A 144,179-nucleotide genomic window follows, 5' to 3' on the forward strand; every position below is an offset into this window, starting at 1 on the left:
CAAAATCTTGAAGCAAATATTACAAGACATATTGTCCTCACAATATCAAATGAAAGTTTTAATGCCTCCACGAGGCCTGATGCGTATTGCAGGAATGAAACAGGAAAGCAGCCGCAGGTCACCCCTGGACACCGCCATCGCCTGCAGAAGGTGCTCCTCCCTTGGTAGCATCGTCTTCACCCGCACCGCTAGCTGCAGGATCGGTGGCATCGCCGGTCAAGGGCGCGAGGACGAAATTGCGGAACTTCTTCAACGGGGCCTCCACCTGACCTTTCATGGCTGCGGCGGCCGCCGCACAATGTTCATCAGCTCCAGGCTCTAGCAGCTCGTCGAGACAAGCATTGGGGTCGTGATGGTACAGATGGCTGAACACACGCGTCAGCGCATCTGAAGAAAGGACACGAGCCTCTGCCTCAGCCATGGGACCGATGCCCTCCACGACTTCATCAAGTGCCATCACCAAGTGGGGAAGCAGCTGAGCAGGGCCATCCTCGTCGGTGGTCAGCGGCTTCTCCAGGCCCTTCTTGTACAGTAACTTCAGCACCACGCTGGACCTCTTCTCAAGAAGCGAGAAGGCCACGCGGTCTTTGGCCATGACCTTCGCCTTGGCGTCAAGCTCGGCCTCCCTTGCCTTCGCCTTCTGCTCCAGCACCTCCAGTCGGCTGCGCTCCGTGGCCTGCGCCTTTGTCAGCTCCCCCAAATCGGCATCGCGTCCCTTGATGGCATCCTCCCGAGCCTTCATCTCCTCCTCCTTTGCTTTGCGGTCACGTGCTTCTTTTGCACGCTCGTCGCGCAGGCTCTTCAGCTCACCCTCCAGCTTTCGGTAGCGGTCGCGGGCGGCCTCGGCGTCCTTCATCGCCGCCTCATGATTGGCCATAGCTCTGGCGGCGGCATGCTTCTCTTTCTCAGAGGCCACCGCAGCCTGGCTCAGTGACGCTCGAACTGCCAAGTCAGAGTGAAGCCAGCTTGAGACCAGCTCCAGGCACCCGGCCACTAGGTGCGGGTCCACGCCTAGGAGGTCTTCCCGCAGCTTGGCCATCCTCGAGAAGACACGCTCCAAGACTACGGAGGGAGCAGAAGAATTTGGGGCCAGAGGCGTAGTAGGAGGGGGAGGCAACGTCGTTACCAGAGCCTGGAAGAATGAGGGCTCCGGAGCCCTTGGGACCTCATCAGCCGAGCCGGGTGCCGGCACTTCCGGAGCCGGCGGGGCTATGGGGGCTGATTCCTCCTGCCGATGCTCCTCTTGGCCTCGCGAGGGCGGCTGGGCTGGGGAGGTATGGGTGATGTCACTTCTCTTCTCCGTAGAGGGGGGCACGGCCGCGGCATCCTCCTTCATCTTCTTAGCTAAAGACACTGGCCTGATAAACCAAGGGCGAATGTCAGAAGATAGCAAGTACAAGCAGGAACAAGACTGTTGACACATGAACACGTCACGTGTACCCTCGACTCCGGGGGTGATGCACCGCATCTCATGTCGAAGGAGACCCGACCGACAGCGCGATACGCAGGACAGTCGACGGGCACTTTTGCAGACCCGAAAACCCCACACCCCCGGGAGGGACCCCGTCAGGGAGTGCGGAAGCTATGGGCTGCCCTAGGTCGATTCGCTCGCCCCTAGAGCCTTGGGATTCGCAACTCTCAAATTCGAGGAACAGCGAAGAACGAGAGAGAAAAATGGTGGAGAGATAAAACATAGATGAAAAAGTAGTATATCGATTTGTTCGATTGTGTGTTGTTCAATCGGCCATCACCCCCAATATATATAAGAGGCAGCTGGACTTCCCGTACAAGTAAAGGATTCATCTAGGCTTTCCTTACAAGAAATTACATCAATTCACGTCCTAGATTCCTAGTTCTATTCCAACTCGGATTCAGTCTGAATCTGGCCCAACTTCTGTCTTCCTCCTTGTGCGGGCCGCCGAGCTTGCATATATTCTCCGATCAAGACGGCCCAAATATCAAACTTGTGCGCCTCGATGATACAAACAACCCTCATGTTGATCACTTTTTCAAATAAGGCCATCTTGAATACTTTTCGAGGTCATCTTTACCTTCCAGTCGTAATCGGTCTTGCAGTAGACTGGATTATCTGAGCCTCGTAGTGAATTTGCAGGCCATATACTATCTCTGATGATGACGACTCCAAAACCAAAGTTTACTGTCTTGATGATACACACAACTTCTGTATTGAACACTTCTTCATCCGAGGTCATCTTGATAAACTTTCGGGCACATGTTCAGTTACACTCGGATTCGAGCTCATCCACTTGGATATTAGAGGCTTTCGCTCGGATCATCCGACTGGACTTTTTCACTCGGAAGACAATCTTTCACTTGGATGACTATATTTCCACTCAAAAGGCAATATCTTACTCGATCGGCAAGTTTTCGTTCCGATGGCAATCTTTTCACTCGGAATACTTTCACCTGGAGGACAATTTCACTTGGATGACCATATTTCCACTCGGGTGACTATATTTCCACTTGGAAGACAATATCTTACTCAATCGGCAAGTTTTCGTTCCGATGGTTATCTTTTCACTCGGAATATTTTCACCTGGAGGAAAATTTCACTCGGATGACTATATTTTTACTCGGATAATAATAAGTTCATCCGGTCAGCAAACTTTCACTCGACCGGTAAATTTTCACTCGGATGGTAAAGTTTTTACTCAGATTTCCGACTGAAAACACAGCCTGATCTTTTCTTGTCTCTCCAGGCCTCATACGACCTCGGATTGAGACGAATTATTTATGAAAATCGATCGGCTCGACGAGACGAAACTTTTCTTTGTTGAAGGTTTTTCGATTCAAGGCAGTCTTGAGGGCCGAATTGCTCACCCATTGCATCAAACACATATCAACATGTGTCTGGTGTCAAGCGTAATATTTTGGTCTCTGGCCTGTCCAAACCGTATTGACTGTAACTTTTGCATATGAACTCCGATTAAGATGATTTATATACGAAAATCAATTGCCTCGACGAGACGAAGACAATTCCTTTAGAGTGCTCCTTCATCTGAAGTCATTTTGAGGGCGTAATCGGCCGAAAAGCATTCAGAACACTAAATTTTGTCACTCGGAGTACAACTTCGGCGACTGAGATGAGGTCGAATGGCGATAGCCTAAACATCAAAGTTGTTCCACTCGATGATATGAAATTTTCTCATGCTGAAAACCCCTTCACTCTGTATCTTGCCAAAATCAGGTGTCAACACATGCCCCCCCTGTTTTTCGGCAAAGCTTACACGCCGAAAAATAATATGCATAGTGTTTGTTCTAAGGACGATATCAACACTCCATCGGCCATTTATTTTTCTCAGGGCGATAATTATGTATCGGCCATGTTTGTGCTAAGGGAAATAATCGTATATCGGCCATTGCCTACTTAGGCTTCCTGCCACACACTCGGGTGGTACTTCTTCAAATATTTGCCATTGAGAGCTCGAGGTAACAATGCCCCTTGTATTGATTCCACCAAATATGAATTTCCGGAAACAACTCTTGTAATCCTAAAAGGACCTTCCCAATTTGGAGACCACTTCCCGAATTTTCTATCTCTTGAACCAATCGGCAGAATCACTTTCCAGACGAGATCACCAACTTGAAAATTCTTGAACTTAACTTTTTTATTGTAAGCTCTTGCAACCCTCAACTTGTCTCTCTCTATGGACTTCAAAGAAACCAAACGTTTATCGGCAACCTCATCAATATTGTCCATCATCAAGTTATAAAAGTCTACTGCCGATAAATCATTTTGTTTGGCTATTCTTAAAGCATTCAAATTTACTTCCACTGGTAAAACGGCCTCTTGACCATATACTAGCTCATATGGAGTCACCTTCGTAGCACCATGCCTTGAAATTCTATGTTCCCATAAAGCTTTAGACAACAACTCATGCCATCTCCTCGAATTATCCTCAATCTTATTCTTGATGAGCTTGATTAAAATTTTATTGCTAGACTCGGCTTGCCCATTAGCTTGGGCATAATACAGAGAGGAATTGAGCAACTTTATATTATAAGATTTGGCAAACTCTCTGACTTGGTCTGACATAAAAGATGAACCTTGATCTATAGTTAACGTTTGTGGAATACCGAATCTATGAATAATGTGCTCGGTTATGAATTGTATTACCTCCGTATGTGTCATGTTCTGGAGAGGTACTCCTTCAGACCATTTAGTGAAATAATCAGTTGCCACCAATACGAACAGATGCCCCTTTGAGGGAGATGGATGAATTTGCCCAATAAAGTCTAAACCCCATCCTCTGAAGGGCCATGGCTTGATAATAGGATGCAACATAGAAGTAGGAGCCAATTGAATATCACCAAATTTTTGACAAGCTTCACACCCTTTATAATATCTGAAGCAGTCATTAATCATTGTCGGCCAATAAAACCCAGCACGTCGCAATAACCATTTCATCTTGGGAGCCGACTGGTGAGTGCCAGAAATACCTTCATGTACTTCTCCCATAGCAACTTTTGCGTGGTCCTCATCCAAACACTTTAGAAGAACATCATCGACTGTTCAGCGATAAAGACCATCATCTCTCATTGTATACTTGAAAGCCATACGCCGAACAACCCTGTCCACCCTTTCACTCGGATTGCACAAGTAATCAACAATGGTCTTCCTCCAGTCGGGATTGTCACCTGCACTAGACTTTTTGTTAATGGCTGAATCAGTGGGTTCAGGTCGGCCTCTCCCATATTGGTAAGACAAGACATCGGTCTTTGAGAGATATGAAACATGCCATGATCAACATGATATCCGGATGCTTGTTGTGCCAATTTATTTGCTTTCCAATTGTCATGTCTAGATATATGAGCAATGCTAAAGCAATCCAAAGTAGAAATTATATCTAGACATTTATCAAGATAAACATTAAGTGATTCGTCCAAACACTGAAAGACTTTGGATATTTGCTGCACCACTAGTAATGAATCACCATAAGCCTCAATATGTGTAACACCTATAGCAAGTAACATCTCTAGCCCGAATAATAATGCTTCATATTCGGCTTGATTGTTTGTACAAAAATATTCTAAGCGGCATGAGGCTTCAAAAACAGCACCATGAGGAGATATGTAAACAATACCAACACCTTGGCCATTGGTACAAACTGAACCATCAAAATATAATCTCCATGGTACTATTGAGACAAGGTTTATATCAACATCATGCTTGTCATCAATCCAATGTTCAACAATAAAATTAGCAACGAATTGGCCTTTCATGGATTTTAGAGATTCATAAGCCAAATCATATTCAATCAAAGCATAAGCCCACTTGCCAATTCTACCACTAAGAATTGGTCTATGCAACATGTATTTAATGACATCGGTTTGACAAGCTACTATGCAAGCACTCGGTACTAAATAATGTCTCAATTTTTTGCAAGCATAATATAAACATAGACATAATTTTTCAATAAATGTATATCTTGTCTCTGCGTCCAATAAGCGGTGGCTCAAATAAGTGATAGCATGCTCTTTTCCTTTGGTCTCTTGAGTTAGAACAGCACCAATAACTCCTTCCTCTGCTGCAATGTAAAGTCTGAAGAGTTCCCTATGCTTGGGTGCTTTCATCACCGGAGGAGTGCACAAATAATTCTTGATCATATCAAATGCTTCTTGCTGTTTTACCCCCCAAGTGAAATCAGCATCATTCTTTAACCGAAGGATAGGAGTAAATGCATCAACTTTCCCTGATAGATTAGCTATGAACCTTCTCAAATAATTGACCTTGCCAAGGAACTTTTGCATATCTCGCTTGCATGCTGGAGCCTCCACTTTATGTATGGCCTCTATCTTTTTGGGATCAATCTCTATGCCATCTTCATGAATAATGAAACCCAAAAACTTGCTAGCTGATACGCCGAATGCACACTTTAAAGGATTCATCTTCAGTCCATACTTTTTCATTCTTTCGAAAGCTAAACGCAAATCGGCCAAGTGAGATTCAAAAGCGTCCAATTTTACAACAATATCATCAATATAAACTTAAAGTATGACACCGAGTAAATCATGAAAAATTAAATTCATAGCCCTTTGATACGTGGCTCCAGCATTTTTTAATCCGAATGTCATCACTGTCCACTCGAATAAACCAAGGAAACCAGGACATCGGAAAGTCGTTTTGTACATGTCCTCTTCGGCCATAAAATTTTGATTGTATCCGACATTACCATCTAGAAAGCTAATAACCTTATGTCCAGAAGCATCATTAATAAGCATATCGGCTATTGGCATAGGATACTCATCTTTGGGTGTAGCCCTTTTCAAATCTCTGAAATCAATGCACACCCTCAACTTGCCGGATCCTTTCTTCACTACTGGGACAATGTTAGAAATCCACTCGGCATACCTGCAAGGTCGAATGAAATTAGCTTCAAGCAGTCGACCGATCTCTTCGTTGATCCGGTCATATGTTTTCGGATTAAATTATCTGGCCGACTGTTTAAGGTCTAAAACCGGCCTTTATAAGCAACCGATGCTCCACTAGCTCTCGGCTTAACCCTGGCATCTCATGATATTCCCATCCAAAGCAACAAACATATTCTTTCAATAGCTCGATTAACTTAGCCTTACAATGAGCTTTCAAATTTTTGTTTATAAATGTCGGTCCAGTGACTGAACCATCTCCAATATCTACCTCTTCTAACGGATCGGCTGATGTAAAACCTTGTCCAAGTTTATCCATGTCATCCAACTCCTCTATAGACTCATACATATCGTTCTCACTGGACCGATACTTTACAAGACATTTTTGTAACCACTCGGAATTATGATCCATTTAAACATATCATACCTTGGAGTTGATTGCATTCAGTCGGCTTTAAAGAGACGGGCACAAAACCATTCTTGGTCGCGCTGAGAAAATCAAATTCTGACAAGTCACGTCCCGTCAAGCAAGTAGCATTGGGATGTTGCCAATCCACCGATGCATCGGCCAAAGCAACACAGGCCGAGTTATCTGCATGAATGACTTCCACTTCATCATCAACCCACTGAATCAAAAACTGGTGCATAGTGGATGGCACGCACTGGTTTGCATGAACCCAATCGGGACCTAGTATGACGTTGTAGTTACCTTGCACCTCAGCGACAAAGAATGCAGTAGCCAAAGTTTTGCTTCTGACTGTAAGCTCCACATACATCACACCTTTGGCTTCAATTTTCTCTTTTCCTTCAAATCTGTTGAGCACCATATTGGTCTTGATCAATTCTTCATCAGGCAAACCCAATTTCTTGAAGACCGAATAGGGCATAAGATTTAGCACAGCACCACCATCAACAAGCATCCGAGTGAGCAGCGACCCATTGATATGTCCTCTGAGATATAATGGTTTCAGATGCGTTACTGGTTCTTTTGGCTTCTCGAATATTGCGTTTTTAGGGCCAAAATCCATCTGAGCCACCTCCCCTTCCTCATCTACAGCATGAAACTCAGCAGGTAAGTAATACACCATATTGATATCCATACCTTCATGAACTGGCGTAGACTCATAGTCCAACATACCAGCCTCCTCCTCGAGTGCATCCACCAATTCTGAAATTTGTCCGAGTGAAGAGGAAGCAATATGTAACATAGATGATGCAATGATTGCGTCGTCCTCTTTTGGTAGTGTAGGTGCTGCTGTGATAGGTGTAGAAGCCACTGCATCTTGTATTTGTTTGGGCCTCCACACTTGTTTTGTAGGTACCATAGGCCGAGTGTCATTGAACAACTTATCCCTTTGCTTCTCAGCCTTTTGTTCTGCCATCTATTGACTCCTTAACCCTTGTAGTTTCCTCTTTTGTGTCTTTGTTAGCCCTGGAGGACACCACTTTGGCTGAGTGTACTTAGGATCTCTCGTTTTTGCCTGGCTGGTGCCTGCTTCATGGTCATTAGCCGAGTGCTTTGGCGCGATAGCAAGTATCGGCTCAGTCGGATTGCTATGCACAATCGGCTGCTGTATGGCGAATGTTTTGGTGCCCAAGATAAGTGAGTCGGCATTCATTTTCTCCTTGCCTTTTCCCGACTCAACTGCTGCAACACTTGGTGATTTAACACGCCATTATTTTTGACTTTCCAAATGCATGAAATTTCCACTCGGGCGCACCTTTTTACTCTGATGGAATCCACTCGGATGGATGTCACTCGGATGGAATCCACTCGGATGGAATCACTCGGATAGCTTCCACCTGGGTGCATTCTTACACTCGGATAATTTCCATCCGGTCGCATGTTTTGACCAGCCGACCGATGGTTACCGATGTTCAGTCGGCCTCTATATGAATAGTCAAGTCGATCCCAAACAAATTGCGTATGCTGTTCTGGAAACGGCACCCTTGGTCCACTCATTTTCATATACTGACCGAACATATCAGCTAATGGTGACCTTGGTCGCTTCAGATAAGTCGGCCGATAAAAGCTAGAACCGGCCGACTGGTTGGTGTACTTGGACAGCAACATATCAAAAGTTGGCTTGATCCGCTTGCATTGTACTTTAACTTCATTCCTTTTCCACTTGCCAACTTCTGGACTCTTGGGCTTAACAAATCTCACACGAGCATTATTCTTGCACTTGTAGTTGCCCCCCGAGTGTATGATTCTTGATGGTGATTTTGATCACTTCCTTGCCATCGGGTTGCTTACCAAGCACAACCTGTCTCCCCAAGACCTTGTTGTCCTCCTTGTCTTTCCTGGGCTCACCAACAATGATATTAGCTTTATTAGCAGATTCGGCTACCTCCGGACGAATGAGTAGCTTCTTCCCCTCCAAATCCATGGTATTCATTGGAAAAGGTTGTTTATCAACTTGCATCTCAGAGAAGTTCAATCGTCCGTCATTAATGGCCGATTGTATCTGTCGTCGAAAAACATTGCAATCATTAGTAGCATGAGAAAAAGAATTATGATACTTGCAATAAGCACACCGTTTTAGCTCTTCAAGCGGCGGTAAAGTATGAGATATTCTAATAATCTTAGCCTGCAGCAAAGCGTCAAATATTCTATCACACTTAGCAATGTTAAAAGTAAACTTCATCTCTTCATCACGATTCTTATAAATCGGTTTCAGATCATTGCAAGTAAAGGGTTTGGCCTTAGATGGCCAAACAAATTCAGTAGAAAAAACATCACCCTCATCGTCTGAGTGATCACTATCATATCCCACCATATTCATCTTTGGACGATCGGCTTTGTATCTATGCACTTCTTTGAGGTCTTTGCTTCGGCTTTCCTGAGCCAAAGCCCTTTGTAAGACTCGGTTGATATTTAAGAACTCATAGCCTTCTAGCATTTCACTGATGGGAGTTCTCAAACCACTCAACACTAGGTCCGCCAAGTCCGTCTCGGTTATCACCAAACTAAAACACCGATTTTTTGTTTCTCTGAATCTCTTGACATAATCGGAGACCGATTCATCATGCTTCTGTTTAACCGATGTCAGATGTGACAACTTGAGTTCATTGTCGCCGCTATAAAAGTGATCATGAAACTTCTGCTCTAGCTGCGACCAAACCCGAATGGAACCATGTGGTAAAGAAGAAAACCATGAAAATGCGGTACCAGTTAATGATAAAGGAAATAAACACACTTTCAATTCATTCAATGAGCCTGCCTCACCCAATTGTGCCAAGTATTGAATAACATGCTCCAATGTGGTTTTTGTGCCCTCTCCATTGAACTTAACAAAATCTAGAATCTTATATCCCGGAGGGCACTGGATGGCATCAAAGTACTCGGGGTACGGCTTTTGGTAAATCCGATTCCGAGGTAACTCAACTCCAAAATTTTCTCGAAGCATCTTAGCCATCTCCTCTCTAAGATTAACTAGACCATCATCCATAGTGGATGGTGAAGCTTGTGGTAGTGGCATAGGAGGAGTAGGGTTACTAGCTGTAGGTAGGAATTGTGGCATGTATGTCGACCCATAATTTGGTAGTGGTCGAGTGGTTGTAGCTGTAGGTAGAGTTTGGTTCGGCGTTGCCACCGAACTTGGCATGCTCATAATAGGGTTGATGGGTGCAGCCACAATCTAATTTGTTTGGGTAGGATAATAAGCTATCGGCACGGGAGGCGCCGATGCAATAGGTAAAGCCAGATTAGGGTTTTGGACCCTAGCAGCTACACCATCATTACCACTAGACGATTGAGATATATTCTTCTGAGCATTAGTATTTTCTATAATAGTTTGATATACTAGATTGTTACCATCAGCGATATGACTTTCAATCTCAGCCCACTGCTCAGGAGAAAAGGCAGTACTTACGGAGGGTTTAACCTGTTCAGTTTGAAGAGGAGGGAACTTCATTTCTTCAATCGTAGTGATGTTGCCTTGGCGATCTTTCTTGAATTTTGCAAGGAACTCCTGCAGGTCCTTCTCCTCGCGTGCCTTCTTGTACTCCTCATAGGCTTGGCGATGATCGGCCGATATCTCATCAAGACTGGGCCTAATGATGTTATCGGCGTCTACCTCAGATGGCTTGGGAAGATCGGACATGGTGGATGATCATGATTGATCTTCGGTCTCTAGCGGAGTTGCCAGAAAGTGTGTTGACAGACGAATACGTCACGTGTACCCTCGACGTCGGGGGTGATGCACCGCAGCTCACGTCGAAGGGGACCCGACCGACAACGTGATACGCAAGACAGTCGACGAGCGCTTTTGCAGACCCGAAAACCCCACACCCCTGGGAGGGACCCCGTCAGGGAGTGCGGTGGCTATGGGCTGCCCTAGGTCGATTTGCTCACCCCTAGAGCCTCGGGATTCGCAGCGCTCAAATTCGAGGAACAGCGAAGAGCGAGAGAGAAAAACGGTGGAGAGATAAAATGTAGATGAAAAGTAGTATATTGATTTGTTCGATTGTGTGTTGTTCAATCGGCCATCACCCCCAATATATATAAGAGGCGGCTGGACTTCCCGTACAAGTAAAGGATTGATCTAGGCTTTCCTTACAAGAAATTACATCAATTCACATCCTAGAGTCCTAGTTCTATTCCAACTCGGATTCAGTCTGAATCTGGCCCAACTTTTGTCTTCCTCCTTGTGCGGGCCGCCGAGCTTGCATACGTTCTCCGATCAAGACGGCCCAACTATCAAACTTGTGCGCCTCGACGATACGAACAACCCTCATGTTGATCACTTTTTCAAATAAGGCCATCTTGAATACTTTTCGAGGTCATCTTTACCTTCTAGTCGTACTCGGTTTTGTAGTGGACTGGATTATCCGAGTCTCGTAGTGAATTTGCAGGCCATATACTATCTCTGATGATGATGACTCCAAAACCAAAGTTTACCGTCTTGATGATACGCACAACTTCTGTATTGAACACTTCTTCATCCGAGGTTATCTTGATAAACTTTCGGGCACATGTTTAGTTTCACTCGGATTCGAGCTCATCCACTCAGATATTAGAGTCTTTCGCTCGGATCGTCCGACTGGGCTTTTTGTGACGCCCCGAGACCGAAGCGCCAGGTGTCTTCCAGTTATTTGCTGTTGTGGCCTTGTCATTTGCTTTCGTGTTGTATCTTACCATGTCATCATGTGCATTGCATCATCATGTTTTCAAAACTTGCATCCGTCCCGGTCTCCTCATTCCGTCTGTTGTCCGTTCTGAGCCCAGACACACTTGCACGCGCCCGTGGCATGTCCGAAATATTATTTTATAAGTGGCCGGAAAATGTTCTTGGATTGGGTTGAAAGTTGGCGTGTGGTCTTATTATAGTGTAGATAGACCGCCTGTCAAGTTTCATCGCATTCGGAGTTCGTTTGATAGCCCAACCGTTAAACTATAGCGGCATTATAGTCGGTCTAACATCGGACGTTTTGGTCTCCGGAAACTATCGTCGGGCCTCTCTCTTTTCTCTTCTCTCAGCCTGAGGCCTTCTGCACAGCCCACTACCGCTCACCGCCAGGATCCGGAACCCCCTCCTTGCACAGTGCATCGGCCCCTCGCGCGCGTCCGAAAATTGTCCCGGACCCGACCCAAGCAGTCGTCACCGTTGTTCCGAATCATCCCCAAACATCTACAAAACGTCTCCGTTATCTTAATTGGTCTCCCTAACCTATTTATCCGAGACCATCTGATTTTGATTGGAGGGTCCAAACCTAATCCTATTGTCCCTTTATATATAGTCCACCACCTACCCAATCAAGCCAACCCTAAAATCTAGGGGATTTGTCCCTGCCACCGCCGCCGCACTATCTCACACCTCGGGATCCTCTCCAAGCCCAAAACCCCCCCTCGATTTTCCAACCAAACCAACCCCCTCGTCGCCGCCAGATTCAACCCGCAGGAAGCCAATCCATCGATCCGCTGCCTCCCTCGAGCTCCAAAGGGACCGCGCTCCTGGATCCCCTACCCGAGCTCCTCGCTCGTTGCCTCCCCGAAAGCATCGCCATGGCCTTGTCTTCATCGGGAACGAGCCTCCCTGAGCTCCTCCCTCCTCTTGCGCTCGAGACCAGCAGCTCTCCTTGAGCCGGCCACAATAGGTTCTAGGAGCCATCCCAGGCGTCCTCTCCCCTCAGCCCCGCAGCAGCCGCATCGAGCCAGATCGGGAGGAGCTCGATTTCGTCCACCTCGCCGGAGCTCCTCCCCAGCACGCCGGCGATCACGGCAAGGACCGGCCTCGTCCCGCTCCTCTCCTCCCCTGTATCTCCCTTCCTCCCAGTGTTTCTCTATCTCTCATCTCTCTTGCTTCTCTTCACAGGAAACAACCATGGCCGCCTGTCCATGGAGATGGAGCCGCGCCGCCCTAGTCACCTGCCAGCTCGGGTCACCTTTGCTTCGTCCTTGCCGCCCGCTCATGCTCCGGTGAGCCTTGCCGCTGCTCTCCTTCCCTTGTGTTCTCTCTTTATTGCTTCATCCACTCTAATTTCTTCCCCCGCCATGGCCTCTGCAGCTCCCGCCGTCAGGAACCAGCTCCCCTCGTCAGATCCAATGGATCCTCGCCGCCGTCCGCTGCCTGAAGAGCCCATCTCGCTGCACCTTCCCTCCGTTCCGTGTGCCCACTCCAACACCATCACAGCCTCGCGCCGCTGCAGGCTCCCTGCTGTGCCTCTGCTTCTGCAATCGAGCAAGAGGGAGACGCCCCTGCCTCGAGCCTTCGTTGACCGTGGCCTCACCCTGGCCCAACTCCAGTGACATCGTAGGCCTCCTCCAGCAAGGCCCAGTTCGCCCTGGTCTAGCTCCGCAGCGCCCGCCGGATCCGGCCTCAAGGCCGATGTGAGCCGCCCTCCAGATCCCCTCTTCCTGTTGGGCCAACAGGATTCGGCCCATGTAATATTTTTTTTCCTCGGGACGAATTTAGCTATTATCCATAGTTTGCATGTTTTGCAGAAAAACCCTCAACATTCATGCATATGATAACTTAATAACCGTGCATCGGTTTAAAACAATTTATATATGAAACTTGCTTAGAATTTTGTCTAGTTTCATAATATGTCATTTTCATCCATGTGTTAAAATGTTTAAAATGCTGTTTGTTTAAATTTGCTCCTATAACTTGCTAAAATGGTTTAATTCATAACTAAATAATCATAGCTCCAAATTTAATAAACTTTATATGTAAATTGGGTAGAAAAATGCCTAGTTTATCATGGTGACTTTACTTTGCATGTTTAACAACTCTAAAATGTGGTTTAGGGCAGAACAGTACCAAATCCATTAATATGCACATGAGGATTTTTCCGGACTTGTTGTTTTGTTGTTCCGGCCTCATTTAAACTTGACTAGATAGGTAGTTTTACTTTGCTTCACCCTCTTGCCATGTTTAACAACATTTAATATTGTTGGGTACATAAACGAGATCGAACTAAATAACTTAAATGTGGTGTTTCATCAATATGCAACGGAGTTGCATGTTGAGCTCCACTTAATTTGTAGGATTGTTTGTGCACTTTGCCATGCCATGCATTTTAAAACCGGACATGCATCATACTTGGTTGTGCATCATGCCATGATTATGTGATGGTTGTTTACTATGTTGTGTGCTTCTTTCCGGTGTTGCTTCTTCGGGTTGGTTCCGTTAACGTCGCGTTTGTGAGGACCCGTTCGACTACGTCCGTTTGTCTTCTTCATGGACTCATTCTTCTTCCTTGCGGGATTTCAGGCAAGATGACCATACCCTCGAAATCACTTCTATCTTTGCTTGCTAGATTGCCCGCTCTTTTGCTAGGCCTATACTATGATACCTACCACTTGCTTATCATGCCTACCATATTGCCATGTCAAACCTCTAACCCATCATGTCCCAGCAAACCGTTGTTTGGCTATGTTACCGCTTTGCTCAGCCCCTCTTATAGTGTTGTTAGTTGAAGGTGCAGATTGGAGCTTGTTCCATGTTTGGAACATGGATATTTGTTGGGATATCACAATATCTCTTATTTAATTAATGCATCTATATACTTGGTAAAGGGTGGAAGGCTCGACCTTATGCTTGGTGTTTTGTTCCACTCTTGCTGCCCTAGTTTCCGTCATATCGGTGTTATGTTCCCGAATTTTGCGTTCCTTACGCGGTTGGGTTATAATGGGAACTCCTTCATAGTTCGCCTTGAATAAAACTCCTCCAGTAAGGCCCAACATTGGTTTTACCATTTGCCACCTAGCCTTTTCTTTCCCTTGAGTCGGCCGGCTCAAGGGTCGTCTTATTTTAACCCCCCGGGCCAGTGCTTCTCTAAGTGTTGGTCCAAACTGAGCGATGTCCGAGGCTACCAGGGGCAACTCCGGGCTAGCTTACCCAACGTATTGCTCATCCGGTGTGCCCTGAGAATGAGATATGTGCAGATCCTATAGGGATTTGTCGGCACATCTGGGTGGTCTTCCTGGTCTTGTTTTACCATTGTCAAAATATCTTGTAACCGGGATTCTGAGCCTGATCGGGTCTTCCCACTAGAAGGAATATCCTTCGTTGACTGTGAGAGCTTGTGATGGGCTAAGTTGGGACACCCCTGCAGGGATTTGAACTTTTGAAAACCGTGCCCGCGGTTATGGGTAGATGGGAATTTGTTAATGTCCAGTTGTAGAAAACCTGAAGTTGATCTTAAATAAAATACATCAACCGCGTGTGTAACCGTGATGATCTCTTCTCGGAGGAGTCCGGGAAGTGAACACGGTGTTGGAGTAATGCTGATGTAGGTTGTTATAGGATCACTTCTTGATCATAGTTGCTCGACCGTGCTTTTGCCTTCTCTTCTCGCGCTCATTTGCATATGTTAGCCACCATATATGCTAGTCGCTTGCTGCAGCTCCACATCATACCTTTGCCTTACCCATAAGCTTAAATAGTCTTGATCGCGAGGGTGTGAGATTGTTGAGTCCCCGTGACTCACATATTACTTCCAAACCAGATGTTGGGACCGATGATACCGCTCCAGGAGATGCGTTTGAGCTTAAGTGTGAGTTCGATGAAGACTCTCGCCGTTACTATGTGTCTTTCCCAGATGATTAGTAGTGGTGCCCAGTTGGGGCGATCGGGGACTTTGTCGCATTTGGGGGTTGATCTTTATTTTGGTTTCGTAGTCGGACCCTGAGTGTATTGGATGAATGTAATGACTTATTTATGTATTTGTGTGACGTGACGAGTGTAAGCCAACTATGTACATTTCCCCTTTATTTATTTACATGGGTTGTGTGAAGATTACCTCACTTGCGACATTGCTTTCAATGCGATTATGCCTCTAAGTCGTGCTTCGACACGTGGGAGATATAGCCGCATCAAGGGCGTTACACTTTTTCACTCGGAAGACAATCTTTCACTCGGATGACTATATTTCCACTTGGATGACTATATTTCCTCTCGGAAGGCAATATCTTACTCAATCGGCAAGTTTTCGTTCCGGTGGCAATCTTTTCACTCGGAATATTTTCACCTGGAGGACAATTTCACTCGGATGACCATATTTCCACTCGGGTGACTATATTTCCATTTGGAAGACAATATCTTTTCACTCGGAATATTTTCACCTGGAGGAAAATTTCACTCGGATGACTATATTTTTACTCGGATAATAATAAGTTCATCCGGTCACCAAACTTTCACTCGACCGGTAAATTTTCACTCGGATGGTAAACTTTTTTACTCGGATTTCCGACTCAAAACACAGCCTGATCTTGTCTTGTCTCTCCAGGCCTCATACGACATCGGATTGAGACGAATTATATATGAAAATCGATCGGCTCGACGAGGCGAAACTTTTCTGTGTTGAAGGTTTTTCGATTCAAGGCGGCCTTGAGGGCCGAATTGCTCACACATTGCATCAGACACTCATCAACATGTGTCTGTTGTCAAGCGTAATATTTTGGTCTCTGGCCTGTCCAAACCGTATTGACTGTAACTTTTGCATATGAACTCGGATTAAGATGATTTATATATGAAAATCAATTGTCTCGACGAGTCGAAGACAATTCCTTTAGAGTGCTCCTTCATCTGAGGTCATTTTGAGGGCGTAATCAGCCGAAAAGCACTCAGAACACTAAATTTTGTCACTCGGAGTACAGCTTCGGCCACTGAGATGTGGTCGAATGGCGATAGCCTAAACATCAAAGTTGTTCCACTCGACGATGTGAAATTTTCTCATGCTGAAAACCTTTTCACTCTGTATCTTGGCAAAATCAGGTGTCAACAAAGACGAAGCTCGAAGCACTTACTGATCCACTGTGACATAGTCCACCATCCGCTTGGGGAGCCTGAAACCCGAAAGCTTCGGGGCCTAAGGAGTGGGCACATGGGCTCCGGGGACAGAAAACGGCACAGCAGAAGGGCCGGAGCCGGCCCCAGGTGGTACCAAGTCGGAGGCAGAATCTCGAGAGACCAGCGACGATCTACCCCTTGTCGGGATGAGGGGTAGCTCCCTCTCCTCCTGGTGGGTGTCGACCTCAGCATCGTCTAGCAGAGCATGGAGGATGTCGGCCTTGCTCAATGGGGAGTTCTCCCCCATCTCCTCGGGGGTCTCCTCGGAGTCCTCCTCCCCCTCTTCCTCCCTGCGGGACTCGTTAGAACACACCTCCACCGGCTTCGGCGTTGCAGAGGCCCTAGCGAGCACCGGCGGCACCAGCCCGCGCGCGTCAAAGGTCGGCCTGGAGGCAACGAATTGATCCCAGTCCTTGCGATGAAACAAAGGAAGAAAGGCGCTCGGCGGGTACTCTTGGTTATCCCCAACCAAGAGGCGCAGAACTGCAGTCAGCTCGTCATCAGGCAAGGCCACCGGGCATAGACGAATCTTGTCTTCTTCATCTCCAAGCTTCCACAAAGGGCGCGCGCGCCTGAAGTGGAGCAACGCACAGCGTCAATAATTCCTTCAGGAGCACGGCCCCCGTCACCTTGGCCGCCTTCGCATTGCCCGGCTTCAAATCGATCTTCATCTGCTCCAACACCGACGACGCCCGCTCGTCGGTGAGCTCTACACGAGACCACCCCTTGTTAGACTGGGGCACCTCCGTCGGCAGTTCCAAGCATGGATGGACGCACTTGGCACTCATCATGACCCATTTGGCCCTGATGTTGTCAACTCTCTTCCCGGTGTTCGAGATCGAGTTGGCCTGGCCGGCCGCGATGAAGTTGGCGCACCAGGAGATATGACCGCCGGTGAGGCGGAGGAAGAAGAAGTGGTGCAGTAGTGCCACGGATAGCATCACGCCCAAGTATGCCTTGCAATAGTAGGCGAAGATAGACAAGAGAAGAATGGAGTTGGGATGGAGATGCAGCGCCTGCAGCCCGAAGTGGTTGAGGACCTCGAAAAAGTAATCAAAAAAGGGGAGGAACCAACCCGGCGGCGATGCTGCTCGTGAAGAAAGGGAAGAAGGTGCTTCCCTCAGGCTTCGGCGCGTCGGAGGAAAGCTGGAGCTCCATCTTCCCCCTCTCGTTGCTCTCCCCCGTCGTCAGCAAGCGTGTGGCGGCTAGGTTCTTCTCCATGACGTTGGGCGCATCGAGGGCTGGCCCGAACCAAGCCGACACCGAGGAGGACTTGACCTTGCGCGACGCCATTGGTCGCAGATGCGGAGCGAGGTTGGAGCGAATCTGGAGGTTTCAGCAGCAAGGAGCGAGAAAGGGGATGTTGCACCAAGGCGATAGCGGCGTAGACGTGCGGCAGGGCATCATGGGAATATTCAAGAATACCTTTTTCCTTTTTTTGGCCCTCTATAGAGCTTCCCCTTATGTACAAACTCTCGGCATGTAAAATAGCCTTGATCTTTAGGGCATTATCTGTAATAGCAGGTTTTGACGTATCAATCAGATTATGATGGAAATAGTTTTTCACCAACCCCTGTCCAGTATTAGTTTATTTCATAAAATTTGGATTCCTTCTTTGTGTCAGATTGCCATATATACTTCGGTACGGCTTCAATGCCAAGGGCTCTATTCGGCCACACATATTTCCAAAAAGTCCGAACACTTCTATAGTATATTTCGGCTTCCCAAATTTCGCATTATATGCATCAACTCCGAATCATGTCTTTGGTCAATAGTTGGGTTGCCCGGCTCCTATGATTACTACCTTACATTCCGCTTGTTCGGCTAGGGTAGTAAAGGGAGAACTACTGCGATTGTGTTTCCAGTTCGTCCGGTCAAACACGTTAGTCGAGAAAGCCGAAAACTGGCTGTCATGATACGGCGAGAGCTGGTCAACGATTTCTTCTGTATTATACAAAGGACTGGCATTCGGCCAGTCACGTGCCTAAGGCATCCCAGTTCGGATAGCCGCATACGCACTAGGGTCTAGTTCTTAGTCCCATCGTCAAACTCCTATGGCTAAGTGAAAGTAATAAAGCCGCATAATTTGATTGCCTGGTTCACCACGCAGACACCTCCTTTATTAACCAAGACATTGGGTCAAGTGTGATCGTGCGCTACCCTGAACACCCACGTAGTATCTATGTGGGGGCTAAAGCCGACGACTGCCAAACTTCTAGAATTAAAACAGCCGCACAAGAGGAAAATAATTTGAGATGAAGGCATAAATATATTACAAAACCTTGGTTCATAAAACAAAGCCTGGACAACTCGGATACATTCACTCAAACATGATATCCTTTGAGCATTGGCCCTCTACTATTAGGGCACCCTCCAGGACATCATCAAAATTTCGCTCCGACTTGCGGTGGTCCTTGCCTTCGGGTGGGCCCTCGGTCGCTACGACGGTGGCCTTGATCTTCGCCCAGTGCATCTTGACATGGGCAAAGGCCATCCAGGCACCCTCTATGCACGACGAGCGCTTTACAACTTTCACTTGGGTCAGTGCATCGGCGAGTCGCTTCACCAGGCCAAAGTAGCTGCTAGGAATGGGTTCGGTTGGCCACAGCCAGACTATGATGTATTTCATGGCCAAGCCGAACATCCTATGCAGCTCCGCCAGCTACATCATGTGGTTGTTCAATAGCGTCGGACGCTCTGGCGCCAGGAACTGTGACCAGAAGAGCTTCTCCGTGGTGTTCCTCTCCTGGGCCCGGAAGAACTGCGCGACGTCGGCAGCACTCTTCGGAAGATCCGCAAAGGTGTCTGGAGAACTCCATAGTTGTGTGAGCAAGGCATATCTTTGACCGCCAAATACACTCTGCAAAAGAAATGGCTTACCAGCCACTATCTGTTTGGCCTGCCAGATCTCCTACCGTGCCGCTCGGGACTCGGTCCGCGCCTCCTTGGCCTCATTGAGGGCTTTGGCGAGTTCGACCGCTTGGGCCGAAGTCTTCTCCTCCAAAGTCTCGCATTTGCTGATGGCGTCTTTCAGCTCCTGCTCCACTTTAGCTACCCTCTTTTCGTGCTGGCGGCGGGCGACCTGTTCGGTCTTTAAATCCACGACCGCTTTATCTGCGGCTGCTTTGCTCATTTTCGCCTCCTCCTTGTCTTGGGCAAGGGCTCTCTTAAGGGACTCGACTTCAGCTGTGCTACCTGCACCCATAATCACAGCAGTACATGAGTTACAGTCTGAATTTTAATATTACTAGTACAAATGCCCGTGCGTTGCACCAGGCGAAAAATAAAATATAACCTGCTCCATGTGCCACTATGCAACATTTTTTAGTCTAATTTCACGAGGACATTATCCTCTAGTGCTTTGGCACCAATCACCCTTCTACTTCTTCCTTTATCCACTGTCATGTCTCTCCAGTCAAAGCGCATTATCATCATCAATGGCACGTGTCATTCGTAACCCTCCCACGCCCACACTTTGAATTCCAAACTCGTAACCATGCCATCAGCACTCAGCATCAAGTTCTAACTACCATCGCTGACATGTATGCACCAGACTCAGCACCCTTCCAATCGGCTCACTCCATCATTTGCCATTCCCTCCTCTTTATTCTCTTTGTAATCAGATCATGTAATAGTGCAACTGTAAATTCCAGTCAAATGCTGCATCGGCTCACTAAAGTTATGTAAGTCACTGAACACTTCTTTGCAAACCATTTTTTATATTAGAAAATAAAAGCATGAAAGTGTATACTAAGGGCGTGTTTGGATCTCCTCTCGCTCCACGCTTCAGCAAATTCTGGAGCGGAGCTTAGCCGAACAAAATATCCCCAAGAAGCTATCTTCGAGAAGTATCGATCGATTGTAGTGTAAAAATCTGGAGCGAGGAAGACCCAGCTCCTCAAAAATCAGAATCTGGAGATCCCCTATATTATAGCCGAAATGCCACCGCCAAAGATAACGGTTCGCTCAGCCATGCAAAAGAAAATGATTCAACCCTCGACAGCCAGGCATCGCTAGGAACATCTCCCCTCGACAGGCATCTTGGTCCTACATAGTCCAGCAACTGCTCCCAGCCCAAAATCGCGATGGGAAGCTGATTTAGTTGCCGAACAGAACGAGATCGTTGCATGGAGTGAGAAGACGAGAAGAGAAGCTAGATTTGGGGAGTTTTGTGAAGTTGGAGGTCCGAACAGGACCTAAGTTTTCGGTTCCTGCCAGGAATTTCAGGACTTAGCTCTTGAACTTTATACAGATAGATTCTCTTATTGCGCAGCAGAATGGTCGCTGACATTGACACGCATAGAAAAAACTTGAGAAGTGTAAGTGTACTGAAGTGTGGAGTACATAACGTTTTCAGTCTGAGCTGGTTGAACCTTTGTTCTAGACTATCTTTTTTTAGTTTTATGCCACGACGCTACTGGTCTGTGTCATTCCGTATCCTTCGATAGTGGAACCATATCTACTCTAGGTCGTATGAAAAGCACACAACATTATCAATTTGGACTAAGATGACCAATACAAATCTTTCATCAGATCATGTGGCGCTCAAACAAATGTATAGAGATCAGACAACAACATTGAGTACTCGTACAGGCATACACCAGGCGTAACAATTAACAAATGGGAGTGTAGTGCTCCAATTTCTTACGAAGCGGAAGGCTGTAAGCTACAGAAAGTAGGCAGCGTAATTTAGTCCAAGAATCCAGAAATGAACTAAATCATTATTAGGTACATATAATGAGAAGAACATTAAAAATTGTAGCAGTTAAGTATTAACATGAGCGCATAAAAATCCAAGAACTAACAGCTCTCTTGGGCCATTGCCAGATTATTATTTTGTTCCACAGTATTTTCAGATTTGTCGGCACGACCTTGGGCCATTATCGTATCCTGACCTTTTGTGTTCAATGCCTACATTTAGGTTATCATCTGAAATCTTTCAACCAACAACAAGACTATAGTTGTTATTTCAAGGAAACAATATCAAAAGGCACATTACCTAAACTGAACATGTAAGGCTCTACATTGGGGTATCATCAATTTTCACAAGAAAACCTAGAAAAAATAGAGTTTGTAAACAGAGAAGTCCGTCGAGCAATGTTCGACAGTGATCATGGCATAGTTAGGACAGTTTCAAGAGGAAACAGAGTCCAGGAATTTTGCAAGGCTCTCAGTAGTTTGAAACAGAAAGAGACAAAGTTAACTGCTGGTTCATAAATCAAAATAAACCCATCTATTCAAAATGAAGAGAAGATGCAATACAGATAGAATAGATGCGGTACGACATTGGCACTATGCACTTCCTTTACCATTGCAAACATTTGTGAAATAAGATACAGTCAATTAGGAAAACCATGTTTTATTGGGATGATAATAAAGATACAAATTGGACCTCAACGATGATCTAAGCCCTCACATATTTTTTATGGCAGTTTAGTATTATCTATATGTTTTTCCCTTCTGGGATAATGGATGGTAAATATATTGTCCCAGTATTATGCATACATCCAGTATTACTCTCAGCCATACTTTTCTCATGAGCAAATTGTTTCTACATAATATCCAAGTCTAGACTCTAGATTTAGAAGATGAAACCGAGGTAGCAATAGCAGGAAATGCTTTTTATAGTTCACACCAACAAAGATTCATGTACACCATGTTTGCTTATAAACCGACTCATACCATAGTCCACCCAATTTGCAGATATAGAAAAAAGCTTGGAATTGTTGTAACTCGAGTCATAGTTCAACTGACATAGACATACCTTGCCTGGATACCGAGATTGTCGGGATAGATGAGAAGAGGGCACTGAAAAATATCATCAAGAATGTGAAAAATTGATACTTGCAAGGCACATGGATGGCGGGCGTCGATTGCAGGCCATGCTTGTGTTTCAACTCACATCACAGTGCCGCACCATCATTGATCAACATGTATGACACATGTGCAATGCAACACAAATTGATGACATGAAATAGCGGGAAAAATCAATCGCTTGTTCAAAAATACTAGAAGAATTCAAGCACACCACCTACATCTTTCTTCCCGATCTTCATGGTCTTCTCCTGTAACACGCTAAGGTCTTTGACGCTCCACCGCATAAAATGTTGGGTGAAGAATAGCGACATCATCATGAAAAAGGACTCGAGGCAACAACATGGTCGTGGTCGTTCCATCGGTGGCGTTGCTGAGGACATGATATCACACCAACTGGTACTACACTTTTCGTGAAAAAGTTTGGTAGTATACTTTGTTGAGAATCATGTATCAACACAAATCTTATCAGTACATGAGCCGAGGTGGAAGATCATATATGTACCTATGATTGTGTATATCTAACATTATATACGATGGAAATTCATCCAATGAGGCATAGACGAAAACCTGGGTGTCGTGGCTGACAAGAAAGGCGGTGGGGGGCTGGAAGTTGCCGGGCTAACTGCAGAAAATCTGGATGGCTGAAAACATCACGTTGATCAGCATGTAGAACATCACGGCTGGCGTGGCCAGAGGCGCAAGCAGTGGTAGCTCCAGTGCCTTCACTAAGGCCATGCTAGTGTAGCTAGGCAATGAATTTGATCCTACCATAATGGTGATAGGGTAATTAGTTTTTTATGAACTGTACACCACATACTTTGGACCAGATTTCTTTCTACTATAGTCTATCACAAATGGAAAAGAGTAGCACATACTGCATTCAGGGGCGGAGACAGGGGGGACGAGCGGGGGCCAGGCCTCCCCCCCAACGATCGAGAATTACTTTAGTAGGAGCTGGTAATTAGCGGTAGATTTGCCTGATTTCACGTACTTGGCCCCCCTGACGCAAACATAGAGTCAACAAACATAAGATAAAGGCCCATAAGAAGGCCCAAGAGTCCAAGACCATGAAGTCCCTTCGTAGAATCCTACACCAGAGACATTACGAGGCAATTAGCACCGTCGGCTTCCTGCTTTCCGTTCTCGTCTTCTTGATGGCTCCCATCTCTCGATCAGACTCGATCCAGAGTAAATCAGACCATCCCGATGTCGCGAGGGGCAATTCTGTAGGCTGCACCCACAGATTCTCCTATGCTCCAGCTAACTACCCAAGGTTAGCACTAGTGGCTACCGTCACCAATCTCTCTCAACTCCATCTTATATATGACAAAATTGTACTTTTAATTTAATTTACTTCTGATTGTAAGATCAACGATGCTAAGTTCTCTCCTGACAAAATTAATAATCTTTTTGATCGTTTGTTAACGAGAATATTTTGATATATTTTTATGATAGGAATGTTATTGATATTATTGAGAATTGTAGAGCCCAATTTAGATTAATAAAAATATAACTATGTTTTTATTCCATCAAAGTGACACATTATTATAAGAACCGCAATTATTTTTCTTCACTTGGCCCCCCTATACCTAAATCCTGGCTCCGCCCCTGACTGCATTGTTGAGAATTATATGTGGGCTCCAATAATCATATAATTACACTGATTCATCACACTCATAAGAAAATTAAGAGCATCTAGCTATTACAGTAAAAGAGGAGATGCACTTGTATAGTGCCAAGAACAAAACATGGATTGCTCTAATACATAATATCATAAGAAATACATTGTTAGGAGCTAGGGCTTTGGGTTGCCTCGGGCGTAGGCTATAGGGGAAGGAGGGAGTTGGGCGAGGGCTGGAGCACGGCGGCCGACGGCGAGGCGCCGTCCTTGCGGTTGGGGCGGCGGCGGCGCAAGAAGGAGGCGGCTAGGCTTAGGGTTCCGACTCCTCAGGGAGCCGGGCAATAGAATAGTCTTATTGCTTAATTCTCGAAATAGTCTTACAACTTGTATATATAACCATAATATGAAAATAAAACTAAGATAACTTGTGGCCTAAGCCTGCCCAATGGGCCCCCTGCGGCCATAGACCTGGCCGGTCATAACATCTCTCCCCGCTTGTGCAAACAACTCGTCCTTGAACTGAAAGTCGGGGTAGTGCTGGCGGAACTCCTCGCGCTGCTCCCAAGTAGCATCCTCCTTTGGTAGTCCAGTCCACTGAATCAACACGTACCAGGAGCCTCGGCGCAGCTGAGCCTTCAACGCCTTCTCTGGCTCAGGAAGGAGACGCCCGTCTGTGATCGGTGGAAGTGCCGGCGGTGCCGCGGGTGGCTCGCCGCGGAATGGCTTGAGCAGCCCGACATGGAAGACATCCTGGATCCACCCGCCTGCCGAAAGCTGAAGACGGTAAGCCACTTTCCCAATGCGTTCCAGGATAGCAAAGGGACCAGCATAGCGAGGACCGAGCTTCTTCCTCGCGTGTGGGTCCAAGGACTACGTAGAGCGGTGAAGTAGACGCAGCCAGACCCAATCACCCACCGCGAACTCCGCCTCGCGATGGTGGCCATCATAGTAATGTTTGGCCAACTACTGGGCCTGTAGGACTCGTTGCTGGACCTCTGCGAGCATCTCATCACGGCTCCTCAGAAGAGCCCCGGCTGCCTCGGTTCGTGCCAAGGCCGGATCAACCGGAAGGATCGGCTGGGGTGGCCGGCCATACACCACCTCAAAGGGCGTAGCACGGAGGGTGGAGTGATAAGAGGTGTGGTAGCAGTACTCCGCCCACGAGAGCCAGTCCACCCATGCGCGAGGGCGATCACCTGTAACACCACGCAAATACATGGCAATCACCTTGTTAACTATCTCCGACTTGCCGTCCGTCTGAGGGTGGAAGGCGGTGCTCAGGTGTAGCTTCACGCCCGCCAGCCGGAAAAGGTCGCGCAACACGTGTCCCATGAACACGGGGTCCCGATCACTAACGATCGAAGAAGGAAACCCATGGAGACGGACAATCCCATCGAAGAAGGCCCGTGCGACAGATGCCGCTTAATATGGATGGCCAAGTGCGATGAAATGAGCATACTTTGAGAAGCGGTCGACCACCGTGAGAATGACGGATTTGCCGCCCACCTTGGGAAGGCCCTCGATGAAGTCCATGGATATGTCCACCCAAACCTGAGATGGGACCTCCAAGGGCTGAAGCATGCCAGCCGGCCGTAGAGTCTCTGTTTTGTTGCGCTGGCACGTCACACAAGACCGTTCCCAGTCACGGACCAGGGCACGATCACCGGGAATGTAGAAGTCGGCACGGAGACGATGGAGCGTCTTTTGCACGCCCTCATGGCCCGCCGAGTGAGCGAGGCGCAGCACCTGCTGGTGAAGATCGTCGTGCGCCGGAACGGAAGACCCGACGCCCACGGAGAAGCAGGCCATCGGCGAGGCGCCATAGCTCCTCTAGCTCTCCCACCGCCAGCTGCTGCTGCAGGAGGAGGGAGTCGGCCGCGGCAGCGGTCGCCCAGTGGATGTCGGCGTAGAGGGCGAAAGAAGGCCCGGTGATGATGCAGAAGGCCGCCCCCTCCGCCGCATTGTAGTCCACATCGGTGTCACGCCGAGACAGGGCGTCAGCAACGGTGTTAAGGCGACCCGGCCGGTACTCGACGGTTTAGTCAAAGCCAAAGAGTTTACTGATCCACTGGTGCTGGGGTACCGTCGAGAGCCTCTGATCCAGCATGAACTTGAGGCTATAATGGTCCGTGCGGATCCGGAAGGAATGACCCCAAAGATAGGGCCGACAATGGCATACTGCCTGCACCAACCGAATGAGCTCACGCTCATACGCCGCCAGCTTAAGATGGCGTGCGGCAAAGGGGCGGCTGAAGAAAGCGAGGGGTCCATCGCCCTGATGCAGGACAGCACTGAACCCCGCACTGGAGGCGTCGCAGTCGATGGTGAAAGGAAGGTCGAAATCCGGCATCTGCAGTACGGGTTCCGTCGTGAGAGCCCCCTTGAGGGCCTCGAATGCTGAAGTGGCTTCCTCATCCCAAGAGAAGGCGTCGCGATGGAGGAGACACGTGAGCGGGGCCGCGATGAGGCCAAATTCCTGGATGAACTTCCGGTAGTACCCCGCGAGGCCAAGAAACCCGCGAAGAGCCCGCGGAGACTGCGGAATCGGCCAGGCGGCGACGGCCGCCACCTTGTCTACGTCCATGGCCACTCCCTCGGCCGAGATGACGTGGCCGAGGTAAGCGACCGAAGGCGTCCCGAACGAGCACTTCGAGGGCTTAAGATGAATATGATGCGCCTGAAGCTCGTTGAAGACGATGGCCACATGCTGGAGGTGCTTTGCCCAAGAGGCGCTGTAGATAAGAATGTCATCAAAGAAAACGAGCACAAACAGACGTAAGTAGGACCGGAGGACATCGTTCATCAAGGCCTGAAACGTCGCCGGTGCGTTGGGGAGGCCAAAGGGCATCACCAAGAACTCGAAGTGGCCATGATGAGTCCGAAACGTCATCTTGGCGATGTCGTCTGGATGCATGCGCACCTGATGATACCCTGACTGGAGGTCCAGTTTTGTGAAGAAGCGCGCCCCATGTAGTTCATCCAGTAGTTCATCGACCATCGTTATAGGGAACTTATCCTTAAGTGTGAGAGCATTAAAGGCGCGGTAGTCGATGCAGAAACGCCACGTTCCGTCCGACTTGCGAACGAGGAGGACCGGCGCCGTGAATGGTGATGTGGATATCCAGATAATGCTCGCGACAAGCATGAGTGCACACTGCCACTCCAACTCGTCCTTCTGGAGCTGGGGGTACCGGTAGGGCCGTACTACCACCGGCGCCGAGCCTGGCAGGAGATGAATATGGTGGTCGTAGACCCGGGCCGGCGGAAGGCCCTGAGGTTCTACAAAGAGATCACTGTGCTGCTGTAGGAGGTTATCCAACAGGCGGATGCTCGGCCTTAGTGGTAGCCGCGGCCAGCTAGAGCGGGGGCGACGCCGGGGCGCCTCCAACGCCCTCCCACCGGATGCGGCGGCCGAGGCGCCAGAAGCTCATCGTCAGGGCGTCGAAGTCCCAAAGGATGGGTCCGAGAGTCCGCAAAAAGTCGACGCCGAGTGTTGGGGATATTACCACTAGGCGTGAACCGGCCTGCTTGGGCCGGGATAACTTCATTAGTGGTATGAACAGATGAAGGCCCAAGGCCTGTAGCCGGTTTAGAACCTGTAGCCGTAAACCGGCGTGATGTGCAACTTGTATTGTAAGTTAGGAACAGAGAGATACCAACCGGGATACGAGTATGGACCGGTTGGGACTCTATGGACTGACGGGCGTCACCCGTGTATATAAGGGGACGACCCGGCGGCGGTTCAAGGGGAGAACGACAACTCGAGTCTAGGCGAAGCTTGTTTGCTCCCTAGTCATCGAGACCACATCAATTCCATCGCAACTAGACGTAGGCTTTTACCTTCATCGAAGGGGCCGAACTAGTATAAAACCCTCGTGTCTTTGTGTCCGCTTTAACCCCTTCAAGTAAACTCGTAGCGATGGCTCCACGACTAAGTCCTTTCGCTAGGACATCTGCCGTGACAAATCCACGACAGTTGGCGCCCATCGTGGGGCTGTCGCACGATGGTTTGACGATCTTGGAGGGCAAGCTCAAAGGACTCGAAGGCTATGCTGTGGGCCAGATGACCAAGAGTCGTCGTGGCAAGATCTACATCGACGACGCAGGATGGGGTCCCGAGGCCGATTCGATTGAGTACGGGTACCGGGTCCCCTTTGGTGGCATACACATTTTCATCGGCAAGATCAGTGAGCCGGGGCCTGAGCCAGACATCTGCATCGACCTCGTCGAGATGGCTCAACGTGCGAGATCTACCCAGGCTAAACCGGCCGTGAAGCGTGCCTTTGTTGGAGTCATCCACGGAGGAGGGCGTGAGGACGAGTCAGAACACGGTAGCGAGACCGTCGTCTATTCCGGCGACGAGTCCTCGACCGGAGAGACCGAATCACTATACCAGTTACAAGACGACCAGGTTAGGGGCTGTTCCGATGGCGACAGTATTCCGGACCCCCCAGGCCAGGTCAACCGGGTTGGAATATTCATGGCCGGCACACAGGCGGCGAATCACTCTTCGACCGCCGCAGCGATGCTCTCCAGATCAGCAGGGGCAGGAGGCCTTGTGCGCCCGCCGGTTCAAGTTCTATCTGATCTGTTTGATGCACTAGCCGCGCTTATGGCAGAGGACAATCCGGCGGATCAGGAGGCCCATAATGCAGAAATTGCAAAGGTGAGAGAGCAGATCGTGCAAGCCAAAGCGGATCTGGCCGCAGAAAAAGACAGGATGGCCGCAGAGCGGGCCGCTTTGGACGCCCAGGCTTATAAGCTCATGCTTGACCAGAACGCATCACAGGAGGTCTTAAAGCGGAAGCACAGATCACGCCTGCCGTTAGGGTTTGATCCCCGAAATCTCTTCCACACTCCAGGAGCTGGACCCAGTAATCCGCCGCAGCACCCGGAGACAAACCGGATTGAGGCACCAGGACCAGGGGGGACGATCCAACCTCGCCTGATGGAACCTCCTCAGCAGAACATTGTGATTCTTCCGCCGGTCCAGATGCCCCCAGATCATTATTCTAACCCTATGGACAACCTTGTTGCAGCTGCCGCGCGATTAGAGGCTATCCCAGTTGAAGGGGACTCTCCGCAAGCGATAGAGACGCGCCGGGTTAAGGAGCTTCTCCGGACCGCGCTGATTCAGCAGGAAGCATATTCATACAGCCGTGATTGGATTCACTCTACGCCCCATCCGAACCGGAGCTATAGCAGGCGCTTGGATGAACCGGCCATATCGAGCAATGCGCGAGGCCGTGAAGCGGCCCGTGGCAATAACCTGGCAGGTGGTGTTCGCGATTCTCAGGATGTGGTGGACCAGGCCCGGGCATGGAGGGAGGCCGAGTTAGCAGCACAGGATGATGCGGGTCAACTTACACCGGTTTGCCCTACCACCTTCGCCGGACCAGGAGTCGCATCCGCTTTGGGAGTGCCTTGTTTAATCCCCGCTTTACGCAATGTGCGCCTGCCCAAAGATTTCAAGGGTCCATGCAAGGTGCCGAATTACACCGCTGATTTATCCCCTGAAGCGTGGATAGAGAGTTATGAGATGGCCATGGAAATGTTAGACGTGGATGAGACCGCGTGTGCAAAATATTTCACCATGATGCTTGAAGGCACGGCTCGTACCTGGTTGAAGAGCCTACCGCCCAATTCTGTCGGCTCATGGGCCCAGTTGCGGGCCCGGTTTATCCAGAATTTCAAGGATACGTGTAAGCAGCCCAAGTCCATAGTAGACCTGGCGGCTTGTGTCCAGGGGGAAGGAGAATCAACGACCCATTGGGTGCGCCGCGTTTCGGAAATTTTGCACTCGTCCGATAGGATTAATGCTGACTCTGCGATCTTAACCCTGGAAGGCAACTGCCGGTTTGAGCCTTTAAAATTGAAATTGGGACGCATGAAGCGGTTCTGTAATGACATGGGGACCCTCATGGCCGCTCTAGTGAAGTATGCTGATTCGGACAGTACCAAGGATACCGAAACTGATGATGATGAAGCAGGAAAGGGAAGGAAGAATAGCAACTCCAAATAGCAGCAGTACAAACCGGCGGGTCATGGAAACGGAGGCAAGCGCAAGGCGGATGGCAGCATGGACTTTGTGGCCAACACTAATGCACAGGACAGGGGGCAGCGGCGCAGAGGTAAAGCGGCAAATCGTAATGGGGCTCCCAATCCTAACGCAAGCCGCTTGAGTTATTTGCTGAATCAGCCTTGCCCGAAGCACGGGACGAAGGAGGCGCCGGCTAACCATCTTTGGAAGGATTGTTATATCATGCAGGAGTTTAAAAACTCTAATGCCTTCCGGTATGATCACGGGTCAGGTGGCGGTTCAGGATCCGGTTTTCATGGGCCGGATCACGATGGAGCTTCCGGTTCAGGTCGCAATCAGGGCGGTCACACTCACCAGAATAATCAGAATGGCCAGCAGCAGCAGCAGCAGCAGTCGGGTTATCAGAGCCAGCCAAAACAGTTGAACAATGGGCAATATCATGTTTTCACAACTAGCTTGGATAAACGCGACCGAAAACTCCACAAGCGAGCGGTGAATTCTGTTGAACCGGCCTTACCACGTTACTTGCGCTAGTCGGAGCAGCCTATCGTGTGGAGCAGAGAGGATCACCCGCCTCGGGTTGATAATCCGGGCCAGCTAGCATTAGTGGTAGACCCTCAGGTGGGGGGTTATAAATTCACCAAGGTACTCATGGATGGAGGAAGCAGTATTAACATACTGTACTATGAGACATTCCGCCGCATGGGTTTAACAGACAAAGATCTCAGACCGTCTAATACGGTGTTCCATGGGGTGGTGCCTGGAAACTTTGCATATCCTGTTGGTAAGATAGCCCTGGACGTGGCTTTTGGGGACGAGCACGACTCCCGGTCGGAAAAACTAACATTTGAGGTGGTGAAGATCCGGAGCCCATATCATGCCTTGTTTGGCTGGCCGGCTTACGCCAAGTTCATGGCGCGGCCTTGTTATATCTACTTGCAGCTCAAGATGCCGGGTTACAAGGGGACAATAACGGTTCATGGGAGCCGTAGGGTCGCTTTGGAATGTGAGGAAGGTGATGCGGCTTATGCAGAGTCGGTCTGTGCCACGGAGGAGTTGAAGTACTATAAGGACAATGTTGATCCGGCGGATATGACTCCTTTGAAGAAGCAGACTACGGAGCATGATTCAGATCTGAAGTTCAAATCGGCAGCTGAGACCAAGCTTGTTGACTTTGCGCCCGGCGATTCATCTAAGCAGTTCACTGTCAGTGCCAATTTGGATCCCAAATAGGAAAGCGCGCTCGTCGAGTTCATCCGTGAGAATCGGGACATCTTCGCATGGAAACCATCCGACATGCCAGGTGTACCGAGGGAACTCGCTGAGCACACTCTTAATGTGGATCCTAGGTATAAACTGGTGAAACAATTCCTCCGCCGGTTTAACGAAGAAAGGCGAAAGGCCATTGGAGAGGAAGAGGCCAGGCTTTTGGCAGCTGGCTTTATCATTGAGGTGTTCCATCCAGAGTGGCTTGCTAATCCGGTGCTGGTTCTGAAGAAAAATGGCACTTGGCGTATGTGTGTGGATTACACAGATCTTAACAGGGCCTGTCCAGCGGATCCTTTTGCCCTCCCCCGCATTGACCAGATCATTGATGCCACGACGGGTTGTGAGCGTTTGAGTTTTTTGGATGCATACTCTGGATATCATCAGATCAAAATGGCGGTGAAGGACCAGGAGAAAACAACGTTTATTACTCCCTTTGGAGCCTTCTGCTATGTATCTATGCCCTTCGGACTCAAGAGTGCCCAAGCCACCTATCAACGGTGTGTACAGAATTGCCTGCATAAACAGATCGGCCGCAATGTGCATGCCTATGTGGATGATATTGTAGTAAAGTCAAGGCAGAAGGAGACGCTGGTGGATGACTTGAAGGAAACCTTTGACAACTTGCGGGTTTACAAGATGATGCTTAATCCGGCCAAGTGTGTCTTTGGTGTTCCGGCAGGCAAGTTACTGGGTTTCCTGGTGTCTAATAGAGGAATTGAGGCTAATCCGGAGAAGATTACAGCTATCACCTCCCTGGCTAAACCGAAGTGCATCAATGATGTTCAGCGTTTGGCGGGCCGGATCGCCGCACTAAGCCGGTTTATCAGCCGCCTCGGAGAGAAGGCCATTCCTTTGTACCAAATGCTGAGGAAGACAGACCATTTCATTTGGAGTCCGGCTGCTGATGAAGCATTTGAGGACTTGAAGCGGCAGTTAGCCAATCCGCCTGTTCTTGCAGCTCCGGTCGACAAGGAGCCACTATTATTATACGTAGCAGCCAATGCTCGGGCAGTTAGCGTGGCTATTGTGGTGGAACGCAAGGAGGCAGGAAAGGAATATCCAGTTCAGCGGCCGGTTTATTATATCAGCGAGGTGCTTATTGAATCCAAGCAAAGGTATCCGCATTGGCAGAAGCTGGTCTATGGTGTTTTCATGGCCAGTCGGAAGTTGAAGCAGTATTTTCAAGGGCACCCCATCACAGTGGTCAGTTCAGCTCCCTTGGTGATATCATACAGAACCGGGAGGCGACTGGCCGGATTGCCAAGTGGGCTATAGAGCTTGGGCCACATGGACTGAAGTATGTGCCTCGGACGGCGGTGAAGTCTCAAGCACTTGTTGATTTCATCAATGACTGGACGGAGCTACAAGCACCAGAGGAGAATCCGGATCACACATATTGGACTATTCATTTTGATGGATCCAGGCAACTGGAAGGCTCGGGGGCTGGAGTCGTGTTAACTTCCCCACGAGGCGATAAGTTTTGTTATGTTCTCCGCTTAATGTTCCCTTGCACTAATAATGCAACTGAGTATGAAGCCTTGCTCCATGGTCTCCGGATGGCTAAAGAGATGAACTTAAGCCGGGTTAAGTGCTTCGGTGACTCGGATCTCGTGGTTCAACAGGTGTCTGGCAGTTGGGATTCTAGGGACCCGCTCATGACTGCATATCGTCGGGAAGTGGATAATATTGCGGGTTGCTTCCAGGGTTATCAAGTGGATCATGTGGACCGTCAGAAGAATGAAGCGGCGGACGCTTTAAGCCGTTTGGGCTCTCAGCGCAAACCGGTCCCGCCTAATATCTTTCTGGACGTGCTGCACAACCCGTCAGTCAAGCTCCTAGGTGAAGCGAATTTGGCTATTCCTGATCCGGAGGCTCAATTGGTGGCAGCATTGCATGCTATTCCGGATTGGACAGTTCCTTATCTTATGTACATGAACCGGGGGGAGTTACCAGAGGATGAGATTCTAGCCAGGCAAATAGTCCGGCGATCCAAGTCTATGACGATTGTCAATGGTGAATTGCATCGTCGCAGTGTATCAGGGCCGTTTCAATGTTGTGTTTCTCCTGAGGAAGGCTGTGAAATCTTAAGAGAAATCCATGAAGGGGATTGTGGACACCACGCCGGTTCAAAGTCTCTGGTGGCAAAGGCGTTTCGTCACAGGTTCTACTGGTTGACAGCGCATGCTGACGCGGAGGACTTGGTTAAACGGTGTGATGGATGTCAGAAATTCTCAAGGTGTGCTCATGTGCCGGCTCAAGAATTGAGCATGATCCCAATAACGTGGCCGTTTGCAACTTGGGGGCTGGATATGGTCGGACCTTTTAAAAGATCCAAGGATAAGAAAACCCACCTTTTGGTGGCAGTTGACAAATTTACCAAGTGGGTTGAAGCGGAGCCTGTCAGCAAGTGTGATGTAGCAACAGCGGTGCAGTTCATCAAAAAGGTGATTTTCCAGTTTGGCTTTCCACACAGTATCATTACTGACAATGGTACCAATTTATCTAAGGGCGCTATGAAGGAGTTCTGTGAACGAGAGCATATCCGGCTTGACGTGTCGTCAGTGGCACACCCCCAGTCCAATGGACAGGCAGAACGAGCTAATCAAGAGATCTTGCGAGGCATCAATCCCCGGCTTATGGTCCCTTTGCAAAGAACACCAGGATGTTGGGTTGAAGAGCTACCATCTGTGCTATGGAGTATCAATACTACGCCAAACCGATCCACAGGATACACGCCATTTTTCATGGTCTACGGAGCAGAGGCAGTTCTCCCTAGTGATATCTGGCATGATTCGCCTCGGGTGGCAGCTTATGTCGAAGCGGACAATGAGACAGCACGACAAGACGCTTTGGACCTATTGGACGAGGAGCGTGATATAGCAGCTGCCCGTTCGGCGATTTACCAACAAGATCTTCGTCGCTATCACAGTCGCCGGGTTAGAACCAGAACTTTTCAAGAAGGAGATTTGGTGCTTCGGCTCATCCAAGACCAAACAGATATACACAAGTTATCCCCACCTTGGGAGGGACCTTTCGTGGTCAGCAAGAATCTGCACAATGGGTCGTACTATCTGATTGATATTCGAGAGCATAAAGACTCACGTACATCAGAGGAGGAGACTAACAGGCCGTGGAATATAGCTCATCTTCAGCCTTACTACACTTGAGCCATCGGCTCTATCTATGTACATATCATGACAGTGTATATATTATCTTTGATATAATAAAACCAGAGCCTCAGCTAAAGCGGGGTCTCTGTCTTTCTTATCATGCGTGGTTACATGAAGTGGCTCTGTTTTTAAAGCAGACTCCGGTTTACCCCTTGACATTTGCTTTTTATACATCACTGGGGGCCTTGGTCATGTCCGAACCAACGCGACACCTTTTGATGGGCGACAGCCACCAGATCACTTGGGGACATGGTCAAGTCTGAACCAGTCACGCCTCTTGGTCGGCCTAAGGCCACAAAATCACTTGGGGGCTTGGTCAAACCCGAACCATTGCCACGCCTCTTAATCTGGCATATATGCCACGAATCATTTGGGGACCTGGCTGACTTGAATCATTGTCACTCCTATTGGGGGCTTGGTCCTGTCCGACCATCGTAATACCATCTGATCAGCTCAGTATAGCATATTTTTGCAAACAGTTTTTATCATTGCCTTGGTTTCCATGGTATTTTCATGGCTTGTTTGTTCTTAGCTTTTTGTTGGATTCCTTCTATGTCAACAAACACCTTTAATCCGGAGAAGTATGCCCGGTTTATTTTTATTTTTTCCTGTTAACATCATGGAGTAACAAGGGGGTTTATATTGACCCAGTACGGTCTATACGGGAGCTGTTTTCTCCCCCTTGTTGACGGTAATGGTTTATAAAACCTCCGCTTCAAAGCTTGGCTAAACCAGCTTCATGCCAAGACATGGCAGGAAATATGAATGGAGGTTTTTATGAATGAAAGCTTCAGTACTTATGCACGAAGGCATATTGAAGATAGAAGTATTAACTATCCTGTTACAAGGCATCACGGTGCCCGAATAAAGATCATTTGTTATTTTGGAAAGATTCCAAGGACAGCTATACAAACCGGCTCCCGGTTTAGGCCTGCTCCTCGTCATCATCCGCTTCAGCTTCTTCGTCCCTACCCATTGGCTGGAAATCAACAGTGGTCCAGTCGATTCACATTAAAGCTTGGAAAATAGCCTCTTCATGTATCAGGGAAGACGGTTCAATATCAGGAGCGTAAGTGTGCTTACGGATTGGAGGGATCAGATTCTCCGCTTCAAGAGTTGGGGCAGGCACTCGCTTGTTCTGGTCGTTGTATTGTGCTTGATAATGCGTCAAGTCTGCCTCTTCAGCTAGCTGACAAGCCAGAGGGCGCACTGCACGGTTTATTGCCCTTAAATCCTCTTCGTTGAATTCAGAGCAATCTTCCTTCAGGCTGGGATAGCCTTGAGATGCTTCCACAGGGTCGAAATCTGGCACCCATGCCTTTGCCCGGATCAAGGCGTTAATAGCTCCGGTTCGAGCAGCAGATTTCTTCAGCTCCTCCATCCGGGCCGGAAGCATCGACAACATGTTAAGAGTGTCCTGGATTAAAGAAGGTGCCGGGTTGTTATGAGAGGCTGTGGTGATGATCCGCTGGGCTCCGGTATATAATTGTTCCACTAAGGTGTAGGCAGCCTTCAGTTTCTTCCGCACATCGTTTCCCAAGTGCCCGATGCGTGTGCCTACAACAATATAGGGACGGTTTCAAACCGGATTTACGCTGCAGCAGGTTCAAATTATCACAAAAGTTAAAAGGAGCTTACCAAAGATCGCAGCGGTCATGGAGTGTATTTGCCGCTTTACGGACGTCAGTTCATCTGCCACTGGTTTAAGGGCAGCTTCAGCATTTTCTGCTCTTTTGGTTAAAGCGGCCTTCTCAGTGGCCCAATCAGCCCGCTCTTTCTTGAAGCCTTCCTTCAGCTGTTCAGCGGTGCTCAAGGCGCTGGTTAATTCTTCCTTTGCCTTGTTTGTTTCAGCTTGTTGAGTTTTCAAGGCCTCCTGCAAATCAGCAATCCGGTCCTCCTTGATTCTCACCTCAGCCTGCATACAGACAGCATTTAGCTTTAAACAAGCGGTCCAAGAAATTGAAGTATCAACCACATAACAAAGTTATACGCCTGATACTTGGGGGCTAATGAACCTTCAGTTTTCAAAAGTTACTAGATTGCAAAGTCCCAAGCTCAATACAGGTATTCAACTTGGCACTTGGGGGCTAATGGCAGTCAGTAAAGAAGTAAGTTACCTCAAATTTATCCCTCATCATTTTTACCAGACCAGCTTCACAGTCACGGCTAGTATAAAGCCGGTTTAGATAGCCGGAATGAAGATCTTGGGCACTCAGAGCAGCATATGTCTCCAGTTCAACATCCCATTTTTCTTTATTCGGAGCGGAAAAATCCTCTTTTATGGTATGCTTGGTTAAGGTGACAGGATTCCCGGGTTCAAAGCGGCCTACACCGGTAATGACAACATCATCATCTTTGGACTCACCAGTTTGTGTTAGTGTGATCGGTTTGTCAGCAGGACTATGGGATTTCTCAATCCGGACGGAGCTGACAGGCGGGTCAGCAGAGACTGAAGTATTAATAGGCCTCTCTTCGGGAATAGCATCGTCTTGTAAAGGAGGATCATTGGGAATATCCTCAGGAGCAAATGCTTCAAGATCTGGCGTTTTGTCATGTTCTAGGGCTACATCTTCTTCAACCGCTTTATCCAGGCGGGCTTTCTTGCTCGGTTTAGGTTTGGCCCTGAAAGAAAATCAAAGAGTCAAGGAAAAGCATAAGCCATTACATAGTGTACTGGAAGCATATGTTCAGCTTAGCTTACCCAAGAACCGTTTTTAACGGTGGCAGCTGAGTGGCCGACGATTCACCAGAAGATGAATGAGAAGTAACCTGATAATCGGAGTCAGATGGGTTAAGAGGTTGACGGAAGAAACCCGCTTTAGGATGTAAATTAACAAAAAGGTCAGAGACCTCGGAGCGGCGTTTTCGAACCGGACTGTTTGGTAAACCGGTGGAGGTAACTACCTGGCCACTGTGCCGGGTTGTGCGGCGAGCTTCATGTTGCTGAGTCTTCATAATAAATTTAGGATCCAAATAAGCAAGAAGATGAGAAAATTTAACTTTCCGGTTTGCCTGTCGAAATTTTGGCAAAGGCAAGATTTCTGAATCGGAAGAGAGAATAGTTACCTCAACGAATTCCGCATTGCTGGCTTCAGCGTCGTCCTGACAAGCATCATCATCAATAAGGCGTGTAAAAAATAAGCCAAGCGAGTCAAGTTCTACCTCAAGGTCCGGGTTACCCACATCGTCATCAATAGCTGGATCAGATGAAGCGGTGGTTTTTCTCTTGTGAGCTGGCTTCTTGATAACCTTGGTCTTGGGCGGATTGGCCGCCCTGCTTTCTCCGTTTTGTCTTGAGAAAGCTTCTTGCTCCAAAACGGATTATCGCCCTGGATCAGCAGTAATTAAATGTCAAACAGATAAAGCAGTAACCGGTTCAACAATAGAGCAATTAAAATCTTACCGCTGGCGGTTTGTTGGTGGTGCAGTAAGGAGGCAGACCGGTTTGAGCACAGAGGTGCTCCGGTTCATTCAGCATCTTTTTTACAGATTCTGTGACTTCATCATCGGGGAGTTGGATTTTAGTGTGTCGGAGTGGGTCATCGACACTATCAGTATACTTGCACATCAAACTGGAGTGCTGGCTCAGAGGCAGTATGCTCCATGATATCCAACAGCGTGCAAGATCTATTCCCGTTAAGCTGCTGGCCATAAAAGCTTGAAGCTTGGATAGTTGCGGAGCGTATTTAATTCTTTCCTTGGCGCTTAGTCTTTGTGGAAAAGGGTGTGTGTTGCTGAGCCGTTCCGGACGGAAGCCAGGCAAGGGATTTTCATTGTCAGGGGAGGTATCCTTGCAATAAAACCAAGTTGCATTCCACTCCTTGGGTGAGTATGGAGTTTGACGTGGGGATAAGTGATCTCCTTCCTCTTCTGAATGGCCATACCACCCAATTCAGTGTTGGGGCCATCGGTGAATTCAGTGCGACAGTTTAAATGGAAGAGGTCTCTAAACAACTCAACTGAAGGCTCCTCTTGAAAGTATACCTCAAAGAGCACTTGAAAGTGGCATAGATTGGTAACAGAGTTGGGGCCAATATCCTGTGAACGGAGCTGAAAATTGGCTAACACATCCCGGTAAAATTTAGAGCTGGGCGGTTTGAAGCCCCGAGCCAAGTGATCTGCGAAGACCACAACCTCTCCTTCCTGGGGGGTGGGAGGACATTCATTTCCAGGAACCCTCCAGTGGATCATATCTTTACTGTCTAAAGCGCCGATCAAGACTAGATCGTCCAACTGTGATTCCGTGACGCGAGAAGGAACCCAATTGCACTCATACACTTGTTTGGCCATGGCGAGATCTACAAGAAATAGGTGATCCGGTTCAAGAACACGCTGGGTAAAAGAAGGTGTTGATCTAAACTACGATAAACCAGGGACAGTACCTATAAATCGGTCTTCCACAATGCGGCATCATGTGGATTCTGGCGGTTCAACCAGGGGACTAATGGTATATACCGGTTTAGTAATTTTTTTTCTATGATAAGTTAAACCGCCTGACCTAAGCATCGGAAGAAATTGAAGCTATGGATAACTAGGTATGCAGAAACAAGTTTCACATGATCTTATCACAGCCGCGGATCTACCGCGAGCTCACAAAAACAGAAAAAATTCCGAAGAGTAAGGCAGAAACAGAAGTGAACCATTGAGCGGGTATGTGCGAGAGATATATGGACTTAGATGAGAAACTACAGGTGGATGCTTAAAGACTACTACTAAACGCAGTAGGGATTCACAGATTCATTCAAGGTCAGAAAACAGGTATGAGCATGCGACGAACACAGCACGAACATGGAACCCTAAGAACAGATCTAGGTCAAGAAGAGGAGAAAGCTTACCGGGAACGAAGAAGATGCGGAAAGATGCCGCAATGCTCTGGTACATTCAGGTTGATGCAGCGGCCCAAGACGAGGCAGAGGTCGACGGCGGTGGCGGAGCTCCAAGGCTGGCGACGCGAGGAAGACGAAGAAGAAGGGACGAAGGTAAAGGGAAAGAAATGACCCTTCGGTCTTATTTATAAGGCAACAGAGCTAGGTCAAGCGCGCGGATCCAGGAGCTATTGTTAAAAGAGGGCGTTATAAATGATAAGATTTCATGATGACGTCATGCCGGCTTACAGCAACCAGAAATGATGACGACACGGCGGTTTACCAATTACCCGAAGATGTCCAAGACACCAGATTTTGTGAGGGATTGACATGAACCAGTTCAAATCAATCTGGGGCCTAATGTTGGGGATATTACCACTAGGCGTGAACCGGCCTGCTTGGGCCGGGATAACTTCATTAGTGGTATGAACAGATGAAGGCCCAAGGCATGTAGCCGGTTTAGAACCTGTAGCCGTAAACCGGCCTGATGTGCAACTTGTATTGTAAGTTAGGAACAGAGAGATACCAACCGGGATACGAGTATGGACCGGTTGGGACTCTATGGACCGACGGGCGTCACCCGTGTATATAAGGGGACGACCCAGCGGCGGTTCAGGGGGAGAACGACAACTCGAGTCTAGGCGAAGCTTGTTTGCTCCCTAGCCATCGAGACCACATCAATTCCATCGCAACTAGACGTAGGCTTTTACCTTCATCGAAGGGGCCGAACTAGTATAAAACCCTCGTGTCTTTGTGTCTGCTTTAACCCCTTCAAGTAAACTCGTAGCGATGGCTCCACGACTAAGTCCTTTCGCTAGGACATCTGCCGTGACAAATCCACGACACCGAGGATGAAGTCGAAGCAGCCCAAGTCGATGCCGGCACAAGTGATGGTGAAGTGCTCATCGCCGATAGTAATGGGTACGTCTCGAGCGAGCCCGTGGCAGCGGAGGCGGTCGCCATTAGCGACGGTGACCCGCAGCTGCTCCCCGCCTGTTGGCTGTAGCGCAAGGCGCCGCATAGTAGCCTCTGGTAGGAAGTTATGTGTAGAACCCGTGTCCAAGAGAGCCACCGGAGTCTCGCCATGGATCGTGACCGGTATAAGCATAGTCCGCTCATTATGGATGCCGACCAACGCATGAAGGGAGACGACAAGGGCCGTAGCTGGCGCGGGTTCCGGCACGACCTCGTCGGCGGCTGGGTCACCGAGTCCATCATCGGTCATATCATCCTCTATCTCGTCAGCCGTCTCGAAGTAGAAGAGGCACGGGCAGACATGGCCCGGGGCATAGGGCGCGTCACAGTTAAAGCACAGCCCCAGGCGGTGGCGCTTGAGCTGCTCGGCCTGCAAAAGGCGCCAGAAGGGCCGCGTCATGGCCGGGGTGGTCGCCGACGAGGCGGCTAAAGGTGCTGCTGCGGGAGGCAGGGGCCGTGGAGGCAGTCGGCTCCCCCGAGGTGCTGCTGGCCGTGTCAAGGCCTGGGCACGCTCCTCGAATGCCCAAGCGTAGTACACGGCTGTCTGTAGGTCCTGGGGCCCCTTCATCTCGACGTCCACGCGGATGTGGTCAGGAAGGCTGCCGACGAAGAGCTCAGCTCGCTGTAGTGCCGTCACCCCTAGTGCGTGACACGCTAGAGCTTGGAAACGGTCAGTGAATCCAGGACCGTGGAGGTGAAGGGTAGGCGGCCCAGCTCGGACAAGCGGCTGCCGCGCCGTGGTGGTCCGAAGCGAAGGAGGCACAACTCGCGGAAACTATCCCAAGGAGGCATGCCGCCCTCGTCCTGCTCGAGGCTGTAGTACCACGTCTGGGCTGCACCCCGGAGGTGGTATGAAGCGAGCCAAGTGCGCTCGGACACAGGTGTGCGCTGCCCCCGGAAGAACTGGTCACACTGGTTTAACCAGTTAAGAGGGTCCTCCGAGCCATCATACGTGGGGAAGTCGATCCGGGCGAAGTGAGGTGGTGTCGGGGTCGATGCGCCAGTGCCCACTGGTTCGACGATGCGGATGGCAGAGGGTGGTGCGTCGTCCTACAACATGGACACCAACGGTTCTCCGACCTCCGTGTAGACCGGCGGTGGCGACGTTCCGGTGAGCCATGCCGGCATCGAAGAGGGCGACGGTGGGAACCACACCTGCTGGATCGGGAGCCCCCCTGGAGGGGCCTGACTCAGGCTGGCGCTGGGTGGCAGAGACGGCGTGGGAGCCGGTGCAGCCAGCGCAGAGGGAACCGGCACTGGCCAGACCGGCCACGGGGCGGGGGCGGGCGCGGCCGACGCGGGTGGCGCCGCGGGCGCTGGTGCAGGCCATTGCGGCCAGGCCGGCGCTGGGGCGACCGGCGGTGGTAGTGCCGGGTAGCCCCCGATGAGTGCTACGGGCACCGAGTACCACGGAAGAGACGGAGGGCCGGAGGGCACAGGAGGCGGAAGCGGCGGGGGCGGCCCGTACGGGCTGGCCAGGAAGAGCCGGATGCCCTGGACCGCGACGACCAAGTCGTTGAGGACACCCGCCATGGCCTCCGGGGTGTAGTGGGTCGGTAGGGTTGAAGGGGATGGCGGCATAGCAGTGACGGGGCCCGGCGGCTGGCCGGTGGACATGCTGGAGATGAGTTCCAGCGGCACCGATGGAAGGGCCAGCGGCCCGGTGGCGAGTGGCGATGGTGCGGCGGCGGTGGTGGTTGTTGATGCGGCGGCGGTGGTGGTCAGACGTAGCGACGGCGATGGTGGTGAGGACGACATAGTCGAACCTGAGCTGGCTGATACCAAGGTGTTAGGAGCTAGGGCTTTAGGAGCTAGGGGAAGGAGGGAGTTGGGCAAGGGCTGGAGCGCGGCGGCCAGCGGCGAGGCGCCGTCCTTGCGGTTGGGGCGGCAGCAGCGCAAGAAGGAGGCAGCTAGGGTTAGGTTTCCGGCTCCTCTGGGAGCCGGGCAATAGAATAGTCTTATTACTTAATTCTCGAAATATTCTTACAACTTGTATATATAACCATAATCTGAAAATAAAACTAAGATAACTTGTGGCCTAAGCTTGCCCAGTGGGCCCCCTGTGGCCATAGACCTGGCCGGTCATAACATACATTTCTACCATTTACAGAATAAACTTGCACTAATTAAAAGGATTCACCTGTACTTACCTTTACTACAGGAAAATGTCTAACAATATTGCAATAAACTGAAACTAATGCAGAGGATAAAAATTATGTTGGTTGTATCCTGTCATTTGGGGAAACATCTCAACAGTGGCTTTCCCAAATAGTACCCCAATTTCTTGTATTCATAATGCACAAATTCATCTCCAGAAACGAAGAAAACATTAATGTATCTTCTATTAATTGCTGAAGAATAGACTAGGCAATTTCTGAGGTTTAGAGTACTCACGTATATGTTATCAATCGAGGGGATTCAGGTAGTGTAGCTCTTTGCTGGCTGAATGACGATGGCTACCATAGATTTGCATCAAAATTATGCTTTAACTATAAACTGTACTGTTATGTATATGATTTGCTTGTAAAAAAAATGATCTGAAGACATAGATTACAAACTGATAAAAACAAATCTTAATGGTACTGTGTCAACTTGCTGTCTCCCATTGCTTCCTAAGAACCATGGTGTGAGCTGAAACTGTAAGGCCACTCTGCTTTGGTCAAGCCATAGTAGACTTCTTTACCTCCAGGCAATAGGGTAATTTGTCTTAGACTACCTATCAAGAAAGATGATTCAACTGAGTTAAACAATAACCAGCCCTTGTCAACACACCCTTCCTTTGCTTCGAGGAGTGAGTAGCTGATGCTCCAAATTAGAGCAATATGACTCTCAATGCGCAGGAAATTTCACCTGGATCCGCTCTATAATTGAGGGATCACTATAACTATCTGCCACACTAACTTTTTCATTCACACCTCTACAATGCCACAATCTTTCTTATGCAACTTGCTAGTGACAGAGATGACCAAATCAATGGCGAGTTCTGTAATAAAATTGCTGCTCGATTCTTCCAATTACCTCATCAATTTTGCCATTAATTGAATGAACAATCACATCATCTGTTCATAATCCGCATAGACATAAGGGAGGAAGAATGCACTGTGCTTCTCTGGATCCTATTCATCGGGGATGTGGAGGATAGCAATGGGAGGAGGACTCGCGACCGTGGGCCTCTGCTCGTTGGCATCGACCACCGCTCCTTCGAGAAGACTACCATGTCGGATCCCGTCGGCTGGACTCTACGCCATGGTCAGGGTCATCCTCCAGCGTGGGCTCTCGCAGGCAGGCCTTGGAGGAGTGAGGCGACTGTGAGGGACACGAACGCCGCAAGGCGTCATGCGACGCTCCAGCTTTCACATCCTGCTTCTGGTCCTGGCCCCCTCTATGCTTGCTCGTGCTCCAGAGCTGCCCTTGCGCGACGGCGGGGTGGGTTCCGGCAGCGCGACAGCAAGGAGGAGTCTGGCGGCGCGACGGTGAGGCGGAGTTTGGTGGCGTGCGACGACGTAGTAGGGGGCGGCGGCGCGCTGGAGGTGCCGACGGTATTGGGGGTCATGGGTCACCCTGTGCAAAACCGAACCGGAAACCAAAAACCAAACCAAAAAAACCAAACCGAACTGAATTTTCGGTTTTTTCAGGTTGCGGTTTCAGTTTCAGTTTTCAATTCTAGAATCCATTTAGCATTTGGTTTTTTCGGTTAGAAACCGAAAACCGTTCGGTTAAACCGAAATAACCGAAGTTCGCGTCTGTGTGCGAGAATATGGTCTGAGCCCTTCACCACCCTTTGTTTTATAGCCATCCGCTCATCCTGCTGCAGCTCAATAAGCGAGGTGGTACTAAATCTCTACAGCTCGAACCAACCAGAACCAGGGCACATCACATGCGATGTTTATTTGGGCTCAAAGTATCCAGCCCATTCGCCATTCGGCCACTTTGTCTAGCGATCCACCACGCGCGGTGTCATCCCAGGCAGTCGGTCGCTAAAAAAAGGGAGTTGATCGCTCAAAAAAAGGAAGGATTGACCTGGGTTGAGGGCTCATCACCGCGTGTATGTGCAAGATTTTTCTATCATTCCATTTTCTGCTTCCTCCCTCATTTAATAAATCATATCTACTGCCATTTAATCAAGACCAAATCATGTGGACCTCCAACACCTACCTAATCCCTCGTATCTGCTGCTACCTAATACATATGACTAAATCATGGTTGTCATCTAATTACCCAATCTACGTACACATTTCTCACAAAAAAATCTAACCTACATACATGTCATGAACGAAAGTGTGTGACCAAATAATTTTTTGTTGTATACAAATTCGCGTCAACTTTGGTTATTTTGGTTATTACCGAAACCGAACCGAAAGTAAATGGTTATTACCGAAACCGAACCGTATCTACGTATAAAACCATATAAACCGAAGTATAAAAACCGTATAAACCAAAAACCGTATAAACCGAACCGAATCAAACCGAAAAAACCGAATGCACACCCTGAGTCATGGGTCATACGGGTAGATGGGTTATTTTCTGCAGGGGGCGCGGGTTGAATACTCCAAACGACATGATGTTTTGTGCAAAAACGAAACGTTTTTTCAGATCCACTTAAAAGGGGACTGCGGGTTGAATTCTCAAAAAACAAAGAGGCTTCTATATAAAAACGCCGTGAAGGTGAATCCGACAGACTCAACCCATGCTTTATTATTAGGGAAAGACTCTAGATATATGAATAAACTCTTCTAAAAGTACACACATACCTTGCGCCTCATCGAACCGCTTGTTAATGCGGTCGATCTCATCATCAGTCAACTTCAGCTTCCGATTGAGTTCATAAACTTCAGCGTCCTGGGCGGTCGCCGCCAATAGGGAGGCCTGTTATCCAATAGACAAGTACGTCCCCTCCTGCGATTGCTATTCGATCCTCTGTTCAGCTTTTTTCAAAGCCGAACAGAGTCTTAGGGGCTACTATCTATACATAGGCATATCTCCTTCATATGAAACGTGTCTATGAGTATTACATCGCATACCCCGAAGCCTATTAGTAGGCTGGCGAAGGCTTCGTTCGTCCCACTCTTTGTAGACTGAATGTTCTCAACCACTGCACCCATCAGGGTGCGGTGCTCCTCCATGATGGCGACACGTTGTAGTGCTTCCACCAGAGTATTTGTCGCCTCCGTATTAGTGGAGGTCGCCGTCGGAGCTGACGCTCCCCCTCCTTCGAAGGGGGTTGCTCACTTGATTCCGGAGCCATATGGGTCTGCAGAATAGGGTTCGACTAGGGGCCGGACTGGTCAGGGCCCTCGCCGCCAGTCTCCGTGGGGGTTACACCCCCATGTTCTCGGCAGCCGATGCCTTACCCTCGGGTGCCCTCGTGGTAGCCTCGCTCACCCCTCCGCGGCCTGGAGAGGTCCTTCGGGACAACACCTCAGTGTCATATGCAGCGGTAGGCGAAGAAGCTCGCGGAGGCGTCTTGCACTCTGCCATCTGAGGTGGGAGAGAGGTCCCCTCAGATAATGAAGGGTTGGGGAGGTCGTGAGAAGGGCTGAAATACACACAACATAATATGTTATATTAAAAGCATAGAGGACTGAATACTTGTAATGAATCCTTTGGTACTTATGATTCGGCCAGGGGCTTCACCCTAGGGAGCCTCTTGGGGATGTGTTCAGCATCCGAATCCGAACCATTCGAGAGGGTCATCTTCCCCCTCTTGGACACCCCCTCCTCCCGGTCTATGGAGAATGCCCTTTTCTTTTTCTTCCCCTTGAGGGGAGAGAGTCACTTTTCGCCTCCTCCTGCTCCTCTTCGTCTTCATCTCCCTCGTGGCAGGAGGGGACTTCGGTCTCTCCGGACACAGTGTCCGAAGTACCTTTACGGCGAAGGCCACCCTTGGCCTCCTTACTCTTCTTCTTGGCCTTCTTCTCCGGCGCCTGATAGGGCGCCGGAACCAACATCTTCGTGAGCTGGGGTGTGGCCCAATCTTCAGGCAGCAGAGCTGGACACTTGATCCGCTCTGCCTTCATTGTCTAGCCCTGTGAGAGGGATGTACACTCATTATGCCTAAGGATTTATGGACCGATGTGTATATTCAAATAAAACACTTATCGGAGTAGCCGGATACGCGCTGTCGAGGCCGATGTCTTAGGTCTTCTTCGGCCACGAATTCTGGGCCTTGAAGAGCAGCTTCCTGATCTCTTCGTGTGTTGTGCCGAAGAAGTGTTGCAGGGTCTGGGGACATTCTGGATTGAACTCCCACATATGGAGAGGCCAATGTTGGCAGGGAGGATCCGGCGGAAGAGCATCACCTGAATCACGTCGGTGAGGCTGGTGTTCTTGCTTATCATGTTTTTGATGCGCTTTTGAAGTGTCATCACTTCCGCGGTCGACCCGCAGTCCAGACCCTTGTTGGTCCGCAACGCGAGCCGCATAGAGGGTCTGGATCTAAACTCCGGAGTGGTCACCCATGCGGCACCATGGGGTTCGGTGATGTAGAACCACTACTGCTACCATACCCCTTGATGGTCTCCACGAAGGCCCCTTTGGGCCAAGTGGTGTTGGGGAGCTTGCTCACCATGACACCACCGCAGTCCACATGCTGCCCGTCGACCACCTTCGGCTTCACATTGAAGACCTTGAGCCATAGGCCGAAGTGTGGGGGGTGCAGAGAAGTTCCTCACACACGACGATAAGCGCTGAGATGTGGAGGAAAGAATTTAGGGCTAGATCATGAAAATATAGCCCGTAGTGGAACATGAGGCCACGGAGAAAGGGGTGGAGAGGAAACCATAGCCCGTAGAGAAAGTGGGGGATGAACACAACCCTTTTGTCGGGCTCTGGAATGGGGATGACTTGCTTCTTGGCAGGGAGCCTCTGCGCAACGTCCGCAGTCAGGTACCCTACCTCCCGGAGCTCCTTGATGTCCTTCTCTGTGACAGAGGAGGCCACCCACTTGCCCTGTGAGCCCGATCCGGACATGCCTGGAGAGGTTGGTGGCGGTGGGAAAAATTAAAGCTTGGGCACTAGAGCTTGAGGATGGGAAACAGGAGAAGGAAGAAGGCGTGGGATGGGAGCCTATGAATATCAAGCCCCCCCCCCTTAAGCCTTAAAACTCGCCTGTTCCCAAGGAGTCGTGCGAATGACACGGTTGGATTACCCAAACTCGTATTGACGAGGATCCCGTAATAAGTGGGAACGATCTTTGCGTCGACAAGACGTGTCAATAGAGGCCACGCCTCGAAGCGCGAAGCGGGAGGCCAAAAATGGTTCGAAATGATAAAGAGGCCACATGTAGCGTTTCGGCGAAAAAGTTGTCAGCTGGCAGACATAATTTTGATTTAATATTCTGCCTTCATGGTTGAGGGTTGTGGCCGTCATGCAGAGCCGGATACAGTTCTTTTATTCAGAAGATTGCTTTGAAGTATTCAGAGGTGGAACCCGCCTTGCAATGCCGAAGACAATCTGCGCGCCGACCATATCGTCATTGAAGACTGGTTCAGGGGCTACTGAGGGAGTGCTGGATTAAGGGGTCCTCGGGTGTTCGGGCTATATGATATCGGCCAGATTGATGGGCCGTGAAGGTACAAGGTAGAAGGCCTTCCCCCCGTGTCCGGATATGACTCTCCTTTGTGTGGATGGCAAGATTGGCATCCAGATCTATAGTTACCTTCCTCTATAAACTGACTCTGTACAACCCTAGGCCCTTCTGGTGTCTATATCAACCGGAGGGGTTAGTCCGTAGAGATCATCAGAATTCATATAGGCTAGACATCTAGGATTCTAGCAATTACGATCTCGAGCTAGATCCACTCTTGTAACCCCTATACTCATCAAATACAATCAAGCAGGATGTAGGGTTTTACCTCCATTAAGAGGGCCCGAACCGAGGTAAACATTGTGTTCCCTGTGTCCCTTGTTACCTTCGATACTCAGACACATAGTTCGGGACCCCCTACCCGAGATTGGTAGGTTTTGACACCGACAGCGGTCATATTGCACTTTATTATCACCGGTAGCAAACTTTGATTCCAAGTGGATGTAATATGTCATAATTTCTTTACTGAATAGTCTAAGTTTATTCTTGGCTGGTATGATGTAATTTAGGCCAGAAGGATCAGTGGATCTCAGTGTTGCCGCTCTTCAGGCCAGCCCATTACTCATATGGGCCAAAACGTGGGCCTATAATCATCTTGGGCCATTAGCAGGTCTAAACGTATAGTAGTTTTCCGCCTTAACAGGCCGAGTAAAGTTCTGGCCAGCTGGGCCAGAAAATACCATGGGCTTTTAACAGGCTAAAACCTAGATTGGGCTAGCATTGAGCCGAAAAATTCACAGGCCAATACAGGCCGAAACTGCCTAAGGCCCATTTTCGTACCAAATAGGACGAGCCGTTAACAGGCCAAAATATATCTCGGGACTATTTGGCCCAATATATTATGGGCTTTAAGCAGGCCGGTACCCACGCGGGCCATAGGCCCGAAAGTGTCACGAGCCATTATCAGATGGGTTGTAAGGTGGCCGGATTCAACGCGGGTTGTAATTAGGCCCAACTGTTACACGGGCCATTAACAGGTCGATAGGCTAGTTGGGCTGAAATTTATCCATGAATACTATGGTCCGTTAAGAGGCCTAAAGTTACTTCGGACAAGAAATAGCCCGGTTTCTGCATGGGACGTTAAATGGACTAAAGTTAAACTGGGCCGACAACGTCCCAGATGCACCACGAGCCGCTAACAGGCCGAAACTATTATCAGACCGATCTGGTAAACGGGCCTTTAATAGGCTAAAATACAAATCTGGCTTAGAATGGGCCCAAAAGAACTGTGGCCTGCTAACAGGCCTGATCCGATATGGTCCGTAATTTTGCCCAAAACATGGCAGGCTGTGAACAGGCCTTTAGCTGGCCCGGCCTTTTTACCTTAAATGGGCCACTGTTGGGTTGTGCCACATGTTGACATATCATAGGCGTCTTCCGTCCATTGTAGGAACGACATATGTCCCAACGATGAGCTAACACATGCATTATCCGGTGAATGAGAATTTTACACGTGGAAAATCCCCAATAGTCAGGGCTGTTAACGGGTTATCGGATCCAAACTAGAACTCGATAGCTTAACGGCGACCCGTTACGGTGGATGCCACGTGTCAGTCACCCTTGACGAAAGCACTTCTATGAGGCACGATTTATCGTCATGGAACACATCTACGACAGCACAGGTATGACTATCTTGATTCTGTCATAAAATTGTCATGGATGTACATTCATGACAGAAAACATGACCTACTGTGACAAACACGTATCATCACGGAAGTGTATTTTTTTATAGTGATCACTTATATTACTGGACACAATTGGATCAATCTATTGTCTAAGTATAATCTGCAGCCCTGTGATGAACTGCAGTTTGGTTTAACAAACACACCACAATTAGTCCTTCTCGCGTTTAATAGATATTAAGAAAAAGACGGGATCAAGGTCACGGAGCATTGTCAAGTTAGAAAGCTGATCATAGCAGACGAGAGACGATGGTTGATGTCTAGCACATCGATACCACCTTGAGCAACGGATCAAGCACTGGCACCTTCTCCGGCGGCACTTGTTCTAGCACTGACAGCGGGAGCAGCTCAGTCTGATCCACCTGAGGATTGGGCACCGACCATGTCAGCGGACCAAGATTATCTACCAGAGGATCGGGCATCGACACCGGCACCAACTCCACAAGGAGCACCATCTCCGGCAGCAGCAGGGGCACTACCAGTCGCAATGGCTCCGGCACCTACACCAACACTTGAAGTTGCACTTGCATCTCCTCCGGCCCATAAAGCGGCAACGGAACCAGCAGTTGCACCAGCAACAGACTGGGCTGCAGTTCGCACTGCATATACCAAAGTCTTTACAAAAACCGACATCTCCACCTTCATGGTAAGCATCGGCTGCCCCAAGTGCTTTGTTCTTTTTTCTTTGCACACATATTGTTTCGCATGATTCACTGTGTTGTTCTAACTGTCTATGTATGTCTCCTTGTTTGCAAACAGAGAATTCCTAGAGCAACAAGGGAGTCGTTCAACAATCCGGGCGACCATTGCCAAGTTTCTCTTACCATGCGCAGCCTTGGTGTGAATGAACCTGCTCATTATACCGTAAGTACAAAGGATGGTCGCATGATGATTGATGCTAAAGGATGGTCAAGTTTCAAATCTAAATCAAAGCTTGTGGTAGGGGATGATGTCAATCAAACTTTCTCGGCGAGGATAACTGGTCAAAATCAACTTTGAAATTCTTCAGTAGCAGCACGGAACTGCCGAACTGATCTATCCTCCGAGAGATTTTGATGTAATAATATGGCATGGTGAAACAAGTGCCCTCTGTGTATAAGTAGTATGACAGTATTATTTATCACGTAGGATATTGTGAAAGAATTCCAACTCTGATTGTTGGTTAGGAACTATTGTTCGATTTCATTCTAACAGCTGACATGCTTTATTCAATTTTTTGTATTCACCTTGTGACAGCATCTAAAACCAGCGCCGTACCGACCGCTTGCAATATGAAATGCGCCAAGTTAGAATATATGGCCCCCCAAACATGCAGGCCCACCGGCTTGTGCCCCAAAGTCCAGAACCGTGAGCGTGTCTAAATATTATATTCTTAGCTAAACCCCCATATTATGTTATATATATATCCCTGTTAATTTTTCTTATGTATAAAGTTGTGATATAAAAGATTTTTATATTTCTTTACAGAGGGAGTATCTCTCTGTCAAAAATATATTTATGTGTAACTAGTTACCCTTGCCTTTCTACTTCCTTTTGCTGATATGTGGGGCATCTGGCAATGGGGTCCACGTGACATGCACCAAATTAGAGTGCACAACTGCACGGTATACTCACCCCGGTCGTAGCGCCGCAGTAATGCCCAATGAGCGTCAAATCACAAAAAACCCCACTTTTCAGCTTTAGCAGTAAGCTAGACGGACGAAGCAGCAATATTTCACTGGGCCTGAATCCCTTTCTCCCTCGTCCGCTTGTTAAGAGAAAACCCCCTCTTGGTGATTGCATAGGGTTTTCTCATGGAGACCTGGTACGAATTCTTCATCCATCCCCGATAAATCCAAGTCCCTTGGTCGCGTTTAATCCTAGGATGGCAGCTGCCGACATTGATGCATTTTTCTTCCTACCGAATCTAGTGTGTTTCATTTCAATGCCTAAATTGCGAGGACCCTGCAAGTTTCTGTGCCCTCGGCAAGACACCACACTTGTTCCTTCTGATCCTAACACATGATTTTAAAGCACGCACAGTATGTTCCCAGAATCCTCTTTTCTATCTGGGAGGGTGGGGGGTTTTGAACATGATGCCGACTAATTTGGAAATTTGGATTGCTATATTTGGATAAATGGTACTAGTGCCATGGTCAACACTAACGCGGAGGAAATTATTTCTAGATTTCATTAAGGAATACATTGTGTTCTCATATTATTTTTCCTGCAGTGCATTCCTTGCTCTGTCAGAACACATGTACTCAATATGGTCAGCCTTGCCATAACACAATGCACCAGTTTAATGGTCACATTGAAGACTGTCGACGTTTTGGGAACGGGGATCCCCAGACTTGCCTACCTGCGGCCCACGGCGTGGCTGAGCTAGCAGGTCTGTACAACCCATCCTCATCGATGAGGTATTCAAGACCCTCGCGAGGCGGACGACGCAAGACCTCCTTAGGAGCGGCCTCGCCAGGCAGGCTCACGAGGGGCAGAGAGATCAAGGCAAGGCAAACCTCGCGAGGTCCTCGTGACGTGAGCCATGACGATCGAGACCAGGCGGGCGCCAGCGCGCAGTGTCCTTGCTTCCTCTTTGGTGCCAAGGGGCAAGCTTAGGCGCTGAGTACCGAGGCATCAAGCAAAGGTTTCCATATCGGTGCAAAGATACCACGACCAGCAGGACGGCAAGATGGAGGTCACAATGGAGCCCAAGACGGCGTCACCACCAGAGCCTTTTGCAGGCGAAGACTACTTTTGTCAGGATAAGCTGTACTAGCTGTCCCCTTTCAAATTGGCCGTTGTTGGCTCCCTTCCAGCTCAATATTTGGGGAGAGGACCAGGGCCTGTATAAGTAGAACTAGCCACCATAGTAAAGGGACGAGACAAAAGAGGGAGAGCTCATTCAGAGGCATCTCACCCACACAAGTTGGCCAAGCACAAGAACACCTCAACCTCAGGAGGCTGTTCTTCCCCTTGTAATGTTCATCATCAGCCCAAGAGGCAATCCACCACCACCACAGTGGAGTAGGGTATTACACCACAACGGTGGCCCAAACCATTATAAATCTTGTGTCTTTGTGTTGCGAGTTCGCTGAGTTCATCAGCGAGATCTTAGCGAGCTAGGGCGTGGATCGATAGGGAGAAAACCTTCGCACGCACCCCAGTGTTCGAACCTCGAGTGTTTTGCCGGAACCCGTGATCCGACATTTGGCGCGCCAGTTAGGGGTGCACCGAAGCTTCCTTCCGTCGCTCCATGCCCCGTTGCTCCGTAGTCTCCATGGCAGACGCGGGCCGCGCTCGTGCTGAGCGCCGGGCTGCCCTCACCGCCCGCGTCGCTCAGACGGCTCCCAACGGCGGGCCACCTTGTCGTTCCCCGTCGCCTGCTACCAACGCTGCCACCGCCCCGGCAGGGAACGAGCAACAAGCATCCTCACTGCACCCCTCGGTGCGGCGGAACGGCCGCACCGCCAATCCATCACTGACCCCGGCCGGTTCTTCTTCCCATGCATGTCGCGCTCCCATGGACGCATGGGCCGCGCTCCTCATGGTGCATGAGCACCTGCGCTACTGACCGGTCGACGACCTCTACAAGGACTGGCTTGACCACATCGCAGAGCTTGTCCACGCCGCAGGGGGCTCCCCTGTGCCGTCCCTCTCTCTGCCTCGCCCTCCGCTAGCTACGATCGATGTAGCTCATGGAGCGCCTCCACCACCTCTGCCCCAAAACGGCGCCCTGGCACCAAGGCGCGCGGCTCCACAACGCGACCCGCTGCGTCCCGCGCTCGCGCGTGAGGAAAGAAGCTGTCAAGAAGTCCCTCGACCGCAAGAAAATGCTTCGCCGCTCCTCGCGCCACCGTGCCAGGACCGGCTGCGGCGGCAAGACCGCGCACCTCCTATAGCGACAGGGCGCGGACCCCATCAAGACCAAGCTCCACCCCAAGGCGGGCTCCGATGACCACAGCTGGCTGCCGCGCTTTCACCCCCGAGTTGTGTAGCATCGCCTGGCCGAGAAAGTTCAAGCCGGATCTGCCTCCTCGCTACGACGGCACCCCCGACCTCGCGGAGTTCTTGCAGCTCTATGAGCTAAGCATCAAAGCGGCCAACGGCAACGAGAAAGTCATGGCGAACTGGTTTCCCTTGGCCCTCAAGGATGGCGCTCGCTCCTAGCTCCTGAACCTGCCACCGGGCTCGATCTCCTCCTGGGACGAGATGCGCAACCTCTTCATCGCCAACTTCCAGGGCACTCGCAACCGCCCTCCGGCTGCGGGTGACCTGTGCCGCGTCAGGAAGCAGCTAGGAGAGACCTTCCAGATGTACATCCAGTGCTTCAACAACATCCGCCTCAAGATCCCCAAGGTGACGGACGAGGCCATCATCTCTGCGTTCTCCGACGGCGTCCGCGACGTCAAGATGAAGGAAGAGCTCGCTATCCACGAGGAGCTGTGCATGTCCCTGGAGTTTTTCAACCTAGCGACCAATTGCGCAAGAGCTGAGGAGGCGCGCCTCTCCCTCCTCGAGCTCCCAGCCGCAGACCCAGAGGAGAAGAAAGCCAAGGCCAAGGACGTGAAGTGCAAGGGAGCAGCCGTGCTCGCAGCGGAACCAGACACGAAGCTTGCCAGAGACCAACCAGAGTCATCCAAGAGCAGCCGTCCATTCTGCGCCTTCCAGAACCTGAATACCCACAACACCAGCAACTGTCAAGAGCTCAGAGCCATTCGCGAAGGAAGCTTCGGTCGACGCCCCGAGCGCGGAGGCCGGGGCTACAGCCGAGGAGGAGGACGTGGTGGCGGACGCTGGGACGGGCGTGGCCCGCGCCAGGAGTGGCGCGACCGGCCTCGTGAGGACTGCTGGCAGGATCAGCCTCGCGAGGGCGCTTGGAGGGATCATCCTCGTGAGGATCGTCCTCAAGGTAACGGCGGACTCCCTCTGCTACCGCCACCGCCAAGAAGGAATGACGAACACCATCAAGACGAGGGGGCTGGGGGCTTCCAGGAACCGCGTGCTATCGCCTGCATCTTGGGCGGAGCCCAGGCCCCAGCCTTGCAGCGTATCTTCAAGCAGTTTGCTCGTGAAGTGAATGCAGTCCTCCCCAAGCTCGAAGCCACACGCCCACTCAGATGGTCCCAGTGACCCATCACGTTCAACTCGGCAGGTCAGCTCAAGTGCGCAGCTACCGCTGGCGCCCTCCCGATGCTTTGCTCCCCAGTCATCAGCAATGTGCAAGTTACCAAGACCCTCATCGACGACGGCGCAGAGCTCAACATTTAGTCCGTCGACACATTCGACAACCTCCAAGTTCCATATGACCAGCTTCAGCCGATCAAGCCTTTATCACGAGTGACTGACGGTTCCACCACACCGATAGGGCAGGTCCGCCTCCCTGTCACCTTCGGGGAATGCAAGAACTACCGCACGGAGCTCATCGACTTTGACGTCACGCACATCCGTCTGCCGTACAATGCCATCCTCAGGTATCCATCCCTGGCCAAGTTCATGGCGGTGACCCATCACGGTTACAATGTCCTCAAGATGTCGAGAAGCGGCGGGATCATCACGGTCCCATGTGAAGAACGAGATGCGGTGTGCTCCCTAAAGCGTGACTTCCAAGTTGTAGCAATCGACGACCCTGACAGCAAGGGCGAGGGCCCTGCTGAGGTCATCCCCAAGAAGAAGAAGCACCTGCGCCGTGCAGGACGTTAGGAGGGTGGCGTCACAGCCGGAGCCTCATCAGGATCAGCACCCGCTCCCGGGGCGCCTCCCTCCATTGCACAGGAAGGTGCGCCCAGCGCCCTTCTCGGGCAGGGCTCGGGGGCTTTCTTCTGGAAGGCCTCGGACCTTTCCCACATCACGAGGGAGGCGCTTGGGCACCACTTGGAGGCATGCTTCATGGCACGTTTCCCTCAGGAGGGCACAGGGCAAGGATCGCCCACCGTTCAGGAGTTCGTCACCAAGACCACCCAGGAAGTGCAAGACGCAAGGGCCATGCACGGCGACCGCCGCTCATGAGGCGCAACTTCCCATCCAGGCGAGGATGTCGGGCTTCACGTCTGCATTGACGTTCTAGGGCTGAACAGGGCCGCTTCTCGGGAGCTTTTCTGGCCTTCGCTCGTGGGAGGCTGCGAGGGCCCACCACACAACTACATTTGCATGCCCTTCGGCCTGCCGAGCGTGTCGTCCACCTACCAGCACAACTTGTGGCACATCCTAGCGGCTCAGCGGGCCAGGCACCACGCCGTCCTGCTGGAGATGGAAACGGTCCTCAAGGAACAACCTGAGCCCCTAGAGCCTCCTGAGGCTCAGGGCCCCGGTGGCTCGTGAGGAGCAACCCCTTCGTTGCGCACCTTCAGCTGCCCCAACTCTCCTTCGTTAACATAACCAGGTGACATTTTCCAAGTTCATTTAGCTGGGAGCGCCCCTCGGGCTGCATCATTCCCAGGCCACGTGGGTCCATCCCTGTGGCATGTATCCCTTTTTATGTCTTTAGCTTACCTTGTTGGGAGCGCCCCTCGGGCTGCATCATCCCCAAGCCACTCGGGCTTGACCAGTGGCATGTATCTCTCATGCACTTACTTAAGCCTGCTACTCTCATGTTTAATCTACCTATGATTACTACTTGCTCGATCGCCACCCATCATGGGGACCGCGCGCCGGCCGCCTTTCTTCAGGACCCTTCGCGTGAGTAAGTTGAGCACGACGTCTGTGGTCGGGACCATCCCTGCAGCGTCGATAAATCAAACGGCTGAGCTCTGTGTGGCGGGTCGGCCCCTTTTACGTCACCTCCTGGGGCTTTTGGTGCTTGGCTTTCTCATGTGATAACCTTAGGAGATTCGTTTGGCGCAGGTTGTCTGACCACCTCGCAGGACCAGCATGGCAAACAATAACCAAGACCAGGTGCAACCCGACTTGAGGTAGGGCCTCGTGAGTCCCACACTGGCTCACGAGTGCCCAGATACACCTCATCTAGCCCTGCTGTGCAGGCCATGTGTCAGGGCGGGGCTGTACACGCCCCGGGGGCTCTCCGCAGAGGGAGCCCCCCTCGCACGCACAAGTAGAAGCACCATGCTCCGTGCTGGCTATCGACACTGCCGAGGAGCGGCTATGCCCGTGCACAAGCGGAAGTACTATGCTCCGCGCTGGTGATAAACAACCAAGGGCGGCTTCACGGTCGTACTAACCTTAGGGAGCCCCAGAGCTCAGCGTCTGGCCTCACAGCAATGCCTCCCCTCAGGAGAGCCGCCGAGGGGGCTGGGCACGGGGGCCGCGCTCGGGCCACGCCCAACCGTACGCCACTCAACCAGGTCTCCCGGACCTGGGGGCTATGCTCGAGTCACGCCCAAGCGCACGCCACCAAACCAGGTGTCCCGTACCTAGTCGTCGCACGCCCCTCCCGAGCCGAGCCTCGGCATGGGCAAAGGTATAGAGATTGTTTGCACATCAAGGGGGGCTCCTGAGCATCGCGACTCAGGAGCCTAACTGGTCACATAGCCCCTCACTCCTTGGTCTGTCCTTGTCTCCGGTCGGCCCAATGGTGGTTGAAGTATGCGTGGGCCCGAGCTGTGCCGACATAGAACATTAACCTATCCTCGTGTACTCTCCCTGTAAGCTGTTTGCACGTCAGGGGGACTCTTGAGCATCGCGACTCAGGAGCCTAACTGGTCACGTAGCCCCTCACTCCTTGGTCCGTCTTGGTCTCCGGTCGGCCTAACGGCGGTTGAGGTATGCGCGGGGCTGGGCTCTGCCGACGCAGAACACAAAGCAAATAGGAAGAAAATTGCAAAATCTCGAAGCAAATATTACAAGACATATTGTCCTCACAATATCAAATGAAAGTTTTAACGCCTCCACGAGGCCTGATGCATATTGCAGGAATGAAACAGGAAAGCAGCCGCAGGTCACCCCTGGACACTGCCATCGCCTGCAGAAGGTGCCCCTCCCTTGGTAGCGTCGTCTTCACCTGCACCGCCAACTGCAGGATCGGTGGCATCGCCGGTCGAGGGCGCGAGGATGAAGCCGCGGAACTACTTCAGTAGGGCCTCCACCTGCCCTTTCACGGCTACGGCGGCGGCCGCACAATGTTCATCAGCTACATGCTCTAGCAGCTCGTCGAGACGAGCATTCGGGTCATGAAGGTACAGATGGCTGAAGACACATGTCAGCGCAGCTGAATAAAGGACACGAGCCTCTGGCTCAGCCATGGGACCGATGCCCTCCACGACTTCCTCAAGCGCCTTCACCAAGTGGGGAAGCAGCTGAGCAGGGCCATCCTCGTCGGTGGTCGGTGGCTTCTCCAGGCCCATCTCGTATAGTGACTTCAGCGCCACGCTGGACCTCTTCTCAAGAAGGGAGAAGGCCACACGGTCTTGGGCCAGGACCGTCGCCTTGGCGTCGAGCTCGGCCTCCCTCGCCTTCTACTTCTACTCCAGCTCCTCCATTCGGCTGCGCCCCGTGGCCTGCGCCTTCATTAGCTCCCCCAGCTCGGCATCGCGGCCCTTGATGGCGTCCTCCCGAGCCTTCATCTCCTCCTCCTTCGCTTTGTGGTCACGTGCTTCTTTTGCTCGCTCGTCACACAGGCTCTTCTGCTCACCCTCAAGCTTTCGGCAGCGGTCACGGGCGGCCTCGGCGTCCTTTAGCGCCGCCTCGCGATAGGACGTAGCTTTGGCGGCGGCCTGCTGCTCCTTCTCGGAGGATGCCGTGGCCTGGCTTAGTGACGCTTGAACTGCCGAGTCAGAGTGAAGCGAGCTTGAGGCCATCTCCAGTCACCCGACCACTAGGTGCGGGTCCGTGTCTAGGAGGTCTTCCCGCAGCTTGGCCATCAACAAGAAGACATGCTCCAAGATTACGGAGGGAGGAGAAGAATTTGGAGCCAGAGGCGAGGCAGGAGGAGGAGGCGACGTCGTTACCAGAGCCTAGAAGATCTAGGGCTCCGGAGCCCTTGGGACCTCATCAGCCGAGCAGGGTGCCGACACTTCCGGAGCTAGTGGGGCCATGGGGGCTGATTCCTCCTGCCGATGCTCCTCTTGGCCTCGCGAGGGCGGCCGGGCTGGGGAGGTGCGGGTGTTGTGGCCTCTCTTCTCCGCAGAGTGGGGCACGATAGCGGCATCCTCCTTCCTCTTCTTAGCTGAAGACACCGGCCTGATCAACCAAGGGCGAATGTCAGAAAATAGCAAGTACAAGTAGGAACAAGACAAAGCTCGAAGCACTTACTGATCCACTGCAACATAGTCCACCTTCCGCTTGGGGAGCCTGAAACCTGAAAGCGTCGGGGGCTGAGGAGTGGGCACACGGGCTCCGGGGGCAGAAAACGGCGCAGCAAAAGGGCCGGAGCCGGCCCCAGGCGGTACCAAGTCGGAGGTAGAATCTCGAGAGACCAGCGACGATCTACCCCTTGTCGGGATGAGGGGCAGCTCCCTCTCCTCCTGGCGGGCATCAACCTCGGCGTCGTCTGGCAGAGCACGGAGGATGTTGGCCTTGCTCAAGGGGGAATTCTCCCCCATCTCCCCAGGGCTCTCCTCGGGGTCCTCCTCCCCCTCTTCCTCCCCGCGGGACTCATCAGAACACACCTCCACCGGCTTCAGCGTTGCAGAGGCCCCAGCGAGCACCGGCGGCACCAGCCCGCGCGCGTCAAAGGTCGGCCTGGAGGCAACAAATTGCTCCCAGTCCTTGCGATGGAACAAAGGAACGAAGGCGCTTGACGGGTACTCTTGGTTATCCGCAACCAAGAGGCACAGAACTGCAGTCGGCTCGTCATCAGGTAAGGCCATCGGGCATAGACAAATCTTGTCTTCTTCATCTCCAAGCTTCCACAAAGGGCGCGCGCGCGCCTGAAGTGGAGCAACGCGCAGCGTCCAGACTTCCTTCAGGAGCACAACCCCCATCACCTTGGCCGCCCGCTCGTCAGTGAGCTCTACACGAGACCACCCCTTGTCAGAGTGGGTCACCTCCATCGGCAGTTCCAAGCGTGGATGGACGCACATGGCACTCATCATGACCCATTTGGCCCTGATGTTGTCAACCCTCTTCCCGGTGTTCGAGATCGAGTTGGCCTGGCCGGCCGCGATGAAGTTGGCGCACCCGAAGATATGGCCGCCGGTGAGGCGGAGGAAGAAGAAGTGGTGCAGCAGTGCCACGGACGGCATCACGCCCAGGTACGCCTCGCAATAGTAGGCGAAGATAGACAAGATAAGAATGGAGTTGGGATGGAGATGCAGCGCCTGTAGCCCGAAGTGGTCGAGGACCTCAAAAAGAAATCAGAAAAGGGGGGAACCAACCCGGCGGCGATGCTGCTCATGAAGAAAGGGAAGAAGGTGCTTCCCTCAGGCTCCGGCGCATCGGAGGCAAGCCGGAGCTCCGTCTTCCCCCTCTCGTAGCTCTCCCCCACCGTCAGCAAGCGCGTGGCGGCTAGGTTCTTCTCCATGACGTTGGGCGCGTCAAGGGCTGGCTCGAACCAAGCCGGCGCCGAGGAGGACTTGACCTAGCGCGACGCCATTGGTCGCAGATGCGGAGCGAGGTTGGACCGGATCTGGAGGTTTCGGCAGCAAGGAGCGAGAAAGGGGATCTGGAGCAAGGCGAGGAAGAAGCAATGAAGCCAAGCATGGCCCATCCTCATCGACGAGGTATTCAAGACCCTCGCGAGGGGCCAAGCCTCGTGAGGCGGACGATGCAAGACCTCCTCAAGAGCGGCCTCGCCAGGCAGGCTCACAAGGGGCGGAGGGATCAAGGCAAGGCAAACCTCGTAAGGTCCTCGTGATGTGAGCCATGACGATCGAGACCAGGTGGGCGCCAACGCGCGCATTGTCCTTGCTTCCACTTTGGTGCCAAGGGGCAAGCGCAGGCGCGGAGTACCTATGCATCAAGCAAAGGTTTCCATATCAGTGCAATGAGACCAAGACCAGCAGGACGGCAAGACGGAGGTCACCATGGATCCCAACAAGGTGTCACCACAAGAGCCTTTTGCAGGCAAAGACTACTTTTGTCAGGATAAGCTGCACTAGCTATCCCCTTTCAAATTGGCCGTTGTTGGCTCCCTTCCCGCTCAATATTTGGGGAGAGGTCCAGGGCCTATATAAGTAGCACTAGCCACCAAGTAAAGGGATGAGACGAAAGAGGGAGAACTCATTCGGAGGCATCTCACCCACACAAGTTGGCCAAGCACAAGAACACCTCAACCTCAAGAGGCTGTTCTTCCCCTTGTACTGTTCATCATCAGCCCAAGAGGCAATCCACCACCACCACACTGGAGTAGGGTATTACACCACAACGGTGGCCCAAACCAGTATAAATCTTGTGTCTTTATGTTGCGAGTTCATGGAGTTCATCCGCGAGATCTTAGCGAGCTAGGGCGTGGATCGATTGGGAGAAAACCTTCGCACGCACCCCAGTGTTTGAACCTCGAGGGTTTTGCCAGAACCCATGATCCAACAAAGACAAGCCATGGATATAAGTTCCGAGTTGGGTTCATGAACCAAGAAGATCGCTGCTTTTTTATGGCTGAACTTGGATAAACTTTCTCAAGTGTTACGGACTGAAAGTTGGTGCATGAATGTTGATGGAAATAGCAGAACCTGATCTCATATTCATTGTGATCTTCCACCCCGACGTCCTTCCTATAGTTCATCCATGTTAGTTTTTTATCTGGTTCTTGCTTGTTGCCTCGATTACTTCTTAATGCACCTATTTTGTCTAACTAATCACAATTTAACTTTAGAAGTAGCAACGATTTGTGATTCCCTTCTCTCACGAAGATGCTACTTCTAACTAATATTTCTTATAATTGGTGGCACGTGTAGGTTATTTAAAAGTTAAGCAGGCTACTCGTTTGTTATTCTATAAGAACTCGACTATTCCTGATGGCACTTAAATTGACTGGGATGACATCCACAAGTTCCTACACTTTATTGATTGTCTTGAGGTACTTGTGGGGCGTTTCAATGGTGGAAGGCCACGTGGGATATGTGTGCCACTACTGCACACATTGAATAGGTCCAACTATGTCGAGAAACTTATGGAACGAGTTATTTTCTGTTATATATATGTTATTCATAAACTCTTGCTTATACACAATTTTACAGTTGTGATCTTCTTGAAACAGAAACTGCCCAGTTCTATTGTTCCTATACAGATGCCTGACCATGGTCGAGTCACACTTATGCTTGGTCACAACATGATGTTTATGTCGACCTACTCCATTCCCTTTGGAGGTGAAAAGATACTTATTCATGGGCGGTCTCAAATAATGAAGGCCCGTCCATCTTGGAGAATAAGACAGAAGGTTAAGCTCATGCTTTTTCATGGCTTTTAGAAGGTTGTGATCCGCGGGGTGGCGCCTGGGCCTTGTCCCGGGGCTTGGTAGCCTCACCCTTGTTTAACTGTAGGAAAAGTAGCACTGTTCGAGGAGTTCTTTGTATGGTTAAACCTGTATAAGTACTCATAGTGCTTTCAACTATGGTTGTTAAGTGCCCCTGCTGGTTTTAGTTAAGGTTGTTAAGTACTCCTACTACTTTTACAATCTGTCATGTTTCTTCAGTCCTGTCTTCCTCCAGCCGCCAAAACCAAACCAGCGCTGGCGGGGCCGCCTGCTTCCGCCTCCCATGGCTGGCTGGGCCTCAATGCACACATTGCGGCCCCACCGTCTCCTAAATCATTAACTCCGATGTCCAAGGCCTCGCCGTCGTCCAACACGCGCATTGGTGCGTTCGCCGCGGCGCCACCCTCTCGCGTCATTAACATGGTCAACAAACAAGAGGAATTGGGAGAGTACTATACATGGAGATGATGACAGTAGGGGCCCACCATGGCCATGGCCGTATGCAAGGAAGTTCCTCATTGTTTGTTATATATACTCCATTGTCAGCGTATAGAAAAAGAAAATGATTCCTCCTAGTGGTTTCCTGACATCTGGGACCCAGGACATTGTCAGCGTATAAAGTCAATAGACAAGAGAAAAGCACAAGATCGACTGACACCTGGGGCGCAGGTGCTCAAGTAGTATTTTTTGTTATTGTTGAAACGGAGCAGGGTTTCAACTGGGCTGTGGCCCGTCTAGCCCAGGCTTATATTTTACGTTCACCACATGACCAACCCAGCTATTTTTCTTTGTGAAAATGAGCCCAGTTTATTTTTTCTGAAGAATACGCAATCCAGGCCTACTTACTTTTCTACGCCCTCATGGGTTGCAACTCTTTCAAGACGGCTACAAATCTTGAAAGTAATATGGAATGGGCTGTAAATATAAAAAATAGACGACAAATTGGCAATTACTTTATAATTTCTGAATTTTTTCACATTTTCATATTCCAATTGCACTGGGATTTAACCTAATTTAAATATATCTTCAAAGTACTTTAAATCCGGCTCGACATTTTAGTTTTAAAAATAGTTTGGACCCCACAGAAATATGCAAAATTTCGTTTAAATTTTTAACCCTGGTCCTGGCCAACAAAAAATGGACTGCAATAAATCGCATAAGAAGTTGCAATGAGCTGTAAATTATTAAAAAATAGGTGATGGTCTGACTTGTGGGCCTATTAAGTTGATGCGTATGCAAGATTTGGTTTACTTATTATATATGTCAACAAACGATTCTAGCAGATGTAACCATTGGATGTCAATCCAACGGGTGCCGTGCTTCTTCAATCTCTGATTTTTTTGCTCCAGTCGCCTGCTCCCGCCTCCCGTGGCCGGCTATGCAGCCGCGCAGGCCTCAGCGCCCGCTACTACTCCAACCGCTGGCCAGGACATCCCTCTACTCACCAACATCCCTCCACTGTTGTGGCTTCGCCACCTCCGGGTCATTCCCTTCCTGGGTCTCGCCGCCGTCCATCTTGATGGTGTTCTCGGCACGGTGTGGTCAACATTGTCGACAAACGACAACATATGAAGAAGGATGTACATGGAGAGGCTGACAGTTGGGACCCACATGGTCCTTGGCCGCACGCAAGCAAGTACCTCCTTATTACGCCAAGATGAATGAATCCTCCCAATGCAAGCTGGGATCCACTAGCGATATCTTGGCCTAGAAGGAAGTGCCTCCTTATTAAGCGAAAAATAATGAGTGCTCCCCATGATAGATGGGGCCCACTAGATTTGGAGGCTGACTTGTGGCCCTACTAAGTTGACGCATATGGAGGGCGTTGTCAACTTAGTCAACAAATGATTCTATCACCAGTGACCGTTGGATTGTTTACATCCAATGGTCGTCCTGCTTCTTCAACCTCTGATTTTCTTGCTCCAGCCATCCAAAGCACCATGTGCTCCTGCCTCCCATCGCTGGTTGTGCTGCCGCCAAGGCCTCACCACCCCCTACTACTCCCACAGCTGGCCAGGCCATCCCTCTACTCACCCACACCCCCTGTTATTCTGCAGTGACGGCAGCCTCACACCGCAGCCGAACCAGTCAACCCATGTACTCCTCTCCGTGTGGGCATCCACTGCCACGTCTTCCCCGGCTTCGCGTCGTCCCCTTCCTAGGCCTCATCATCATTCACCTCCTTGGTGCTCTTGGTGCGGCATGGTCAATATGGTCAAGGAATGACTTCCATCGGAAGAGTACTGTATGTGGAGAGGCTGGCAGCTGGGTCCATGGCCGCAGCAAGAAAGTGCAACCTTCTTACACGTAAAATAATTATTCCTCCACCTGACAGCGGGGACCCACCGGACGGGCCACCATTTTCATGAAAAAACGTTTCCCCTTGACTGCTGGGACCCACTAGCTACATCTTCGCACGCAAGGAAGTGCGTCCATATTATGGGCAAAAAAATGATTCTCCCCCTGACAGCTAGGACCCACCATCAATAACTTCACATGCAAGGAAGTGCCTCCTTATCCTCCCTGACAGTCGGGACCCACTTGGTCGAAGCGTATGTAGCATTGTCATTCTCGCCGCGAACATGTACGTACATACTGGTCGATCGGTCTATCTACAGGCTGCAGCGATGAACCGTGTCTGAATAAGGAAGGGCACGTGTCGTAGTAGACGCACGGACGTAGCATGTCACGCAGTCCCGTCAATATTGTGTACACGTACGTACAGCCTGGGTGCAACAAAGTAAATACGGCCACGTACGTACATAGGGCGGGGTCTCGAACGCCTACTCACGCATACGTACGTCCAAGGCTCGTGTACATGGCTGGGTCAGAACGGAGAAACTGCATCGTCGTGTTCATCGGGAGGCAACAGAATGCATCGTGTTTATCAGGAGCCAACCGGCTTGGACGAAACAGCCGAAATGAGGCCTGGCGCACCGCATAACGAATGAAATGGCCTTGTGTTCGACCGCCTACAGTCGAAACAGGATCCTGTTCACCGGGAGGGGTCTGACGTACCATAAAAAGGAGGAAACGGACTTCTCTTCGATCTCCTATGGTCGAAACAGGGTCATGTTGATTGGGAGAGTGTGGCGTACCGCAAAATGAACTTCTCTTCTACCTCCTATGGTCGAAACGGGGGTCCTATTCATCGGGAGGGGTGTGGCATACCACAAAACAGGACTCTACGAGCTACTATTCATCCAACGTCTACTTTCATGCTCTAGCCTCCACGGGCTAATGTTCATCCATCATCGACCTCCTCCAGCCTCCACCTGCGACTATTCATCCACGGCGTCTCCCTCCAGCATCCACCAGCTATTGTTCATCCACGGGCTCCTGTTCATCCAGCCTCCACCGGCTACTGTTCAACTAGCCCTCTCCACGGGGTCTTGTTCAACCACCCCTCCATGGGCTACTATTCATCCAACCCTCCATCGGCTACTATTTAACCAGCCCTCCACCGGGTGTTGTCATCCAGCCCTCCATGGGGTCCAGTTCATCCACCCCCAACCGGCTCGATCGGGGTCCTGTTCATCCAGCGGCAACGGCTTCTACTACCACGAGGTCCTGTTAATCCAACCCCCACCGGGAACTGTTCATCCAACCCCCAACAACGCTCACTGTTCATCAAGAGGCACCAAGTTCGACCGGCTTCAGTTAGCAGTAGTAGCAAAGGTATCGCTCGATCAGGTTCAGTTAACAACCACATCGATTGATCGCTCTGGTTCAGTAACGCATAGCCTGCAATGCAATCGCTCGGGTTTAGTTAGAGCCCAACGCCTCGCACCCACGCGCATACGTGTACGAGAGAAACACGCAATGCCTCTATGCATTGCTCGGCCCCGACCACCCACCATAACCGAGAACTACCCGATATTTTCCTCGCCCTGGCTTCTACCATTGTTTTTTCCATCATGGACGGCCCAAAGAATGTCATGCAGCTGCATCTCTAGCCCGCCCAGGACGAAAAACCCTTTTTCTATCATGATTTTTTGTCATAGAAGTAGGAGCCCACCACATCTATGATGATACCGGGTTTTGTCACAATTATCGTCATAGAAGTGTCATAAGCATGACAGGAAAAAAATTGTTCAACCCAAAATGTCACGGATGTGTCTTTTTTGTAGTGATTGATGGGTCTACAATCAGAACACATGCGAAAACTATCGTCTTTCTTAGGCACAAAGATAACCAGAACGGCACAAGGGCTTAACCTTTCACGTACATGGTCGTTGTCGATGAGTTGATGTACTTGCCATTGGATCTCCTTAGTTTCTTCGGAGTTGACGTGGTATGGAGCCTTGTTCGGAAGAGGAGCTCCGAGGATGAGGTCGATCCGATGTTCAATGCCACGTATAGGATTCCGACAACAAGTTAGAGAACACTAGAGGAATAGGATTAGAAGTGTTAGGTTTTGCCACCTCATCTTTGCATAGTAGGACATAGTGGATGACACTCGATGGGTTCTCACACACTTCTCTCATCTCTCTTTTGGTAGCTAGGAGGACTATGTTTTCTCTCTTGACGAACAGTCACTCAATTTGGGCTTGCGGTGCTCACTTTCTTTGTGGTGGTTCACTCTCTCACTAGCCTCTCCATGGTGTGTGGATGCATGCTAATCGATGATCACTTGGCTTGGTGACATAGGTCGTAGCACGTACCCCTTGCCCTTCATCTTGAAGCTATAGTGGTTTGTTCTTCCGTAGTGGATGATGTCACGATCGAATTGCCAAGGTCTTCCCAAGGGAAGATGGCACACGGACATTGGAACGACGTCACACTCCAAGGTGTCCTCGTAGGCGCTGATCTTGAAGGAAACTTGTACCGTATGCTCCACTTGAATAGTGTCGGAGTCGCTTAACCATTGGAACTTGTAGGGACGAGGATACTTCTTCTTGACCAATTACAGCTTGGAACATACCTCTTCACTTGCCAAGTTGTGACAACTTCCTCCGTCGATGATGAATTTCATGGAATGCACGTTGAAGCCGGCCTTGGTGTGGAAGATGTGGCACTGTTGGTCTTCTTCTTGGTGGTGTTTAAGCGTCAAGACCTTGGATACCACAAGAGAGGGACTTGAATCGTTATCACAAAATACTTGATCATCTTCATCTTTTTCACGCAATGGTGCGTGGCCACGTGCTCAAGGACTTCCATTTCTTCTTCACTCATGGAGTTGTATGTGCCATCATCATTGAAGATCATGGTTCGCTTGTTGGTGCATTCGAAGGACTTGTGTCCTCGACCACCACATGTGAAGCACTTGATAGAACTTGTCTTGATGGGGTCATTCGGTGGCGCCAGAGATGAGTGAGTCTTGGATTTGTAGTTCCTTGCGGGAGAACGAGTCGAGCAAGGCGTAACTTGCTTGGAACTTGACTTGTCCTCGGTACTTGGTGATGCTCTAGTTGAGGTAGGAGGTGCCGAAGTCGCGGGATCTTGAGCGTAGGAGCCGTAGGTATTGGAAGAGTACTTGGAGTACTTGAAGTCATCTTGCACTTGTCTCTCGGCCTTGGTCGCTTGATGAACTAGCTCGAGAAGGTTGGAGTAGGCTTGGAAGTCGGCAATCTGCTTGATTAGGTGGCTGAGGCTCTTCAAGAAGCATGTCGTAGTTTGCTCGTCATCTTCCTTCACATTGGCTCTTATCATGGCAATCTCCATTTCTTTGTAGTATTCTTCCACTGTCTTCATGCCTTGTTTGAGGAGTTGAACTTCTTGAAAAGATCATGGGTGTAGTGTGTAGGCACGAAGCGAGCTCTCATGACATCCATCATTTGTGTCCAAGTTGTGATTGATGGTTCGCCTCTTGCTTGTCGTCGCTCGATCACTACTTCCCACCAAATGAGAACGTAGTCTTGAACTCAAGGGAGGCCACGGTGATCTTCTTTTCCTCATCGTAGTTGTGAAGACGGAATATTTTGTCCACTTTCAATGCCCATGAGAGATATTCTTCAGGATCATTGCTTCCGGAGAACTTGGGCATGGTGAACTTGAGCTTGCCGTAGCGGATTTCTTCATCATAGTGGCGGTTTTGATGTCGCTCTTGCCATGGAGGAAGGTCCTCAAATGCTCGTTCCTTGTGATGTCGCTCTTGATGTGGAGGAGGGTCTTGACACACTTGTTCCACTTGGTGTCATTCTTGCCGTGGAGGAGGACGAGGCATATGCGCTTGGTTTCACCTTTCTTGTTGCTCTTCATGTCCTGCGTGTGGCACCCCGTCTCAGAGAAACTGGAACACCCCGTATTCTAGCCCAGAGATCGAGGAGAAGTCTCTAGAATACGGCACTGCTTGACATAGAACAAATCAGCTCTTATTAAAAGGATAATAATATAAGGGTCTGATGTTACAAAGAAGCAGATCAGCACGGCGACACTACGCCTGCAATACTGCACTTGCTCTATTCTAGCAACAGAACAACTCGTAGCAGTGGAACAACGACGAAGGTAGTGAAATCCACTGTGCAGGGAGTCTGGCTGGGACACGATCTAGCTCGCACGCACGGGAACCTTGACAAGCAATCAAGAAATCATGGCATCACTTGCAATCTGGCATGACACGCCAGGTCAGTACATTGAATGTACTTGCAAGCTCACAACAACCATAAACATCAAGGAAAGACAATAACATAGCATTTAAGAGGTTATTAAATTAACAACTATTATTATGAAGCGACTACTAAGCATGGTATGAAACTAATACAATACTGATAAATCACCATCTCAGATCTCCATAACCATATCACTCTTGGCTAACCGGCCAAGCAATATACCATCTCGATCACCTCGTGATCCAAACCAAACGGTGATCATTCTGACGATCACTACCACGACAAACACTTGGTCTCAAACGTCATCATCAACATCCTACCAATCTATATGGCTCAAAATATCCACATATAAATCGCCTATAAGTCATTCCGTCATGTGGGTGTTGTTCGAACGCTGTGACCTAGTACGAAACCATGCCCATGACCGAGGACGCAGCTATCGATAGATTTAAATACACTCTGCAGAGGTAGCGCACTGTACCCACACCATGGAACCCATGGCCTCACACTCCCATTCGGGTGTACCAACGGTGTTCCGACAAAACCGATCTACTGCCATGACACTCTCCCGGCCACTCTGACTCACTCCCCACTGGGCTAGTCCCGGGTGGCCCCGTGTCTACCAAAGACACAACGGCTTCCGTCGTGGCCAAAACAATAAATGGTCCCACACAGGGAGAACCCGGGTACAACAACAACAACGGGCACACAAGATTATGTCTGCTGACCGGGCCAGGGTACCGCATGCCCATAACCTTCCCTAGTTGGAGGCACTAGCGAGAGGCACAACAATAGACCGCATTAGGGCCTTCCCATAAAGGCAAATGTGGTTGCACTAGAGAAATCCCGGTTCGGTGGCACCTGACCAACTTAATGATGGAATTTATCCCCAAAAGTATAATTGTGATAACTGATACTTCGATATCAACTATCAAACTATAATCCAAGTCATAGCAAAATCCAACAAATAATCCAAGCCTAATATCATCACCTCAAAATACTCCAAGGGTAGCACATCACTACTATCATGATGAATCCGAAAACAATAATCCTACTACTCTAATAACAAGAATAAAGGTATTCGACTAAGATCCACATGTAAACACCATTTCCAAAAATAATACTCCAATCAACAGAACATCAACTAGCATCATGAAAATAATCATACTAACCACTAATAATCCAAAGGCAGCATCATATCCAAAGTAATACTCCAAAATATAATAACAGATACCATCATGAAAATAATCCTAATAGCCACTAAGAATCCAAAAGCACATGTCATCCAAAGTAATACTCCAAACTAATACCAGATACCATCATGGAAATAATCCTAATAGCCACTAGGAATGCAAAGGTACATGTCATCCAAAGTAATACTCCGAAATAATACCAGATACCATCATGAAAATAATCCTAATAGCCACTAAGAATCCAAAGGCACATGTCATCCACATAATCATCAAAAATATAAGCTTAAAACTCCAAGCAATATCATGGCAATATCAAGATCAAATCAATACTTCGGGAAATGCCATGAACAGATCACACATAGCTAAAGCAATATTTTAAACAAGTTTAAATGAATAAACCATGTCACTGGATTGCAATCATGCAAATGGATGGTGTGTCTTGCCAGGGGTGGAAGAATACACCGGAAGAAAGTGCGAGAAGCTCGCGGAACGAATCACCGGAAACACTTCTCTCTTGAAAGGGGCTGGTTAATGATAAGGGCAAAATGGTCATTTTAAGAATGTTGAAATACAATGAAAATGATTCCAACAGAACGGGCTCAACGAAACGAAGAAATGGGCTTTGGAATCACCTCATTTGGAGTTGGGAGTAAAAAGTTATAGCCCGACGAAGTTCAAGGACCAATCTGTAAACATAACTCTACAAACAGGCCTCTGAGCTGAAAAACAGAAACGCATTTTAGGAAATACCTCTTCAGAATGGAGAAAGCACATTTTTAGATAAGCGGAGGCGGAATACGCTTACTTCATGCGAAAACATACTTTTTGAAGTACGCTTCCACTTAAACGCGCGTGGGTCCGGGGCTGGGGTCGCTGACATGCGGGTCCCATGGGGTGGGGCCTGTCACTAATCCACGCTGGCCGCCCGGGTCAATGCATGCAGGGGCGGGGCTGGACCTGAGTGGCTGCCAGGTGGGGTTGGGGAAAGGAGGGGGCCCGCCTGGCCTGGCTCCTTCCTCCTCGCGCGTGCCCGATGGAGCAGAGGAGGGGCGCGGCTCCGGCGACGAGCGCTGGCGCTTCCGACCACCGTAGGCAGCGCTCTACCTACCCACGTGCTTAGGGCGATGAGGCCGGCCCATTCCAGGACAGAACGGACCTCGAGGAGGGAGGTGTTGAGAGTAGCAAGCACTCCGGCAGAGGGGGCTTCGGGTGTAGATGGGACTTGAGGCCATAGTGGCTCCGACGAGGGGGAAAGGACATGGGGCTGGTCGTCGGAGTGGAGACGGTCTACTGGTGGTGGTAGGAGCGAGGGAGGGGCTCGGGTTCGCTCCAATTTAGGAGGACCGAGGCGATGGCCATGGCGACAGAGGGAGGGCAGGAGAGCTTCTCGAGCTCGGGTGATTGGTTAGGGAGGGGTAGGAGAGTGAGGCGAAGAGCTGGGGTCGATCGGGAGGCCTCGAGGTGGGCTTATATAGCCGCGAGGCGAGGAGGCCGAGCTGTCGTCACCGCGAACGCGTGTGCTCGTTCCTCGGCTCAAAGGCAGGTGACGAGGGAGGCACAAGGGTCTCACGGGGCAGAGGTGGCCAACGGAGGCGCGGGGAGGAAGAGACGAGGAGGAAGACGACGGTCGGCGCAATGTGCTCCCGTGGGCGTTCGGCGGCGGGTGTCCGTGAGGGGTTTTACAAAGAGGGAAAGAGGTCCAGGAGGATGGCGACGACGCAGTAAAACTCTTGGACACGCTCACATGTGCGAAGTCGATGAGAGGAGGAGCTGCTGAAGCACAAACGGCCACTGGACGCGGCCACTGCACACAGAGCGCGGAAATGTGCATGCCAGCTATGCGGTCACCACATGCACTGGCATGTCGCGGGGGAGAGGGGCTGGAACAGATTGTCTAGTGCGTAGTTCATCTAGGGTAGGCCTCAACTATGGTGGTAGATCAGTTAAAAGAGATGTGGTTAAAAGATAATCTCCCTCTGAAGTTTACAGCAGTAAACTTGGGTGAACACTGGTGATCAACAGGGATTTTATTGGCACCAAAGAGTTTGTCTGGGTGATTAACTAAGGAAGAACTATGATCTTGGGCATTTTGAGGCATAATGGATCACAAACTAATATATAACTCACATTATGGGTCCAGAATCAAGATTTGGATGATGCACTCACATGGAGTAACCACTTGAGGTAAAACTTGGCAGGTCTTAGTGATTTGGCCAGATAAAGGTGCTGTAAAAATTTCATACCAATTGGTTTTACCAAAATGGTACTTGCTTCACAAACATCCTTGCTGACCAGAAATTTGCAAGAATTCTATAGAAATATTGGCTAGGTGAAATGGTGCCAAATTTGGTGGAGAGAAATTATTTTGGTAGAAGAATGCTCTGGTAAATTTTCAGGATTTTTGAAGCAATATAAATTATACTTGCTTCACAACCTTAAAATATTGACAGAATCAAAGATTTGATGTTGTGCTCACATAGATGATTGGGTGGGGCTGAATTCTGGAGGAGAGCGATGATATGAGCACAAGAAGAAGCATGCAAAATTTCAACTCATTTGGGTAAACCTAGCTAGCACTTCCTTCACAAAGGCTTCCCTTAGACAGGAACTTTGAAAAATCACTGAGGAAGTTTGGCTAGGCAAATAAAGTTGAATTTTGGCACAGGACAATTATTTGGATGATATATGATGCCCAAAAATTTTGGGGGCAAATGGGAAAAGATAAATAGCACTTGCTTCACAATGTGCCATTTAGGACAAAATAGGAAATGAATTTATTGAGCATGATGGAATATATGGCTAATGAAATATTTTTCCATATTTGATGAAGATATGACCCAAACAATTTATAAGAATTATTTGGGGATTTTTGGAGGGACAGAAATATAGGTTGCTTCACAACCTAGGGCAGATAGGGTTATTCTTTTAATAGGAAAAGGAATTTTCCCTAGAAAAGAAATTAGGGTTTGGTCAAGCAGTGGAGTGACATGATCTTGGCAAGGTTTTTAGGATGATGAGCCACTTGGGAGAGGAAATGAAGCTGATTTCCCAGGTGAGAAGGCCACAGAACCACTCCAAAAAGAAAAACAGGGCAAAAACTAATTAAATCAAAAGAAAAAGAAAAGGGCCAAAATCCAGGCTGTTACAACTCTTACCCCCTTAAACAAATCTCGTCCTCAAGATTTAGTTGCTCAGGGTACAAGTATGTCTTGAGGACACTGTTTCCAACTCGAGTATCATTTTTCCTTTATTTATTGTTCCCCCAAGAATTTTAGATGATTTGATTATCTTTGATCGGGGTGGTTTACTTCACCTTTCCCCAAATCCTGACAGGTCTTTGCTCGAATACCAATTTATTATTACTGACGTTGATTCCATACCTGGGGTGATATCCAATGGATCTGAGCATAAATTTCCTTTTGTCATGAAAACCTTAATACTTCTGTCATGGGGTTGCTTCAAATAAATGCACGCCTTCTGGTCTGAGTAAATGTTGAGAATTAAACATGGCCACCTTCTGACGGGATCTGACTGCTCAAAGGTGGCACTGATTCATCCTGATTTATTTCCTTTGGCTCGAGCATGTTATATGTACCAAATATCTGACTGCCTTTTGTCAGGAGCAATATAATGGTGTATGGAGTTATAGTCGTGTCATTCCTCACATATTTACATGTTGAGCCTGGCCTGACAGGGGCTGACGGACAATTGGTTTTTCCTGATAGACTGACCGTGTACTTGATTATGTTGGTGAGTATACCGGGTCTGAGCTGATTGTTCGGCTTTTGACTTTCCCGTTTTGTCGGTATACCTATTTGGATTTTCTATATTAATCATTCCTAGCGGGTCAGCGGGATGTGAGATCCTTGTAAAAAAGAGTAGGCCGCTGAGAGTATGCCTTTGCAGATCCATATGGAATTATGGCCTCCAACTAACTTGTGGTATCCGGACCCTGATGGTCGTGCAAAATCATCTTACCTTTGTTGTTAGTCTCACCCTATAACGGTCATGATTTTCTTTGTGAGGATACCTTACTGAAATAACTTGGCCACACTTGTCCTGGATTTTTCGTATGACCATGACTGTGGCTAGCACGATATTGATGGCATTATTCCTTTTGCTTATTTTCTGACCTGGGTCCATACACATATGACATATGTTCGGAGCTTGTAGATGTACAGAGCTCATTGTTGAGTCCAATCATACGGGGAGGTGAATAGAGTTCATATATCACCTTGTCAGTTGTGGGAATAATGACCTTGATGGCCATTGTCAAGACGGTTGATTCTGTGATGTCATCTCCAGATCTTGTCGATCCTTGTAATTCTTGAGATGTATCTCTGCTTATCTTCCTTTGCATGATTCATGAGGCTGTGGGATCCATGCTTTCCTTTAAGTATATTTGTTGGATCCGTACCTCGTATGAGTGACTGATGTGATACGGAATGCATGCTCACCATATGTATAAGAATATGCCACCGAACACTCGATCCTTGCAATAGGCATACGTTTTGACTGCATTGTACCTTTGACAAAATTATTGCAGATTTGATCCTTGAACTTCAGAGAGAAGCCATTCATGTAGCTTGCCGAGGAAGGATCGTTAGCTTTTGCTCGAAGCCTTTGTCTGGGTAGCGTGCAGAAGAAGCCTTGATAAATTACACACGAAGCTTGACATGAGTATTGTGCAGGAGAAGCCTAAGTTCCATACTTGAGAAGCTTCTCCTCGGTTTTGCTTATTGAGAAAAATTCATTTCCGTCTGTCAGAAGCTTTTACCGAGGTATCTTGTTGAGAAAGACCGGGTATCATGGACCGGAAATTATTCACATATCGTGCTGAGGAGCCTTGCATCATAAATTTCTTCTAATAACGTGTGGAAGAAGAGTGAGTTTCTTATATCCAGAACTTCAAACTGATATGCAGACTGAAATCCACACACACAGACACCCTTGATATTCTATGGCTGAATATTTGCATGAGAGAACTTGTTTAACTGTCTTCCTTGAGCATATCACATTCTGACTTTATTTCGGATGACAACATATTTCAAGCATCATGCCTTGCTAAGCAAAAAAAATGTATATGCTCCATACCTTTGACTGAAAATATACCATTGATCTTGTACCTAAATTGTCTTGCTGCTGACTTGACTATTACTGCTGTGAGTATTTTGTACTGATGTAGACTTGAGTTATCAGTACTGTGGTGAGGAGTGCACACTAATGCAAAATTGATTATCAGCCTCGAAATCAGATATTCCCCATTTCACTGCGGTTGGCTGAGAATTCCATTCTGTTTAGCTGAGTTTCCAAATATTTAAACTCCTTGCTGATTGTTCGGGTCCGGTGTTGGTGTCTTTTTGATGCAGATCCTTTGGTGGATCGCGTGCCGGCTTGTGTGCGGTGCCGCTTGCCGCTCCATGCCGGCCATGCGGTCGTCCATCCGACCGGATGGCTTTCCTATTTTTTGATTGCGGGGGCGCGGAGGGCTCGGAGTCTGGAGAGGAGTCTGGCTCCTTGGAGTCATGGGCTTCACAGAGAATAGGGAGGGTGTTCAGCTCGATCGCCGTAGAGATTGCAGCCCCCGAGGCGGTGTCTAACCACCCATCCTCGATTGGTGTGATCGGCTCCGAGCTAGGGGTCGGAGTGGACACAGGTGCGGCCTCCAGGGCACTATTCGGCGGCAGAGCTAAATCATGCCCATTGTGACAGTGCGGCGCGCTCGGCTGTGGCTCGAATCCGTCAAAGATCAAGTCTCCGCGGATGTCGGTCGTGTAGTTCAAACTTCCAAATCTGACCTGATGGCCAGGGGCATAGCTTTCGATCTGCTCCAGATGACCAAGCGAACTGGCCCACAGTGCAAAGCCGCCGAATATGAAGATCTGTCCGGGGAGAAAAGTCTCACCCTGGATCGCATCGCTGTTGATGATCGGAGAAGCCATCGGGCCTAAAAGTGACGACACAGAGGAACTCTCAATGAAAGCACCAATGTCGGTGTCAAAACTGGCGGATCTCGGGTAGGGGGTCCCGAACTCTGCATCTAGGACGGTTGGTAACAGGAGGTAGGGGACACGATGTTTTACCCAGGTTCGGGCCCTCTTGATGGAGGTAAAACCCTACGTCCTGCTTGATTAATATTGATGATATGGGTAGTACAAGAGTAGATCTACCACGAGATTAGAGAGGCTAAACCCTAGAAGCTAGCTTATGGTATCATTGTTGTTCCCCCTACAGACTAAAACTCTCCAGTTTATATAGACATCAGAGAGGGCTAGGGTTACACAGAGTCGGTTACAATGGTAGGAGATCTACATATCCGTATCGCCAAGCTTGCCTTCCACGCCAAGGAAAGTCCCTCCCGGACACGGGACAAAGTCTTCAATCTTGTATCTTCATAGTCCAGGAGTCCGGCCGAAGGTATAGTCCGGCCATTCGGACACCCCCTAATCCAGGACTCCCTCAATTGCCGTGTTGTAAAACTCATCGTACTTCTTGGGCTCAAAAAGGACGAGAGCTAGCTGGAGTTCTTCTCTGAGAACACCCCTGAACTGGTATATCATGTTCTTCTCGTCAGGGATGTCTTGCTTGGCGAAACGAGCGAGCTTCTAGAACATGATGTTGTACTGGTAAACAGACATAGTGCCTTGCTTTAGGTTGCGGAATTCCTCACGCTTTCTCTCAACCACACTCTGAGGAATATGATGAGCTTTGAAGTCTTGATAGAATTCATCCCAGGTAATCACACGGCCTCCTCTGGAATCTTTGTACTGCTGAAACCATTATGCAGCTTGGTCTTTGAGTTGGAAGGAGGCGAACTTGAAAAAGTCCTCATGCCTGACGTTACTGCACTCGAAATGCTTGCATATGTCCACGAGCCAATCATCAGCGTCTGTTGCCTCAACACAATTGCTGAAGGTCTTTGGCTGGTTAGCAAGGAACTGGTTGAGTGTAGCAAACTGATTCTGATTGTTGCCATGGCCCTGGTTCCCTTGGTTGCGCTCTTGACGAAGTTGCATGATTAGCTGTGTGTTTGCATTGGTAGCGGCCATCACAGCTTGCCATGCCTCCGGAGGTGGAGATGGTGGTGGCGGACCAGGATTCGGAGTCGTGCGCGTTGGAGGAGCCATCCTGAATATGGTGACATCCGTTAGCATCTTGACAGACAAATATTTAAGCTGAATCAAACGGGTTAAAATTGCAACATAAAGTCTTCACATCCGAACAAAATGAACGAAAGCATTCCAATCGAAGTGGTCACATTTCCATAAATTGAGAAGCCACTTTGAATTGAGGTAGAAGAAAAACAACAAGGTACGGACAAGAGCAAATACTTGGTGAGGATTACCCAATCCAAAACCAAATATCTGCGGAAGAAGAACTAGAGCTACAAGAATTCCCACCTATGAAACTCCCAAACCTTTCCGGTTATGCAATCAGGTGTTGGGGATATAGGGGAAGCATAATATCTCACCCAAATCTAGCAAATCATACATCCAGCTGTATCCATCCTTCAACACATAACCGAGAAACCTTCGGAAATCATCTACCTCAACCTTCGAAAAGCATCCGTTATACAAGTTATAGCAATACTACCGAACTCCTGCCCCGGTACTGGGTGGCATCGAGGTTATCTCACCAACAACTGCATAAAAGAGATTTTCGATGTCGGTGAAACTCAGGTATTCCAGAATCTTAACGATAAAATTGTGACGACAACACCTCGGAGCTCAACTCCCCGGGACACTGCCACAACCCCTAAATGACAGGAGGCACCAAGAACAATGTTCTCGTCACAAAACCATTGGAACAATTCCAAGATACCCGCGTGATCCTACGAATTTTTTTAGTGAAATTTGAGAAGAGAAGAGTCAAAACTCTATGTCAGGACGCCTTACCAGAGCGATGAAGGGACTGAGGAGTAAAAAGAATTCCTAACTCTCCGATATATATAATCCTAAATGACTCAAAACATTTTTCTAGACTCAACAATGCCAATGATTCGATTAAGCAAGGGGCTCCTAAGGTCGCGGAAGGCTCTGATTACCAACTTGTAACGCCCTCGATGCGGCTATATCTCCTACGTGTCGAAGCACGACTTAGAGGCATAACCACATTGAAAGCAATGTCACAAGTAAGGTAATCTTCGCAATAACCCATGTAAATAAATAAAAGGGGAAAATATACATAGTTGGCTTACACTCGCCACGTCACACAAATACATGAATAACATTACAATCATCCAATACACTCATGGTCCGTGTATGGTACCAAAATAAAGATCAACCCCCACATGCGACAAAGTCCCCGATCGCCCCAACTGGGCACCACTACTGATCATCTGGGAAAGACACATAGTAATGGCGAGAGTCTTCATCGAACTCCCACTTGAGCTCGGTCATGTCATATGGAACGGTATCATCGGTCCCTGCATCTGGTTTGGAAGTAATCTGTGAGTCATGGGGACTCAGCAATCTCGCACCCTCGCGATCAAGACTATTTAAGCTTATAGGTAAGACAAGGTATGATGTGGAGCTGCAGCAAGCGACTAGCATATATGGCGGCTAACATACGCAAATGAGAGCGAGAAGAGAAGGCAAAAGCATGGCCGAACAACTATGATCAAGAAGTGACCCTAGAACAACCTACGTCAAGCATTGCTCCAACACCGTGTTCACTTCCCGGACTCCGCCGAGAAGAGACCATCACGGTTACACACGCGGTTGGTGCATTTTAATTAAGTTAAGTTTCATGTTATCTACAACCGGACATTAACAAATTCCCATCTGCCCATAACCGCGGGCACGGCTTTCGAAAGTTCGAATCCCTACAGGGGAGTCCCAACTTAGCCCATCACAAGCTCTCACGGTCAACGAAGGATATTCCTTCTCCCAAGACATTCCGATCAGACTCGGCATCCCGGTTACAAGACATTCTCGACAATGGTAAAACAAGTCCAACAACACCGCCTGAATGTGCTGACAAATCCCGATAGGAGCTACACATATCTCGTTCTCAGGGCACACTCAGATAAGCAATCCGTACAACTAAAACCAGCCGTCGAGTTTCCCCGAGGTGGCGCTGTAAGGGGCTCTAGTTTGGACCAACACTCAGAGGAGCACTGGCATAGGGGTTTAATAAAGATGACCCTTGGGCTCCGGAAACCCAAGGGAAAAAGAGGCTAGGTGGCAAATGTTAAAACCAAGGTTGGGCACTGCTAGACGAGTTTTATTCAAGGCGAAATGTCAAGGGGTTCCCATTATAACCCAACCGTGTAAGGAACGCAAAAATCCGGGAACATAACACCCATATGACAGAAACTAGGGCGGCAAGAGTGGAACAAAACACTAGGCAAAAGGCCGAGCCTTCCACCCTTTACCAAGTATATAGATGCATTAAGATAAACAAGATAATATGGTGATATCCCAACAATAAACAATGTTCCAACAAGGAACGATCTCCAATCTTCACCTGCAACAAGCGACGCTATAAGAGGGGCCGAGCAAAGCGATAACATAGCCAAACAATGGTTTGCTAGGACATGGTGGGTTAGAGGTTTGACATGGCAATTTGGGAGGCATGATAAGCAAGTGGTAGGTATCGTAGCATAGGAATAGCAAAAGAGCGAGCATCTAGCAAGCAAAGATAGAAGTGATTTCGAGGGTATGGTCATCTTGCCTGCAAAGTTCTCAGAGTTAACTTGATCCTCGTAAGCAAACTCAAACATGAACACTGAGCTATGGCAAGCAAAACAAATATGGCACCGGTCTGCGATAATCAGCAAGTGACCAACTAAATGCATCAAGATAAATATGCTACAGCACTCAAACATGACAATAAAATACATGGCAGGGATCCACTAATGATGCTTGACAAAAGATGAACACTGAGCTAGGGCTAGTTCATCCATTAACAGGTTCAAACAAGCATGGCAAAAGAGCAAATGATAACAGGTTTCAGACATAGTGAAATTAACACAAGTCTGGAATTTATCATCAGGAAGCCCACTTTAGAGCATGAAAACTACATGCTACAGGAACTTAACATGGCAAATGAAGGCATGGCATGAAGCTACTCAAAGCAGTTAACAAAAGTCCCTTAGTGACCTTGAGCCAAAAGGGATCAGAAAATACCATTGCAAGCATGTGAACATGGCAAAAACATAAACAGATTCAGACTTAGTGAAGAACTGGAGCATGCAAAACTGTTAACGAGTAGGCATGTTTACGAGCTTGATGCACACACTACAGAGCATGGAATGACAAACTAAGCATACACCCATCAAGAATACATGGCATAGAAGCTAGACATGGCAAGAACAACAACACAGCATGCACGGATAAATAGCAACATCCTCAGCAAAATCGCTAAACATGTCAACAATCTGCCAGGATTATTTTATAGCAAAAGTAGAGCTCGATTGACTCAAGCTAGGGTGATCCATAAATGCAAACAAAGACACGGATGGATAGAGCACCACAATGTTAACAAAACATCCTTACTGATCCTCCTCAAAAGAGGCACAGATCACTAGGAAACAACATGAACATATGGCATAACAACAAAAACAGAACAAGGACTTAGTGAAATTCTAAGTCCCTGAAATCAGCATTACCGATTACGCTACTTTGCAAGCTTGTGCTAGTCACCACAAATATCACAAAAAACATGGCATACACCCCTCTAAAGATGGCATCACATATAACAAAACACATGTAGAGCTCAGGATCATAGCATGCACACATTAAACATGGCATAAATGACAAAAAGCTATTTGCTGAAACAGAACTGACAAATTCATCACATAGCCCTCTTCCAACAGCATTTAGGGCATCAAGATGAGCTCAAATGAAAATGATTCAATGAGATGAAATGATGTACTCGTCGAGAAGAACATTTTGATGTGCTACACGCACGAATCGGAGCTATGGATGCGGAGTTATGGCATGATGAAAAAGCCTAAAAATTACTAGGACAGGAGAGAAAGCCAACCCTCGAGATCTAGGGTTCCCCATGGCGCACGAACCGAGGCCAGATCTGAGCTCGCCGGAGCTCTGTAGCAGCAAGGTCACCGGAGGCAGCGGGCGTCGCCGGGCTTGGACGCGGCGGACCGGGGCAGCGAGGTCGCCGGAGAAGGTGAGCGCGGCGGCCGCGGCGGAGGAAGGGCGTGGCAGCAGGTCGGGAGGCGCGCCGGAGTTGGCGGGCGGCGGCGCCGGGCGCCTCGGGCGGCCGGACGGGAGGAGGACGGCGCTGGGGTCGCGGGCGGATCGGGCGAGTTGAGGTGGCGGCAATGGGCTCGCGGGGCCCCGGTGTGGGCTTCCCGGGCCGACGGTGGGAGAGGTGTGGTGGCGACACATGGCGGTCGGCGGTTGGCTACAGCGATGCATCCGGCAGGGATCGGACGTGTCCGGTGGCAGTGCGAGGGTTTTTAGGGTTTCGGGGGGAGAAGACCCGTGATTTCGAGAGGGGATCTATATATAAACGTAGAGGGAGCTAGGAAGCTCCAAATGAGGTGCGGTTTTAGGCCACGCGATCGTGATCGAACGACCGAGATGATGGAGGAGGTTTAGGTGGGTTTTGGGCCAGTTTGGATGGGTGTTGGGCTGCAACACACACGAGGCCTTTTCGGTCCCTCGGTTAACCGTTGGAGTATCAAACGAAGTCCAAATGGTACGAAACTTGACAGGCGGTATACCGGTAGTAAACCAAGGCCGCATGGCAAGTCTCGGTCCAATCCGGAAATGTTTAACCCCCACACACGAAAAGAGGTAGAAAGGACCACCGGAGGACATAGGAGCGCCGGAATGCAAAACGGACAACGGGGAAAATGCTCGGATGCATGAGACGAACACGTATGAAAATGCAATGCACATGATGACATGATATGAGATGCATGACAAAGACAACAACACACGGAGACAAAAACCCGACACCGAGGAAATAAAACAACTTTGTGCCGAAAACGGCAAGAGTTGGGATACATATAAGGTAAATTACAACCGGGGTGTTACATACATCATCCAGAATAAATCAAGGTCCGCCTATGGAACCAAAATAAAAGAAGATAATCCCAAATGCTTGATCCTTGATCGTCCCAACTGGGCTCCACTACTGATCATCAGGAAACAAAACATAGTAACGACCAAGGTGCTCGTCGAACTCCCACTTGATTTCGGTAGCGTCGCCTGCACTGGTAGCATCGGCACCTGCAACTACTTGGAAGTATCCATGAGTCATGAGGACTCAGCAATTTCACACCCGCGAGATCAAGTCTATTTAAGCTTATGGGTAGGATAAGGTAATGAGGTGGAGCTGCAGCATGCGCTAAGTAAAATATGGTGGCTAACATACGTAAATAAGAGTAAGATGAGAAGCTACGCAATGGTCGAATGGCTATAAGTGATCAGGAAGTGATCCCGAAACTACTTACATTCAAAGATAACTCAAGATTGTGTTCACTTTCGGGACTCTGCCGAAAAGAGACCATCATAGCTACACACACGGTTGATTCATTTTAATTAAGTCAAGTGTCAAGTTCTCTACAATTGGATATTAACAAATTCCCATCTGCCACATAATCGTGTGCACGGCTTTCGAAAGTTTATACCCTGCAGGGGTGTCCCAACTTAGCACATCACAAGCTCTCACGGTGAACGAAGGATATTCCTTCTCCCGAAAAGAACCGATCAGTCTCGGAATCCCGGTTACAAGAAATTTCGGCAATGGTAAAATAAGACCAGCAAAAACACCTGAATGTGCTGACAAATCCCGATAGGAGCTGTACATATCTCGTTCTCAGGGCACACCGGATAGGTCAAGCTACGATTAAAACCAGCCCTCAAGTTTCCTCGAGGTGGCCCCGCAGGCTGCCCGGTTTGGACGAATACTCAGAGGAGCACTGGCCCGGGGGGGTTTAAAATAAAGATGACCCTTGAGTCTGCAGAACCCAATGGAAAGGTATAGGTGGTAGGTAGGAAAATAGTAAAACCAAGGTTGGGCCTTGATGGAGGAGTTTTATTCAAAGCGAACTATCAAGGGGGTCCCATAACCCCAACCGCGTAAGGTATGCAAAATCAAGGAACATAACACTAGTATGACGGAAACTAGGGCGACAAGAGTGGAACAAAACACCAGGCATAAGGCCGAGCCTTCCACCCTTTGCCAAGTATATAGATGCATTAAATAATTAAGAGATAAAGTGATATCCCAACATATCCATGTTCCAACATGGAACAAACTTCAACTTTACCTGCAACTACCAACGCTAGAAGAGGGGCTGAGGAAAAGCGGTAACATAGCCAAACAACATTTGCTAGGAAGGTGGGTTAGAGGCTTGACATGGCAATATGGGAGGCATGATATAACAAGTGGTAGGTAGCGCGACATAGCGATAGAACGAACAACTAGCAAGCAACGATAGAAGTGATATCGAGGGTATAGTCATCTTGCCTGCAATGTTCTTAGAGTTTTCGAAAGCTTGCTCCTTGTTAGCATACTCAAAAGGTTCCACATTCACGTAATCGTCTCCCCGCTCTACCCAAACCAAGAACACAAGCAATGGAACAACAATCAATCATGGTGCAATGCACAAGCAACATGATGCAATACATGGCATGATATGCAAGATATGATATGCAATGCATATGCGTGCTCCGGAAGGGAAACATGATCAAGGCATCAACATGGCAAACCAAGTATGCCGCTGAAAAGATTAGGTGATTTCGGTCGAAATTGATATAAGGATCACCGGAAACGGATGCACGGTTTGCAAATGACAAGCAATACAAGGATGATGCAAAATATGCGATTAACAGCATGATAACACTTAGAATGCAACAAGAAACTAAGCTACTGCACTCCAACATAGAAACAAAGCATATGGCAGTGATGTAAAAGAAATGCTTGACAAAATATGAACACTGAGCTATGGCTAAATCACACTAGAACAGGTTCAAACAAGCATGGCAAAAGTGCAAAAGATATCAGCTTCATAGACTTCGTGAAAAAACTAACATGTCAAAAAACAGCATCAGGAAGCAATGTTTAGAGCAAGCAAAGAACATGCTACAGGAACTTAACATAACAAACAAAGGCATGGAATGTTTCTACTAAATTCACTTAACAAAACTATCTTACTGAACATAAGCCAAGAAGGCACAGAAGATATGATGGCACCCATGCAATCATGGCAAGTTATATTAACAGTTTCAGACTTTGCAAGGTCATGCCACTCACCACAAAGCATTAAATGACAACACGAGCATACCAACAGTAAGAAGACATGATAAAGATGCTAAGCATGGAAAGATAAAGTTCATAGGATGCTTGGATCACTAGCAAAGCACATGTCAATATTGATTAACATGTTAACAAACTACTAGGAACAATATTTAGCAAAAGTAGAGAAGAAAAATGACATGCTAGAGTACACCATAATTGCAACCAGAGGCATGAATGGATAGAGAAATACCAAATCTTAAAAACATGTTTAATGAACTATCTCAAAATGTGCATGGATCCCATGGTAGCAACAAGTTTACACGGCCTCAAAATAACATCAGGATAAGGACTTAGCAAAATCCTAAGTGCCTGAAAACAACAACATTATGAAGCCTACTTTGCATGCTTGTGCTAGTTACCTCAAAGATCACAAAAATACAAGCCTTGCACCCCTGTAAATATGGCATGATGGAGATCATAACACATGTAGACATCATGCTCATAGGATGCACACACAAAATGCAAAAAAATGACGAATCTCCATGTTCTGTTAAGAATCAGCAGTTAACATTTTAAAGCACTCTTGCCACGAGGATAATGGCATCAATATGGACAGTAACATGCATTCAAATGCCAGTAACATGAAGAACTTAATGAGGTGAACATTTCGACATATCATATGCATGAATCGGAGTCACGGTCACCGAGATATCGCATGTCAAAGAGGGCATTAAAAATTACAGGGGGAAAGACTTAGTGAAAATATACCCTCCAGATTTGGATCTAGGGTTCATCGTCATGCTCCCCGAGGTTCGCCAGAAGGTTGTCGGAGGACTTGCCGGAGGTGAGGGGGACGCCGGAGCTGCGGGGAGGCGGTCGGAGGTGAGGAGAGGTCGCCGGAGAAGGAGATAGGCGACGGCCGGAGGGGTGCGGTCGCTGGTGAGCGGAGCCACGACGGGCGGATGGAGGCTGGAGCGACTGGCGGTGGCCGGAGCTCGCGCTTTGCGGCGGAAGGAGCGGGGAGCCGCGCCGGCAGGGTCGGTGGCATTGAGCCGCGGGCGGCGCGCGTAGGAGATGGCCTCGGGGGGCTCGATCCGGGCCTCGTCGGGCCGGCGGTGTGGGCCGGCGGCGGGAGACACATGGCGGGATGCTATTGGCGCGGGGCTGGACGTGTCCGGTGGCAGAGAGGGACTAGGCTAGGGTTTCATCTGTGTGAATTTTCGGGGGGGGGTGTATATTTATAGGTAGAGGGAGCTAGGAGAGTCCAAATGAGGTGCGGTTTTCTCCCACACGATCGTAATCCAACGACGGAGAGCATGGAGGGGGTTTAAATGGGTTATTGGGCTGTTTTGGAAAGGTGTTGGGCTGCAACACCAACGAGGCCTTTGCGGTTACCCGGTTAATCGTTGGGGCATCAAACGACCTCCAAATGTAACAGAATTTGACAGGCGGTCTACCGGTGATGTACCAAGCCCACTTGACAAATATCAACCAATTCCGAGAACGTTTTTCTCCCGCTCACAAAAAGAGACAAGAGGGGTGCACCGGGTGCATGTGGGAGTGTCGAATTGTGAAACGGACAATGGGGAAAATGATTAGATGCATCACACGAACATGAATGCAAATGCGATGCACATGATGACATGAACAAAATGCAAAACGAAAGACAAAAACCCAACCACGGAGGGGATATCATATCACATAGCCGAAAATGGCAAGAGTTGGAGTTACAAATATGGAAAGTTACATCCGGGATGTTACACTTTACCCTAGTGCTATTTCCCTTGAATTGTTCTTGTATGCTTGTGGATCTCATGTATGCTACTCTAGTGGATGTGTTATTTGGGTTTGTTTGAGTGATTTCCCCCTTGTGTTCTTGTGTGTTCCTCACTTCCCCCCTCCAAGTGTGAAAATATCCCCGCTAGGGTTTCACCCTACAACATCTTGGTATCATGATCAAGGTTGATTCACATCTTGGAGTCCCACCCCCCCATTTGCTAGCTTGATTTTGTTGTTTTTCGTCCTAATTCAAAAATCCCCACAAAAATAGCCCCAATTTTTTTTCAATTTTATTGGATCTTGTCAGATTTGGTTGTTTTGGTCCATGGATTTGTTGTTTGGCAAGTGGATCTAGCCCCTACCCATCAATCCCCACCCTTCCCACCACGAAATCCACTGAATTTGGCCATTCTTCAATTTTTTCGCCCAAATCCGACACCTCTGGGCACCCGCACCCCGAATCCTGGGTGCCCGCACCCCCGAGCACCCGCACCCTAAATCCCGGGTGCCTGCACCACCGGGCTGTTTGCCCCTGACCACCCCGGCACCCGCACCTTCCCCCCGGGTGCCTGCACCCACCTCCCCGAAACAACCCAACTACACCATCATTTTGGGAATAACTTTCACCTCCCAAGTCCGTTTTTCGTGTTCTTTAGCTCGTTTGGAAGCTCTTGACATCCCCCATCCACATATATCATCACCACCACCATTTGCCTCCATAAAAAATTTCATCATAAAAGCATCCACCTCACCTTTGACCGATTTTAAGTCGTGGTTTCCATTTCCTAAGGTGTTTTGGCTACTTAGGAATGTGTGACATCAACATCACCGCCATTCATCATCGCCACGGAGTCATCATCGCCAACAATCCTCACCTTTGACACCGCTAACTGTAAGCAAGGACAGTAACCTCGACGACACTTAGTTCATTTCCATTCTTTTGCATTCATAACCTGAGACATTTTGCATCACTTACCCATCGAGACTAGCGAGTTGAGAATTTCCGAGGCATGATATATTATGCACCATAGTGATATTGCTATCATCATTGTGCCCTAATTCTCTCTTGTGCATATCTTACATACTTGTCTCATATCTCGAGCATCAAGCATAGAAAAATATAATGCTTTTAAGCAAAAGAGGAGAAAGGAAGAGCTTGTAAGCAATAGCATTGAGCTAGTTTGCATCGTTTCATCATCTTGGTCACCACATACATAGCATAGTTGCAATTTTATGGGGTAGGTGCACAAGCATATCTTGACCATTTGAGCAATCGAGCTAGCGTCTCTCTAGCATCCGTACAACAAAAGTATTTTCTGGGGTTACACATCTTGAGATCACTCCTTGGTTGTGTGTATCCCATCTATCTTCCGTGTGTGTGTTCCTAGTGATATCCTTGGGTTTTATATATTTGCTTTACTTGCAATTTTATGAACCTTCTCAACCTTATCGATATCTTGACCAACATTTGCTTGAAATTTTTGTGCCACCGTCCAAACCAAGCTCCTCCATAAGCTTTACTTGTATAGATGTGAGAAACAAACCCAATACCAATTCTCCTATTGTGGCATTACATTGAGCGATACTTGATACATCCACAATCCTTTGGAAAAGGTAGCTTCAGTATTGTTCTCTCATTTTCCTACTCACCCCAGTTGGTTATGATGGATACGCCAAATTCTTTGGCAAACCCAATTTTCGAGGAGCACGGTGAAGACCATGATTACGTCACCAATAACCACTTCTTTGTCGCCCAGCGAGCTCTACATCAAGAAAGTGAAGCTTTGGGTGAGCGCCTCGAGCAACTCGCCACCGACCTTCGTCAATCGGAAGCAAGGAACCGTGACTACCTAGATGCCAAGCTCACCACACAAATGGAAGAATTCTGGAACATGATCATGAGCCACGCGTCTTCCTCAACCTCTTCGCCAAGACGACGCCACTCAAGCCACCGCTCAAGTCGTCAATTTTCGGACTACTCTTCTCACGATGCAAGTCCTCCTTGAGCTCATTTTCATCGATGTGACGACCCACAAGAGCGCTAAGCTCAAGAAAATCCATTCCATGGCAAGGGATTACAAGACCGAGTTAGAGCACGTGAAAGGGCGAGACGCCAAGCTCAAGGGGCCGAGGACCAAGAGCAACCTACACAAGTGCAATGTCAAGCGCCTCAAGACGTTGATGCAATCCTACAAGCACAAGAGCGCCATGAAGCACAAGAACTTGAGCGTGAAGCACTAGAAGCACAACGCGCACTCCGTGAGGCCACTAGAGCCGTCGACGAGCGCAACCGCCAAGTGTGTGAACAAGATGAAGCACTTCATCAACAACGACAAGAAGAAGCCGCACTGTAACAGCCTGGATTTTGGTCCTTTTCTTTTTCTTTTGATTTAATTAGTTTTTTCTCTGTTTTCTTTTTGGAGTGGTTCTGTGGCCTTGTCACCTGGGAAATCAGCTTCATTTCCTCTCCCAAGTGGCTCATCATCCTAAAAACCTTGCTAAGATCATGTCACTCCACTGTTTGACCAGACCCTAATTTCTTTTATAGGGAAAATTCCTTTTCCTATTAAAGGAATAACCCTATCTGCACTAGGTTGTGAAGCAAACTATATTTCTGTCCATCCAAAAATCCCCAAATAATTCTTATAAATTGTTTGGGTCATATCTTCATCAAATATGGCAAAATATTTCATTGGCTATATTTTCCATCATGCTCAATAAATTCATTTTCTATCCTAAATGGCACACTGTGAAGCAAGTGCTATTTATCCTTTCCCATTTGCCCCAACTTTTTAGGCATCATATATCATCCAAATAATTGTCCTGTGCCAAAATTCAACTTTATTTTCCTAGCCAAACTTCCTCAGTAATTTTTCAAAGTTCCTGTCTCAGGGAAGCCTTTGTGAAGGAAGTGCTAGCTAGGTTTACCCAAATGAGTTGAAATTGTGCATGCCTATTCTTGTGCTCATATCATTGCTCTCCTCCAGAATTCAGCCCCACCCAAGCATCTATGTGAGCACATCAAATCTTTGATTCTGTCAATATTTTCGGGTTGTGAAGCAAGTATAATTTATATTCCTTCAAAAATCCTGAAAATTTACCAGAGCATTCTCCTACCCAAATAACTTATCTCCACCAAATTTGGCACCATTTCACCTAGCCAATATTTCTCTAGAATTCTTGCAAGTTTCTGGTCAACAAGGATGTTTGTGAAGCAAGTACCATTTTGGAAAAACCAATTGGTATGAATTTTTTACAGCACCTTTATCTGGCCAAATCACTAAGCCCTGCCAAGGTTTACCTCAAGTGGTTACTCCATGTGAGTGCATCATCCAAATCTTGATTCTGGACCCATAATGTGAGTAACAAAGCAACTATATTAGTTTGTGCTCCATTATGCCTCAAAACCCCCAGGATCATAGTCCTTCCTTAGTTAATCACCCCAGACAAACTCTTTGGCGCCAGTAAAGTCCCTGATGATCGTGTTCACCCAAGTTTACTGGAGTAAACTTCAGAGGGAGATTATCTTTTAACCATAGCTCTTCTAACTGATCTACCACCATAGTTGAGGCCTACCCCGGATGAACTACGCACTAGACAACCTGTTCCAGCCCCTCTCCCCCGCTACATGCCAGTGAATGTGGTGACCGCGTAGCTGGCATGCACATTTCCATGTTCTGTGTGTAGTGGCCGCGTCCAGTGGCCGTTTGTGCTTCGGCAGCTCCTCCTCTCGTCGGCTTTGCACGCGTGAGCGTGTCCAAGAGTTTTACTACATTGTCGTCGTCCTCGTAGACCTCTTTCCCTCTCCGTAAAACCCCTCACCGACGCTCGCCGCCGAACACCAAAGGGAGCACAGTGCATCGACCGTCATCTTGCACCTTGGCTCTTCCTCCCTGCGCCTCCGTTGGCCGCCTCTGCCCCATGAGAGTCTCCCCTGTACCTTCCTTGGCGCCTGCCTTCGAGCCTAGGCATGAGCACACGCGTCCGCGATGCCGGCCACGCGTCCGTGGCGCCGGCCACGCATCTGCGGCGACGATAGCTCGTCCTCCTCGCCCCGTGGCTATATAAGCCCACCCCAAGGCCTCCCGATCGACCCCAGCTCTTCACCTCACTCTCCTACCCCTCCCTAGCCTCTCACCCGAGCTCGAGAAGCTCTCCTGCCCTCCCTCTGTCGCCATGGCCGTCGCCTCGGTCCTCCTCAATTGGAGCGAACCCGAGCCCCTCCCTCACTCCCACCACCACCAGTAGACCGCCCCCACTCCGGCGAGCATCCCCAGGTCCTTTCCCCCTCGCCGGAGCCACTATGGCCTCGAGTCCCATCTCCACCCAAAGCCCCCTCCGCCGGAGTGCTTGCTGCTCTCAACACCGCCCTCCTCGAGGTCCGTTCTGTCCTGGAACGGGTCGGCCTCGTCGCCCTAAGCACGTGGGTAGGTAGAGCACCTTCTACGGTGGCCGGAAGCGCCAGCGCTCGTCACCGGAGCCGCGCCCTTGCTCTGCTCCGTCGGGCACATGCGAGGAGGAAGAAGGAGCCAGGCCAGGAGGGTCCCCACCTTTCCGCGACCCCACCTGGAACCCACTCAGGCCCGGCCCCGCCCCTGCATGCGTTGAGCTGGGAGGCCAGCGTGGATAAGCGACGGGGCCCACCCCGTGGGCCCCGCACGTCAGCGACCTCAGCCCCGGACCCGCGCGCGTTTATGTGGAAGCGTACTTCAGAAAGTATGTTTTCGTGTGAAGTAAGAGTATTCCGCCTCTGATTTATCTAAAAATGTGCTTTCTCTGTTCTGAAGACGTATTTCCTAAAATGCATTTTCTGTTTTTCAGCTCAGGGGCCTGTTTGTAGAGTTATGTTTACATATTGGTCCCTGAACTTTGTTGGGCTATATCTTTTTACTCCCAACTCCAAATGAGGTGATTCCAAAGCCCATTTCTTTGCTTCGCCGAGCTCGTTCTGTTGGAATCATTTTAATTATGTTTAAAAATTCTGAAAATGACCATTTTTGCCTTACCGTTAACCAGACCCTTCCGAGAGAGAAGTGTTTCCGGCGATTCGTTCCGCGAGCTTCTCGCACTTTCTTCCAGTGTATTCTTCCAACCAGGCAAGCCACACCCTCCATTTGCATCATTGCAATGCAGTGACATGGTTTATTCATTTAAACTTGTTTAAAATATTTCTTTAGCTATGCGTGATATGTTCATGGCATTTCCCGGAGTATTGATTTGATCTTGATATTGCCATGATATTGCTTGGAGTTTTAGGCTTATATTTTTGATGATTATGTGGATGACATGTGCCTTTGGATTATTAGTGGCTATTAGGATTGTTTTCATGATAGTATTTGGTATTATTTTGGAGTATTACTTTGGATGACATGTGCCTTTGGATTCCTGGTGGATATTAGGGTTATTTCCATTATGGTATCTGGTATTAGTTTGGAGTATTACTTTGGTTGACATGTGCTTTTGGATTCTTAGTGGCTATTAGGATTATTTTCATGATGGTATCTGTTATTATATTTTGGAGTATTACTTTGGATATCATGCTGCCTTTGGATTATCTGTGGTTAGTATGATTATTTTCATGATGCTAGTTGATGTTCTGTTGCTTGGAGTATTATTTTTGAAATTGATGTTTACATGTGGATCTTAGTAGAGTAGCTTTATTCTTGTTATTGGAGTAGTAGGATTATTGTTTTCGGATTCATCATGATAGTAGTGATGTGCTACCCTTGGAGTATTTTGAGGTGATGATATTAGGCTTGGATTATTTGTTGGATTTTGCTATGACTTGGATTATAGTTTGATAGTCGATATCGGAGTATCAGTTATCACAGTTATACTTTTGGGGATAAATTCCATCGTTAAGTTGGTCAGGTGCCACTGAACCAGGCTTTCTCCAGTGCAACCACATTTGCCTTTATGGGAAGGCCCTAATGCGGTCCATTGCCGTGCCTCTCGCCAGTGCCTCCAACTAGGGAAGGTTATGGGCATGCGGTACCCTGGCCCGGTAAGCAGACATAACCTTGTGTGCCTATTGTTGTTGTTGTACCCGGTTTGTCCCTGTGTGGGACCATTTATTGTTTTGGCCACGACGGTGGCCGTTGTGTCTTTGGTAGACATGGGGCCACCCAAGACTAGCCGAGTGGGGAGTGAGTCAGAGTGGCCGGGAGAGTGTCATGGAAGTAGATCGGTTTTTTCGGAACGTCGTTGGTCCACCCGAATGGGAGTGCGAGGCCATGGGTTCCGTGGTGTGGGTACAGTGCACTACCTCTGCAGAGTGTATTTAAATCTATCGATAGCTGCGTCCTCGGTCATGGGCATGGGTTCGTACTAGGTCAAACCGTTCGATCAAAACTCACATGACGGAATGACTTATAGGTGATTTATATGTGGATATTTTGAGCCATACAGATTGGCAGGATGTTGATGATGACGTTTGAGACCAAGTGTTGGTCGTGGTAGTGATCACTGGAATGATCACCGTTTGGTTTGGATCACGAGGTGATCGAGATGGTATATTGCTTGGCTGGTTAGCCAAGAGTGATATGGTTATGGAGATCTGAGATGGTGATTTATCAGTATTGTATTAGTTTCATACCATGCTTAGTAGTTGCTTCATAATAATAGTTGTTAATTTAATTAACCTGTTTAATGCTATGTTATTGTCTTGACTTGATGTTTATGGTTGTTGTGAGCTTGCAAGTACATTCAATGTACCGACCTGGCGTGTCATGCAAGATTGCAGGTGATGCTATGATTGCTTGATTGCTTGTCAAGGTTGCCGTGCGTGCGAGCTAGATCGTGTCCCAGCCAGAGTCCCTACGGAGTGGAGTTCACTACCTTCATCGTTGTTCCGCTGCTAGAAGTATTCTGCTACTACGAGTTGTTCTGCTGCTAGCATAGAGCAAGTGTAGTGTTGCTGGCGTAGTGTCGCCATGCAGATGTGCTTCTTTGTAGCATCAGACCCTTGTATTATTATCCTTGTAATAAGAGCTGATTTGTTCTATGTCAAGCAGTGTCGTATTCCAGAGACTTCTCCTCAATCTCTGGGCTGGAATACGGGGCGTTTCGTTTTCTCTGAGCCGGGGTGCCACAGGCTTGGTGTCAGAGCAGGTCTGGCTGTAGGACGCCCTAGTCAGCACGAGTGGTGGAAACCGGTAGTAATCGGTAGTATAGAGTCTACCTTGTTTGTTGCATCTGGTTGCTGCATTTGTTTGTGCATAACATGCATATAGCCTTATTTGCTACTAACAATTTATTTGGTGAGTGTAGATGGCATCAGTTCGGATCCACTACAACTCAGCCTTAGCATTTCTCCAGTTTTCTTTTCTTACTCGTTCTTCGGTGTTTGGCGTCATTTCTGTCCCAGTAGAGTGATGCCAAGTGATCCTGACATGGTTTGAAGAAATGGTGCTCAGGTATCTCGCCGACATCCTCCTTTCAGCCCCGCCTACCGTTTCGGTGATGAACATGCTTCTATCCCGAAACGCTCTTTTATTTTGTCGTGTTGGCAACCCTTAATGATCTGAGTTATTAAGAAAGGGCAATGTCAGCAGCCTCAGGTTTCCCCGCCATCCTATTCCTTGGACGAGTACAGATATTTTCCGTCCGCCTGATAATAATGTGGTTGCGACATTCCTGTCCTGCTACATGGTTACCAAGTACGTCCTCGCCTCCGAGCTTGTCCAGGATGCTACCTGGCTAAGCTAGCCCTTGGTGTAGCGCTGTTTACACCAATTCTTCCACACCTTTATTCGTGCTCGTGCACATCGTCACAGCTTGCTAGATCGTAGAACCAGAGATCCCGTGAGATTTGTGTGCTTAAGTAGGCATGCATATTGTGTGACTAGCAGTAATATGTGACATTGGTTGTGTGTGAATTGATTGTTGTTGTGTGCTTTTGTTTAGTTGAGTTTTATTTTGCTTCTTTCTTTTTGGGCCCCGGTGTTACATTATTTTTCCCCTATAAAGAGTTGCTCATCAGGCCCAGCCAGATCTATATACGGGCCAAGAAAGCAAGCTCTAGTAAGCAATGCAACACAACAACTACCCGAACATCACGGCACACCCAAATACAGGGGTGCCGCACACCCCCTATGTTTCACCGATGAGGTGCTAGACCATGAATTTCCAGCGGGATTCAAGCCCGTAAACATAGAGGCATACGACGGAACAACAGACCCTGGGGTCTGGATCGAGGATTATATCCTCCACATACACATGGCCAGAGGAGATGACCTCCACGCCGTAAAATACTTACCCCTCAAGCTTAAAGGGCCAGCCCGGCATTGGCTCAAAAGCCTTCCCCAAAACACCATGGGTAGTTGGGAAGAGCTTGAGGATGCTTTCCGGGCAAATTTTCAAGGGACCTATGTCCTCCCTCTGGATGTAGACGATCTCAGTCACATAACTCAACAGCCCGGAGAGTCAGCCCGGAAATTCTGGAACATATTTCTTACTAAAAAGAATCAGATAGTCGAGTGTCCGGATGCCGAAGCCCTAGCAGCTTTTAAGCACAACGTTTGAGACGAATGGCTCGCCAGACACCTCGGCCAAGAAAAGCCAAGAACAATGGCCGCATTAACAAGCCTCATGACCCGCTTTTGTGCAGGAGAGGACAGCTGGCTAGCAAGATGTAGCACCAGCGACCCATGTACATCCGAAGTTAGGGATGGAAACGGAAAACCCCGACGCAGCAAGGACCAGCGCCGGAATAAGGGAAACAGCCCAAAGAGCACGGCAGTCAACACCGGATTCAAAAGCTCGTGGCAGAATCAGAGAAAGCCGCCCCTCAAGGATAACAGGGACAAGCTATCCAACTTAAACAAAATCTTGGACAAGATATGTCAAATACACAGTGCTCCCGGGAAGCCTGCGAACCATACCCACAGAGATTGTTGGGTTTTCAAGCAAGCCGGCAAACTCAACGCCGAACACAAGGGGCACAACACACCAAGTGAGGACGACGATGAACCCCACAAGAAGAGGACCAGAAAACAAAAAGATTTCCCACAAGAAGTCAAAACAGTACACTTACTTCATGTGACGAACAGAACAGTGCCACCAAAGATACGCGCCATACGGCCTATCCCAAAGGAGTCTCGCTAATGGTTGTTAAAACCGATCACTTTCGACCATCAGGATTACTCTAGAAGTATCCGGAATGCAGGCTGGACTGCCTTGGTATTAGATCCAATAATCGGCGGACTCCATTTTACAAATGTCCTGATGGAAGGTGGCAGTGGTCTAAACCTGTTATACCAGGACACAATCCGCAACATGGGGATAGACCCAACAAAAATTCGCCATAGCAAAACCTCCTTTGAAAGGGTAACGCCAGGCCCGGATGCCCGTTGCATGGGTTCTCTCCGGCTAGAAGTTATGTTCGGCTCCCCCGATAACTTCCGTTGCGAACAGCTAACTTTCCACATCGCCCCATTCTCAAGTAGCTATCAAGCACTGCTGGGACGCGAAGCTTTCACCCGCTTTAACGCAATACCACATTATGCATCTATTACTCCTAAGATGCCTGGTCCACGAGGCATCATCTCATTAAAGGGAAAACATCGAGTGTTCCTCCCGTGCGGAAAATAGTGCGGCTGCCTTGACAGCCCCACAATAAAGCGGCTTCACCAGCCAAAGCATCTAAACAGGTCGTCAAGACCACGGACACGGCTAGACGAGTCTGGCATAAACATACAATTGATAAAGGCTTAATAGCCGTATACCCCTGTACTAGGGGTTCCACGCATATAAAACAAGAGACAATAAAGCTCAAGTTTACCCATTTTGATTTATACTTTTTTTATTTAGTATAACTCATGTTTGGCATGATCTTTCTTTAACTAAGTTCCTCTCTTTTACAGATGAACACCATGCTACGCCCATCCAGGATACGGCACAATGGAGACACAGGCGCAGACGTGCAGCAGGGACCCGTTCCAAGGATTCTTTTCAGATTAAGACCATGCGTAAACCTTTTTTACTGTCTCTTGTTGATACACATCCCCTGGTTTCTTGGTATAACCAAGGAGGAGGCTGGTGTTTTGGCATGTGGCCACGTCAGAGTTTTGCGTGTACCTAGACACTAGGGGCTTATTACTAAGGGCGATATCCCGCCCGCCCTCATAAAGACCGAATACCTTAGGGAGTGTTCGGCGTCGCGAGTTTGGCCTTATATGCATCAGCTCCGAATCATGTCTTTGGTCAAATGTTGTGTTTGCCCGGCTCCTGTGTTTTGCTGCCTTACGTTCTTCTCTATCGGCTAAGGCGGCACCAGGAGAACTACTACAATTGTGCCCCGGTTCGGCCAAGTGAGCACCTTAGTAGAGAAAGCCGAAAACTGACTGTCATGATATAGCGTGAGACTGGTCAACCACTCGATGACTCACCGGAATCTTTAGGATTCCTCCGCATTAACGAAGAGCCGTTTCCCGGCCAGGCCCATATGCGCCCCAAGTTCGGGCGAGCGCAGGCGCCACCAGGGGGTATATAAGTAGCCTCAGTGTCAAACTCCTATGGCTAAGTGGAAGTGATAAAGCATCATAGTCCGATTGCCTAATTCGCTGCGCTATCACCCCCGCATTATGTGTGTGGGGGCTGAAGCCGACGACTTCCATGTTTTAGATTATATATACGTATATGTTAAACGGCCGCACAGGAGGAATTCCAATACTTGCAGGCTATTCGAATATAGTATCCTTCGAGCAGTGCGTCTCTATTAAACGAGCGCCTTGCAGAACTTCCTGAAAATAGCGGTCGGCAGGTACTCGGCTTCCATCCGAGTATGGGGATGCAACAGCGGTGGCTTCCATTTCCGCCCAGTATGTCTTGACACGGGCAAGAGCCATCCGTGCACCCTCTATGCACGCTGACCTCTTCATCGCATTGATATGCGGCGCCGCACCAAGGAACGGCTGCACCAAGTTGAAATAACTTTTCGGCTCTGGCCTCTCTGGCCACAGATGACTCATGACATACTTCATGGCGAGTCCGGACAACCTATTTAGCTCGGCCCACTCGGCCAAACGATCAGCTAATGACAATGGATGCTCTGGATTGTGGAACTGCAACCAGAAGAGCCTTTCCACTTTGCGATCTTCTTGATCTTGGAAGTGTTCGGCCGCATCTGCGGCACTCGCTGCTAAATCCAAATAGGTGTCCGCCGTACTCCACATCTGGTCTAACGGAGCATGTTTAGCATCACAGAACTTCCTCTGCAGCATAAAGGGCTTTCCAGCCGCGATCTTTCCGGCCTGACGCAGCTCCTCCTTCATAGCTCTCATCACAGAGGGAGCATCCTTGGCATCGGCAATGGCCTTCTTCAGGTCTGTCTGTTCCGCCTGATCTTCTTTTTCAAGAAGCTTGCAACGGTCAGCAGCGTTCTTCAGCCTCACGGCCATCTCGGCCATTTCCTTCTTGCTTCAGCAGTGAGCAGCCTGTTTGGCTTTCAGCTCTTCAATTGCCTTTCCGGCAGCCGCATCACTTATCCTGGCTTGCTCCTTGGCTCGGGCAAGTTCCGCCTGAAGATTCTCCATGGCAGCAGCACCATCTGCATCAAGCGCACACATTGTAAGATACTGGCATAAAGCTCCTCTTACAAGGTGCCGCCGAAGGAATTACATACCTTGTGCCTCGTGAAGCCACTTGTTGACAAGCGCGATGTCGGCATCTACCACGTCAAGTTGCCGCCTTAACTCGGCAAATCCATCAGTCCGGCTGGCCACCGGACACTTCGCCACCTACGTATAAAGGCGGCATATTAGACCTGGGATTATGATCCTCTATGCGCCGTCACTTTTGACAACACACAGAGTCTCAGGGGCTACTATCCACACAAGGCGCATCTTATTTATGCGCAACTGTCCAAAAAGGGTACATTATTTCGCGTACCTCAAAACCTATCAGTAAACTCCTGACGGCCTCCTGCAATCCTCTCTCCGCGGATGAAATCCTCTCAATCACCGTACCCATCAATGCACGGTGCTCCTCTGAGATAGATGCTCGCCCTAGCAGATCGTTCAGCTCCTCCGACCGCGCACCAGACGGTGCCGGACTCGTTCGATGGCCCTTTTCGAAGGCCGGACGTGGAGGGCTTTGGGGGGGCATATGACTACCTTCCGGCCCTGCCAGATTCGGAGAAACCCTCCGCGATGATACCTCAGGGTCGCCCGCCTCGCAAGGCGGTACGGTAGGGGGAGGCGTTCCGCTCTCCATCATCTCCGGAAGAAGATCCCCCGAAGACGAGCTCTGCTGAGAAGGGATAAGGTCCGAGCTACAAGGTAAATTTTCAATTACTTTTCTCAGATATAAAGCAGGGATTTCTCTCGTTTCTTAAAAATAAAACTCCTCTCTACTTACGGCTCGGTGGAGGGCTGATCCCCTTGAGGGCATAATTCGGCCGAAGTATCCCCCATCACAGGACCCTCTGGCAAAGATTTCTTCCCCCGCTTTAAGGCCATGGTCTCCGGGTCTTCAGAGGCAGACCTCTTCTTCCCCTGAGGAGAGGAATTTTCGATTCCTCCCTTCCGGACAACCTCCTTTGAGGAGGTTGTAGCTTCCTTGTCCCCTCCCTCGCTTCCCTTTGAAGGCACAACCTCCAACATCCTGACTAGCACGGGACCCGGCGTGGTCTCGGGGAGGGGGCCGGACACCTGATTAGCTTTGCTTTCACTATCCACTCATGTGTAAAGGACAGCTCTTTTAGAGGCAATTTTATGATAAATATACGGATAGCGAGTCCGGCCACAAGGCTACTTACTTGAGTATCCGGACGATTGCAGCTCAGACTTGCGTCCTCCGTAGAATCCGGACACACTACTTGTGGTCCGAAGAACAATTTGAACATCTCCACAGGCGTCATGCCAAGAAAATGTTGGAGAACTCGTGGTCCCTTTGGGTTGAACTCCCACAGGCAGAGGGGGCGACATTTGCAGGGCAGAACTCAGCGAATTAACATAACCTGCGTCACCACGACCAGATTGATGTCTCTATCTAGGAGATCTCGGATGTGGCCCTGCAACAGGGGCACGTCCTTTGCCGGCCCCCAGTCCAGCCCCGTATTGACCCATGACGCCAGTCGTGGCGGGGGACCCGAGCGAAAGGCAGGTGGCGCCACTCACTTAGGGGCCCTGGGAGCGGTAATATAAAACGACTCTCGTTTCCATAAGCTGGACTCCTCTTGAAAAGAGCCCTCGGGCCATGGAGTACCAGCATTCTTGCTTATAAAAGCGCCTCCGCACTCCGCGTGCCGTCCCTCGATCATCTTCGGCTCTACTTTGAAGGTCTTGAGCCATAGCCCGAAGTGAGGAGTGATACGGAGGAAGGCTTCACACACGACGATGAATGAGGAAATATGGAGGATGGACTCCGGGGCTAAGTCGTGAAATTCCAGCCCATAATAATACATGAGCCCCCTCACGAAGGGATTCGTCGGGAGGCCTAGCCCCCGAAGGAAGTGAGACATGAACACCACACTCTCACCAGGCTTGGGAGAGGGAATGACCTGCCCTTGAGCAGGCAGCCTATGCGATATTTCGCCGGTCAAGAACCTGGCCTCTCTTAATTTCAGCACGTCCTCCTCCATGACGGAGGAGGGCATCCATCAGCCTCGAAGGTTGGAACCGTACATTGTCGAAGGTCCGAAGCGCCTGAAATCTGGAGCCTTGGGTGTTGGAACTCGAGGCGAAGGGCGAACTCGTTTGAGATTGAAAGAAAGGAGTAAGGCCTTGGTCTCTTTATAAGAGGTTGAATACCAAGGGCCTTCCCCGTAACCGTTTGGGACTCGCCTTTGATCGAGAAAATATACCAACGGGTACGGTTGGGTTACCCACGTCCGTATTGATGAGAATCCCGAAATAAGGGGACACGATCTCTGCTTTAACAAGACATGCCAAGGAAACCGCCTCGCTAAACGCGCTAAGGTGGGATAGTAAAACGATTTGAATAAAGACTTGGGCATGGTGTGATGTCACGCTACGGAATATGTCAGCAGATTAGATTTGTGTAAATATTATTCTCTCTATGGCAGTATGTGGAAACTTATTTTGCAGAGCCGGACACTACCTTTGTGTTCAAAATCTTCTATGAAGTACTTGGAGGAGGAACCCGCCTTGCAATGTCGAAGACAATCTGCGCGTCGGACTCGTCGTCATTCAAGCCTGGTTGAGGGGCTACTGAGGGAGTCCTGGATTAGGGGGTGTACGGATGGCTGGACTATACCTTCGGCCGGACTCCTGGACTATGAAGATACAAGATTGAAGACTTGGTCCCTTGTCCGGGAGGGACTTTCCTTGGCGTGGAAGGCAAGCTTGGTGATACGGATATGTAGATCTCCTACCATTGTAACCGACTCTGTGTAACCCTAGCCCTCTCTAGTGTCTATATAAACTAGAGAGTTTTAGTCCGTAGGGGGAACAACAATCATACCATAGGCTAGCTTCTAGGGTTTAGCCTCTCTGATCTCGTGGTAGATCTACTCTTGTACTACCCATATCATCAATATTAATCAAGCAGGATGTAGGGTTTTACCTCCATCAGGAGGGCCCGAACCTGGGAAAAACATCGTGTCCCCTGCCTCCTGTTACCATCCGGCCTAGATGCACAGTTCGGGACCCCCTACCCGAGATCCGCTGGATTTGACACCGACAGCAATGAAGCAAGAGACTGCTCAACTGAAGTGCGATGATTCCAAGAAGCGTGTCAGAGATGCAACTCCTTCTTCCTCAACTCAAGTGGCTAAGAAGCAAAAGTATTGGCTTCCTCCTCCTCCGTTCCATCAGCCTTATCAGCAGAAGAGCAAAGGTGGTGGTGGATTTTCCCACCCACCCAACCCTGGCTTACAGAACAAGACTTCGTCTCAAGCTCCAAGATCAAGTGCTCCGTATCACCGTCCGCTCTCGGAGGTCACATGCAACAAGTGCCAACAGAAGGGTCACTATGCCAACAAATGCTTCAATCAGAGGCGTCTCCCTCCTCCTCCTCCTGTGAGATCGACAAGTACAACTATGGTCAAGCATAACCCCATGTACGCCAAGGTCAACATGGTGAATGCAGCTCAGGCAGAGGACTCGTCAGATGTCATCATGGGTAACCTTCATGTTAACGATATTCCTGCAAGAGTTCTTTTTGACATTGGTGCATCGCATTGTTTCATCTCGAGACCTTTTGCATCTAAGCATGATTTTGTTACTCAAGTGTTGCCCAAACCATTGGCTATTGTCTCTCCGGCCCATCAAATGACTTCCCGAGTATGCGTTCCGGATGTTTCAATCACATTGGGTGACTATAAGTTCTTGTATTCTCCAAATGTTCTTGGCGATTCGGATATTGATCATATTCTCGGAATGGATTGGCTTTCTAAGCACAAGGCTCAGCTTGATTGTGCTTCCAGGAAGATTCAATTGACTCATTCGTCTGAGGATATAATTGTCTTTGCCGCTCGTGATGATACCATCCATCTGTTTTCTCTCAATGAGAAGGGTGAACTGGATGCCATCTCTCAAATTCCGGTCGTTTGCGAATATCAAGACGTCTTTCCAGAAGAGCTTCCAGGAATGCCTCCGCACTGGCCAGTTGAATTCATCATCGATCTTGAGCCTGGCACGGAACCTGTTTGCAAACGTCCTTACAAGCTTGGACCTAAAGAGTTGAAGGAGCTGAAGAAGCAATTCGATATTCAAGAGCGAATGGGTCTCATCCGACCTAGTTCTTCTCCGTGGGGTTGTGGAGTTCTTTTTGTGAAGAAGAAGGATGGAGCGGACCGACTTTGTGTCGACTACCGTCCATTGAACAAGAAGACTATAAAGAACAAGTACCCACTTCCCAACATCAATGAGCTATTTGAACAACTCAAAGGTGCTCAAGTATTCTCCAAGCTTGATCTCCGTATGGGCTATCACCAGATTCGAACTCGTGAGCAAGATATCCCCAAGACAGCATTCAGAACAAGCTATGGTTCATATGAATACACTGTCATGTCTTTTGGCCTCGTCAACGCTCCGCCAACTTTCTCTCGCATGATGAATTTCATCTTCAACCCTTACACAAATGACTTTGTCTTGGTCTACCTCGATGACATTTTGGTCTTTTCCAAGAACAAGGAAGGTCATGCCAAGCACTTGCGTTTGGTGCTGGATAAGCTCACAGAACATCAGTTCAATGCCAAGTTTTCAAAGTGTGAGTTTTGGCTCGATGAGATTCTCTACCTTGGGCATATCATCTCTGCCAAGGGCATAGCGGTGAATCCTGAGAAGGTGTCTGCAATTGTGAATTGGGAACCACCTCAAAACGTGAAGCAACTCCGCAGCGTCCTTGGTCTCGCAAGCTACTATCGAAGGTTCGTTGAGAACTTTTCAAAGATCGCGAAGCCTCTTTCAAACCTTCTCCAGAAGCACGTCAAGTACATTTGGTCTCCTGAATGTGACATCGCTTTCAACACCTTGAAAGAGAAATTAGTCACTGCTCCAGTTCTGACTCCTCCTGATGAATCCAAACCGTTCGAGGTCTTCTGTGATGCCTCTCTTCAAGGTCTTGGTGTAGTGTTGATGCAAGAAAAGAAAGTTGTGGCTTATACGTCTCGCCAGTTGAAGCCCAATGAAAAGAACTACCCCACTCATGACCTCGAGTTGGCGGCAGTTGTGCATGCTCTTTTGACTTGGAGACTTCTCTTATTGGGAAGAAAACTGGACATCTTCACTGACCACAAGAGTCTCATGTACATCTTCACTCAGCCTAATCTCAACATCAGGCAGACTCGTTGGGTCGAGATGATTCAAGAGTATAATCCGAGTATCGAATATACTCCAGGCAAGGCCAATGTAATTGCTGACACTTTGAGCAGAAAGGCTTACTGCAACAGTTTGATTCTCAAGCCTTACCAACCCGAGCTTTGTGAATCTTTCCGCAAACTCAATCTGCAAGTTGTTCCTCAAGGTTTCCTTGCCAACCTCCAAGTCTCTCCTACTTTGTAAGATCAGATTCGTGAGGCTCAACTTCTTGATGCTATGGTGAAGAAGGTGAAGATTGGGATTGCTAAGAGTCAATCCAAATACAAGTGCTATCGCCTTGATGACAAGGATACTCTCTTCTTCGAGGATCGCATTGTTGTGCCTAAAGGTGACCTTCGTAAAGTCATTATGAGCGAGGCTCACAATTCACTCCTCTCTATCCACCCTGGAAGTACAAAGATGTACCAGGACCTCAAGCAGTCGTATTGGTCGACTCGAATGAAGCGCGAGTTTGCTCAGTTCGTGAATGAATGTGATGTCTGTAGAAGAGTGAAGGCAGAACACCAACGACCAGCTGGTCTCCTCCAACCTCTTGCCATTCCAGAATGGAAGTTTGACCACATTGATATGGACTCCGTGACTGGATTTCCAAACTCCAAGCGTGGCAATGATGCTATATTCGTTGTCATCGACAAACTCACTAAAGTGGCTCATTTCCTTCCTATCAAAGAGTCTATCAGTGTAGCTCAATTTGTAGAGCTTTATACCTCTCGGATTGTCTCTCTGCACGGTATTCCATAGTTGATTTCTTCAGATCATGGTAGCATCTTCACCTCGAAGTTTTTGGATTCTTTTCAGAAGGCCATGGGCACCAACATCCGTTTCAGCACAACTTTTCATCCTCAAACTAGCGGCCAAGTCGAGCGTGTCAATAAGATTCTCGAAGATATGCTCAGGGCTTGCGTTATCTCTTTCGGTATGAAGTGGGAAGATTGTCTTCCATATGCCGAGTTCTCCTACAACAACAGCTTTCAAGCGAGTTCGGGCAAGGCCCCATTTGAAATTCTCTATGGCAGGAAGTGATGTACTCCTCTTAACTGGTCAGAGTCTGGTGAACGTCAACTTCTTGGAAATGACTTGATCACAGAAGCAGAAGAGATGTGAAAATTCATTCGTGATAACCTCAAAGCAGCACAATCGCGCCAGAAGAGCTACTATGATAGTAAGCATCGTGATTTGGCTTTCGGGATCGGAGACCATGTTTACCTCTGCATCTCCCCAATGAAAGGTACTCATCGCTTCGGTATCAAAGGGAAGCTTGCCCCTAGATACGTGGGTCCTTTCAAGATCGTTAGTAAGAGAGGCGATCTCGCCTATCAACTCGAGCTTCCCTCCAACTTTGCAAACGTGCATGACGTGTTCCATGTGTCCCAACTCCGCAAGTGCTTCAAGACCCTGACTGCACCGTCAACTTCGAAGACATTGATCTCCAAGAAGACCTTTCTTATCGTGAGCACCCCGTTGCTATTCTTGAAGAAACTGAGCGCAAGACTCACAACAAGTCTATCAAATTCCTCAAAGTCAAGTGGTCACACCATTCCAACCGTGAAGCCACCTGGGAACGCAAGGATCACCTCCGTTCTGAGTACCCGGAGTTTTTCCAGTCCTAGATCTCGGGACGAGATCCTTTCGTAGTGGTGGAGTGTTGTAACACCCCAGATGTAATTTACCTTATATGTATCCCAACTCTTGCCGTTTCCAGCACTAAGTTATTTTATTTCCTCGGTGTCGTGTTTTTGTCTCCGTGTGTTGTTGTCTTTGTCATGCATCTCATATCATGTCATCATGTGCATTGCATTTGCATACGTGTTCGTCTCATGCATCTGAGCATTTTCCTCGTTGTCCGTTTTGCATTCCGGCGCTCCTATGTCCTCCGGTGGTCCTTTCTACCTCTTTTCGTGTGTGGGGGTTAAACATTTCCGGATTGGACCGAGACTTGCCATGCGGCCTTGGTTTACTACCGGTAGACCGCCTGTCAAGTTTCGTACCATTTGGACTTGGTTTGATACTCCAACGGTTAACCGAGGGAACGAAAAGGCCTCGTGTGTGTTGCAGCCCAAAACCCATCCAAACTGGCCCAAAACCCACCTAAACTTCCTCCATCATCTCGGTCGTTCGATCACGATCGCGTGGCCGAAAACCGCACCTCATGTGGAGCTTCCTAGCTCCCTCTACGTCTATATATAGATCCCCTCTCGAAATCACGAGTCTTCTCCCCTCGAACACTATTAACCCTCGCGCCGCCGCCGGACACGTCCGATCCCGGCCGGACGCATCGCCGCGGCCAACCACCGACCGCCACGTGTCGCCGCCACACCTCTCCCGCTGCCGGCCCGGGAAGCCCACTCCGGGCCCCCGTGAGCCCATCGCCGCCACCTCGACTCGCCCGATCCGCCCGTGACCCCGCCGCCGTCCTCCTCCCGTCCGGCCGCCCGAGGAGCCCGACGCTGCTGCCCGCCAACTCCGGCGCGCCGCCCGACCGGCTGCCGCGCCCTTGCTCCGCCGCGGCCACCGCACTCACCTTCTCCGGCGACCTCGCCGCCCCAGTCTGTCGCGTCCAAGTCCGGCGATGCCCGCTGCCTCTGGCGACCTTGCTGCTACAGAGCTCCGTCGAGCTCAGATCTGGCGTCGGTTCGCGCGCCGCGGGGAACCCTAGATCTCGAGGGTTGACTTTCTCTCCTGTCCCAGTAATTTTTAGGCTTTTTCATCATGCCATAACTCTGCATCTGTAGCTCCGATTCGTGCTTGTAGCATATCAAAATGTTCGCCTCGATGAGTACATCATTTCATATCATTGCATCATTTTCATTTGAGCTCATCTTAATGCCCGAAATGCTGTTGGAAGAGGGCTATGTGATGAATTTGTCAGATCTATTTCAGCAAATAGCTTTTTGTCATTTTTGCCATGTTTAATGTGTGCATGCTATGATCCTGAGCTCTACATGTGTTTTGTTATATTCCATGCCATATTTAGAGGGGTGTATGCCATGTTTTTTGGTGATATTTGTGGTGACTAGCACAAGCTTGCAAAGTAGCGTAATCGGTAATGCTGATTTCGGGGACTTAGAATTTCGCTAAGTACTTGTTCTGTTTTTGTTGTTATGCCATATGTTCATGTTGTTTCCTAGTGATCCGTGCCTCTTTTGAGGATGATCAGTAAGGATGTTTTGTTAACATTGTGGTGCTCTATCCATCCATGTCTTTGTTTGAACTTATTGATCACCCTAGCTTGAGTCAATCGAGCTCTACTTTTGCTATAAAATAATCCTGGCAGATTGTTGACATGTTTAGCGATTTTGCCGAGGATGTTGCTATTTATCCGTGCATGCTATGTTGTTGTTCTTGCCATGTCTAGCTTCTATGCCATGTATTCTTGATGGGTGTATGCTTAGTTTGTCATGCAATGATCTGTAGTGAGTGCATCGAGCTCGTAAACATGCCTACTCGTTAACAGTTTTGCATGCTCCAGTTTTTCACTAAGTCTGAATTTGTTTATGTTTTTGCCATGTTCACATGCTTGCAATGGTATTTTCTGATCCCTTTTGGCTCAAGGTCACTAAGGGACTTTTGTTAACTGCTTTGAGTAGCTTCATGCCATGCCTTGATTTGCCATGTTAAGTTCCTGTAGCATGTAGTTTTCATGCTCTAAAGTGAGCTTCCTGATGATAAATTCCGGACTTGTGTTAATTTCACTAAGTCTGAAACCTGTTATCATTTGCTCTTTTGCCATGCTTGTTTGAACCTGTTAATGGATGAACTAGCCGTAGCTCAGTGTTCATCTTTTGTCAAGCATCATGATTGGATCCCTTCCATGTATTTTGTTGTCATGTTTGAGTACTGTAGCTTGTTTATCTTGATGCATTTAGTTGGTCACTTGCTGATTATCGCAGACCAGTGCCATATTTGTTTTGCTTGCCATTTCCAAACCGTGCATCCGATTCCGGTGATCTTTATATCGATTTCAACCGTAATCACCTCACCTTTCCAGTGGCACTCTTGGATTTCCAAGTTGAGGCCAGGTTTTATCATTACTTGTCAAATCTTGCATATGCATCACATACCGCATCCCGCATATCATACCATGTTTGCATCATGTTGTTTGAGCATTGCACGTGGTTGATTGCATTACTTTTTGCTTGTTGTTCTTGTTTGGGTAGATACGGGAGACGAGTTTGTGAACGAGGAGCCCGTTGAGTTCTCTTACGAGGATCAAGTCAACTCTGAGAACTTCGCACGCAAGATGACCATACCCTCGAAATCACTTCTATCTTTGCTTGCTAGATGCTCGCTCTTTTGTTGTGCCTATGCTATGATACCTACCACTTGCTTATCATGCCTCCCAAATTTCCATGTCAAACCTCTAACCCACCATGCCCTAGCAAACCGTTGTTTGGCTATGTTATCGCTTTGCTCAGCCCCTCTTATAGTGTTGCTAGTTGCAAGTGAAGATTGGAGATCGTTCCTTGTTGGAACATTGTTTATTGTTGGGATATCACCATATTATCTTGTTTATATTAATGCAACTATATACTTGGTAAGGGGTGGAAGGCTCGGCCTTTTGCCTAGTGTTTTGTTCCACTCTTGCCGCCCTAGTTTCCATCATATCGGTGCTATGTTCCCGGATTTTTGTGTTCCTTACACGGTTGGGTTATAATGGGAACCCCTTGACAGTTCGCCTTGAATAAAACTCCTCCAGCAATGCCCAACCTTGGATTTAACATTTGCCACCTAGCCTCTTTTTCCCTTGGGTTTCCGGAGCCCAAGGGTCATCTTTATTAAACCCCCGGGCCAGTGCTCCTCTGAGTGTTAGTCCATACTAGAGCCCCTTGCAGCGCCACCTTGGGGAAACTCGAGGGCTGGTTTTAGTTGTACGGATTGCTTATCTGAGTGTGCCCTGAGAACGAGATATGTGCAGCTCCTATCGGGATTCGTTGGCACATTCGGGCAGTGTTGTTGGACTTGTTTTACCATTGTCGAGGATGTCTTGTAATCGGGATGCCGAGTCTGATCGGATTGTCTTGGGAGAAGGAATATCCTACGTTGACCGTGAGAGCTTATGATGGGCTAAGTTGGGACTCCCCTGCAGGGATTTGAACTTTCGAAAGCCGTGCCCGCGGTTATGGGCATATGGGAATTTGTTAATGTCTGGTTGTAGATAACATGAAACTTAACTTAATTAAAATGCACCAACCGCGTGTGTAACCGTAATGGTCTCTTCTCGGCGGAGTCCGGGAAGTGAACATGGTGTTGGAGTAATGCTTGACGTAGGTTGTTCTAGGGTCACTTCTTGATCATAGCTGTTCGACCGTGCTTTTGCCTTCTCTTCTCGCTCTCATTTGCGTATGTTAGCCGCCATATATGCTAGTCGCTTGCTGCAGCTCCACATCATACCTTGTCTTACCTATAAGCTTAAATAGTCTTGATCGTGAGGGTGCGAGATTGCTGAGTCCCTGTGACTCACAGATTACTTCCAAACCAGATGCGGGGACCGATGATACCGTTCCAGATGACATGACCGAGCTCAAGTGAGAGTTCGATGAAGACTCTCGCCGTTTCTATGTGTCTTTCCTAGATGATCAGTAGTGGTGCCCAGTTGGGGTGATCGGGGACTTTGTCGCATGTGGGGGTTGATCTTTATTTTGGTACCGTAGACGGACCATGAGTGTGTTGGATGATTGTAATGTTATTCATGTATTTGTGTGACGTGGCGAGTGGAAGCCAACTATGTATCTTTTCCCCTTTTATTTATTTACATGGGTTGTTGTGAAGATTACCTTACTTGCGACATTGCTTTCAATGCGGTTATGCCTCTAAGTCGTGCTTCAACACGTAGGAGATATAGCCGCATCGAGGGTGTTACAATGTATGTTTAAACTTGCTATTTGTGTGAAGTGGCGATTGTAAGCCAACTCTTTATCCCTTTCTAATTTAGTACATGGGATTGTGTGAAGATTGCCCCTCTTGCAACCAAACCACCCTGCGCTTATGCCTCTAAGTCGTGCCTCGTCACGTGGGAGATATAGCCCCATCGTGGGCGTTACATAAAGTTCTTCCCACTCCTAGAAGATGAGGTCTTGATGTTGAGCTTCTCCAAGAGGAGGCCTTGATAATCCACAAGGATTCTTCCCAAAGTGGGGGCTTGATCTCCAAAAGGAGGGGATACAAGGAGCAAAGATCTCTAGTTTCTATCAAATACTTTGCTAAACTCAGTAATGAGCTACGGGAAGAGTTTTTATAGGCTAGGGACAAAATAAGATGAAAATGTGGGTACGTGGCATTAAAGAAAAGAAATGCTCTATTTAACGTGACTAACTGCACGTCGCACTTTGTACTGTACTGTACTACTCCTACTTACTATATGTATTGTTCACTTGTGATCCCCGGCCCTCCATTCATTGAACAACCCCACGGGTGAATAAACATACAATATTATTTATCTAGAACGAACAAGCTCGAACTATTTTGGCTATGAGATAGTGATGGTACAGTTTGACCACATTGCCTCAATGGACTCAGTACTTTGAAGTAACCTATACGTATAAACACATGCACGGTTTACATTCTGAATCGCTAGCTAGAGCTTGAACTATATTTGTTTACATGTACCACCTTTTTCTTTTGGTTTTCTGCTCCATGGCACAATTCATCGATACAAATCTATACTATGAGTATTTAAAAGTTGAGGGTCAGGCTTCTCCCGGGCAGTTTTCACGTAGCCGGTTTAACACAGAGGTGAGGAGGGTGATGGAGTAGTGAACTCAACTTACTGTTGGATGATACGTCTGGATCGTATCTACTTTTCGAAACTCTTTTGCCCTTGTTTTGGACTCTAATTTGCATGATTTGAATGGAACTAACCCGGACTAACGTTGTTTTCAACAGAATTGCCATGGTGTTATTTTAGTGCAGAAATAAAAGTTCTTAGAATGACCAGAAACCTCACGGAGAATATTTTTGGAATATGAATATTAGCGAAAGCATCAACAGAGGGGGACCCACCTACTGTCCACAAGGGTGGAGGGCGTCCCCCCCCCCACTAGGGCGCACCCCATACCTTCTGGGTCCCCTAGACCTCCACCGACCTCAACTCCAACTCCATATATTCATGTTTGAGGAGAAAAAAATAAGAGAGAATGATTCATCACGTTTTACGATACGAAGCTGCTGCCGCCTCTTGTTCTTCCTCGGGAGGGCAGATCTAGAGTCTGTTTTGGGCTCTAGGGAGGGGAAATCGTCGCCATCATCACCATCAACCATCTTCCATCACCAATTTCATGATTCTCGCCGCCATGCATGAGTAATTCCATCATAGGCTTGCTGGACGGTGATGGGTTGGGTGAGATTTATCATGTAATCGAGTTAGTTTTGTTAGGGTTTGATCCCTAGTATCCACTAGGTTCTGAGATTGATGTTGCTATAACTTTGCTACACTTAATGCTTGTCACTAGGGCCCGGGTGCCATGATTTCAGATCTATACCTATTATGTTTTCATGAATATATGTGTGTTCTTGATCCTATCTTGCAAGTTATAGTCACCTACTATGCATTGTGATCCGGCAACCCCGGAGTGACAATAGTCCAGACACTTCCCAATGATGACCGTAGTTTGAGGAGTTCACGTATTCACTAAGTGATAATGCTTTGGTCCGGTTCTCTATTAAAAGGAGGCCTTAATATCCCTTAGTTTCCATTAGGACCCCGCTGCCATGGGAGGGTAGGACAAAATATGTGATGCAAGTTCTTTTCCATAACCACATATGACTATATACGGAATCAATGCCTACATTATATTGATGAATTGGAGCTAGTTCTGTGTCACCCTAGGTTATAATTGTTGCATGATGAATGCCATACAACATTATTATCCATCATTGATCCATTGCCTATGAGTTCGTTTCATATTGATCTTTGCTACGTTACATTGCCGTTGCCACTCTTACGATTGCTACAAAACTGCTACTATTATTTTTGCCACCGTTACCGTTACTTCCATATTACTTTGCTACTAAATACTTTACTACAGATATTAAGTCTTTCAGGTGTGGTTGAATTGACAACTCAGGTGCTAATACTCGAGAATATTCTTTGGCTCCCCCTGTGTCGAATCAATAAATTTGGGTTGAATACTCTACACTCAAAAACTGTTGCGATCCCCTATACTTGTGGGTTACCAAGACCTTTTTATGGCGCTGTTGCTGGGGAGCATAGCTCAATTCTCTAGGTCACTTGGGATTTATATCTGTTGATCACTATGAACAATTTGAAAGATACCAAAACCAAGATCTATCCGTCAACTATGAGGGGGGGGGGGTAAGGAACTGCCATCTAGCTCTGCACTTGATTCACCTTCTGTTTTGAGTAAGCTTGCAACACCTACACCTACTATTGATTCCGATTTGTCGCATGTTATTGATGATGCCACTTCTACTATGAATGATGCTTATGAAGCTACTACTTTTCTTGGTAAAACTATGCCACTAGGTGAATTACTTGATGAACATCTTGCTAGAGTTAGAACTATTGATTATGCTGAAGATGATGAATATTTCTGAAACTGAAAACTTTGAAACACTTAATAAGACTAGCTCTCATATATATGAAATTCCTGTTATGCCTGAGGGTTATGTTATGGATGGACAGGTAGTGTCGTGGAAACGTCACGGCAGATGTCCTAGTGTGAGGACTTAGTAGTGAGGCCAACACATCTATGCGGTAGCTTGAAGGGGTTGATCGGAATCGAGAGACGCAACACGCAAGACGAAGATTTAGATAGCTTCGGGCCCTGAGAAACATCATCTAGTAACAACCCTACATGTTGTTTGTGGCTAAGTGTGACGCCCCGTGACCGATGTGCCAGGTGTCCTCCAGTTATTCACCGTCGTTGCCATGTCATGTGCTTGCGTGTTGCATCTTGTAATGTCATCATGTGCATTGCATCGTCATGTTTTCAAAACTTGCATCCATCCGGGTTCCCCAGTTCCGTCCGTTGTCTGTTCTGAGTCCAGACACACTTGCACGCGCCCACGGCATGTCCGAATTAGTATTTTATAAGTGTCCGGAGAAGGTTCTCGGAATGAGATGAAAGTTGGCATGCGGTGTTGTTATGTTGTCAATAGGTCGCCTGTCAAGTTACATCGCATTCAGAGTTCGTTTGATAGCCCAACCGTTAAACTATAGCGGCATTATAGCCGGTCTATCGTCGAACGTTTTCGGTCTTCGGAAACAGATGTCGGGCCCTCTCTCTCTCTTCTCCCCCTTGCAGTCTCACCATGGCCCACCTAGTCCATCCTCTTTCCCCTCTTCGCTTTCGGAGTTGTCCGATGCGATCGCACGGCCCGAAACCCCTCTGCTCAGTGCATCAAACCCCCCCTCGCGCGCGCGTCCGAAAAGCTGTCCCAGACCCGACCCGGACTGTCCGGATCATCCCCAAACATCTACAAAACATCACCGTTTTTTATTTGGGCTCCCTAGCCTATTTTTCCCGACCGTCCGATTTTGATCAAAGGGACGAGTTAGCCCTTAACCTAAACTCATCTAATATAAATATCAGATCAAACCCTAGCCTATCCTGTCCCATCCTCCGAATCCCTCCGCCGCCACTCTCTCTGGTTCCCCTCGGGATCACCAGCGAACCAACCAGAGCCTCCACCTTCTCCTCGGTCTCCCCACCAGCCCAAAAGAAGCGCTTGAACAAGTCTCCTCATTCCTCGGGAGCGATCCAGATCCTACCAGGCCATCCCCTGATCCCCTCCTCTCGATCCAACCACCTCGACCTCGCCGGAGCCACCGCCCGGTGCATCAGGCCGGCCCCCTCACCCTGCGCCCGTGTCTCTTCTTCCTTCCCTTCCCTTTCTCTCTCTCCCTCTCATCTCCTTGCTTCCTCTCTCTCGCAGGGAACACAACGACACATGGAGCTCCGTGGCCGCCTGATGCTCAAGTCATCACCGGGAACCGCTCCTCCGCCTTGGGTCCGCCCAGATCAGGACCGCCCCGGCCTTCCTCGCACCTCCTGACGGCAAGCGCCGCCGCCTTGCACTTCGCCGAGATGACGAGGACGAGGATGCCAAGCCCTCTGTGCTCACCGTCGCCTCGCGTGGTCTTCTCGACCCTCCATCAGCCCGCCATGGCCTTATAGCTCCCTTCCGTCGCCTCGCCCGGTTCGAGCCGTTCTGCGCCATCCCCGCCGTCAAGCTCCACACCACCGGAGACCTCCAGCGACAACCTCGGCCTCGTGCGTCCGCGCGCCTGGGATGCTGCTCGTTTGCCCGTTGACCGAGAGCACGACTGGAGATGGCCGGTCCCCTACCTCTTCGTCAGCCATGTCACTGTTGTCCAAGGCCAGCCGCACCTGCACCTCGCCGGCGACCCACAGGAGCCCCGCCAGTGATCCTCGACGCCGTCCTCTGCTTCGCCCGCAAGAGGATGAGCGCTCGCCCGGGTGCTTTAACCGCGTCCAGCTACAATCGACCGCGACCCGAGCCGGCCTTTTTCCCTGCTCGCCCGCCAGGCCTGCATGCGCTCCTCCAGCAAGGCCTGCTGCAGTCCACTGAAACGGGCCAAGGCCCACTGGGTGAGGCCACACCCCAACGCCCCATCTATTGTTTTTTTTTCCTATTGGGCTTGTCCCAGTTTCGGCCCATATAGAGTGTTTTTTCCCTGTCTGCGATTTAGTCTTTATCCAGTGCTTTTCTGTTTTGCAGAAAACCCCTTCATGATCATTCATTTAATAACTTCACAACCGTGCATCGGATCTAAATAATTTATATATGTAACTTGTTTAGAATTTCATCTAGTTTCACAATATCCAACTTTCATGCATGTTGAAAATGTTTAAAATGATGTTTGATTAAATTTTCTCCTATGCCATGCTAAAATGCTTTAATTCATAACTAATTAACCGTAGCTCCGAACTTAATAAACTTTATATGTAAATGGGGTAGAAAATGCCTACATTATCATGGTGGCTTTACTTTGCATGTTTAATAACTCTAAAATTGTGTTTAGGGCAGAACAGTACCAAAGCTAATATATGCATATGAGGAGTTTCCGGACATGTGGTTTGTTGTTCCGGCCTCATTTAAACTTGCCTAGATTAGATAGTTTCATCATGTTTCACCTCTTGTCATGATAACAACATCTAATCTTGTTGGGTACATAAATGAGAGAGAACTAAATAAGGCATGTGGTGTTTTCTTGAATATGCAACTCCGTTGCATAATGAGCTCCACTTAATTTGTAGGATTGTTTGTGCACTTTGTCATGCCATGCTTCATTAAACCGGACATGCATCATACTTGATTGTGCATCATGCCATGTTTATGTGGTGGTTGTTTTACTATGATTGTTTGCTTCTTTCTGGTGTTGCTTCTTCGGGTTGGTTCCGATAACGTCGTGTTGTGAGGATCCGTTCATCTACGTTCATTTGTCTTCTTCATGGACTCGTTCTCCTTCCTAGCGGGATTTCAGACAAGATGACCATACCCTCGAAATCACTTCTATCTTTGCTTGCTAGATGCTCGCTCTTTTGCTATGCCTATGCTGCGATACCTACCACTTGCTTATCATGCCTCCCATATTGTTGAACCAAGCCTCTAACCCACCTTGTCCTAGAAAACCATTGTTTGGCTATGTTACCGCTTTGCTCAGCCCCTCTTATAGTGTTGTTAGTTGCAGGTGAAGATTGAAGTTTGTTCCTTGTTGGAACATGGAGATGTTGTTCCTTGTTGGAACATGGTTACTTGTTGGGATATTACAATATATCTTATATAATTAATGCATCTATATACTTGGTAAAGGGTGGAAGGCTTGGCCTTATGCCTGGTGTTTTGTTCCACTCTTGCCGCCCTAGTTTCTGTCATATCGGTGTTATGTTCCCGGATTTTGCGTTCCTTATGCGGTTGGGTTATAATGGGAACCCCTTGATAGTTCGCCTTGAGTAAAACTCCTCCAGCAATGCCCAACCTTAGTTTTACCATTTGCCACCTAGCCTTTTCTTCCCCTTGGGTTCTGCAGACTCAAGGGTCATCTTTATTTTAACCCCCCCCGGGCCAGTGCTCCTCTGAGTGTTGGTCCAACCTGTCAGCTTCCGGTGGCCACCAGGGGCAACTCTGGGCTGGCCTACCCATACCTAAGACAATCCGAGTGTGCCCTGAGAAAGAGATATGTGCAGCTTCTATCGGGATTTGTCGGCACATTCGGGCGGTGTTGCTGGTTTAGTTTTACCTTGTCGAAATGTCTTGTAACCGGGATTCCGAGTCTGATCGGGTCTTCCCGCTAGAAGTAATATCCTTCGTTGACCGTGAGAGCTTGTCATGGGCTAAGTTGGGACACCCCTGCAGGGATTTGAACTTTCGAAAGTCGTGCCCGCGGTTATGGGCAGATGGGAATTTGTTAACGTCCGGTTGTAGAAAACCTGAAGTTGACCTTAATTAAAATGCATCAACCGCGTGTGTTACCGTGATGGTCTCTTTCCGGCGGAGTCCAGGAAGTGAACATGGTGTTGGAGTTATGTTTGACGTAGGTTGTTCTAGGATCACTTCTTGATCATATTTTCTCGATCGTGCTTTGCCTTCTCTTCTCGCTCTCATTTGCGTATGTTAGCCACCATATATGCTAGTCGCTTGCTGCAGCTCCACCTCATGCCTTTACCTTACCCATAAGCTTAAATAGTCTTGATCGCGAGGGTGCGAGATTGCTGAGTCCCCGTGGCTCATAGATACTTCCAAAACTAGCTTGCAGGTGCCGATGAGTCCGTGCAGATGACGCAACCAAGCTCAAGGAGGAGGTCGTTGAAGATCTTGTCCTTTATGTTGTTTCGTTCTAGTTGATCAGTAGTGGAGCCCAGTTGGGGTCGATCGGGGACCTTGTCGCATTTGGGGTTCTTCTTTTATTTTGGTTCCATAGTCGGACCTTGATGGTATTTGGTTGTTGTAATTCTTTATTCATGTAATTGTGTGAAGTGGCGATTGTAAGCCAACTATGTATCTTTTCCCCTATTGTATTACATGGGTTGTGTGAAGATTACCTCACTTGCGACATTGCTTTCAATGTGGTTATGCCTCTAAGTCGTGCTTCGACACGTGGGAGATATAGCCGCATCGAGGGCGTTACAAGTTGGTATCAGAGCCTTCCCCGACCTTAGGAGCCCCGTTACTTGATCGTTATTAGCGGCCGTGTTGAGTCTAGAAAAAAATGTTTTGAGTCATTTAGGATTATATATATCGGAGAGTTTAGGAATTCTTTTTACTTCCCAGTCCCTTCATCGCTCTAGTAAGGCATCCCGACGTAGAGTTTTGACTCTTCTCTTCTCAAATTTCACTAAAAAAAATTAGGATCACGCGGGTATCTTGGAATCGTTCTGATGGTTTTGTGACGAGAACATTGTTCTTGGTGCCTCCTGTCATTTAGGGGTTGTGGTAGTGTCCCGGGGAGTTGAGCTCCGAGGTGTTGTCGTCACAATTTTATCGTTGCAGTTCTGGAATACCTGAGTTTAGTTTCACCGACATCGAAAATCTCTTTTATGCAGTTGTTGGTGAGATAACCTCGACGCCACCCAGTACTAGGGCGGGAGTTCAGGAGTATTGCCATAACTCGTATAACGGATGCTTTTCGAAGGTTGAGGTAGACGATTTCCGAAGGTTTCTTGGTTATTTGTTGAAGGATGGATACAGATGGATGTAGGATTTTCTAGTTTTGGGTGAGATATTATGCTTCCCCTGTATCCCCAACACCTGATTGCATAACCGGAAAATTTCGGGAGTTTCATAGGTAGGAATTCAAGTAGCTCCTAGGATATCTTTCCGACAGATGTATGATATGAAATTGGGGTTCGACGTCTAGTGGTCCTCCTATTCACCATTGGTTTTACAGTGGTCTCGTTGTGTCTTAAAGAGTCCTTGGCTATGCTGACTCGGGGACGCTTCGTATGTCATGTGCACTGCCTTGTACACGATGGTACTGTACGATCGAGCCCGTGTAGGCCCCACCACAAAAACTTCGGACGAAATCTCTATCATATGTTTGTTCCAGCTTATTCTGCAAGCCAATTCTTTGTTTGTTTTGAGTTGTGGTATTCGAGTTGCTTCTAAGTCAAAAGTTGATTCCATACCTATTCCTAAGTGGTGTTCTCATACTCCGATGTGAATACCAATCCTTCTTGATCATCAAGATTGTTTTTGTCAATCCTTTTTAACCGGTGTGCTTCTCTTAAAGTGGATCCGATCACTTCAATATTCGCAAGATCAATTATCAGTTCTTCTCAATGTTGTTTGTTTCATCCATCTCCAAGTTGCCTTTGTTTTTCCCGCCCTCCCTCCCTTGTTTTTCTGCAATGACTCAGATTTCTTAATCAAGTATCCTTTTATTCTTAAGATGTCTCTCCATTCTTTTCCATCAATATTCATATCCGGTGATTCTCAGGAACATTCTAACGGAGCTTCAAGTTCATCATTATTTGTTTTCTTTCTTCTCCGGTGGATTCAATTCAAGCTTTGTCGATCATATCTTTTCCTCGTTTCAATGCTTTTCTTATGCTGGTGCACCTCATATTCATTCTCCTCTTGCTATTCAATTGTTTCAGAGTGCTGAAGATATCTCGAAGATTCGTGTTTTCCACTCTACATTCGTTCAATCTCTTTCGAGGATGTTATCTCATTCAAATCATCTAATTCAACCGGTGCTTTCTCCTTTTCAAGTAATCTTTTCAACGGTGTTTCTTTTGAGTGGGCCCTAACCCGTAGGTCTTTTCCCAGGATCTTACCTGACTCTTCTAATTCTCCTGGAGATATCCTTAAAATTCTTTTCGAAGTTTGACGTAAGAATGAATTTCCATCAATCAGATGTCCTCCTCTAAGATCTTTCAAATTCTTTTCATCGGTGGCTCAACCTTTCCATTATTCATTCCGGAGTGCCTCAACAATTCACGGTGGTGTTTCTCATCGTCATTTGAAGACCGAAGAAGTTTTTCTCTTAATCTTGCTCCATTCTCTTCAAGATTCGTGATTCTAGCTTGTTGCCATCCTCTCATAATTGTTTTCATTGTGAGAATTCTTTTCACCTATCCGAAGCAATTCAGGAGTCTTTTCAGGTTGATTATCCGGAGTCCATCAATTCAGGTTTATTCATTCTCAGTTTGTAGTTATCATTCTCCGATCTTACCGGTGCATCGTTCAAGTGATCTCTAATCGGTCCATGAGCTATTATATTCACTTGTATCTAAATTCTCTCAAGCATCTTCATTCATTTGCTAATTCTTCCCGGTGTTTTCTTTATCTTCTCTTCGTTCATTTTTTCTTAATTCTTACGGTGGTTCATTTAAGATTTGTCTTCTTTATCAATTTATTCGTTGTTTCAATTCTTACGGTGGTTCGTTGAAGACCTCTTCAAGTTTGCGCAATATCTATCTTAATCCTTTCTAAGAGAGTAAGTAGTATGCCAAATCCATTGGTTGTCATCAATTTAATTAGTGAAGGATATGCATAACATAATTCTTACTCTTGTTTCACTCAAGTGATTAATTCCTTATTCCGGAGGTTCATCAAATTCTCGTTTTCAATTGTTTCATCTTCTCTTCCTGCAATTCCAAGCTCTCTCAATTATATCATCACGATGATCCATCTAAGTCATTACAAGGATTCATCTTGTGTTTTCTACTTCTCTTTCCTTCCGTTTGATCATTCTTTTTATTAACGGAGTTCTTCGTGAAGGTTCTACATGATGGTTCATCAAGGATTTATTTCCGTCTAGAAGTTTTTCATTGAGTTTCTTTTCTAAGGAGCTCAAGCTTTCTTCATATTGCAATCTGGAGTGCATTTCTTTCTACCATATCATTGGAGGTGGTTTTACATCATTCTTGATATTTGAGTTCATGTTTCACGATTCATAGGTTGTTAAGAATGGGGTATTGTAAATCCATCAATCTCTTCATTGGAGTTATCTTGGGTTATATTTCACCTAAAACTTTCCCTAAGGATTGTTTCTAATTATGGTGCTTATAAACGACCCAAGTTCTTCATTTATCCTCCCGATGAGATAGCTTCTCGTCCCCTTGTTCTTATCAATCCAGTTCTTTTTCCCGTGGGTGGCAGGTTGTCACCTCATAATTTGAGATGTACTCCATAAGACCATATCAAGCTTATTCTTTTCGTTGTAGGTTTTTTTCCAACAACTCCGTTCGAATCTTCTCCTAATGATACCTTTTCAATCTCTTTTGTGGCAGAAGTTGGCATCTTCTTCTCCATTCTTTATTTCAACTATCTACCTTCTATTCTTCCATTCCGGAGGCATTGTGATGTTGCTCTCCTCAACCCATCTTCTCGGGTTGTCAGGACCTTATTCTTTTCTCGCGTTATCCATTTAACCGGAGTGTTGTGTCCTTTTTCCTCAAGTTCTTTTCGCCTTATCAAGCCTTGCACCTCTTTTCAACCAGAGTGCTGTCTGAGATCTTTCCTACCTCTTGTTCCATTCATTCAATAATTCTGGAGGCTGTATGTTGTTGATCTCTTCAAGTATCTTCTCATCTTATCAAGTTCTTATTCAATTCCTTTTCTTTTCAATCGGAGTGCTGCCCGAAGTTGTTCTTCCTTGTTCCTCTTTTCTAACAGAGTGTTTTCAACTTCGTTCATCTCCGTTGTATTCTTTTCTTGAAATGGCTTAACCTTTTCAAGGCTCCTTGGTTTCACTCATTGGTCAAAGAAGCAATTTAGTTTTACCTCTTCTTTTTCTCTTCCGTTTTCCCTCTGGTGCCATTCTAGATCTCGGGACGAGATCCTCTCGTAGTGGTGGAGTGTTGTGACGCCCCGTGACCGATGTGCCAGGTGTCCTCCAGTAATTCGCCGTCGTTGCCATGTCATGTGCTTGCGTGTTGCATCTTGTCATGTCATCATGTGCATTGCATCATCATGTTTTCGAAACTTGCATCCGTCCGGGATCCCCAGTTCCGTCCGTTGTCTGTTCTGAGTCCAGACACACTTGCACACGCCCACGGCATGTCCGAATTAGTATTTTATAAGTGGCCGGAGAAGGTTCGCGGAATGGGATGAAAGTTGGCATGCGGTGTTGTTATGTTCTCAGTAGGCTGCCTGTCAAGTTTCATCGCATTCAGAGTTCGTTTGATAGCCCAACCGTTAAACTATAGTGGCATTATAGCCGGTCTATCGTCGGACGTTTTCGGTCTTCCGAAACAGATGCCGGGCCCTCTCTCTCTCTTCTCCCCCTCGCAGTCTCGCCACGGCCCACCTAGTCCATCCTCTTTCCCCTCTTCACTTCCGGAGTTGTCCGATGCGATCGCACGACCCGAAACCCTCTCTGCTTAGTGCATCAAACCCCCCCTCGCGCGCGCGTCCGAAAAGTTGTCCCGGACCCGACCCGGACTGTCGCCACCGTTGTGTCCGGATCATCCCCAAACATCTACAAAACATCACCATTTTCTTATTTGGGCTCCCTAGCCTATTTTTCCCGACCGTCCGATTTTGATCGAAGGGACGAGTTAGCCCTTAACCTAAACTCATCTGATATAAATATCAGATCAAACCCTAGCCTATCCTGTCCCATCCTCCGAATCCCTCCGCCGCCACTCTCTCTGGTTCCCCTCGGGATCACCAGCGAACCAACCAGAGCCTCCACCTTCTCCTCGGTCTCCCCACCAGCCCAAAATAAGCGGTCGAGCAAGTCTCCTCCTTCCTCGGGAGTGATCCAGATCCTACCAGACCATCCCCTGATCCCCTCCTCTCGATCCAACCACCTCGACCTCGCCGGAGCCACCGCCCGGTGCATCAGGCTGGCCCCCCTCACCCTGCGCCCGTGTCTCTTTTCCCTTCCCTTCCCTTTCTCTCTCTCCCTCTCATCTCCTTGCTTCTTCTCTCTCGCAGGGAACACAACGACACATGGAGCTCCGTGGCCGCCCGATGCTCAAATCATCACCGGGAACCGCTCCTCCGCCTTGGGTCCGCCTAGATCAGGACTGCCCCGGCCTTCCTCGCACCTCCTGACGGCAAGTGCCGCCGCCTTGCCCTTCGCCGAGATGACGAGGACGAGGACGCCAAGCCCCGTGTGCTCGCCGTCACCTCGCGTGGTCTTCTCGACCCTCCGTCAGCCCGCCATGGCCTTATAGCTCCCTTTCGTCGCCTCACCCGGTTCGAGCCATTCTGCGCCATCCCCGCCGTCAAGCTCCACACCACCGGAGACCTCCTGCGACAACCTCGGCCTCGTGCGTCCGCGCGCCTGGGACGCTGCTCGTTTGCCCGTTGACCGAGAGCACGGCTGGAGATGGCTGGTCCCCTACCTCTTCGTCAGCCATGTCACTGTTGTCCAAGGCCAGCCGCACCTGCACCTCGCCGGCGACCCACAGGAGCCCCGCCAGTGATCCTCGACGCCGTCCTCTGCTTTGCCCGCTGGAGGATGAGCGCTCGCTCGGGTGCGTTGACCGCGTCCAGCTGCAATCGACCGCGACCCGAGCCGGCCTTTTTCCCCGCTCGCCTACCAGGCCTGCATGCACTCCTCCAGCAAGGCCTGCTACAGTCCACTGAAACAGGCCAAGGCCCACTGGGTGAGGCCACACCCCAGCACCCCATCTATTGTTTTTTTTCCTGTTGGGCTTGTCCCAGTTTCGGCCCATATACAGTGTTTTTTCCCTGTCTGCGATTTAGTCTTTATCCAGTGCTTTTCTGTTTTGCAGAAAACCCCTTCATGATCATTCATTTAATAACTTCACAACCGTGCATCGGATCTAAATAATTTATATATGTAACTTGTTTAGAATTTCATATAGTTTCACAATATCCAACTTTCATGCATGTTGAAAATGTTTAAAATGATGTTTGATTAAATTTTCTCCTATGCCATGCTAAAATGCTTTAATTCATAACTAATTAACCGTAGCTCCGAACTTAATAAACTTTATATGTAAATGAGGTAGAAAAATGCCTACATTATCATGGTGGCTTTACTTTGCATGTTTAATAACTCTAAAATTGTGTTTAGGGCAGAACAGTACCAAACCTAATATATGCATATGAGGAGTTTCCGGACTTGTGGTTTGTTGTTCCGGCCTCATTTAAACTTGCCTAGATTAGATAGTTTCATCATGTTTCACCTCTTGCCATGCTAAAAACATTTAATCTTGTTGGGTACATAAACGAGAGAGAACTAAATAAGTCATGTGGTGTTTTCTTCAATATGCAACTCCGTTGCATAATGAGCTCCACTTAATTTGTAGGATTGTTTGTGCACTTTGTCATGCCATGCTTCATTAAACCGGACATGCATCATGCCATGTTTATGTGGTGGTTGTTTTACTATGATTGTTTGCTTCTTTCCGGTGTTGCTTCTTCGGGTTGGTTCCGATAACGTCGTGTTGTGAGGATCCGTTCATCTACGTTCGTTTGTCTTCTTCATGGACTCATTCTTCTTCCTTGTGGGATTTCAGGCAAGATGACCATACCCTCGAAATCACTTCTATCTTTGCTTGCTAGATGCTCGCTCTTTTGCTATGCCTATGCTGTGATACCTACCACTTGCTTATCATGACTCACATATTGTTGAACCAAGCCTCTAACCCACCTTGTCCTAGCAAACCATTGTTTGGCTATGTTACCGCTTTGCTCAGCCCCTCTTATAGCGTTGTTAGTTATAGGTGAAGATTGAAGTTTGTTCCTTGTTGGAACATGTTTACTTGTTGGGATATCACAATATATCTTATTTAATTAATGCATCTATATACTTGGTAAAGGGTGGAAGGCTCGGCCTTATGCCTGGTGTTTTGTTCCACTCTTGCCGCCCTAGTTTCCGTCATATCGGTGTTATGTTCCCGGGTTTTGCATTCCTTACGCGGTTGGGTTATAATGGGAACCCCTTGACAGTTCACCATGAGTAAAACTCCTCCAACAATGCCCATCCTTGGTTTTACCATTTGCCACCTACCTTTTCTTTCCCTTGGGTGCTGCAGACTCAAGGGTCATCTTTATTTTAACCCCCCGAGCCAGTGCTCCTCTGAGTGTTGGTCCAACCTGTCAGCTGTCGGTGGCCACCAGGGGCAACTCTGGCTGGCCTACCCGTACCTAAGACAATCTGAGTGTGACCTGAGAAAGAGATATGTGCAGCTCCTATCGGGATTTGTCGGCACATTCGGGCGGTGTTGCTGGTTTAGTTTTACCTTGTCGAAATGTCTTGTAACCGGGATTCCGAGTCTGATCGGGTCTTCCCGCTAGAAGGAATATCCTTCGTTGACCGTGAGAGCTTGTCATGGGCTAAGTTGGGACACCCCTGCAGGGATTTGAACTTTAGAAAGCCGTGCCCGTGGTTATGGGCAGATGGGAATTTGTTAACGTCCGTGTCAGTGTCAAAATCAGCGGATCTCGGGTAGGGGGTCCCGAACTGTGCGTCTAGGATCGGTGGTAACAGGAGGCAGGGGACACAAAGTTTTACCCAGGTTCGGGCCCTCTTGATGGAGGTAAAACCCTACGTCCTGCTTGATTAATATTGATGATATGGGTAGTACAAGAGTTGATCTACCACGATATCAGAGAGGCTAAACCCTAGAACCTAGCCTATGGTATGATTGTTGATGTGTATATATGATCTACCGACTAGCCTGGCCCTGGTTTATATAATGCACCAGAGGCCTAGGTTAACAAGAGTCCTAGCCGAATACGCCGGTGGGGAGAAGTCCTTGTCTTGATCGCCATGTCTTGTGGAATCTTCCTTGTATGCGGCAGTTGTCCGAACTGGCCCATGAGTATACGGCCACAGGGGTCCTCGGCCCAATCTATCAGATCAGGAGATGACGTGTTGAGTACCCCCTAGTCCAGGACACCGTCAGTAGCCTCCTGAACCGGTCTTCAACTTAGGGACGCTCCTCGATTCTTCCAAACTGTTCTTCATCTTCGGTCGTCGGTCTTGAAAACTGGTTCAACAAATCTTCTCATCTTCGATCTTGAGGATCGCCGAAATGAATTCGACAAGTTTATACATCGGGTATCCGAGGAGCCCCTTTAAGTTTCCGGCCTTAACCAATGCCTTATTATTTTTATGCCACACCTCGGGTTTGAAGTTGTTCCCGGGAGGCAGTGTCCTCTTGCGTCCGAGCTCTAACGCCAGACTGCATTCGAGGTATCTTTTGCGGCCGAGCACCAATGCCGGACCGCTTCTGAGCTCCAACGTCGGAATGTATCCGAGCTCCAACGCCGGACTATGTCCAAGCTCCAACGCTGGACAGTGTCCCAGCTCCAACGCCGGACTATAACCGAGGTGTCATATCACCTTGGTTCAAAAAAGTTGAAGGAGTTTAGCCGAGCTTAATGCCGGAAATGCCCTCTATGGAGCCAGCCACTAGCGCCCGAGCTTTATGTCGAACTGCTTCCGAGGTGGTGCACCACCCCGAATGTGGGCCGATTTTTGTGAATATTTTTTGTTGGTGCAATTTATTCTCTGCCGAGATATATAGCCAGTAGCCCTCAAGGTGTGTATCGGTGTAAAACCCGAGATGCACATGAAGGATGACGTAAGACCGCTGATCCCAGTAGCCGCTGAGACTCAGGTTGATTTGCAAAATCGGCCTGAGGATCAAGTCCTAGCTCGGCAGAATACTTCGGGACACTAAAAGCGGCGTGCTCAGTCCTCGAGACTCAGGTTGGGTGCGGCCGACCAACCTGAGGATCAAAATCTCCTTGGAAACTATATTGCACATAAAATTCTCTGCATTGGACAAGCAATGCAGTAGCCCCCGAGACACTGGTCGGGTGGCAACACCAGATCAGGGGATCGATGTGCCCCTTTAATATTTGCAAATAATAAGCCCGAAGCCCAGTAGCCCCCGAGCCTTAATGCGGGCACGGGTGGCCGAATTAAGGATCAATATCCATAGTAAAATCACAAATTATGTGTAATGACTCTATGTATCCAAGTACTTTACGTCATTAATGCTCGGATCCGCATTGTACAAAACTTTGTTGACCGACCATCGGCTTCCACCTCCTCGGCCAGTAGCCGAGGAGTGTTTGTCCTACTTTATAAAGCCTTTATGAGGGCAAAGATTTACAACAAACAAGGCAATCTGGCCATACGGTTTTATAAACAAAGGTACGCAGAGAGATATGTTATATTACTGTTTAACAGAAGAAATGTCTTCCAAAGAAAATAGTCCCGCTATCGGTTCCTTTCTTTGGGTTGTCATGCTAAGCATGATCATTAAACCTCAGCTCTAATGTAAGAGCAAAATATTGAGGATTTAGTTTGGGAGGCCAGTTAATAGCCCCCAATAGTGTTCGGCGACAGTCGGGGTCAAGCTGTAAACACTTCGGCCAATGTTATGAACGACCCGTCTTTTAACATAGTCATCGGATCGCTGACCAGTTTACGCTTATTGTGATAGTCAGTTTTCGGCTTTCTCCACTGAGGTGATTAACCATGTGTGCTGGAAGCACAATCGCAGTGGTTCTCCCTTTGCACGCCTAGCCGAACAAAACGGAACGTAGGAAGCAAGTGCAGGAGCCGGGCAACCCAACTATTGACCGAAGACACAATTCGAAACCGATGCATATATAGCAATATCTGAGAGTGTTTTTGCCGAATCCCTAAAGGTGTCCGGCGTTGCACTGCGAGACTAATGCTGGAAAAGCACAAATAGTTTAAAAGTGCCATAGGCTCGAAAAGCCAAAAAACGTCAGTAAAAACTTGACGTCCGAACAAGATCAAGTGTTCGGTGCCAATCCAAAAATTGGTTTTAGAAGAAAAAAAAGTGCTTCTGTTGTGCTTTAACATGATACATCCTATCTCAAGACTTCGAGCGGGTTAGCCTACGGCTTCAACCTCCTATCCCGAGGGCAGAGTACTTCTCATCAGACCAGTTTAGCAAACTAAACTCTAGCGGCTTTGGGAGAGAAATTAGGCTCCCCGGCTAGTGACCGCACAATCGTGTCGAAAAAAGGAGTGATAAATAATAATAAAACTTTGCAACGACTAAGAAGAAGAACACTTATTATAAAACGGCTCAAATAAACTTAAGAGCCCCCAAGTGACTTGGGTAGAAGAATGATTGCATGTACCGAAGTACTTATATCATATCTATGTTCAACCGAACTTTAAACGCGTCTTAACCGACCGTCAGCTTCTCCCTCTTCGGTCAAGGACCGAAAAGTGTTATGTACTCCATCGGTCGAGAATATTGACGGTGTTTCCAATAACCAGGCAATCAGGCCATAAGGCTGTAACAGACAAAGCGCGCTCAGGGAATTTATGCTATATTACCGTGAAGTGTAAGAAGCATCTTCGAAGAAAATAGTACCCCCACCGATACCTTTCTTCGGTGCTCATTGTTATTATGAGACTTGTGCAATAGATTTTTTGTACTGATGAGTTCCGTTGTGTGGCGACCATCATTGAAAACTATAAGAGCACTAGCTTTCGGCTTCACCCAGTCTGAGGTCCGGCTCGGGTGACCCGATCGTGACAATCGCAGAGGTGCTCCCTTTACTCCCTAGCCGAACAATCGGGAACGTAGGGGTAAACACATGAGCGAGGCAACCCAGCTTGCAAATCACTTAAGTCAATATGGTGCATATTGTGGCATAATACACGAACAAGGAACGAAGCCATACAAGTATAATCATATGCAAGAGGAAAAAGCTTCATAAAGGAAGCCCCCAAGTGAATTGGGTCCTTGAATTTGTGTGTCACAAACAAAGTTTGGACAAGGAAAAAATTTTACAAGCAACTTTTTTCCAAAAAAGTATAATGCTTGGTCGAACCGAACACAAGTTAGAAATTAAAGCTTTGAGCATGAAAGTGACTTAGCTGGCTAATGTGTTCGGTATTGATGACGCGGTCCGAGCTTGATGCGGGGCAAGGTTCCATTCCCCAAGCCGGTCCCGAGGTGGCGGAGCGGAGAGCTCGACACGACGAAGTGGTGACATAGCACGGTCAATGCAGACCGACAGAGTGACGCTGAAGTCCCCGGATCATTTTCCTGTGCACAAAAAATAGTGCAAACCGGAGATAATAGTATTAATGATAATTAAAAACATCATTTCATAATAAATAATTTATGCAAAGTGAGTAATAAAAGAAATATGGCCTAGCGTCGAAGTCAATGTCGATGCAGGGCATCGGCGTGATGCGGTAAAGGCGTGGCAAAGCCTGAATTTGCAGGTCGGTCCGAGCTCTGGATGCGGCGTTCGCCGGACTATGTACGAAAACTGACCGAACCACCATGCGACTGTCGTCAATGCGGCCACCATTTGATAGACCTGTGTACATATGATGGACAAACCAGAGTAATAATTCATTGGGAAAAATGAACCCAAACAAGCAAAAATACTATGATTAATAGCACCTGGTTTATTTGTTGTAGTAATCTGAAGGAAGGTGATTCCCAAAATTGGGAGTCGATCCGCACACCCATTGCCTGATGGGCGATAAAACGACGGCATGGCAATGCTGGCAAAGGTTGGCTCATCGAGGCAAAGCCCTCGGCCCAGCTAACATGACGGAGCTGGTCGGCTAGTGACGCCGAAGTGTCTGGAGTAGGTTGATGAAGAGATGGCGAAGCCCCCAGTCCAGCCGAGATGTCGAAGCCTCGATGTCAGCCGATGAGTCGAAGTAGGCCGGCGTGATGGACACCAGCTTAAAGAAGCAATAGTGCGGCCCTGCCGATGCAGGTCATGACGTGGTCGATGCCGGCTTGATGAAGCGACCGTGCGGTGATGCCGGTATGCCTGCTCCGTGTAATCCATGGGGCGGCGATGTTGGTGATGATTTATCCTTCGCGATGTCGGACTCTTGTTCGGCTTGCCGAGATGATGATCCGAAGAAGTTGAGCTCGGCTCAACAAAGTGACGACGTGTCTAGCGCAGGTCGGCAGCCGTGGAGCAATATTGCCGGACTGGTTTGACACCAGCATGATGTTGAAGATCATGTTCAAAAGATCTTAAAGTTAGTGGGATGTGTTCGGAAATAAAACACAATACCACATACAAAACTTCCTTCAAAAGGGATGTCCGAAATCCTGTTCATAAAAAAGACGAACTTGGGTCGGATTCGTTTTCGCACAGAAAACAGATCCAAAAAGTGATGCACTAATCGGAAGGTTCCCGGAGTTTGAACGGTCGGATCGAGCTGAAATTTTGGGAGGTGGTAGATATAGGAATTTCGCAGCCGATCAACGGTTGGATCTTTCAAAGGACGTCCGAGCTAGAAGCTAGACACCACGCCCTAAACTCGTCCAGATTCCCGTCCAGATTAGATAGGGCTCCGGTATATCATAGATTGCCAGAGATTCCTCCATCGGAACTCGACGAAATTTTCCAGGGTTGTTGTAGACTCGATTCCGCACAATTCCACCGAAGTGATTGTTAAAGAGACGCTTGAGGAGGAGGTGGCGGCGGATACGCGTTCGCTGTCCGGAAAAACAGCACAGTCGCCCGAGGTCAATGTTGATGTTGAGCCCCGAGCTCCATGGACGATTTCTCCATGATCTTGATAGAGATCGGAGTTGGTGTTGATGAAGGCCCTCGTCCGAACATGGTGATCCGAACATGGGGCGCAGTTCTTGGTCGAACCAAGGTGACCAGTCGAGCTGGTGACGAAGATGCCGAAGTTGCAGTTGATTTGCAGGCGAGGCATCGATCCTTTTATTGATCACACAGCGAAACTCTCAATGAAAGCACCAATGTCGGTGTCAAAACCGGCGGATCTCGAGTAGGGGGTCCTGAACTATGCATCTAGGATCGGTGGTAACAGGAGGCAGGGGACACAAAGTTTTACCCAGGTTCGGGCCCTCTTGATGGAGGTAAAACCCTACGTCCTGCTTGATTAATATTGATGATATGGGTAGTACAAGAGTTGATCTACCACGATATCAGAGAGGCTAAACCCTAGAAGCTAGCCTATGGTATGATTGTTGATGTGTATATATGATCTATCGACTAGCCTGGCCCTGGTTTATATAATGCACCAGAGGCCTAGGTTAACAAGAGTCCTAGCCGAATACGCCGGTGGGGAGAAGTCCTTGTCTTGATCGCCATGTCTTGTGGAATCTTCCTTGTATGCGGCAGTTGTCCGAACTGGCCCATGAGTATACGGCCACAGGGGTCCTCGGCCCAATCTATCAGATCGGGAGATGACGTGTTGAGTACCCCCTAGTCTAGGACACCGTCATTCCGGTTGTAGAAAACCTAAAGTTGACCTTAATTAAAATGCATCAACCGCGTGTGTTACCGTGATGGTCTCTTTCCAGCGGAGTCCGGGAAGTGAACACGGTGTTGGAGTTATGTTTGACATAGGTTGTTCTAGGATCACTTATTGATCATATTTTCTCGATCGTGCTTTACCTTCTCTTCTCGCCCTCATTTGCGTATGTTAGCCACCATATATGCTAGTCGCTTGCTGCAGCTCCACCTCATGCCTTTACCTTACCCATAAGCTTAAATAGTCTTGATCGCGAGGGTGCGAGATTGCTGAGTCCCCGTGGCTCACAGATACTTCCAAAACCAGCTTGCAGGTGCCGATGAGTCCGTGCAGATGACGCAACCAAGCTCAAGGAGGAGCTCGTTGAAGATCTTGTCCTTTATGTTGTTTCGTTCTAGTTGATCAGTAGTGGAGCCCAGTTGGGGTCAATCGGGGACCTTGTCGCATTTGGGGTTCTTCTTTTATTTTGGTTCCGTAGTCGGACCTTGATGGTATTTGGTTGTTGTAATGCTTTATTCATGTAATTGTGTGAAGTGGCGATTGTAAGCCAACTATGTATCTTTTCCCCTATTGTATTACATGGGTTGTGTGAAGATTACCTCACTTGTGACATTGCTTTCAATGCGGTTATGCCTCTAAGTCGTGCTTTGACACGTGGGAGATATAGCCGCATCGAGGGCGTTACACTAAGTCTCATTATCATCATCAGGGAGTCACCGTAACTCCGGCTCTCCTAGTTGTGTCTTGACATAATGATTATTCAACTCCTCCCTCTTGGGGTGCCCTACCCCTCCTTATATATGTTGAAGGGGCGGGTTACATGTAGAGTCCAACTCGAGCTTAAGACTTAACTATTATGTTTTCTCTCCATGGGCTTTCTTTAATGTTTCGGGCTTCTTAACCGTTGACCTACAATCTGGCTTACCACCTGGCTTAACTGTCCGACTTAACCGTCTGGCTTAACTGTCTGGCTTAACCATCTGGCTTAACTGTGTGGCTTAACTGTCCGGCTTAACTGTCTGACTTAATTGTCTGCTTAACTATCTGGCTCATATGACCGTGTCTGCTGGGTTACATGACTGTGGCTGCCGGGTTACATGACTTTGTCTGCCGGGTTATGTGACTGTGTGTGCCGGGTTACATGACTGTGTCTGCCAGCTTACAATGCTTAACTGTTCCTGCCGCCTTATAGTCTACCGGGTCACCAATGAAACATCAAGTCCCAGCCGGGTCATACCGCGGGGTATATCCCCGACATTAGCCACCAATTTAATTTGAATTCATCCATGTTAAATTGTTCCTGTAAAACAAAACACAAGAACAATTTTAACAGGTTATGCTCCAGGTTAAATATTCTTGTAAGCCGGCACCTGAACATCCTTAAGTCTTTGTCATTTCCTTCTTCCAGAAAATCCGGGTCAATAGCCAACTTCATAATCAATTTGCTGACGTTGGTTTCTCATAGAGAAAGACTGAAAAATAATTCATTTGACTCAGGTCCCCATGCTTAAAAATATTGGTCTTTGAAATACTCATGTGACCTTCAACCGGCTTAAAGATGAAAAATTTGTCGGGTTATAAATAGATAATGCCGAGTTATAATTGTTGCCGATGCCGGGTTAAAACTGAGAATTTTGAAGATTTCTCTCCCTCATATCCATATTACCTATAGCCCCCAAGTCTTAAGAGGAGAAACATAGTGATAGCTTAAGACTTGTTTCAATATAAATGTTGCAATCTTGAAGAAATCCAGATTGTCCATCTCAGTCACAAGTCAAAAACTAAATATTCCACATATGTAGCCCCCAAGTGTCGGGTTGTCATGCTTGCAGCAACCTAGGACTTGTAATTGCCTTATGCTCATAAAAACTTCAACCAGTGTAGCCCCCGAGGGCCGGCTTAGTAAGATAATAGTGAGTTGGGATTTTGTATATAATTCATTGATAATAACATCATATGTGTAATCTCCACCATGGGGCTTGAACTCACGTCCATAAGGTTAAGATCTTTGTACTCCACCAACTGAGTAATGGATCCTTAAATATAATGGACTGAGGCTTGTGTACCTTGAATTTTTTACAGGAGTGATTGGTAGCCCCCAAGGGCCGGGTCATTACAATGGGATGAGTCGGGTCTTCAATAAGTTGATCAAAAAATGACTTTACATTAGCCCCCAAGTGCCATGGTGCATGCTGGCAGTGACATGGGACTTGCACATTTGATGTAATCTCAATTTGAATAATGTAGCCCCCAAGTGCTGGGTCGTAAGCCTGGAGCGACTCGGGACTATTCCCTCCATTGTAAAAATAAATCATGTCCATTAATAAAATAATAACCATTGCGTTGAAGCGACTTTGAAGACCTCCATCATAATATTGGCTATTGATAACCATAATAAAAATCCAGCCATGTTGCCTATTAAAGATTTGAATAATATAATCGGTTTGAAGAATCGGTTCCTGTGATATTGAATCATACTACCGGTTTAAGATACCTGTGCAATAAGGGTGATAACCCAATCTTTAGAAGTCAAAACTTCCAAATGTTTATGATTGTCATATATGGCGACTTATCATCCAAAGTCAAGCCGGGTTTAATCGAAACCACATATATGCTTCAGATATGAACAAAAAGGTCTCAAGACAAAACCAAAGATTGTTGTCTTCTGATTTGAATATGATCAGTAAACCGTTCCAAAGGTGTTAAGCTAGGATTCGAATACGATCATGTAGCCCCCAGTGGCTTTGGCATTGCGCCGATTAAGAGGGTACCGACAGCTATGTTCTCTTTGGTTCGAATACGACCTATATTTGAATGGGAAGCCCCCAAATAACCTTGAGAGGTTTTTAACAACCCTGATTCGAATACGATCCAAGTCGGACCCAAAAGGGGTTAAGCTATGATTCGAATACGATCAAGAAGCCCCCTAGTGAGTTTGGCAGTGTGCCGATCAAGAGGGTACCAACAGCTATGTTCTCTTTGGTTCAAATACGACCTATGTTTGAACAGGAAGCCCCCTAGTGATCATGAGAGTTTTTTAACGACTCTGACTCGAATACAACCAAAGTTGGACCCAAAAGGGATCTTCATTTTGAGCCAGAAATTTTCTGACGACCTTTAAATTTGCACCAATGTGGCAGTAGCCTCGGGTCCGGGTTATTTTTCCCTCCAATGACCCGGAGTTTCTTGAATTTACTAAAAACCGACAACATTTGCTGAGTCATGTCATCGTAGCCCCCGAGTCTCAAGAGGACTCAAGGAGTTGTCATGAGATTCTCCATATTTGACCGTGATATAAACCGGTATGAGTCATTCAACAGCTTAGTGATATAATAATCCCTTTTGCAATAGTCAACTTGTCATACGTTAGAAAGCTTGCATGCCAGAATAATTGCTCTTTTAAAGAAAGTAATATGTAACATAAAAACATACTGGATAGATTTCACCTGATGTGTTAGGCCAGTGATTATCCATAGTGGAGTTGATGATCACCATGGTGAAGTTGAAATCAAGCTCGACCGAGTTGGCCATGAGAGAGGAAATATGAACCGGCCATGGCGTTATAAGCCGGTGCGGATGGGCGAGTCAATCGCAGAAAGACCATGGAGGACGGGGACCCTACGACTCAAGGCAGGCCTGGCGGGTTGCGATGCAGAGGATGGCGATGGCTAGGCCGGCTCGAAACTTGATGGCGGCTTACGTAATTGATCTGACACCTTGCGGTGGTGCACCGGATGTAACCCTAATTTTCTTAATATCAATCTGGCATATGCTGGCTCCAAAGCTCAAATCACAAATAATGAACTTGCCGGCTTTTCCTCATCCAATAAAATTGCGAGCTTCTCGAAACTAAGGAAAGATCCCTTCAAGAACTCATCACCACTGTGCGCGCAGCCCCACGTTGGGCGCCAACTATCGTGGAAACGTCACGATAGATGTCCTAGTGTGAGGACTTAGTCGTGAGGCCAACGCATCTATGCGGTAGCTTGAAGGGGTTGATCGGAATCGAGAGACGCAACACGCAAGACAAAGATTTAGACAGCTTCGGGCCCCGGGAAACATCATCGGTAACAACCCTACATGCTATTTGTGGCTAAGTCTCATTATCATTATCAGGGAGTCGCCGTAACTCCGGCTCTCCTAGTTGTGTCTAAAATTAATGATTATTCAACTCCTCCCTCTTGGGGTGCCCTACCCCTCCTTATATAGAAGGGGCGGGTTACATGTAGGCTCCAACTCATACTTAAGACTTAACTATTATGTTTTCTCTCCATGGGCTTTCTTTAATGTTTCGGGCTTCTTAACTGTTGACCTACAATCTGGCTTACCACGTGGCTTAACTGTGTGGCTTAACCATCTGGCTTAACTATCTGGCTTAACTGTCTAGCTTAACTATCCGGCTTAACCATCTGGCTTAACTATCTGGCTTAACTATCCGGCTTAACCATCTGGCTTAACCGTCTGGCTTAACTGTCTGACTTAACTGTATGCTTAACTATCTGGCTCATATGACTGTGTTTGCCGGGTTACATGACTGTGTCTGCCGGGTTACATGACTGTGTCTGTCGGGTTCTATGATTGTGTGTGCCGGGTTACATGACTGTGTCTGCCAGCTTACAATGCTTAACTGTTCCCGCCGGCTTATAGTCTACCGGGTCACCAATGAAACATCAAGTCCCAGCCGGGTCATATCTCTGGCCGGGTCATACCGCGGGGTATATCCCCGATAGGTAGCTAGGGACTTTCTTGCTTATAAGGATAGAGATGATCTTAAGAAATTACTACGCAAGTGGAAAGAAAGTCTTTGAATGCTAGAATGTAATATGATCCTAAGTTTGCTACTTCACCTATCTTTGTTACTGATAAGGATTATGAATTCTTTGTCGATCCTGAGTTAATTACTTTGGTTGAATCTGGTCCTTTCTATGGTTATGAATCTGAAACTGTTGTGGCACATCTTACTAAATTGAATGATATAGCCACTCTATTTGCTCATGAGGAAAAAATGCTACTACTATATTCTTAAGTTGTTTCCTTTCTCGCTAAAGGGTGATGCTAAGTTATGGTTTAACTCTCTTTCTCCTGGTTGTCTTTTTAGTCCTAGGATATGATTTACTACTTCTCTAAAAAACTATTTCCCTGCTCATAAGAAGCAAGCTGCCTTAAAGGAAATATTTAACTTGGTTAAATTTGAAGAAGAGAGTCTCCCACAAGCTTGGGCGAGGCTTCTCCAATTACTTAATTCTTTGCCTGATCATCCTCTGAAGAAAAATGAAATACTTGATATCTTTTATAATGGACTAGCTGATGCTTCTAGGGACCACCTAGGTAGTTGTGCTAGTTGTGTTTTCAGGGAACGAACGGTTGAGCAAGTTGAATTTCTATTGAATAATATATTGAGTAATGATAATGATTAGACACTTCCTGAACCAACTCATAAGCCAACTCCAAAGAAAAGAGGTATTATATTTCTCAGTCCTGAAGATATGCAAGAGGCAAAGAAACCTATGAAAGAAAAAGGTATTAAAGCTAAAGATGTTAAGAATTTACCACCTATTGAAGAAATACATGGTATTGATAATCTGACATATATAGATCCGACATATATAGTAGAGCTAAATTCTCTCTATAGATTTGATGAAGGTGATATTCCTCATAATAAGTCTGCTAGTCAATGCTTGGATGAGTTTGATAGTTTTATTGTTAAACAAGGAAATTTCAATGCTTATGTCAGTAGAAAATTGAAACATAATGCTAACATTCTTGACATCTTGGGTGATTATATGAGAAGAACTCTTAACGGTCTTAAGCTTATTAGTAAGCACGCTTCCATGGCTAAAACTCAAGTAGAACAAGTACTTAAGGCACAAGATGATTTGCTCAATGAGTTGAATAGTAAGAATAATGATAATGTTGTTAGAGTTATGACTAGAGGTGGTAAGATGACTCAGGAACCTTTGTATCATGAGGGCCATCCTAAAAGAATTGAGCAAGATTCTCTGAGAATTAATACTGATGCATCTAGTCCTAGTAATATAAAGAAAAACAAAACTAATAGGACTTTACATGCTTCTAGTAAACCTGTTATTGTTACAACTAAGAATCCCAATGATATTTCTATTTCTGATGCCGAGACACAATCTAGTGATGAACATGAACCTAGTGATAATGTTAATGATGATGTTCATGTTGATGCTCAACCTAGTAATGATATTGATGTGGAGGTAGAACCTGTTGTTAATCCTGATAACCCACAATCAAAGAATTAATGTTATGATAAGAGAGACTTCATTACTAGGAAGCATGGTAAAGAAAGAGAACCATGGGCTCAGAAACCCATGCCCTTTCCTCCTAAACCATCCAAGAAAAAGGATGATGAGGATTTTGAATGCTTTGTTGAAATGATTAGACCTATCTTTTTGCGTATGTGTTTGACTGATATGCTGAAAATGTCTCCCTGTGCTAAGTATATGAAAGATATTATTACAAATAAAATAAAGATACCAGAAGATGAAATTTCCGCCATGCTTTCTAATTACACTTTTAAGGGTGGAATACCAAAGAAACTAGGAGACCCGGGAGTACCGACTATACCATGCTCCATTAAAAGAAACTATGTTAAAATTGATTTATGTGATCTTGGAGCCGGTGTTAGTGTTATGCATTTCTCTTTATATCATAGACTTGAATTGAATAACTTGAGACCTACTGAAATTTCTTTGCAAATGGATGATAAATCAAATGTTATACCCATTGGTATTTGTGAGGATGTGCCTGTTGTGGTTGCAAACGTTACTATCTTAACGGACTTTGTTATTCTTGATATTCCCAAGGACGACAATATGTCGATCATCCTTGGTAGACCCTTTTTGAATACTGCAGGGGCTGTTATTTATTGCAACTAGGGAAATGTCACTTTTCATGTTAATGATAATGAGCATACGGTACACTTTTGGAAGAAACAACCTCAAGTTCATAGTATCAATTCTATTGGAAAATTTTCAACTATTACTATTGGAGGTTTTTAATTCCCTCTTCCTACTTTCAAAAAGAAATATGATATTCTTATTGTTGGGGACATGCATATCCCCGTTGAGGTAACCTAGTGTTATTCGAAAATTCTCCGGTTTGATGTCATTCGAAAGAAGTTTGTTAATAAGACTTGATCAGCCTTGTTAATGGATTCCTTTTGATGAGCATGAGATGGATGAATTTAGAAATCACACCTTTATGTATCTACTTTTTACTTTCTGTTATTTAGATTAGATGAAGCAAAAATAGTATTATATGTCTGTTTTCTGAATTATCTGTGCAATAAAAAATGTCCCAAAAATAAAAGTTCTCCAAATGCCCTGAAAATTTAGTATGATTTTTATAGAATATTTTAGAATTTCAGGCATTGAGAATGCACCAGGGGGAGGCACCAATGGGCTGCAAGGGTGCAGGGCGCGCCCCCTGCCTTGTGGGTCCCATGTAGGTCCCCCTCACTTATTCCAGCACCCATCCACTTCGTCTTCCTCCAAAAAAAATCATCATGTTGCTCAAGCCCGTGTTCTAGCTCATCTTGCTTCCATATCTGATCTCCTTGTGCAAAGCTCCATTTGCAAAACTGTTTTGGGGGATTGTTCTTCGATATGTGACTCCTCCAATGATCAATTAGTTTTTGTTCTAGTGCTTTATTTATTACAATATTTTGCTGTTGTGGTGACCTTGTTCTTGAGCTTGCATGTCAAATTTATATGGTCCAAAGTAGTTTTGATGCATGATATAGCCTCTAAACACTTGTAGGAGTAGTTGCTATTAATTTTGTTGAGTTTGGTTCACTTTTATTTTGGGTCACTAAAAATTTCGGAAATTTTTCAGAGGAAGAAAACGTTCAGGAAAATATACCAAGGTGGCTCCTCGAGGAAGCAAGCACCGAGGCTCGCGATACATGAGTCGGGCCTTGAACCACCAAGGGAAGCTCAAGTACGGCCTTGCGAATGGACATTGGATCAATTTATGGTTAATGCAGGTTTCAAAGAGGAATTTGATGCATACGTATGAAATGCTGATCTTGAGGACTTCGTATCAGATAAGTGTCCTCAGTACTATCAACTCACTGATTCATTCGTGTGAAGGTTTAATTTACGTCTCAGCGCAATACCCATACTGTCTTATTTGATCTTTATGATGAATCATATACCATGGACCTTGAAGATTTTAATACTGCACGCAAAATCCCACAATGGGGAACTCATAGCGAGCCTCGCAAAAATGAGTATAATGATTTCCTTGCTAGCATTACTGTGGGAGAAACTAGAAGTGTTACACAAGCCTCCATGCTGCGCATTCATTTTCCTGCCATACATTATTTTCCTCTCTTCATAGGCAGATGCATTAATGGTAACATGTTCATAGCCACCTTCGTGCATCGGATCTTAGTGTCCTCAGGTGTGCAACGTTGGGTGATAAGTGATATAATTTAGGGGCTATTATTTCTAGGAGGTTACACCTTAATGCTAAAGATGCAGATCTCTTTGATGGGATTTATGCTTCCCGTTTAGCTAATTATCTTGGAGTACCCATAAGGGGGAATGACATTGAGTTACCACCTGCTTTTCTTGATTATAATGCTTTGGTGCACTGCCAGTTTCTTGAGAGGAACGAACAGTCCCTCCAGTACTGACTAATCTTTGATAGACAGCATGATGTCCATATTACCCTTCCTACTCTTGCCTTCTTTAACTTTCAGGCAAAACGGAGATATTTTATAACCAGAGAGGAGGCAAACGAGTATTAGAGAGAGGTGGAGGCTGCTCGCCTCCATGTTGTGGCCCTTCAGGCAGTGGCTGCTGCATCCCAATACGACCCCGACTACAACTTTGGATGTCCGCCAGGCCAGCCATGGGCATAGACCAACTTAGGCCAAAAGCCTAAGCTTGGGGGACTACGTATTTCGCACCGACATTACATTCATATTCACACACTCGTAGCAGTTGTCGGTGTTCATACTTTTTCATTGTATTATCCATGTTAGTTTATTTATTTTTCTCGCTTTCTTCTTGTGTGTTTGAAAAATCTTAAGAAAAACAAAAAAAAAGTTTTAGCTTAGTTCCTTTTCATGTTTATTAAGTAGTAGTATTAAAGAAAACCAAAATAGATTTCTTGTTCTTCTTTTGCTTGTTGGGAGCTTTCCCGTGTAAATAGTTTTTCTCGTTCTTGTTTTACTTTCTCCAGAAAAACAAAAACTCCAAAAACATTTTAGTGTGGTTCTTTGAAATTCTTTTCTTTGGGGGTCGAGAGGAGAAGACCATGATGAAAATGTTGATTGGCTCTCATATGCATTATTATTGACCTAACAAAGAGCCCATATTACCTTGTCTTCTCCTTTGAATAAATGTTTACAGATTCCAGCTTAGTCCAATGCACATGCACTATTATTATTATCCACACCATATGGTCGTGCAAGTGAAAGGCAATAATGACGATATATGATGAAATTATTGAGATGAGGCAAAGCTGGTATGAACTCGACCTATCTTGTTTTTTGTAAATATGATTAGTTCATCGTTCTTGATTCAGCCACTATTGCAGGATGCTGCTAACGTGACACTACGATTAGAGACCCTTCGAGAAACTGTGTGCGATGCAATAATCACAAACGGTGGTGTATGAAAACCATCAAAATGTATAAAACGTTTGCGATGACAGATGCATCAAACACGGTTCATATTTTAGTTGTATGTCCGATGAAGGGCATATGGTTCAATTCAATTAAATGTTTGCGATGAGGAGGAACAAAAGAAACGGGCAGCCAGATGAAGGCGTGTGCGATACATAGCATACGGTTCACTTGGATGAACTATTTGTGATTAGGCAACACAAAAGAAATGGGTAGCCAGATGAAGGTGTGTGCGATATGCAGCATACGGTTCACTCAGATGAACTGTTTGTGATTAGGCAACACAAAAGAAACGGTCAGCCAGATCAAGGTGTGTGCGATATACGCATGCACTTCACTCGGCCCTTATTGTCAGTGTGTGACCTCTGTGGCAACCGTTCGCTCCCCAGGCGCCTCTTCGTGTACCGTGGAAACCGTCCACTAACTCTTCGCCTTTCCCTCTCGATTTGGAATTACTATCGCACGCTCTTCCTCCCTCCTCCATTTGCCTTCACCCTTCCTTCTGCCATTGTTCGATCATCTTATCCATGGAGGGAACAGGCCGGAAACGACCCCGTTATTCTTGCCCCGATCTGAATGATGACGCGATGGAGGAAATCATTGATTGGTGCGACGTCATCACCTTGGCTAGCATGGCAGGTTCGTTCAAGACCATTCTCGACTCAACTAATAACATCATTACAAGGAACCCAAGGGTCCAGTGGCGGTTTGATCTCCCCTATCTTCTTCGCCGTGACCCTACTGACTGGCGCAGGGACGACGGAAGCCTCGCCTTGTGTAAGTTGATGCCGCTTGATAATGATATGTATGATGTTAAGATGCCATCACTTAAGGGCAAGGCTTGGGTAGGTGCAAATGGAGATTGGATTGTTTATATTGGGTACAACTGTGAGTGGGAACTTGTGAATGTGTACACACGTCACCGGGTTCCACTTCCAAAAATATCAGACGACTGCCCAGAGGTTGAGTACACGAGTATTCTATGTGAGTTCAAATACAATCATGGTGACTGTCGTCTACGGAAGATAGCAATTTTTCGAGTTCCCAACCACTCTTGGGATTACATGAACTATGAAGTTGTTGCTATCTTCGACAAGCTTGTTGCCATCCTTACTTCCACGCCTCGATGGATATTGCTCAAAAATTAATTTCTGTACACGGATGAGTACTGTGTTGCAATTCAATATGGGTACCTCGGACATTACTATGCTTCCCTACCGTCCCAATATGGGTCCTGACATAGGCCGCTTCAGCCTGGATGATCAGTCCTGCGTTGGTCTCGAGATTAACAGTAGCTAGCCCTTCCCAGAGAATCACTTCTGGTTCAAAGCAAGCGTTTGCAATGCCGATGAGTGATTGAGCTGAAGTTCATTTAATCGCTTTGTTATTTGTTGTGTGATAAAAACTTTACTAGAATGTTTTGCTGGAAATGATCTATAATCCAACATGTATCCTCGTAGTCATTGTGGGTTGATGACTTGTTGTATGTAATCAATGGTACATTTGCATATGCGTCCATCAACTCACACCTGCTAGTGGTGTCCATATGAATAGTGCTAGTGATTTTAGTTGCAAAAATTAGATAGTGCTAGTGATTTTTAGCTGCATATTTTGACAAATCGCGGTGTTACAAGGTTGACGAATGGCAATGTTACTAGATAAACAAATGTCAATCTTTCCAGTTTGACAAATGGCAACATACCCAAAATGACAGATATGCAAATCTTACCCAATTGTTTGTACGTGGTTGCACAGGGTCATGCAAAACAACCGTTTGCGTTGAAGGGATGCAGAAATCCTGCTTGGCACATTTTCCCTTGGCTTCCTGGGGAAGCTATCGGTTTGCATACGAGTGTTCTAACTAAAACGTTTGCGATGAGTGTTTTATATTCAAAAACCATTGACGTTTTTTTCAAAAGAAAATCATTTGATAAGTCTGTACATTTAGAGAAAAAAACACAAGTTCGTTCAAACCATATCTTTCATTCAGTGACACTGCGAATTTATATTCATATGATCGAGAATTCAAGATACAATACTAAACTCCAAAAAAACTATTTTCGACGATGGCAGAGGCGGCGTGCCGCGCAGTCGTTTTCGTTGTCGTCCTCTGGGACGCCGCTGTTGAAGTCTTCAATGCAGCATAAAATGTTCTTCACTTGTAAATCAAACATCATGTCGTCGCACGATCGACGGGCGGGGCGTGGGAGGACGGCAACTGGCACCGCTGAGAGGTAGCAGTTGAAGGCAGCGTCCCATGCCACTGAGGGGGGCGCGCACACGGGCACAAGCACGGGCGCGGCGGGTGCAGCCAAATGCATGGTAATCGGCGCCGCGGTGGGTGGAGGGGCGCGCATGGGTAGGGGTACGTGCGCGGCGGGTGCAGCCAAACGCACGGGGGCCGGCGCCACGGTGGGTGGAGGGGCGCACATGGGCACGGGCACTGGCGATGGCATGTACACGAGCTCACGCAGGTCCATGGAGACCTCGCTGATGCTCGTGGCTTCTAGCTCTGCGATAGTGCTCGGTGACCAGCCCGTCAATGCTACGAGGACGGTCTCTGGCGCGGGCGCGGGGATGGGAGCTAGGACGAGAGCGGGGGCCGCAACCGCCGCGGCCAGCTCGTTTTGGGCCATGTCCATGAGTCCCCATTCCTCCTTATTTTCTATCTCCTCCAGCTCGGAGTCGACTTCACCAAACTTGAAGACTAGTGACAGATGATCATTCTGCGCCATGGTGTTGGTGGAGGTGTGCGGGAGGAAGGGGAATGGGGAGGCGAACAGTAAGGCTACCCATATTAAACAGCAGCTCGAGCGCCATTATTGGAGAGGCAGGCGGGTGGCCATGGAAGTCAAAGGGCTTGCTTCCCAGTGAGCCTGCACAGCGTACAGCTCGCACGCTTCTCGGTGAGCCTGCGCATTGGAGGACAGCTTGCACACCTCTCGGTCAGCCTGCACACCCGACTGCGCTCGCACGCCTCCCGTTCAGTCAAGGTCAAGCAGTTGTCCGCACGGCACCTCCTACAACCATTAAAACCAAGACACGTGGCATCACGTGAATGGTTAACAGAACGCACACGGTTTGAATTATACAAACGTTTGAGATATTAATGTGGCAGCTATGTTTTCCAAATGCCTTTGTTGGCTGTCATTATTCGAGTGCGCCTTCTCCCAAAATGGAGACGAAAAATGCTACAGCATGTTGGGTGCCATTCCATGATAGCATGCCAAGTTTCATGAATTTCAGACGACTTTTGGATTTACTATAATTTAAAAACCAGGCATCTCAATGTTTTGCCGGCAATCAATGGTGCACTGGTGTTTGAAATTCATTCCCATTTCTTTCATGGGACCTAAGCATGCACCCAAGGACATTGATTTGATATTTCAACCAATTTATATGCAATGGAGCATGTGCATGTAGTTCAAATTTGAATTATGCACATAAATGAATTGAAAACTCAGTTAATGCATAAAACTGTCCAAACGAACCCCGAAAAATCCCAAAAATTGACACAACACTCATGTTGTTCTATGTTGACACGAGAAAAATTTTGAAAGCAATAAGAGGCAATGGATATCGTTTCGTCCCCAAAGGTGGGACGTTCCCAACCGAAACCATCATGCTTGTTGCGAGAAGCTCTGGTTTATGAGAAGCATATACTCGAACCTGCCCCAAATGGGACAAATTTTTTACCATGGCATGTTGATGCCGATCTATGATAGCATCCCAAGTTTCATGAAATTCAGACGAGTTTTGGATTTACTAGAATATAAAACCAGTCATCTCAACGTTTTGCCGGGAATCAACCGAGCCCTGGTGTTTGAATTTCATTCCGATCTCTTGCACGGGACCTAGAAATTCACCCAAGGACACAGATTAGATTTTTCAACCAACTTTAGTGCATTGGAGCATGTGCTTGTAGTTCAAATTTGAATTATGCACATAAAATGCCTAGAAAACCCAGTTAATGCATGAAAATGTCCAAACAAACCCCAAAAAATCACAAAAATTGACAGAACACTCCTGTCGTTCTATGTTGACACTAGAAAATTTTTGAAAGCAATAAGAGGCAATGGATATCATTTCACATAAAGGTGGGACGTTCCCTATCGAAACCATCATGCTTGTTGTGAGAAGCTCTAGTTTGTGAGAATCTTATACCCGAACCTGCCCCAAATGGGACAAATTTTTTACCACGGCATGTTGATGCCGCTCCATGATAGCATGCCAAGTTTCATGAACTTCAGACAAGTTTTGGATTTACTAGAATTTAAAAACCAGGCATCTCAATATTTTGCCGGCAATCAAAAGTGCCCTGGTGTTTGAATTTCATTCCCATCTCTTGCATGGGACCTAGAAATTTACCCAAGGACACACATGTGATTTTTCAACCAACTTTAGTGCATTGGAGCATGTGCTTGTAGTTCAAATTTTAATTATGCTCATAAAATTCCTAGAAAACCCAGTTAATGTATAAAAAAGGCCAAACGAACCCCAAAAAATTCCAAGATTAAACACAACACTCCTGTTGTTCTATGTTGAAACTAGAAAATTTTTGAAAGCAATAAGAGGCAACAGATATCGTCCTGTCCCAAAAGGTGGTACGTTCCCTATCGCAACCATCATGCTTGTTGTGAGAAGCTTATACCCGAACCTGCTCCAAATGGGACAAATTTTTTACCACGGCATGTTGATGCCGCTCCATGATAGCATGCCAAGTTTCATGAATTTCAGACGAGTTTTGGATTTACTAGAATTTAAAAACCATGCATCTCAATGTTTTGTCGGCAATCAAAAGTGCCCTGGTGATTGAATTTCATTCCCATCTCTTGCATGGGACCTAGAAATTCACCCAAGGACACACATGTGATTTTTCAAGCGACTTTGGTGCATTGGAGCATGTGCTTGTAGTTCAAATTTGAATTATGCACAGAAAATTCCTAGAAAACCCAGTTAATGTATAAAAAAGGCCAAATGAACCCGGAAAAAATCCAAGATTAAAGACAACACTCGTGTTGTTCTATGTTGACACTAGAAAATTTTGAAAGCAATAAGAGGCAATGGATATCATCTCGTCCCCAAAGGTGGTATGTTCCTATCGAAACCATCAAGCTTGTTGTGAGAAGCTTATATCCGAACCTGCCCCAAATGGGACAAATTTTTTACCACGACATGTTGATGCCGCTCCATCATAGCATGCCAAGTTTCATGAATTTCAGATGACTTTTGGATTTACTAGAATTTAGAAACCAGGCATCTCAACATTTTACCGGCAATCAAGAGTGCCCTGGTGTTTGAATTTGATTCCCATCTCTTGCATGGGACTTGGAAATTCACCCGAGGACACACATGTGATTTTTCAACCAAATTTGGTGCATTGGAGCATGTTCCTGTAGTTCAAATTTGAATTATGCACATAAAATTCCTAGAAAACCCAGTTAATGTATAAAAAGGCCAAACAAACCCCGAAAAATTCCAAGATTAAACACAACAATCCTGTTGTTCTATGTTGACACTAGAAAATTTTTGAAAGCAATAAGAGGCAACGGATATCGTCCCGTCCCCAAAGGTGGTACATTCCATATCGAAACCATCATGCTTGTTGTGAGAAGCTCTGGTTTGTGAGAAACTTATACCCAAATCTGACCCAAATGGGACAAAATTTTCACCATGACATGTTGATGTCACTCCATGATTGCATGCCAAGTTTCATGAATTTTAGATGAGTTTCGGATTTACTAGAATTTAAAAACCAGGTATCTCAATGTTTTGCCGGCAATCAACAGTGCCCTAGTGTTCGAAATTCATTCT

This window comes from Triticum dicoccoides, chromosome 1A (genome assembly GCF_002162155.2).
Source record: "Triticum dicoccoides isolate Atlit2015 ecotype Zavitan chromosome 1A, WEW_v2.0, whole genome shotgun sequence".
Classification (NCBI taxonomy): Eukaryota; Viridiplantae; Streptophyta; class Magnoliopsida; order Poales; family Poaceae; genus Triticum; species Triticum dicoccoides.